At 42.7% G+C, this 123188-nt stretch overlaps 4 protein-coding genes across 14 annotated transcripts; 2 read left to right on the plus strand and 2 right to left on the minus strand.

Annotated features, from left to right (window-relative positions):
* The first annotated feature begins 1059 nt into the window (after positions 1 to 1059).
* Positions 1060 to 20454, plus strand: LOC105029005 (G protein signaling modulator 2). 3 transcript variants are annotated; one of them, XM_010902113.4, is made up of 14 exons: positions 1060 to 1452; positions 11750 to 11971; positions 12127 to 12262; positions 12538 to 12677; positions 12799 to 12922; positions 13048 to 13163; positions 13439 to 13594; positions 15964 to 16072; positions 16260 to 16383; positions 16636 to 16700; positions 18425 to 18625; positions 18848 to 19010; positions 19210 to 19436; positions 19643 to 20454. In XM_010902113.4, the coding sequence occupies exons 2-14, from the start codon at positions 11751 to 11753 to the stop codon at positions 19814 to 19816; spliced, it is 1956 nt and encodes a 651-aa protein (XP_010900415.1). In that variant the 5' UTR covers positions 1060 to 1452; position 11750; the 3' UTR covers positions 19817 to 20454. The 3 variants fall into 3 exon arrangements, with proteins under 3 accessions (XP_010900415.1, XP_010900413.1, XP_010900414.1); XM_010902111.4 differs by lacking the exon at positions 1060 to 1452 and adding an exon at positions 9342 to 9984; XM_010902112.4 differs by lacking the exon at positions 1060 to 1452 and adding an exon at positions 9991 to 11346.
* Positions 20455 to 20579: 125 nt separating this feature from the next.
* On the minus strand, positions 20580 to 27991 carry mcoln3b (mucolipin 3b). Of its 5 annotated transcripts, none has more exons than XM_010902108.4 (15): positions 27855 to 27991; positions 27635 to 27697; positions 25875 to 26095; positions 25449 to 25616; positions 23446 to 23599; positions 23192 to 23273; positions 22846 to 22942; positions 22650 to 22749; positions 22415 to 22527; positions 22134 to 22283; positions 21808 to 21909; positions 21595 to 21717; positions 21308 to 21514; positions 21015 to 21160; positions 20580 to 20842 (listed from the first exon to the last, which is right to left on the minus strand). In XM_010902108.4, the coding sequence occupies exons 3-15, from the start codon at positions 26091 to 26093 to the stop codon at positions 20767 to 20769; spliced, it is 1737 nt and encodes a 578-aa protein (XP_010900410.2). In that variant the 5' UTR covers positions 26094 to 26095; positions 27635 to 27697; positions 27855 to 27991; the 3' UTR covers positions 20580 to 20766. The 5 variants fall into 5 exon arrangements, with proteins under 5 accessions (XP_010900410.2, XP_010900411.2, XP_012990541.2 ...); XM_010902109.4 differs by having other exon boundaries at positions 27837 to 27991; XM_013135087.3 differs by lacking the exon at positions 27855 to 27991 and having other exon boundaries at positions 27635 to 27828.
* A 70-nt stretch (positions 27992 to 28061) lies between these two features.
* On the plus strand, positions 28062 to 59982 carry wdr63 (WD repeat domain 63). Of its 4 annotated transcripts, none has more exons than XM_020049291.2 (23): positions 28062 to 28450; positions 28976 to 29060; positions 29251 to 29295; positions 31706 to 31890; positions 34556 to 34660; positions 35073 to 35222; positions 35381 to 35580; positions 36087 to 36203; positions 36720 to 36910; positions 37425 to 37549; positions 38547 to 38636; positions 41036 to 41128; positions 41852 to 41974; positions 44880 to 44953; positions 45096 to 45252; positions 45528 to 45624; positions 48516 to 48640; positions 48908 to 48968; positions 50318 to 50448; positions 54131 to 54335; positions 54742 to 54833; positions 54923 to 55045; positions 59591 to 59982. In XM_020049291.2, exons 2-23 carry the CDS (start codon positions 29009 to 29011, stop codon positions 59729 to 59731), a joined length of 2682 nt encoding a protein of 893 aa, XP_019904850.2. In that variant the 5' UTR covers positions 28062 to 28450; positions 28976 to 29008; the 3' UTR covers positions 59732 to 59982. The 4 variants fall into 4 exon arrangements, with proteins under 4 accessions (XP_019904850.2, XP_010900416.2, XP_019904852.2 ...); XM_010902114.3 differs by having other exon boundaries at positions 28062 to 28230; XM_020049293.2 differs by having other exon boundaries at positions 28062 to 28230; positions 29007 to 29060.
* A 13018-nt stretch (positions 59983 to 73000) lies between these two features.
* syde2 (synapse defective 1, Rho GTPase, homolog 2 (C. elegans)) lies at positions 73001 to 122573 on the minus strand. 2 transcript variants are annotated; one of them, XM_010902125.3, is made up of 7 exons: positions 120160 to 122573; positions 110046 to 110762; positions 97867 to 99059; positions 89405 to 89531; positions 79515 to 79696; positions 78423 to 78654; positions 73001 to 76204 (listed from the first exon to the last, which is right to left on the minus strand). In XM_010902125.3, exons 1-7 carry the CDS (start codon positions 122339 to 122341, stop codon positions 75444 to 75446), a joined length of 5394 nt encoding a protein of 1797 aa, XP_010900427.3. In that variant the 5' UTR covers positions 122342 to 122573; the 3' UTR covers positions 73001 to 75443. The 2 variants fall into 2 exon arrangements, with proteins under 2 accessions (XP_010900427.3, XP_019904857.2); XM_020049298.2 differs by having other exon boundaries at positions 122233 to 122570.
* Between the last annotated feature and the right edge of the window lie 615 nt (positions 122574 to 123188).

Here is a 123188-nt window from a genome sequence, read left to right on the forward strand (position 1 = left end):
GGCAAGTAGTTAGATTTATTTTATTTTATTGTAAATAGTAAACACATTTTGCAATAAAAAAGTATAATAATCACAACTTAGTTCAGTGACTTTACTGAATACTGTAAATCCTGTAAGTAATACAGTATTGAATGTCTGTATATTCAGCAGTGGCATAAAAATACAGTAGCCCACTGCAAAAGACCAAAGATCAAAGAAAACTCTAAATGAAAAGCACATTACAATAAACTCAAAAATGTTGTATAACTGCAAAATCAATGAGAGATTAATTCTGCCTGAGCATCATGTCTTAGTGCTGTGTCCGGCCAGAGGAAACTTCCTCTTCGTCCACCACCTCTTACACATACTCTTCCTCATCGTCCACCAGCTCTGACATGTACTCTTCTTCCTTGTCCACTACCTCTTACACGTACTCTTCCTCCTTGTCCAACACCTCTTATAGGTACTCTTCTCCTCTGACCTGTGTACTTTGAACTGAGTTATGATCTGAACAATTGGTTTGATCACATCATAGAAACAACTGTGAACTATTTTGAGTCATTATGTGTAAACGATGACAACTGTGTTGTAGTTGTGTTTAATTTTTGCCACCCATGTTTACCATTTTACAACAGACGTGCATCACAGTGTGAAATGTGATTTAGTGAGTGAGAATGTGTTTAGCAAACAGAGTGTATGCAATTTGCAAATGGTGTCTAACTACCTACATGTGTTGAAGGTTTTGCCAAAAGAGTGACTGATTCAACTAATGGGTTTAGGTCACTGAGAATTTGGTTCAAAGAATGGGGATTAGTGCTTTAGCAATTCAGAAAAAACTTAGAATATATACGTTCAATAAGTGTCCCCAAAACCAAAAAGAAACATTACCAGAACGTTTTAGCCAATAATTTTCAGGTGGGTAGAAACATTCGAAGAAAATGTGCAGTTTCTTGAGTTAAAATCTGCATTTTTACAAGGCATTCAGTTAAGCAACCGCGTGACAACCGGGACGCGATTGGTCGATCGTTTGCTAACGCTTCCGTCGTTATATATTCCATTGACCAATGAGATTCAATGAGATCCAATTTGTTAGAAGTGGTCCCTATTGAAATTTGAGATGGTGTATAGATATGTATATAGTAAGGCTAGCGTAGTATCTCCATAACCATTAAATACATGCGGTTGACGTCAAGACTCTTCATCGGATATAAAAAAAATATTGAAATAAGGAGATATATCCAATAATTCATAGAAAGAAGAGGGGGCCGTTCAGCTCTGTGGACAACGAATCACATTGCTAGGGCGGAAACAAAAATATCTGTCTGTATTACCTTTGGTGAAACTTTTCACTTCAATGGTTGGTTATTTGCGCAAAAATCTGGTGTAAATTTATGCGCGAAATTGGATTTTGCTGTAAACTTTCCCAACATCCAATCGTTATTGAAGGGGTGAATCCGAATACATAAATATAAGGTAAGTTGGTTAGCTTACTACAAACGTGGCAGGCAATTCTACTCGTGAAAACAGCTCTCTTAAAAATGTGAGGCTCGTATTGAAATATGGATGGAAATGTTAGTACATTAATATGCAATAAGCTACCATAAATGTATTTGTTTTGTGTTTGAGAAGCCTCATGCGTATTCAAAATGACAAAAAACTTATAAATGTGGACTAACCAACAAAGTGTAAACAAGGTAGTTCAACTAATCAGTTTAACTAATCTGCTACGATTTCTTCAAAACCAACTACAGTAGTATATTTCACTAGGGGAAATTAGGTTTATTTTGTCTGATTTTAGTCTGAATAAGACAGGATATTGTGCAATATCTGATCAAGTGTCAGCTGACTTCTGACTTTCTCTTAAGAGTTAATTACTCCAGCATGGTAGGCTTGTTGGAGCGTGTTCACGACGTTCTTGTTTATAGGGAAGTACACATCCACAACAGTCATTTCCAACCGTATTTCCCATCATGCCCTGACTTGACTCATATTGACGTCCCAGACATCACATATTCCAGCTCATGGCTCATCTCTTGTGCAAGTCACATCCTAAACCTTACCAGTCTCTCATCAGTCATGAATGTAACTTAACATGGCTAAGAAACAGTACTAAGGATTAGAAGCAAACGTGCTAAGTGTTCTGGTGGTCATTTTACATTTCTGATTACTTTGAATAGTCTAATGTTGGCCCTTATCCCTCAACTGCCTGGTCTGGTCATATTGTATGTTGTTGGTGCAAAGTTACTGAGAGCAATTGAAACTGTTTCAAGAATTGGATTATGTGACTGTCCTGCAGTAACAATCTCCTGGTCTCTGTTTTCTGTGACAGTACCAGTGCCGGCCGGTCTGTGTAGCTGCAGAATGAAACATGGATAATAAGGCATCACAGCATCTCTAGTTTCCCTATAATGGAACTGAGAGGGGTAGAGGCTCAGAGAGTGACTGATGAGTGTAACGGGAGAGGGGAGATCTTACTTTACTTGTGTCAGGTCTGCTGTTGTTCCCTTGTGAACCGTTTCTGTTTGTCAATGTGTCTCTCTTACTCTCGTGGACTCGCACAGAGGCTGCCTGACTTGCTTTTGGATTGGTTTGCATCTGGTTTTGTTTTATTTGAACAATTTCAGTGTTTTTCTTGCAAAGTGTATGGTAAGTTGAGATTTCTCCATGCTCTCCAGCTCTTTTTCCCTGCCTGGTTTTAATTTCGAACACGTAAGGACTTGTGATTGCTATGCACCCAAATGGCACCAGTGTTTTTTTGCTTAGCGCACAAGACAAGGAGCAAGTTCTTCATGCCCGCCACAGGTATGTGGGGGGTTGACATTCAAGAATAAACAAATACACTTTTCATTTTACTATCAAAAGGGAAATACACAAACATTGCTCCATTATTGTACTGTAAAATGTTCATGCTCATCAGTGTCAAGGAGATAGCCCTAGTGAAGTACATTCTGGTGTTAATATAGTCAAATGTTTAAAAAGCTGGAAAAAAACATGCAAATCATTTTCATGCTCCTTTACTTCTCATGCACTTGAATTCATTACTGCAAAAAATATACAAATTGAGCATTAATGAGTTTATACTCCAGGAGTTCAATTATAAATTGATCTGTACACTTTTTTTTGGTTTTTCCATTTCTCCTTATGCTTTTCTGCTTATGATGGTCACAAAGACCATCACACATATATAGCTCTGGATTTTTCTTTTTATCACTGCACCTTTTTCTTTCCTTTCCAAAAAAGTCAAAAAGGAAGGTTTTGAGTGAGGAACAGAAGGGTTAAAATGAAGAGACCACTGCAAATTGATCGCTTCTGTTCCTCACTCAAAACTTTCCTCTTCAACTTTTTTGGAAAGGAAAGAAAAAGGTGCAGTGGTCTCAATTTTTTCCAGAGCTGTACATAAACAAAATGTTATATTCAATAAATCTTTCAATTTCCCTACTGAAGTTCTTCGGCTGAATACCCACATGGCCAAAAGTAGGTGGACACCTTCTTGTCAAATATCTCATTCTAAAATCCTTGCCATTAATTGGATTATACCTTTGCTGCTACGATAGACTCCACTCTTCTCAGAAGGCTTTCCACTAGATGTTGGAACATTGCTTTAGGGATTTGCATCGATTCAGCCACAGTAATGTTAGAGAACCTACATGTGGAGGGAATGTTAGTGAAGAATGTTAGTGACCCTACATGTGGAGGGAATGTTAGTGAAGAATGTCAGTGACCCTACATGTGGAGGGAATGTTAGTGAAGAATGTTAGTGACCCTACATGTGGAGGGAATGTTAGTGAAGAATGTTAGTGACCCTACATGTGGAGGGAATGTTAGTGAAGAATGTTAGTGACCCTACATGTGGAGGGAATGTTAGTGAAGAATGTCAGTGACCCTACATGTGGAGGGAATGTTAGTGAAGAATGTCAGTGACCCTACATGTGGAGGGAATGTTAGTGAAGAATGTCAGTGACCCTACATGTGGAGGGAATGTTAGTGAAGAATGTCAGTGACCCTACATGTGGAGGGAATGTTAGTGAAGAATGTCAGTGACCCTACATGTGGAGGGAATGTTAGTGAAGAATGTTAGTGACCCTACATGTGGAGGGAATGTTAGTGAAGAATGTTAGTGACCCTACATGTGGAGGGAATGTTAGTGAAGAATGTCAGTGACCCTACATGTGGAGGGAATGTTAGTGAAGAATGTTAGTGACCCTACATGTGGAGGGAATGTTAGTGAAGAATGTTAGTGACCCTACATGTGGAGGGAATGTTAGTGAAGAATGTTAGTGACCCTACATGTGGAGGGAATGTTAGTGAAGAATGTTAGTGACCCTACATGTGGAGGGAATGTTAGTGAAGAATGTTAGTGACCCTACATGTGGAGGGAATGTTATTGAAGAATGTTAGTGGGCACTGATGTTTAGGACCTGTAAGACCTAACATCGGGCTAGTAGACAAAGATAGTCACTGGCCCGTAGTCACTGGCTGAAATTTCCCATTTAAATTCATAGCATCGTATTAAAACGTTTGCTTTTCATCTTCGTCACTCTTCCCACCTCGATGCTCTTGCATTAAAATACATGTGGCGCTTCTCTCCCTTCGGTGTGGTGCAGTACCGGTGTCGCCATTTTGAACAATCATTTTCGATGGCTCATCTATTTTGACCAATCATAGTTCATAGGAAGGATCCTTGACATTGAGAAACAACTTTAGTGTCATGTTAACTACGCCTGCCTAAGCAGTGACACAAGAAGCCATGTCAACCAACTAGTGCAATTACTGTATTGTGCCATATTTATGTTACCGTAAATATATTAACTGCTTTATTTTATTTTCATGCTTTTGTCACATCAAATAAGCAAGCATCTTAATAAAAAGTTGATAATGATATTTATAGTAGCTAATATTTTGATAACCATTTATTAAAAAGCAATGTTGTGTGTTGCATCATATTTATGTAAACAGCAATTGTTTGTATCAGCTTATGTCTCATATGTGAAAATCTGGTATAAATCAATATTGTGTGAGAATGCTATTCATAGACTTTAGCTCAGCATTCAACACGGTCAACTCCATGACCTGGGGATCAGCCCCTTTCTCTCTGCAACTGGACCTTGTACTTCCTAACCAACAGACTCCAGTCTGTCAGGTTGGACAACTTCACCGCCTCCACCCTGATCCTGAACACTGGTGTCCCACAAGGCTCTATGCTGAGCCCTCTCCTGTACTCCCTCTTCACCCAAGACTGTTCCTGTACACAGTTCCAACATCATCGTCAAGTTCGCAGACGACACCAAGGTGGTAGGCCTGATCAGTGACAATGACGAGTCAGCCTACAGAGTACGCTGACAACAACCTGGCCCTCAATGCAAAGACAACCATTTATTTCTTATGGGATTCACATTTAACTGTAGGTCATAAAAGAATGGCACCAAAGAAAAATGTACTGACCCCTGCTCAAAAGTCTGCATAACCTTAGTTCTTAATACGGTGTATTGCCCCCTTTAGCATCAAGGACAGCGTGAAATATTTTGTCTATTAGGCCCTGAATTCTTGCAGATGGTATAGCTGCCCATTCGTCTTGGCAAAATGCCTCCCGGTCATGCAAAGTCTTTGCTCGTCTTGCATGAACCCCAAGTTTGAGATCTCCCCAGGTGAGGAGAGTGCTTAGAGTCAATGTCATGCTGGAAAGTCCAAAAATGCAAATTGTCTGCCAGTATTTTCTTATAACATGCTGCATTCATCTTGCCATTAATTTTCACAAGAATCCCCGTGCATTTAGAGCTCATACACACCCAAATCATCAGTGAGCCACCACCATGCTTCACAGTGGGGATGGTATTCTGTTCACTATAGGCCTTGTTGACCCCTCTCCAAACATAGCGCTTATGGTTGTGACCATAAAGCTCTATTTTGGTATCGTCACTCCAAATTACAGTGTGGCAGAAACTGTGAGGCGTGTCAAGGTGTTGTCGGGCATATTGTCACCAGGCTTTTTTTGTGGCAATGGAGCAGTAAAGGCTTCTTTCTGGCAACTCGACCATATAGCTAATTTTTTTTCAAGTATTGTCATATTGTGCTCCTTGAAACAACCACACCGTTTCTTTCCAGAGCCTGTATTTCCGCTGTGGTTACCTGTGGGTTTTGTATCCTGAACAATTCTTCTGACCGTTTTGGCTGAAATCTGTCTTGGTCTACCTGAACTTGGCTTGGTATCGAGAGATCCCCGAATTTTCCAGTTCTTAATAAGTGATTGAGCAGTACTGACTGGCATTTGCAATGCTTTAGATATCTTTTTATATCCTTTTCCATCTTTATAAAGTTCCATTACCGTGTTAACCAGGTCTTTTGACAGTTATTTTCTGCTCCCCATAGCTCAGTATCTTGCCTGGTCAGTGCATCCACGTGAGCTAACAAACTTGTTGAATGAATATATATATATATATATATATATATATACACACAGACACTAATTGCAATTTAAAAAGCCACAGGTGTGGGAAATTCACCTTTAATTTCACCTGTGTGTCACCTTGTGTGTCTGTAACAAGGCCAAACATTCAAGGGTATGTAAAACTTTTCATCAGGGCCATTTGGGTGATTTCTGTTATCATTATGATTTAAAAAGGAGCCAAAACAACTATGTGATAATAAATGGCTTCATATGATTACTATCCCAAAATAAATGTTTTTTGGCATGATCAGGCATATTTTCTAAATCAGTGCCAAGATGTCACAATTTCTGCCGGGGTATGCAAACTTATGAGCACAACTGGTTAGACGCTAACTGCATTTCGTTGTACCGTACTTACACCTTTTCAATTACAATAAAATTGAATCTAATCTAGTAATAGCCAGTTGAAATATCACAATAGTGTCACAACAATGGATTTACTTGAAACAAATGTTTTTGCACATAATTCTATTAAATTATGGATGGACTGAATGGAATAAAGCTGTGCCCTTTTTGGAATGTGAACCACTTACCTCTAAGCCATAAGAAATAGAATTTTGAATGATATTGGAAACCCAGTAAAATCCTGAGTTACCATGGTAGTATGAATTGGGCTAAGGGCAATAGTATAGGGTTGTTGCATGTATTTGTTTTCAGCAACAGACCTAGTGATGATTTTGGCTCCGGCTTGCTATTAATGGAACTAATCTTGCAGCAGACCTAGTGATGATTTTGGCTCCAGTCTGCTATTAATGGAACTAATCTTGCAGCAGTTTTTTCAACACACTAGGCTTTAAAGATCTCTGACGTTGAGAAAATAATTTGTTTAGTTTGTCGATATTCCTGGAATGGAACATTTTCAATAAACTCTGATGTTGTTAGATTTATGGTCATGCTGTTCACAGGCCAAACTCCTTTTTCCTCACTTGCGTAGTTAGCACCAGACTGTACAGTAATTCATGCTTCATTTAAGCCCAGACATACAACATCGTTATTAAGTCACTGCATTGTTAGTCAGCAGTAGCTAGAAATGTTTACACACCCAAGAAATATGTAAATCTGAGATTTGGCCCCAGGTACTTTTCCTGGTCAACATTCATGCGTTTTCCTATAATTTACATTCAAAACATTATCTTTCATCAGTGTCAGTAAACCTACAGCTGTGGAGGACCAGTGATCTGGAGTTGGGAGGACAGTTTGAGTAGGCTAGAGGCCACGGTTGTAAGCAGTGTTCGTTCCCTTCAATATTTACTAGTAGAATGGAACATTGATGAGAGCCCTCCCGTGATTGCCTTGCTTTTTATTATATAATGCCTGTGCCACTCTGTCCTACTCCCATTTGGACTGTCTCTGAACTGAAGCTTGTTTAAGAAAAAAGAAAACATCATCCTAAAGGGGCTCCATGGCCTTTATCATAGTTTATGGAAACTCTTGGCCTGGGCCATAATTATTCAGACCCCTTCATTTTCTCCACATTTTGTTGTGTTTATATTATCTTAATTTATAAATGATGAAAACATGATTTTGTCATCAATCTACACACTATAACCCATAATGACATAGCAAAAACATTAGTGTCTGGTTATTGAGAAAAAAAGAGAGAAATCTAGTGTGCTTAAGTATTCAGACCTTTTTTTAGTGCTTTGAAAAAGCACCACTGTCAGCTATCACAGCTTTGAACGTTCTGGGTTATGTCTCTACTAGCTTCTGGACACCTGGATTCAGGCAGTTGCTCCCATTCTTGCTGATCCTCTTAAGTACTGTCAGATTGAATGGAGAAGGTTATGAACTGCAGTCTTCTGATCAGCCCACAGATGTTCAGTGGGGTTCAAGTCCATCTGGACACTACCATAAAGGCCTGATTGATGGAGTGTGGCAAGTACTCCCATCTCTGCAAAGAAACTCTGAAGCTTTGTTAGTGGCTAGTGGGTTTTTGGTTATCAAGAAGGATTTTCATGCCCATTTACATAGTTTAGGTGGACAGACAGATGTAGTTGGTGTATGTAACTTGGTGGTTACAAACTACTTCCATTTCACAATGATGGCACCAGTTGCTTTCCCCAGCTCTTTGAATCAACACAATTCTGGCTAAGAGGTCTAAAGAGTTCCTTGGACTTCATGGCTTGGTTTTACTTTGACATGCACTGTGAAGTGTGAGATGTTATAGACAGGTGTGTGCCTCTAATTAATCATGTCCAATCAAAATATTTTTTTCACAGGTGGACTCCAAGTTCTAGAGACGTCTCAAAGTTTATCTATGGACACATGCCGTATCTGAGCTGGATTTGGAGTGCTTTGTCACAAATGTAAAAAAATGATATTTACTTTGTCATTGTAGGGTATTATGTGTAGATTGATGGTATATATTACATCTATTATCAAGTCTATAACAAAACAAAATGGGGAAAAAGTGAAATGGTCTGAATATTCTTCAAAGGCACTGTAGAACCATAGCTTTAGCTATGAATAATTCACTCCCCTGTGTCCCCCTCCCAGAGTGCAAATTACTTTGGCATGAACATGGATGACAATGCAACACAAAATCTGGTAATTAAAGCTTTGATCCCACCTGTCATTGTGAAAGCCCTCGTGTGTACATAGTGGTTGACCATCGCCTACACCCAAGCCGAGGGCACCTTGGGCCAGGACATTCATTAAGGAGGTAATGCACTAAATACAGACAAGGGGATTGTTACAGATTGGCCTTATTTACCTGACTGGAGGACAGGGAGAGGGCCCCCATAGTGCATTGTGGGGAATGTAGTCATTTCTTACTTTTGTTCCTGTTTGATCCTTATGTACAGCTGCACAACTACTGTATCCATGAATATCAGAGTCCCCCCATTTATATTCAAAGGCTTACGTCATCTGCTGCATCTCCTGTTGGTGCTGTTGAATCCCCTCTTCACTCTGTCAATTATCGGTCCATAGATATCCAGGAACAGGCTTTTGACAGTTGTGACTGTAAACTGTGGCGGATGTGAGGACTCATTAAGGACTACGTTTCCCCAGCCTCAGTTAGCATAATGGATTCACTTGTCTGTTATGATGAAGGTTGTTAGCCACTTAGTTGTCCCCTGTAATTACCTTTGACCATGTTGGCTAATGAGATCTGACACACACCAGCAGGAGGGGGACAACAAGAAATGCTGCTATGGGTTAAGCCCTGCTTAGTGTAGCCAACACTGCAACCCCTGAACCCAGTCCTGTATGAGAAACCAGAATGCAACGGAGTTGACGCCACGGATATCCAACTGTGAGGTGCTGGGACTCTCGGGACAGAAAGCTCTTTTAGCCCAAAGTTGTGCGGTTACCCCAGGTCAGAGAGGGCTGTGGAGTGTGTTACCGTTAGTGATTAGTTTTTTTTGTTCTCACCCAGGCTGGCGTGGTTAACAGGTCTCTTTAGTCGGTATGTGTGTGCACGCCGAACAACAGCGACTCAGTTGTCTAACCGTGAAGGGGCCGGTCTCAGTTATAGCTAGTGACCGAGTGATCAAGAAGCTGAAGATGTCTGTTCTGTCAAGGTTCCGGGAGTGGGTGAAGATGAAGAGAGGCCGCAGGTATGTCGGATGCACGTGCGGTTTGGAGGTCTATTGCCAACTGCTCTTGACGGGCAAATGTTGCATGGCAGGAGACGTTTGGGCTTTACGGTATATTTCGAATTGAACTGTAGTCACGGTAACGTTTTGACCTGATAGATATTGGTTGCTGTTGTCTGTCATGAATGTGCTTTTTATTTTCAGTGAGAAGTCTTAGACATTTTAATCGGATGATGGAAATAGTTTGATTGGTAGGAAGGACAGCTGTGGGTTACTGTATTCAATGATATGCAGGTGGGGCGTCAAGCTCGGACTAAGCCATGATGTAGGTCAGTAATTATGATGTGATGTAACAATAATCCTAGAGTTTCCACCTCCTCAACAGTATTCTCTGCTGGTAGGTATTGTTAACTCATTCACAGGCTTCTAACCCTGGCAATGACGGAGAAGCCTCCTCTGCTTTAGACAACGTATGGAAACATGTTCTGGTCTGTGTTTGTGTGGGAGGATGCCTGAAGACATTCCTTTTTGTTTTATTTTTATGTATACATTGGGGAATGTTTAGGCTTTGTTAGATGGAGGCTGGGGAAAGAGAGTTTTTGCTTAAAGATCTGTGGGTCGGACTCACCTCCGTGCTGCAGCAGTACATGTATACCAGAGGAAGTGGCTTGGAACGCTGGACCACCCTAGGCCACAGAAGGAGTGCCGTTTAAGAAAGTAACTGAATTTCCTGGAGGAGTAACCGACCGCAGCTGTTTTTAAGTCGGTGGTGGCAGAGTGTGGACTTGTGGGTTTCTACACTCAATAGGCCTAGATAAGATTTGGGCATGTCTAGGTTTCCACACCAGGGTAGTACCAGCTGTTTTTAGTTTTCTTCTTCCTGAAAAACAAGTTCTTAGCAAGTACTAGTTAATGTCCACACATGCCAGATAAATGCTCACATACTTAAGCAATCATGTACTAAATGCCGAACAGAGAACCCAGCTCATAGTGAGGCTACACAGACATAACCCAGGAGGGGAATGTTTTTCTCTGAACTGACCAATAATGTTGATCTGGTGAGCTATCCACCTATTACTAGCAAACCCCAAACATAGCTGGTATTCATTTTTCACTTCTTAGATAGCTGATTAGCATAGTTTAAGATATTTACCTGTCAAACATCAGCAGAGTTTCTAGTGTGACTCAACAGCCAGGGATTGTTTGCTCCATCGTATTTGTCACATGTGCCCATCTACATGAGTGTTTTACAGTACCCCAGGTTATGGTTTAGCGCCCAAGCCTCCTATAGGTGCGGAGCCTAACTTCATGCCGTATGGGTGTGCTGTGGAGCCGAACGGTGCTGGTGGAGAGAAGTTTGATTCTATACACCAGCATGACGAGGTATGTCATTGGTTCTGAGGTCCAATTTGCATATATATCTCTGGTCAGGCCATGTTTGCCAGTGACAGAAATTGTCATGGACATCCATTTGTTCTGGTTCTGTAAATGGGACTGGACTCTGACGGTGTGATATTTTTACTATTCGCTGTCATGTTTGTTGTATTTGTTCAATATATATTTTTGACATGGTTATTTCATGGACACGGTGAGTGGAAAGAGTTTTTGTTTGGAGCTTTCAAATTCAAATCCTTGCTGTGGCAGTGCATGTGCACTGGAGTCCGCGGTTTAAAGCGCTGGACCACCCCAGACCACGCTGTGGTTGTCTTTTAACGCGGTGGTTCTAAGACTGCAGTACACATCTAAGGACAATAAAAATGCCAATAAAATGTTGTTCTCCTTGTAGGATGGAGACATCCTGTCTGGAACTGGCTCTGGAGGGGGAGAGGCTGTGTAAGTTGGGGGATTACCGCGCTGGGGCCTCCTTCTTCGAATCGGCAATCCAGGTGGGCACGGAAGACCTCCAGATCCTCAGCGCCATCTATAGCCAGCTGGGCAACGCCTACTTCCACCTGCAGGAGTACAACAAGGCTCTGGAATACCACAGCCATGACCTGACCCTGACCAGGTAACCGACCCACCCACCTTATACAGCCACCAGTAGGGGGATACTGATCCATGGGACAGCTCTAAATATCTCCTTTTTGAGTCTGAATGGTCTGGCATGGTGCCCAACCATTCACATTAATCCCATTTAGTGTTTTGGATCTGGTTTCTCTCCAGAACTATAGGGGATGAACTTGGAGAAGCAAAAGCCAGTGGCAACCTCGGAAACACCTTGAAGGTTCTGGGACGTTTTGACGAAGCAGTGGTCTGTTGCCAGAGACACTACGACATAACCAGAGGGACGTACGATAAGGTGAAACTTTACCTGTTATTCAGTGATTTGGTTTTAATAAATTTGGGTTGGAATGACCAGGACACAACAACTGTGGTTCGGAATTCTTCAGGACTGGTGACCACAGGCAGTTTGTTCTTCCGTTACTTTATAGTTTGGGAACTAGAAGAACTGAGACCGTTATGTGCCGATGTCTAGAATAGATTGACGCCCGTCTCTGCGTGCTAGGCAGTGTATTTTAGATGTGTAATTACATTTGACCAGTTTCCAAACGCGGGTGTGTGTGTTGTGTGTAGGTGGGGCAGGCCCGAGCGCTGTATAATTTTGGCAACGTGTACCACGCCAAGGGGAAGAGCATCTGCTGGTCTGGAGCAGAGCCAGGAGAAATCCCTCAGGAGGCCAAGCTCGCTCTGTTCAAAGCCACAGAGTATTACGAGTGAGAGAATCCATTATTCACTCTGCCTGCACTGTAATTTTTTGTATGACAGTTAATATTACTTTTGTGAGGGGGGAGCAGAGTAAGTAACAAAAAAATGTGTCGCTGTTTATCAAAATAGATTCAATCTGTCCATCGTAAAGGACTTGGGGGATCGGGCTGCACAGGGAAGGACCTACGGTAACCTAGGTAACACACACTATCTGCTCGGAAACTTCCAGCAAGCTGTGGTGGCCCATGAACAGGTAAACCATATCTTAGTAGCATCACAACTTTTACTACATGACTGTGTCATGATGCCTCTTTGAATGTTGTTGCAGAAAGAGAACTCGGTCTGATCGCTTGTGAACTTCTTCCCTGGTTTTCATAGCGTCTGCAAATCGCCAAGGAGTTTGGGGACCGGGCAGCTGAGAGGAGGGCCTACTGTAACCTGGGGAATGCCTACATCTTTCTAGGCCAGTTTGAAGTAGCTGCTGAACATTACAAGTGAGTGGAATTGCTTCCTTAGACCAACTGATCATCACATTTCTCATTTGTGTTGTAAGCCTAAGTTGGTTTAGAGCTATGTTTTTTGGGGTAATTAATAGAATTTGGGGAAGAATTTACAGCATACAGTATGTATTAGAAATTATCGTAAGATTAGTAAATATGATGTATCACCAGGTCCCTTGCATCAGCATCACATTTAGTGGATGCCAGACCTGTGGAAACCAAGCTTCTGGAAACTTCTTTATTATCACCCTTTGACTTGTACCCCGCAGGAGGACTCTGCAGCTAGCCAGGCTGCTAAAGGACCGGGCTGTGGAGGCTCAGGCCTGCTATAGCCTGGGCAACACCTACATCCTCCTCCAGGACTATGAGAGGGCCATCGACTACCACATCAAACACCTCATCATTGCAGAGGAGCTCAAGGACAGGTATCAATCAATCAATCAATCAATCACATTTATTTATAATGCCCTTTTTACAACAGCAGTTGTCACAAAGCGCTTTTACAGAAACACCCGGCCTTAAACCCCAAGGAGCAGTAATGTTGAATTCAGTGGCTAGGAAAAATTCCCTAAGAAAGCAGAATTTTAGGAAGAAACCTAGAGAGGACCCAGGCTCAGAGGGGTGACCAGTCCTCTTCTGGCTGTGCCGGGTGAGATTGAACCTGAGTCCAATTGGAATAATTAATAAATGCATGTGGGCTAAATCCAGAGTCTATTTAAATTTATACTAGGTCAGAAGTATGACCAGATGGACAAGGACAGGGACAGCAACGGGCCCCCCAAACCAGGTACTCCACAGGTGTAGACCATGACCTCATGTCCTCCTAAAGTTAAAAACGGGAGGAGACTGGGAAAATTCAGAAAATGCATTCCTCATATCAACAACGATTTATAGTGGAGAAGAAGAACTTAGTGGGGAAGGAGAACTGATCCAATCCCCCAGCACAATAGTATAGCAGCGTAAGACCTTGGAACTGAGACGGGGGGGACTGTGGCCCGGCGACACTGTGGCCCTACCCGGGGGAGGCCCCGGACAGGGCCCAACAGGTACACATGCACTTATGCTTGCCTATCATAGGGTCATCTTCTGTAACATTTTTTTGGAGTCCCCTCTTATGGCTTTAGAGTAGCAAAGCTCATCACGGAAAAATGCTAATAACATGTTGTATAATCCCTAAAAATATAAAAAGTTTTGACTTAACACTGTTGTTGCTTGCTCCTTGGGGGTTTCAGGCTGGGTGTTTTGTAAAAGCATGTTGTGACAACTATTGCTGTAAAAAGGGCTTTATAAATACATTTGATTGATTGACTGAAATACGGCACACAGCACATTGTACTGGCAGGGACACAATATTAGTGCCGTTCAGGCATTTCGGTGGGAATTCCGATATGCAATTCTTCTTTTGTAAGTTTTATAATGCACTCATAGTTTCTCTTAGATTTGGTGTTTTTGTTACACTATTTGAAGTGTGTCAACGTGAAGATTACCACACATTTATAAGCAAAACGTTTAGCTGTAGATTACACCTATAAACACATACTCTACACTATATACTGTAAACACTACTCTACTATATCATTGTAATCAATATTTTATCGTAAGTAATTTCCGCGTCAATTTCCCTTAATTGGCAAACTGTATTAAATCTTCTGTGAGTTTTTCAACTGCACAGACGTTATTACCTACTATATTCCTTTTATTTTATGTCGTGATGGTGAGTTCAGTCACAGATGAGGAGTTGGTCTTGACAGGACAGGGCTTAACAATACAGTTAAACAATTCAAAATCAAGGATGAACAAAAGTGTAATATGAATCATTTCAGTGACATGAAGGACTCCGTTTAATCAAACCAGCATTGCAATTATCACACAGTGCTAAACGTTATTGGGAGTTGTTGTAGTTGTTGTTGTTATTATTGCTATGACAGGTTTGAATTAATCCCAACCTCAAGTGACAACAGGAAATGTCTGAATGTCTGATTTTCTCAGCGGGCGGGGCAAGCGAGTTGCTGCTGTAGAAGGCCATGATAATCTTTGCCCAATACACCGCACTGTCACCATCTGTTTGGGGTTTGCTGTTTTTAGCTGGGATGTGTCGCGTAAACATGTAATCCCCTTTATTGTTGTTTTTCAGGATATTTTACATTTTATCTCTGTGATTTGGTTTTCATGTTGGGTATAGTTACGTACATGCTGCATATATTCTGACTTGTCACTCTAATGATAATGCCTTTACATTAGCAACAGTGGTGGAGTGAGGACAAGATCTTGTTCATGTGCGAAATGTCCAAATAGCAGTTTGAATGTTTTATGGGGGAAAGAAAACGAGAACACCTGTCTGACACCCAAGTCTTGGATGTATTAGGTGATAAACTGTCTGCTAGCATTTGAGTGTCCCTGATGTCTGTGTATCCCACACATTCACAAGATGCTGTAAAATCCTTTGTTTCCAATACTGGCCCAGGGTTAACACTTACGTTGTCTTTCATTTTAATGATAAAAATGCATTATACTGCAGGAGCTCAAATAATATCATGTTCCAGTTACATGCTTAAGGTCAGTGTTTATATTTCAATGAACCAATTATATTTGGAGTAATCTGCTTTGTTGAAGGATGGAGGGATACTTCAGATCAGGATCAGGATCAAAGATGTAAACACCTAAAAAAAGACCTAAACAGGGTTATCGAGTTTTATCAAGGAGATTGTGGCATGTGTGCCACTTTTTACAGTAGCAAGGTGTAATTTGTTAATTGCCAATCCTCCATTTCCCCACTGTCCCTCTGTTTGCCTAGGGTCGGGGAAGGGAGAGCCTGCTGGAGTTTGGGAAACGCCCACACGGCCCTGGGGAATCATAAGGATGCCATTTACTTTGCAGAGAAGCATTTGGAGATCTCTAAGATGGTGCTTGTTTTACTGCTGCTGGTTCATGGTGTACTCCTCCACCCTATAGATTCATGAAAAAAAATATATATATATATTTGATAAGCCACTGTCCATACAATACATTATTTCCCTGCTATGTTCTGATACACTTCCTCTTGCCCCCCCCCCTCCTCGTCATAAATCCATCATCCGGTGTTTGGTCCAGATTGGAGACAAAATTGGCGAGGCAACAGCCAGGATGAATGTGTCAGACCTGAAGTTGGTGCTGGGTCTCGGTCAGAACCCCACCTCTAGCCCCAACACTGACAAGAAGGAGGACAGCGTACCGGGTATGTTACCAGGTGTGTCCCTATGGGGAACCTACCTGTTACAATGATTTCTTCTATATTACTGTTAGGTTTGGTAAATAATGAACATGTATGCATGGATTATCATAAAAAGCCAGTAGTCTATTTAATTGTTCTGAACCCTGCATAAAGAGTTTGGTTAGAGTAAGTCCAGGTGTAAGCAAGGCAAAGTGGCACATACAGTACATGTATCTTCATTAGGAAAACACACCCATTTTTATCTGTTCATTTCAGGCGGAAGGAAAAACAGCATAGAGAACTTGGAGCTGATGGGATTAAGCTCTGACAAAACAGTCGAGGTAGGACCAGTAAACGTTGACACTAAATGACATGGGTTTTATTATATTCCTTATCTGCCATCTTACTATTGTGTGTACAGGTGCTGGTCATAAAATTAGAATATCATCAAAATGTTGATTTATTTCAGTAATTCCATTCAAAAAGTGAAACTTGTATATTATATTCATTCATTACACACAGACTGATATATATGAAATGTTTATTTCTTTTAATTGTGATGATTATAACTGACAACTAATGAAAATCCCAAATTCAGTATCTCAGAAAATTTGAATATTACTTAAGACCAATACAGAAAAATTATTTTTAGAAATGTTGGCCAACTGAAAAGTATGAACAAAGTATGAGCATGTACAGCACTCAATACTTAGTTGGGGCTGCTTTTGCCTGAATTACTGCAGCAATGCGGCGTGGCATGGAGTCTATCAGTCTGTGGCACTGCTCAGGTGTTATGAGAGCCCAGGTTGCTCTGATAGTGGCCTTCAGCTCTTCTGCGTTGTTGGGTCTGGCGTATCGCATCTTCCTCTTCACAATATCCCATAGATTTTCTATTGGGTTAAGGTCAGGCGAGTTTGCTGGCCAATTAAGAACAGGGATACCATGGTCCTTAAACCAGGTACTGGTAGCTTTAGCACTGTGTGCAGGTGCCAAGTCCTGTTGGAAAATGAAATCTGCATCTCCATAAAGTTGGTCAGCAGCAGGAAACATGAAGTGCTCTAAAACTTCCTGGTAGATGGCTGTGTTGACCTTGGACCTCAGAAAACACAGTGGACCAACACCAGCAGATGACATGGTACCCCAAACCATCACTGACTGTGGAAACTTTACACTGGACTTCAAACAATGTGGATTCTGTGCCTCTTCTCTTCCTCCAGACTCTGGGACCTTGATTTCCAAAGGAAGTTATAAATTAACTTTAATCAGAGAACATAACTCAGCAGCAGTCCAGTCCTTTTTTATTTTAGCCCAGGCGAGAAGCTTCTGACACTGTGTCTTGTTCAAGAGTGGCTTGATACGAGGAATGCGACAGCTGAAACCCATGTCTTGCATATGTCTGTGCGTGGTGGTTCTTGAAGCACTGACTCCAGCTGCAGTCCACTTTTTGTGAATCTCCCCCACATTTTTGAATGGGTTTTGTTTCACAATCCTCTCCAGGGTGCGGTTATCCCTATTGCTTGTACACTTTTTTCTACCCCATCTTTTCCTTCCCTTTGCCTCTCTATTAATGTGCTTGGACACAGAGCTCTGTGAACAGCCAGCCTCTTTTGCTATGACCTTTTGTGTCTTGCCCTCCTTGTGCAAGGTGTCAATGGTCGTCTTTTGGACAGCTGTCAAGTCAGCAGTCTTCCCCATGATTGTGTTGCCTACAGAACTAGACTGAGCGACCATTTAAAGGCCTTTGCAGGTGTTTTGGGTTAATTAGCTGATTAGAGTGTGGCACCAGGTGTCTTCAATATTTAACCTTTTCACAATATTCAAATACTGAATTTGGGTTTTTCATTAGTTGTCAGTTATAATCATCAAAATTAAAAGAAATAAACACTTTAAATATATCAGTCTGTGTGGAATGAATGTAAACATTATACAAGTTTCACTTTTTGAATGGAATTACTGAAAAAAATCAACTTTTAATTTTATGACCAGCACCTGTATTTGTCTCAGCCTAACACATGACATCAGCCCCTATCCTCTGTGTGACCTTTCATTTTTGGCACTACCACAGAAATGGGACGAAGAGGTGTTCAGGCAGCCTAACACTAAATCCAGTGTGCCCAAGGCCTCCTCAAAGCTCTTCTTTATCAACCGGCTCAGAGGGAAGAAACCAAAGAGTCCGAGCTCTCCTCCTTCCAATTCCAGAGTCCTCCGGGACACCAGCAACAAGCCAACAATCCCTAAGATGTACACACAGGAGTCAGAAGACAAGGTAGTTTCAACCATGTCAATAGGTCTGTACAGAAAAATAGGTCTGTAGTGATTCTGATAATGTGACTACAGCATAGTGTAGTCTCATGGCTTTAGTAGTTAAAATAGTCTGGGTCCACACTAGCATGCTCGTCTCAGTAGTGATGTTGTTTTTATGATCGACGTGTTGCTCAATCTTTTCTGATTGTTTTTGTGGGCGGTTTGTGCGTCTTTTCTCCTATAGGTTGGAGGTTCTGACACTCTGGGTGATGAGGGCTTCTTTGACCTCCTCACCCGTTTTCAGGGCAGCAGAATGGACGACCAAAGGTGCTCCGTTTTAGACAGCCAGCATCGTCTCCACGATCCCTCCTCTCCCGGTACCACCCCCCCCGTAGCCGTGAGGAAATGTAAGCCCCGCCTACCTCTGCGTGCCACCCCAACCAATGTGTGTTTGGTGCCTTGTGGCAGTTATCATAAAAACGCTTAGTCTTCCTTGTCCAGTTATACGGTGGTAGTAGCTCATGTATTTTACTCGTGTTTGAAATGTGATCATATAAAACAAAAAGATTTGGTGCTAGAGGTGTAGCTTATTCTTCTACCTCTTAGCTACTTCCGTATGTGAGGCCGGGCCGGAGCCTGGGCGTTTCCTGGACCTGCTGGCCAGCTCCAAGGATTGTCGGCTGGGCGAGCAGAGAGCCAGTGTGTCCAGCAGCTTACCCGGTCTACGTCTCAGCACCTCCGAGCAGCCCTTCAGCCTTCCCCACAGTCCCGGCAACAGCGCTGACCCCCCCCAGGCTGACGACGTCTTCTTCGATATGCTAGTCAAGTGCCAGGTAAAATAACCGCTGTAGCTATTTCACCGACAAAATGACTGAGTATTAGGTGAGACTAAGCTAGTTAATAAGCATCATTTGGTTACATATTAACACCCTTAGTAAAGGTGAGATTATCTATCATGGTCCAAACTAATGGATCAAGGCAAAGTCAGGGGGTTTATACTAATGCTGTTTGTCTGGTCTGTCCTAATGTGTTTGTGTAGGGATCTAGACTGAATGATCAGCGGTCTGTAGCACCCCCTCCCGCCACCAGGGGCCCCACTGTCCCAGACGAGGACTTCTTCAGCCTCATCCTTCGCTCACAGGGCAACAGGATGGACGAGCAGCGAGTCCCACCGCCTTGCAGCTCTGATCCTAGTCAGCCCTGCCTAGACTGATGCCCTGAACTCCTCACAGCCTTGACCAAGTGACTTCAGCACCTGCTGGTCCTGGCTCCAGCTTGGGAGCCATTGTAGGGTTTTACCCTACCAAGGCCCCCCGCTGAAAATGGAGCTACCCTGTGAACCGAAGTAACCTCTGACTGACATTCTCACTTTACCCTTTTGGATTCTCAGATGGTCATTTACATGGGTTTCCAACTCATCTCTACAGAGTTACATGAACTGATCAACACTTGACTTTTTTTTTTACATTTTGTGTTTACACTATATGACTGTACAGATTATTCTTGCAGAGACTTTACTTTTTTTTTTTAATTCATGACAGATCCTTTCAGCTGTTCATTGTGTCAATTATCCAGAAGAAAGAGAGAAATGTACCTGGCTTGTCAGTGTATCATTTACATCAGGGCTGTCCAACCCTGTCCTTAGACCACCAGATACTTATCAGCTGGTTGAGAAGTGAAATCAGGTCACAGCTTGGTTTGGAGAGAAGCTACGTGATGGTAGATCTCCAGGAACAGGGTTGGACTTTGTTTATATGACAGAGATATAAGTGACAAAGAAATTACATAGGTCAGCAATGTTTTATACTTAATGTATGTTGACCTCAGAAATAAAGCCTAATTTGAACAGTTCATGTATTTGTTTTCACTATCCACTTTAATTCAACACTTGCATTTGACCACATTCAAACTAACAACAGAGAATGGTACAATATACTGCATTAGGCTTTCTAAAAATAGATCTATGGAACAGTAACTTTCTTGCACCATTCATTTTATTGTTTCAATGTCTAACAATTCACTATACATTCACATTTTCACATTATTATTCATTATTAACAGTGTTCACATTGAGTCATCAGGTGGTCATTGACTTCTGTACATTAAATTCATTACAGGTCTGGACGTTGAGGACTGTTTCACTGGGGTGTTGAGGTTTCTTGACTAACTTCCAATGTCAGGAGACTGATCAAGGTCCGTTATGGAGTCAGAGCTCAGCCTTCCTCGACGGTCATTGCATCTGGTGGTGGGGGGGGGGTTAAGATTACGGTGGGGTCAGTTTTAATTCAAGTTAACTCTTAACATAGCTACAGTATATACTTGGCAAATTGAAATTGACCCCGGTTCTGTGGTGGCCCAAACATTTCACAGCTAAGCTTAGACCCCTGCGATGTCACTCGGTTTGATCTCACCTGGGGATGCAGGGGGTGCAGAAGGAGGACAAGGTGCAGGAACCGGACTCCCCCTCCACCCGGTAACGCCCCGAGGTGGGCAAGTCTTTGCACTCCGACACGAACGCGTGGAGCTCCGACACTGGAACCCAGTCCTGCTGCTGATGCTGCAAGAGAAATAAGGAGGATTTTTCGGGGAAGCAAGACATTCACCGCACGAGGCAGATCTGAAGGATAGGCTTAGAAATGGGTCACCGGTAGGATTAGGCTTAGGGTTTATGACTGTGTATAAAGTGCCTATGATGCCTCCTAACCTTGATGGTGTCGTAGGTGTCAGTGATGAGCGTGATGAAGAGGCTGAGGATCATGTAGATGAAGAGGGATACGAAGGTGTAGAGGTAGACTCTGCTGAACAGCCACACCAGGTAACTCTTCTGCTGCATGTGCTTGAAGGTGGGGAACATGTCATCTCCGTTGATCAGCGAGAACAGGCACTCCGATACCGTGTTCAGGGTGCGGAACTAACGGAACAATGGAGAAATTTTAGATTCTTTGCAAAAATAGATGAAGGATGTGGGTAAATCCCTGTTTAATATTCTACCTTCTCGTGGTAGGGCCCAAGCACGATCCAACCACAGAAACAGTAGCCCAGGTAGATGATTCCCGCACAACCGATAAACCGGACCACATTTGGGAAAGCTGCTCTCAGGGTTAGGATGAGAATCTAGGAATACCCAAATAAAAAAAACAAGTATTTTTCCTTGAACCTGATCCTGTGGCTTGTTAGGCATGACGTGTTCAATTAAGTTCTCACGTTGTACTTCTTGAAGTAACCCATATAGCGTATGACTCCGATCCAAACAAACATTGTGCCTGTCCCCAGAAAGATGCTGCAGACATCGTAATTGGTCAGAACCTAATGGTGAACAGAAGTACAGAGAAATAACACGATCACAGAAAATTCAACAAAGCATACACATAAAGACGTATTAAATACGCACATGTGTAACAATAGATACAATAGTATTTGTGAAGACCAACAAAGCATGCCACTTTTTCCCAGTTTACTATGTAAGAAAATTGGGTATCCACAAGTATAGTTAAACAAGTAGACACTTGGAGGTTTTACCAAAACATTACCTTTGTCTGGATTTCTATTTTCAGAATGGATCCGATGATGGAGAGAGTATCGCTGATAATGATGAGGATATACCAGCCATTCAGAAACTCCAGCCTATCTGACCAAGGAACCTGCTTACCATGTTGGACGTGACAGAAGTCTGTGTACTCCTGTCAAATTGCACAGTCAGTTTTACATAAAAAAAAAAAGGTTTACGCAGACCCAGACAGGCAGCTTTTGCCAAAGTATATGCATAACAAAGATAGTATACACTGAATAGATTACTCCTCAGTGGACTTACAAACTGCAGCTGTATCCCTTTGAGCACAGAGCGTGTGCAGAGCGTGAGTGAGGCGATGCAGGTTATAATGATGAGACAGTCAAACACGAGTGGGTAGTAGATATTCTTTGGCGCTGAGGGGAGAAAACAGCAGAACACTGACCCCTTCTGGTTGAAAATAATTACTGCAGGACTCCATCTATAAAACTGCATTTCATATTTATGGGAAATTACAACAATTACAGAGACAACTTACAAGCCCCGGTAACTTTCCAGTCTCTACATTCATTAATGTCAACGTCATTGTCAAGGTCTACTTTTATTCTGCCACTGTGAGCTTGGTTGTTGAAGGTGATCTGTTAACCACAGAAAGGGAAATGTGGAAACATACTATATGACTATTTAATGGTTAAGATGAAGTAGACAACCAGCCTGTAGTCATGATGACCTACTGAGACATCAAAATCATAACAGTTTGGCAGCTCTCGATGTCTGACCGTCTGGAGATTTATGGCCTTTAGAGTGAATTTGATTTTCACATTCAACAACCTGCAAGACAAAGACAAATACAGTAAGTAGCAAACCGCAGACATGTACACCAACCAACATTTAGGCCTGTGAGATCCAGCTATAAATATTATGGAATATGTTTCTTTCTAGAGTTGTCAAGCCACAAAGTTTAACGAAGAGCAAATCAACTGAAGGTTTTGTTCAAATGGATACAGTTATAATACTTGACAACACTATTTCTGGATGTTTTTGTAGATTTTCTTTTTTAAATGATTAAGGGCCTGATACCTATTGAAATGCACAACGAAATTCAACAGATCCTCTTCTATTGGTCTGTCCATGGGGAACACAGGAAAAATCTCAAGGCATTCTGTTGTGGAAAACAACCGTGTGAATTAAAACATTTCCGCGCTAAACATATCAGCATATTATATTTTTTTTAAAGACCACTCTGACAAAGTGATTAAATCATACCAACTGCAAATCACTAGTGAAAGCTAAATTGTAAATTACATTCAGTATGGAATACAGCATTAGCTTACCAGTTTCAATCTGTGCATCTATTTTAAAAGTCTCATTTGCTGGTGAAATGCTTCCATTCCTGTAGAATTCCTGGCACAAAGACAAAGGAGTATAGGTGTCCCCAATCTTCTCATACGCATGGTTGCCAACGGTGATGTTTCGGAGATGAGAATACTGCAATTAAGACAAAAACAACATCAGCAGTCATCCAAAACATGACTAAAACACACAGGATTATAAAACATTCTTTAAATAAATATTTTCTCCCAATTTTTTAATATTCAATTATGACCTTGCCGGTCAGTATGCAGCGTCAAGGATTTGAACCGCATTGACACAACTGTACTGCTAGGCAATGACTTCAGACCCTTTGTGCCAGTTTGGGCCCCCAATTTGAAAATCTTAAGTGAACTAGTTGAACACAGAATAGACTGGAGACAAAATGGAACATAATGATCATCATAACATAGGTACAGTGGTTATAAAAAAAAAAAGTCTACACACCCCTGTTAAAATGCCAGGTTTTTGTGATGTAAAAAAATGAGACAAAGATTAAAAAAAGAAAAAGTTCTGACATGATTTATGTGACCTATAATGTGAACAATTAAATTGAAAAACAAACAAATCTTCGAGGGGGGAAAAAGTAAATTTAAAACCTTACAATAAAAACCAGACATTGGGTAAGCATTACACTCCATAAACACAGTAATATCCAAAGCAAAGTAGCTAGGTACTGTTCTGGACAAAGTCCCTTAAAAGGAGTGAACAAGGGAAATTCCATGGAGGGGTCAGACTACTAATTTATAAATACATTATTATTAAACAAAAAATGCAATCAATCTACACATTTATGTTTTTTAAAATAAGTACATAAGAATTCACACTTAGTCACAGACTTTTCCTTCAATTTTTTACACTGAAAGATAAATCTACTGTTTGTCTTTCCCTCAATCCTGACCAGCCTCCCAGTCTCTGCCACTGAGAGGCATCCCTATAGTAGAAGGCCAAACAGTTCAATATCCTTGGATATTTTTCCTTACGCTTTCATCAGACCGCATGACATATCTTGCTCTAAGAAGCGGCTTCTGTCTGTCCACTCTACCACTTGTCCTTCTGGCAGGTTCTCCCATCTCTGCAGTGGAACGCTAAAGCTCTGTTAGAGTGGTGCCTGTTACCTGGCCACCTCTCTCACCAGGGACCTTCACCATTTCTTGCATCCAAGCTTTGGAGGATCAGCAGCCCAAACCACTAGACCACCCCAACCCACAAATGCCAATATAAAACAATTCTGCTTATTTAGTATTTAGACCCAAGGGATACTACAGACACCCCCATCAAAGTGTCATTTTGATTTTGTTCATCCATTCTGAAACATTAGAATCTGCTAGAACACAAGCTACTTTACACCTATAAAACTCCCCCAATGATTGACAGTAATGGTAGAACACAGTATCATAAACATTTAAGATGCTTGCTCAGACAGTGGCACAAGATTACCAAACAGTCAGGACAAGATTCGGAGTTCATTTCCAAGCAACAATAACTGATTACCATTTAAAAGGTTTACCATTGCAAAAGGAAAAACATCCTCAGAAATTATTTTTACATAAAAATATTTGGACACATGGATATTTGAGCTTAAGTCCATCTAAAACTATCGATAAAGGTGACCCAATTTAATAAATCACAAAAACAATTCTGCTTTGAAACCATTTATACAATAAGAAATGCAGATTCCTTACACGGAAAATGTCGGTAAAGAGAGAGGTGCACGTTCACATAAAATTGCACAAACAAAGATGATGATTAGAAATCAGTGGAGTGAAACTTGGGAGTGTCCAGCCTTTCATAAAAGTTGGAAATGTAGTCTGTCTTGGTCTTAACCATATGGGAGTGTGGTAACAACATAAAGATCAAAAAACCTATCTGAGGCAATGAATAGAAAGATTGATGTCCATTTACAAGCAATTTGAAGTACACCCCCTGTCCCCCGTATTAAATTCCAGACGTCATTTGTCCTTACCTTTTCAACTATGTAGTGGATGTGTTCATACACCTCATCCTGCCTGTATAAAGCGTAAGAGTCCCCACGGCCATCCACATAATCTTTGAGGAAGAGATGATTGAACGTCATGAGGTTCTCTTCTTTGAAGGTTACCACCATCTGATTACTCAGTCCAAATGACACCAACTGGGGAGAGAAAAGTTATTATAAACACAGAAGGTTCCAACAGTATAGTGAGTGGCTTATTTCACTATGAGAAAGTTGGTTACTACTTTCTAAATATTGGGATACTTCTGAAATGGTTTGAAAGCATGACACTTGTGTGATCAAGCAATGGCAGCGTCTGTCTGGATCCATGTAGGGTCTTTTTGGTTTGGATATAAAATAGTTTATAACTAAACACACACACAAAAAAAAATTAACAATCCCTTGATAGGTCAATACCTGAATGGTAATGACAGCAATCTTGATGATCTGGAGCATCAGTTTCCATGGTTTCCTTCCCCGTGCAACGTATTTCTCACAAGGGTTCATGAAGAAGTACTTAATCTTTCTCCTGAGGTTGTCTGAAATCTCCTGTTCCTGACGCTGCTGGTGGTCTGCCCAGGCTGTATGCCCGTTTGGCTCATACACAGAGGCATATGAACCACATGACTCCTCCATCTCTGGAGGAAGTACAAAAAGTATATTTTAACACAGAACTAATAATCACTGATCTAGTAAACACAACTCACTCTACAATTTGCATGCATTTTATTCCTACATACATATAGAAAGTGAAAATAAGTGTTCAGGAATGTGTGCAATTTCAGAGAAAATGAATAACTGAAATATATAATGTACGTAATGCATTTAGACCCTTTGTCATGACAATACAAATTGAGCTCAGATGCATTTAGTGTCCTTTGGTCATCCTTGAGATGTTTCTAGAACTTTAGCTGAGTTTAATTGATTGAAAATGATTAAGAAAGGCAAACGTGTCTATATAAGGTCCCACACAACAGAGCAAAAACCAAGCAATGAAGTCCAAGGAAATCTTTGTAGACTTCCAAGATATAAATGTGGGTGGTCTAAGCCAGACCAGATATGGGTTGGGTTAGGTTAGATAGATAGATAGATATATAAATTTCGGCATGGGTTATAGCATGGAAAGTACCCAGGAGCACAGTGGTCTCAATCATTGTGAATTGAAAGCTGTTTAGAACCATGAAGACTCTTCCTAGAGCTGGCCCTTCGGCAGACTAAGAAACCTGGCAAGAATCTCCACAGGGAGGTGACCAAGAATCCAACAGCCCCTGAGGGTGAAGACTCATATTTCAGCTAAACATTTATATGAAGCACACAGCCAAGACAATGCTGGAGTGGCTTGGAACAAGTCTATGAAATGTCCTTGAGTGGCCCAACCAGATCCTGGACTTGAACAACATTGAACATCTGTGGAAAGACCTGATCACAGTTCACCAACACTCCCCATCTAATGTGACAGAGTAAAATAAATTGGCAAATAATTCAGAAAACTTAACTTCCTAATGGAAATCGGAATTTCTCCTTTCTAAGCTTCAGACACAAAACTGCTCTCAACAGGCCAATAGACATTGATTGACAAAACAGATGAACTTCAATGAAATTGTGATATTTTATTCAAATATTTGTTTCTGAATGTATTTAAGGTATGAATACCTTTTCAATCAAGATGTCTGTGGTTTAGATTTTTAATGAATCTCTGAAAATGAGTTTAGTTCTTTTCATACTGTCTAGATACCAAATTAATTTTAATTTAAGGCAACAAAATAAAACGTTCTAAGGGTATGTAGACAGTGCACTGTAACAGGCATTGCTTTTATTTCTGCAGCGTATAAGGATGTTTTGTAATAGTAGCCCATCAACAATTCTTTCTTTTCTGCGTTTGTAATCAATCATTAATTCGTACGTGATGTAAGCGAAAAAATGGCACAACAGATCAGGTGCGTTCGCTCTCTTACCTGAGCTTTGACCCGAGCGGTGCTGTTTAACAAACTGCATCTCACATTCCGAAACATGATCACTTTCCAACATTGCGCTCAAAAACATAAAAACAACAGACTAAACATGTAACATAGATGGGATCGAGCTAAAAATGTGGTTACCTAACTACCCCATGCCGAAATAGACCAACAGAACCCCTGGAACAGTTGACAGACAGACAGTCGTGATAGGCTACTTACCGCCTGCTTTTGTGTGTTGGCTAATTGGCTATTTTCTAGATCAGTTGATTGGAGATCAGTCACCTTTTCGTTTAAAAAAGAGATTAAAAAGAATCTCAATATATAGAAAATTAGAGTCTAGTTGCCTTAAGTCTACACAACTACTGTATATAAAATTATAAAGTCAATAAAAATAACATATATTTTTTCAAAAAATTAGCACATTTTATTGTAGGCATACTATTCTTGTAGTCTGAATAAATATTCCTCATTTTTTTCCAGTGAAGAGGTAATGCTGAGGTGTGCCGTCGTGCCAACAGTCCATCAAAATAAGACCGACTCAAATAAAAAAGTGTCATTATAAGTCTGAATAAAAAGCCTGCGGAACCAACAGCAGGTGACTGTTGAGACGGATTTGTTAAAATGGGCGTGTATTAGTGGGAGGTTTAATTTCAAGTGTCTGCGGTTGGCTGTTCAATCTGTCCATCGGGAAATTAGCTCCAGTAACTAGTAGTAACCAAAAAGATGCCGGAAACCTGAAGCACAGCAGAACAACAAAACTTGTGAACATTTGTTTTTGGTTGCTGAGAATGGGGGATTCATTACTTGAAGGAACGGTAAATATAAAAGAAAGCTTTGTTTTTTAATTGAGAATATTGTTACAAAGCCATCAGCAAGATAACATCTAAACAATAGTGCTCAGTCAAACCTCGGGGCACGTTCCTTGGAGAGTGAGTAACAGTACGGTCTGTAGTTAGCTAACAGCGCAACCATGCTGGCAAATGTCTAAACCCACTCAACTTGCTGAAAAAGACCAAGTATGTCATTATTGGCAGTGTAAGTTCAGCTACATACTTTGTAAATCCTATCCGTTTTTCAGGCCTCATTTCAGTTTCATCAGTTTTGTGTCACCTACAAATTTGAATTTCTGTTAACTTTGCAAAATTGCGAGCATTTGCCACAAGATGTCACCACAGTACATGTTTTGGTGCAGCTCAAAGGCTGTAAGACAGAGGTGTCAAACCGGTTCCACGGAGGGCCGAGTGTCTGCAGGTTTTTGCTCTCTCCTTGTACTTGATTGGTTAATTAGGTCACTGATTGGTTAGTTTCTACCCTCACCTGGTTGTGTAGGTATGAACTAGGAACCAATTTATAGGAAAAACCAAAAACCTGCAGACACTCGGCCCTTTGTGGAACCGGTTCGACACCTGTGCTGTAAGATAACTATGAAGGGCTGTAATCAAAATTCAATTTGAATAGATTTTGTATATTTTTCGACACATCAGACAAAAATTGTTGGTTAGGTATCAGTTTGTTGCTGAACATTAACTATCAATACATTATAACTCTCATAATCCACAGTAAATATCTATATGAACTGGCCTTTCTGCAGTGATGTCCACAAAGAGAGCCAAGACCACAGCCAGTGTGGGCAGTAAAGGGAAAGGTGTGTGACCGCCATTTATAATCAGAATAACGTCTTAAGTACATTGGACTTTGTATCTTTCATTTCACCTCTCATGTATTCATCCCCTATCAATGATGGTAATGCACATGTAAATGAAATCACAGAGTACATGTTACATTTTTGCAATTATTATTAATGTTATAATCTTCTTCTAATTCAATGCACGTAGATCCAAAGGAGAGTGAGTCATCTGCAGGAAGTGTAGCTGTGCATGGTGAGATTTCTTGGCATAATGTATGTTAATGTATGTATTTTCCAGAATCTATCCGGTTCATTTGCTGAAGACTAGATTAAATGCATAAAGGATGGTGGCAGTTACTTAGGTCCCCTGGGTTTTAGGGGACCCCAACACAACCCATTTTATTTACCAAACGCGACTGAGATTCCAACTTATTGACAGTAAAAATAATACTTTAGCAATTTTTTTATTATGTCAGTCACTCAATTAAAACTTGAATCCATGCCAAATAAGTAAATGTGCCCTGGCTTAGACCACCCTAGGCCACTGATGAGTAGAGGAAGGACTGGGAGATTGTTTTTGTGCTGCAAGAGGCACATATCCTGGTGTACTTTGTTGGTGATTGCTGTGATGTTGTCCTCTAACCTGAGATTGTGTGAGATAATGATCCCTAAGAATTAGAATGATTCAGCCAAACTAATAGCAAAGCCCTGAACATCTGTCCGAAACCACTACCTCCACAGTGTTGTCTGTGTTGAGTTCCAGGTTATTCTGACAGCACCAGGCCGCCATCTGGTCCATCTCTATATGGTAGATGGACTCATTGCTTTCAGTGATGACGCTGAGTTGCATTAGTAGTTTGACCGATGCTTTGTTGGAGGTTGGAGATACAGCATTGGTGTAGAGTGAGTGTGAGAGGAGTAAGAGCCCACACACCACTGGGCCACTTTAAGCGCTGAGGTATAGAGATTTGTAAATGTGCGTTTGTAGTCCTTACATGTTGCATCCTATCGGTCAGGACTTCACTGATTGACTCATGGATGGACCTGGACACAATGAGCTGGGGGAGTTTCACCTGTTTTTAGATGATGGCTTATACAGCAGTATCCTTGTATAAGCCTTTCCATTAACGAGGTGATGGAAGAAGCAGTGGGGGCCCAGGTTATACAGTTATATAGTGTTGTCCAGAGTTGTCCCGATGGTTCTGTAGGAAAACGGTGAGTCAAGGGAGACATCAGTTGTGATTAGGTAGGACGGCGCTACGTTTTCATGATGACCAATGATGGAGCATAACTACTTCACTGAATAGGGAGTAATCACTGCTGCTGTGTTGATGGCTGTCCTGCCTGGCAAACTTGTGTCAGTTAACTTGAAGGAACCTACTTTTTTAGATGAATCTGAAATACTATTTCAGTCTGTAAGTGAAGATTGAAATGCATAAAAAAGGGTTTTGGAAGATCAGGAAAACAACAAAAATCATCAGACAGGAATGATGTACGCTCTGTTTTATTGGTGATGTTTTTCATCGCCCAGTCTGACTCTAGGTCAGTTATCCTCACTACAAGTTCTCTGCCATTTACATAATGTACTATATTGTTTTTTTTAAAAACAGCTTTTGCTGTGAAATATTAGACAGCTAGCTAGCCAAACAATTCCTCCTGCCAGCAGTACTGTGGCTTTGTTGGTTAAAAAACTGATACAGAGCTTTTGGGAAATATTCAGACCCATTCCCTTTCTCCACATTTTGTTGTGTTATTGACTTAATTTAAAATGGATTAAATATATTTTTTGCTATCAGTCGACACACAGTACCCCATAATGAGAAAGTGAAAACAAATTTTCAAAAATGTGTGCCAATTTATTGAAAAAGACAGCTGAAATATTTCATGTAAAATAGAATTCAGACCCTGTCACATGATACTCAAAATTGTGCTCAGACAAGTCTGTGAATGTCCTCGAGTGTCCCAGACAAAATCTGAACCCTATTGAACATCTGTTCGGAGACCTGAAAATTGCAGTTCACAGATGCTCCCCATCCAATGTGACAGAGTTTTAGAGGATCTATAACAAAGAACAGGAGAAATTGACCAAATCCATGTGTGGAAAGCTTGTAGAGGCAAACCCAAGAAGATGTGATTGCTGCCAAACGCTCTTCTACAGAGTACTGAATAAAGCATTTGTATACTTAAGTCCATAATATATATCATTTTTATATTTTCTGTGAATTGGCACAAATGTCTAAATATTTGTTTTGCCATTGAGGTGTTATATGTATAAAAAGTTATTAAAAAAATAGGTCTATAATAAAAATGTGGACGAAGGGAAGGGGTCTGAATAATATCCTAAGGCTTTATATATTTAATCAACAACTCAATGACTTACATTATTTTTATATTTAGAGCTCTCTATTAAGGCTTCATTATGGCGCAATGGAAACCATTTAATCTCTGTTACTGGGGCCAAGAAATGTTCATTGTTTGCAGTTTGTGATGATTGTATTTAGCTGTAGTTCCTTTTCTCGGGAGTGGGGGGTTTGCAACTGGGATTTGATGTAAGTTTTTGTTCATTAGGGCATTCCATAGATGAAAAAAAATATTGGACAGAAAGTGTGTTGCTGTTGAAGACACTTTGTAAACAGTCAAGCCCTTCTACACATCACATCAAGGTCACCCCGATGACATCTGTCCCTTGACGCTGACGTCAGCCACCCAGGAGCTGTTTGGGTGTCGCTACGATGGAGACGTCACCCGGGATAATCCATACAAGATCCTGAGAAAAGAAGACATTTTGCAGGACCTGAGAAACAGGGCGGCCGTGTCTGATTTCAGCCCTGTGAAGCAGCTGGTTCTGGTAGGCTGATCTTTGTGGCTGTTGTTTTTAAACGGATCGCACAGGCAATATCCCAGTTGCCAGGATGGTTGATGCACATATCGTATGTTTAAGTTGAGGGGGCTTTGAATTAAAAAACACATGTATGAGGACACAATACTTATTTATTCTTTTGGCTCTAATCTCCAAACATTTGGATTTGAAAGGAAACCGCAATTACTGTGAGGTGAAATATTGATTTTGAGCTTTTATTTGAGAGTATGTTTTGGTTTCAACATATAGAAATATTACTTCATATATATTGGTTTGGCCATATAGAAATGACAACACCTTTTTGTACAGTAAGGTCCCCCTTTTTCAGGTCACCAGAAGAATAGCAACAGTTGTCTTGACAGATGTCTGGTTAGTCAGGTGTGTTTTGTCACAGTTTGTGCAGTCATAAGATGTCAATGTCTAGTCTTGAATCTAGGCTTTGTGTTTGTCTTCAAAGTCTGTCTTAGACTGAAATAGTATGAGTCATAATCCCCATAAGACCTTGCGGCACAACTGGAAAAGTGTCTCTTTCAGTTTTTTCACCATTCATTTCTACCATAGATTCGCTTTAAATAAGGTCTGTGTTTCATGTAGGCTAACACCACCTGGCCATTTTCATAATGTGTAAATATCTATAGGAGAAGTTGATTTTTATACTGTCAAAAAAAAAGTTAAGAGATTTCATTTGTAAAGCTTATTGAAGCAAATTATGTTTACAAAGAATTCACGGTTGTCAAAATGCTTAACTGAACATGGGCCTTATTTGATTGGATCAATCAACCCAAAAAAGATTTAAAAAAGCAAATTGTAGATTCTTCAAAGTAACCACCCTTGATAACAGCTTTGCACGCTCTTTACATTCTCTCAACCAGCTTCATGAGGTAGTCATCTGGAATGATGATCACTATGATGAACTTAAGACCCAGAAATAACTCTGGTGTAAAGGATTAGTTCATTTGAGTTACCAGCCTCAGCGGTTAACTGCACTTCAGATTGCAGCCAAAAACATCACGAAGTTCAAGTAACAGACACATATTAACATCAACCTTTCAAAGGAGACAATGGGAATCAGGCCATTATGATTGCATTGCTGCAAAGCAACCACTACTGAAGGACATCAATAAGAAGAGACTTGCTTGGGCCAAGAAACATGAAAAATTTACATTAGAGTGGCAGAAAACATTTGAAAATGTTGGTTCCAACCACCACATCGTTGTTAGATGCAGAGTGGCTGAATGGATGATCTTCGCATGTGTGGTTCCCATTGTGAAGCATTGAGGACGAGGTGTGATGGTGTGGGGGTGCTTTGCTGGTGTCACTGTCTATGGTTTATTTAGTATTCAAGCACACTCAGCCAGCATGTCTACAGCAGCATTCTGCAGTGATACACCATCTAGGGCTGCAACAACTAATTGATAAAAATCAATAACTTCGAGAATAAAAATTGTTAGCCACGAATGTCACAATCAATTAGTTGGGTCTACACGAGAAGCAGTAAAAATGACATTGTGAAAGATAGCGCGTACGACCAAAACGTCAAAGGTATGGGACCACTTTACGTTGAATAATTCAATAAATAAAAGTTTGTTTGCAAAATATGCAAAGCAGAACTCTCATGACAAACAGAAAACACCTTGTTGCCTTGATGACAGAAAGTGAAGAGGGCTCAGCACAGTAAGTAAATATAACACAAATTAGTAATTCATTGTAGTTTGTATTCAGGTTTTTATTTGAGAAATAGCCTTGTTAACAAGGTTTTCACCAACAAATCGGTAATCTGCTTGAGCATGTTACGTTGTGTATAGTCGAGCAGTGTAGCTCCGGCTAGCTAACCATTCAATTTTCTTCAAGTCTTGGAAAATAACTACTGCCTACAGTGGTTTTAATGAAGGCATTGTAAAAGGATAAGAAAAACACTGAAATCCTTTATTTGTAATAAAACACTTGCATTCTGGGAATTATGCATTTTATTCTATCTGATTAATCAATTAGTCAGAGGAGTAATAAACAGATTAATTGAATATCGAAATAGTTAGTTGCAGCCCTAACGCCATCCCTTCTGGTTTGAGCATAGTGGGACTAATTTGTTTTGATCCCGGACAATGACCCAAAACATAACTCCAGGCTGTGTAAGGGCTATTTGACCAAGAACGAGACTAATGGTACAACTTTCAGATTATAGACCCAAAAATGAAAATACTTCAAATGGATATTTCTAGATAAGGACCCACCTCATCTAACTCCACGAAGCATCCGTCCCCTTTTTTTTTCTCTGGTATCACTTGACTACATCGTAGTCGGTTGTGGTGTGTGCTGTTTCCATGGCGACTTATGGGCTGTTGTTTTTCTGTAGCACCTTGTGACCACAACTCAGGTTCTGGCTGACCCAACCCCCCAGCCCCATTTAATAATCCTGTGCTAATACTGGTTAATGTTTTACTTACAATGGCACACATTTCTGCATTTGGAGTTAGTCTAGATAATAATTTTCACCACTTTGTCACTTAAAACGTTTAGAAAAGATATTCTGTATTTTTGCTCTTAATCAGTAGTTGTTCTTTAACTCCTGTGTGGTATGCAAACCTTCTAGTCTGAGTGTGTGCAATTCTTTGTGCACTCAATGACCTCTGTCCTGTGTGATGCAATGCAACAGGCCTACCCTGAGGATGAGCTCCTTCTGGTCTATGACAGGGACTTCATCTATGGATCCAGTTTCTACCTGGTTCTAACAGTGGAAGGAAAGGACAGGCACCTGATGGTAAGTCTGTTTATTACCAGTAATCAAATCTGTTGTGGGTTGATTTTTGTGGTCAGATTAAAAGGCACAAATATATCAAAGCCTTCAGAGCTTGGTGTGAATATGTGAGCTGCAGTATTTTCTGGTTTGGGGTTTTTGTCAATGATTATTTGGATCTGGATTGGGTGAAGGCAGTGTTTAACTGGGATGGTAATTTATAAAACTGTGTACGGAAAACAAGCAGTTTTTTACTACGTCAAAAGTGGTTCTAGCGTAAGAATGTATGAAAAGCAAAATGTTATGTACAAAAATATCTTTCTAAAAAATAAATGACGTTTGAAAGCAGAGTCCTGATCACCATTGAAACAGCTCTCAAATAACAGGGTCATCCCTGTACTCATCAGCCATTTGTATCATGCGTTTTGCCCACCAGCCCATTGTGGCTGAGGTAGGTGAGGAGGCTTTGGAGCGAGAACCGTCTGACGTGTTTGCGGCACAGAAAACCCCTGAACCCCGGCCCTGGATCTCTCTGGGAAGCGAGCAGGAGATTGAGGAAGAGTCTGTCACAGATTCTAGACCCAGGGTAAAAACCCCAAAATGCTATGAGCTGAAGGTGTCTTACCGTTACTGTTGTAAATGAATCTGATCATAATCTAGCGGATAATCATTGTATACAATATGGATAGAAGAGGCTCGTTCCCATCGCTCCCTCTTTTTCTCACCCTCCTCCACCCCTCTCAGTTGAAATGTAGAATCTCCAGGGTGCGGAGAGCGTTTGGGGCGCCGGTCTTCTTCTCAGATCGTAACGCAGCAGAGACCAAGGATGGCTTCATTGAATGTACCCCCTACCAGGACAAGATATTTAGCCTCAAACAGATGGAGAGACACTGTGGGGTGCAGGCTATCCCTAACTGTAACAGCTCCAGCACTCAAACTCCATGGTAGGCCAGAAATGGAAGGTTTCACCAACACACTTGAATAGATGACTATACAGGACAATAAATAATGAGCAGATTGTCTCTACGCCGATGTGAAATATTTCTTTAATGTTTATCAACACGACACAAACTTCTTTCAGGTTTCTTCTTATGGAAAGTTGGGAGGTGTTTATGTAAGCTTACATTGAAGTTTCCCATTTGAGATGTCAATTAAACATGTCAAAGACGCCCGAGCCTGTCATACAGTAATGTAGCTACTAGTCAGTTGCAATGTAGGATGTGTGCTAATGATTCATCCTTTTTTGTAGTGCTGATAATACTGTGAATGTTTTAGAATTTATTTTTAGCGTTGTTTTTGTGGTTAATTGTGTGAAATGTCAAACTGTAAAAGCAACTGAACTCAACAATCTAATGCTTTCTAATTTTAGAATGACTGCACGCCTTTACTGAAATGTGATTAGAATTTGGCTTGAAGAAAACAGTCTCGCTCCTCAATTATTGTTCCATAGGACATATCCAAAGAATATGTGCACGCAGTATGAACCCAGAGAATTCAGCAAGGAGGAGAAAGAAAACTGCCTCCAATCTGAAGAACTTAAACATTTCATCAGCTTGGCGGTCTCCAGGTGAGGGGTCATATAAATGATGGGTACAAGTGGATAATTTAATTTAATGTAGTGAGTTGAAGTAAATCCAGAGTTATACAGTATATTGCAGCCTTGAGAAATCAACACCCATTCATAATCAGAGCCCGCGCTCGATCAGATAGAGTATACAGGGAGAATTCCCTTTTCTTCCACCAAATCTGCGTTTGTGCTAATCAATATCTTCAGCAAATATCTGAGCTCAAGGTCAAACTAAAAAAAAGTTTAAATTACTAACTCTGAATTCTGAAGTCCTATCCTATATGTATCCCATGAATCAAATACATAACCCGCAGTTTTCTAAATTACACTCCATTCTGTATAGTAGGTGTGACACATTTTAGATGAAGGCAGGTTGACGTTTCCTAATATAATCTACTGCAAGGAAAGATGAGTGCATTAATAATTTTTCCATCTACTTTTTGTACATACTTCATAGTTTCATAAGTCAGAAGCTTGCCTGAATGGTGCCTGTTTTTTGTTCAATGAACTGCCCAGGTTAGAGGTAGCAATCCAGCAGAATGAAATCGCAGATGTGTTCTTTGATGACTGGAAGGCCCTGAGTGAGGATGACGGTGGCTACGCAGGGAAGGCTGACAGTCACCTGAAGGAGTACCAGTCCTTCACTGACCTGCACTTCAGCCAGGAGAAGACCATCAGCAACATCAGCTGGCACCCCACCATCAGCGGTGAGGGACGGGACCACCATAGAAATGGAGTTACTAGAACACCGCTCCAGTCGGTCAGGCTTTTATGGGTGGATCGGTGGCCGGTTGGACTGCACCAGGAAGTGTCCCGATTTAACCATAAAGTAGTCATTATGAGGAACTTATTAGTCAGCATAGACACATTGGAACATTGTTGTTATAGTACAAGTGCCTACCCTGTGTGTGTATTTATTAATTACTGTTCCCGTCACCTGGACATATAGCTGACTGTCAGAACAAAGGAACACAAAGAACATACAGAATACTCCTCATCAAGTGTGATGAATGCCATGACCTAAACATGGGGCTGTTGTTCTGATAATTGTTGAACGTCTTCTCTCTGTGTGTGGCTGTTCTTCGTCCTGGTTCCATATCATTATGATAGTGTCTGTTGATATCTAGTTGTAGTTTGTTGTGTTAAGAAGGCTGCCATGTGCTTGTGAAGGTGTCCTGTGTGTAGTTGTGACGTTGTTGCTGTGTGGTTGGTTGTGTTCAGGTGTGATTGCGGTGGCTATGACAGAGAGGCTGTCTTTTGAGGATAGGATCAATGCCTCCACTAAGCTGCTCCTAAACCCCTCACTCATTCTCTTCTGGAGCTTCTCGGATCCCATCAACCCACAGGTAAAGTATACTGTAGTAACCCTTCATACCTTTTTCTTTCTTTCTTTCTCTCTCACTCTCTCTCTTCCCCTGTCTGTTCCTCTCTCTTTCTTTGTGTTTTATATTCACTCTGTCTCTCTTTGTGTATATATGTGTTTTATATTCACTCAGTCTCTCTTTCTGTATATATGTGTTTTATATTCACTCTGTCTCTCTTTCTGTATATATGTGTTTTATATTCACTCTGTCTCTCTTTCTGTATATATGTGTTTTATATTCACTCTGTCTCTCTTTCTGTATATATGTGTTTTATATTCACTCTGTCTCTTTTCTCTCTGGCGTGATCTTCTGACAGTTAACAAGCAATATTTCTCTACTCACCCTCAATTCACATCAGATCTGTTTGAGACAAGAAAAGGAGGGCTTTAGGAGTTGCTTTGAACTGTCATTCAAAGCCTTTGTTTGGTTACGGTAAAATTAGAGCCTCCTTAATTAAAAATGACAGCTGAATTTGCCCAAGGGCCATAGTAAAGTATGGAATGATGTATGAGTTGGTTTAGAGATAGAAAAAATTAAATTAAACAAGAAGTGCCCAGTGTTTTTATTAATTCAGTAAGCCTTAATGTGCTGAATGTCCATGTAATCCCATTAAAGGGCCATATAACAAGCATTTCATATAACAAGGCACAGTGTCTCTAAACGTATGTATTAAAACAGGGGAACTCTGCCGTATGCGTCTTTAGCAGGTCAAATAAATGAGGAATAAACCAGCACCGCACATGAAAATAATGTAACTATTGTTCTGTAATACAATGTTGCTTTTCTGTTCTTGTGTTTTTTCGAAAGGGAAATCATATGCACATATGATTAGCCAAAGCCGTGGATTTAAATAGCTGAGTGTATTGAAAGACTCCATTGAGTAGATTTGATGGCATGGGACTTTAATACTTGGTTAACTTTGAAATGTCATGCCTCAGCCTGCTGTTATGCTGTGGGTTTTTCGTTCTGCTCTTTGCAGTTGCTGTTGGAGTGCCCAGACGACGTCTTCTCCTTTGAGTTCTGCCCCTCCGACCCAAATATTATTGTTGGCAGCTGCATGAACGGCCAGGTGCTGATTCCATCTTGCGCACTCTCTCTCCCCCCCTATTTCCATCTCCTACTGCTAAGTTAACATACGGTGAATTCCAAAGGTTTTTGTGTTGTCTGTCCACAGTACCTTTTACCAGAACTCAGCAGGCTCTTTAAGCAAATTTTAAGGCCATCCAATATTTGGGGCTAACTAGTGTTTTTGCACCACACAGTCGAGTCTCTGTAGTTTGTCTTCGGCTGGTTATCGCTGCCACATGCATATCCTACAGTGAGGGAAAAAACTATTTGATTCCCTGCTGATTTTGTACGTTTGCCCACTGACAAAGAACTGATCAGTCTATAATTTTAATGGTAGGTTTATTTGAACAGTGAGAGACAGATTAACAACAAAAAAATCCAGAAAAACGCATGTCAGAAATGTTATAAATTGATTTGCATTTTAATGAGTGAAATAAGTATTTTATCCCCTCTCAATCAGAAAGATTTCTGGCTCCCAGGTGTCTTTTATATAGGTAACAAGCTGAGATTAAGAGCACACTCTTAAAGGGAGTGCTTCTAATCTCTGCGTGTTATCTGTATAAAAGACACCTGTCCAAAGAAGCAATCAATCAATCAGATTCCAAACTCTCCACCATGGCCAAGACCAAAGAGCTGTCCAAGGATGTCAGGGACAAGATTGTAGACCTACAAAAGGCTGGAATGGGCTACAAGGCCATCGTCAAGCAGCTTGGTGAGAAGGTGACAACAGTTGGTGCGATTATTCGCAAATGGAAGAAACACAAAAGAACTGTCAGTCTCCCTCGGTCTGGGGCTCCATGCAAGATCTCACCTCGTGGAGTTGCAATGATCATGAGAACGGTGAGGAATCAGCCCAGAACTACACAGGAGGATCTTGTCAATGATCTCAAGTCAGCTGGGACCATAGTCACCAATAAATCAATTGGTAACACGCTACGCCGTGAAGGACTGAAATCCTGCAGCGCCCACAAGGTCCCCCTGCTCAAGAAAGCACATGTACAGGCCAGTCTGAAGTTTGCCAATTAACATCTGAATGATTCAGAGGAGAACTGGGTGAAAGTGTTGTGGTCAGATGAGACCAAAATCGAGCTCTTTGGCATCAACTCAACTCGCCGTGTTTGGAGGAGGAGGAATGCTGCCTATGACCCCAAGAACACTTGGAGAAGATCTGCAAAGAGGAGTGGGACAAAATCCCTCCTGAGATGTGTGCAAACCTGATGGCCAACTACAAGAAACGTCTGACCTCTGTGATTGCCAACAAGGGTTTTGCCACCAAGTACTAAGTAATGTTTTGCAGAGGGGTTGAATACTTATTTCACTCATTAAAATGCAAATCAATTTATAACATTTCTGACACGCGTTTTTCTGGATTGTTTTGTGGTTATTCTGTCTCTCGCTGTTAAAATAAACCTACCATTAAAATTATAGACTGATCATTTCTTTGTCAGTGGGCAAACATACAAAATCAGCAGGGGATCAAATACTTTTTTTCCTCACTGTATATTGCTGAGCTAACTAGTGGTTATAAATCAAACAGTTGATTTTGGCTCAACACATTTTTTGGCTATGTTTCTGATTTATTCTCATTAATCTACTTCATGATAACCAACTTAACTAGCATTGGGATTTTTGATTGTCAGACATCAGCAACTGTTTTGAAATTCATATCCTTGAATCAAGACTGGGCATTGGCAGCTCTACTGTGCATGCACTAATGATCCAAACAAAAATCTGCCAAAGAGGAAACTGTGAATCCAATTGTCCAAATATTTCTGGCACCCTAAAAATGGGGGACCATATACACAGGGTACAGTCATTTCTAAATGGTTAATGGATTATGGATATAAATACCCTCAAATTACAGCTGTCTGTCATCTGTACATTACCCCATAGTGCTAAAATTAAAACATTTTACTGTCCAAATACTTTTCTAGTTAACTGGATTCTTTGTTTTTGATGTTCCAGACAATTCTTCTATATTTATGTTAATTCCCCTCCCTTATTCCCTCTGCCCGATAACTGTCAGCACTTGCCTGTGTTGTATTACTGTCTGAAGAGCAGATATCCTTTCCCATGTCCTCCTCCATCCCTCCCGGGACCCACCGGTCTTATTTCAAGGCAGTCTGATAAGAAACAATAACAGCTTTTCATAGATTTTATGCTTTCCTGTCTTTCCTTGTTATTTTTATCTCCCTGAGCCATTACCCTCCATTGCTAATGCCGATACGTATGTAGAATATACAGAACGGATGCTTTTGTCATCGAGGTGAATGGAGAGGGTTTTATTGGAGGTGTTGAGATGCCAGTGTGGATCCATACCGAGCGTTAAACGTTGTGGTTCTGTTTTCATTCAGGTTGTGGTTCTGTTTTCATTCAGGTTGTGGTTCTGTTTTCATTCAGGTTGTGTTGTGGGATATTTCCGCCCATGTAGAACGATTACAGGGCACACGCAGCAGTGGTGGGAAGAACATTGCAATAAACACCAACCCGTTAGTAAGTACAGCACTATCTGTCTCCTAATAACAATGTCAGCAGAACGGAGCTTCTCAGCCCTAACACATGAAGTATTTCCAAGAGATCTCTGGACAAGGAAAAACAGTCACTTCACCAGTTTCCAACCAGACCTTGCTAGTAACCACGAAACTGGTCTTCATAAAAAAATAAAGTGTCATTAGTTTCTATCTCACTGTCAGTGTCATTAGTCACTATCAGTGTTTTTTCTTTTCACAACCCCCATATAATACGCTAGCAGCTGTCAGTATCTTATCTCCCTCCATTCACAGTCTCTGTTTACCCCAGAGTCAACATTCAATATTGAGTCAACGGCACCCTAACACACCCCGTTCCAGCTGTTAGCTAACACCAATATCACATGCCCCTTAAATGTCTATTACAGCACATCAAACACCCAAACACAGCTGATGAAACACAAATCTGAATACATCTCACCCCGGGTGTTACTGCAAACTTGGACAAACTTGGATCTTAAACATGTAGCAGACGCTATCAGCCAATCAGTATTCAGGATTCAAAGCAACCCGTTTTTAATACACTATATTCTATTGTAACATTGTGTGGTTTGTATTATAGTTATGGAGCCAGTGAATTGACCTGTCGGTGTATATGCCACCCTGGTGTTAACCTGTATGCTCCCTGCTCTTATGTCTGACCATCCCCTTGCTGTGTGCTTTAATCCCTGTGTGTTTGTCCCTCCAGCAGGTCTTTGAAGACACGCGGGACAATGAGACCTCGGTGGTGAGGTACTGTGCTGTCTCAAGCATAGAGCATGGTCACAAGGCCCCCGTTACAGACATCCAGTGGCTGCCGGAAACCTTTGAGGTGTGGAGTTTCTTTCAAATAAGTTGTATTTGTCGTATTAACAGGATACACCAGATATAGACCATTCATTTTAAATGCTTAACTGCTTGTTCCCTCATGACAATGCAACAGTAAATAAACTAAAAACTTATATAAGGATGGTATAGTACTAAAGAAAGTAGTAAGTAAAGATTAAGTGAATAAAGGTGACAATGTTAACACAATGGCACAATGTATTAGCTGAATATATTTATTCATGAAGTATATGAAGTATATGAAATTGGGCCATTTCATAATTGTAAAGTGTTTTTGTACATTCTGTAAATGACTAGTAAAAAGGAGTCTGGTAGCAGCAGTTAAAGTGTTCATGTGGCCAGAATGTGTGTGCACGCAGCCAGCCTAGATCAGGTGTTTCCGTCTCCGTCTGGGCCTGTTGATATGAGATCTCATGCTCCGAGACCCGTCTGCCTGACAGTAAGTGATTGAGCAGCACGTGGATGAGGTTTGTGGTGTCCATCTCTGCTTTTGAAAGTCAACAATAATCAACTGTTTTGCTGACACTGAGGGAGGGGGTTTTCCTGGCTCCACAAGGCAAGTTTACCTACCTTCTCCCTGTAGGATAACTAATATCAGGCATGGTGTCATCTGCAAACTTGATGGTGGGTGTCGTGCTGAACTGTTTAGTTGTAGCTGAACAGGAAGTGAAGCAGATCTCTGAAGACATCCCCCTGGGTTAAGAGTCAGGAGAGGTGGATGTGTGAAAATGTGGTTTGTGAATGGTTATTTCACTTTTTTTGACTAAGTGAAACATTCTTGAACACTCGGCTCCTCCCTTGTCAGATCTTAAGTAACAAAATGCTCAACATAGTGGAACGACTTCTCAACTCAACAAAGCATTCACACCCAATTTATACTTGTTTAATTCAAGATAATTTGTCACTTTGACCATCATTTTAGAAGGATCTGAGACAGTGGAACAGTTAAAAGCAGTCACAGCAGAGAAGGGCTGACAGGTTGATGGGAGAGGTCTGTTAGTATTAGGCTTTTAGACATAATGGTTTTGTCCATCTATATCAGGGGTCCTGTCAACACATGTTTGCCTAACACGTCAGAGCAGATAATAAATGACCTTTTTGTGTAAGAACTGTTTTTGAAAATATGTATGGAATTTCAGTTAGCATGGACCTTTTGCTAGACACTATGTGAAGTTACTAATGTAATTGACCAATGATGGCCTGGGCAATGGGATGCCCTCTAGACCAGTCAATCAGGTCTGTATGTTAATATATTGACATTTGTTGTATACTGTTTGTGTTGGAGTTTTTCTTAAAATTATATAAGTATACAGTGATGTATTAGAATTACAGTAATTCAAAATATTACAATGACAAAGACAGCAGTATCCCTAGGGAGCAAATCGAATCCATTGCACAGCACAGTTCAATTTATTGGCACAAAAAAGCTGTCACTATATTTGAAGCATTCATTAACAAATTAGTTTTTTCCTTTTTTTTGATTGTCTTGCACAAACCAAGAACAGCTCCTGTCAAATAGACTTTTGTCTTCACCCTGCATGCAGCAACTTGACCAGACCCTTATCAGTTTCCACTATTTAGATGTGTATTCCTAGATGATTTATGATCAGGAGCATCACAGGCTTCACTGAAATCTAACAGTACAGCTCCGACAATTTCTTTTAGCCTGCCAGTAAACTGGGTGTGTGCAATACAAGTCTTCCACATCATTTACTTGGTGATCTTGTTATAGCTGAGGCATTGCCAGCACTGTTGGACCAGGATGTTGTACTGGTTAGCACCGACAACAGGGCGGCAGTGGTGGGCTATAGGACGGCATCCTCTCACTGTTATATGGCCCTCTCCTGCTACATACTTCTTTCTTTTTTACTGCCATCGAAGAGAATCAAAAAATCTTTTGTCAGCCCAATCATTTATATTACGTCTTTTAAAAGCCATTGTTCAGAGTGCAAGTGGGTTTCTTGTTATAACGGTAGATGTAATAAGACGGTGGTGGTCCGATATTCTGGGATTAGGAGGAAAGATTATTAGATCCACAATATCTGTTTCTTGTGCAAAGACTTTAAGGTTTAAGGCATGATTGTGGCAGTAATTGCAACGTGGATGTGCACCTACTATCCAAGGCAGTGCTTGCACTTGGTAGTGAAGGTTACATTCCTTAGTATTCCTCCAGATTTTGGATGTGTTCAGGAAGGACGACTTGGATTGTGACGCATCAGAGGAAAATGCATCACAGTAACCCAGTTGGCCCAAGTCACCCCAGGTGCTGTTGGCTGGGGCCGGAGTGGGTGAGCAGCTACCCTGCGTATCCTGTGTTTGCCTTGCAGGGACACTGGGGTGTCCACTGGGGTGTCCACTGGGGTGTCCACTGGGGTGTCCACTGGGGTGCCTAGAACGCAACTCCGGACAGGCCTCCATGGACTGCCTGGTTCAGTGTTTTTGCACGGGCGGCTCGGGGCGTGACTGTATGCCCACATAATGTGTCATGCTGAAATGACCGTCTGAAAGGGACCTTTGGGTTCTGTCTTTAACCCCAGCTCACTGAAAAAAGGGAAGCCGTTGTTCGCGCCACGCCTTCAAGGCACGATGATGAGTGGACTTGGAACAGAGCGCTAGGGCTTAGCTGTAATTATACCGCCTGGAAGACAGGGTTTCAAGTTGTGCTCGAGCCTTCGTTGGCCTTGAAAGGCATTATTGTATTCTCAATTCACATGTGCGTGCAGTGAGAGAGAGTAACCCATAATGTGTTGCGCCTTATTTCCTTCTTCAGGGAACTGGAGTTTTGAAAGGAGCCTAAAGATTGCATTACTCACCGTGACAAGGATAGAAATAGCTCAAGTAACCTGTGCTTTGTTGTGTATATTCATTCATTCTGTCTTTCTGTGATAAAGGTCTCTAGAATGGGGGTACCAATGGAGAACAAGAGTGGAATGTGTGTTCAGATTGTTACCTGCGCCCCTGACTGGTACGGTATATGCTCAGCGTGACGTGTACATTCAAATTTCCTTCAGTCATCCTATTTAAAAGATTGAAATCCCTTTATCAAAGGTCACTGTGTGTGTGTGTGTGTGGTTTCGTTTACCCAGTGTTTATCTCTCTCCAAACAGCTGTCTGATGTTCTGGGACATCCGTGCTCCGAGAGTGGCGTTCCAGAACATGGCCGACCAGAGGAAGCAGAAGGTAGAGGAGAAACCCTTGGAGAATCCTGATGGAGTTCCTAACACGTTCAAGCACCTCAACCTTACCTGGAAACCTCTTTTCAGGGTATGGCATATAACATACTGAATCATTCCAGCCCCATATGTGGAGTGGCAGCCCTCCTGGCACTGTGACCCAAGAGACCAGGGTACAATCCCTGTGTCCCTTCGCATACACATCAAACAGTTTGGGTTAGCACATTTTACTCATTTGCCAACTCATTTTGTTCCCCATCCATTTGTAATATAAATATAAAAGACCTGATTCAGGAATGGGCTGTGTTTGACTGTTCTCTAATGACACTGGGTAGATGTCAAAGCGTTCTCTCTGTCATGTGTCAGGTTTCCTTGCCCAAGATCGATACCAGTGGGGAGTACAGCCCTTTGAAATTCAGCCTCCGAGACAACACCTGTGACAACCATCCAGGTTGCAGTGCAGGTGAGGATCTACCATCTCTCCCCTCCCCACCTCTCTCCCCTCCCCACCTCTCTCCCCTCCCCATCTCTCTCCCCTCCCCATCTCTCTCCCCTCCCCATCTCTCTCCCCACCCATCTCTCTCCCCTCCCCATCTCTCTCTCCCCCCTCTCTCTCCTCTCTCTCCCCTCTCTCTCTCCCCCCTCTCTCCCCTCTCTCTCTCCCCTCTCTCTCTCCCCTCTCTCTCTCCCCCCTCTCTCCCCCCTCTCTCTCCCCATCTCTCTCCCCTCCCCACCTCTCTCCCCTCCCCATCTCTCTCCCCTCCCCATCTCTCTCCCCTCCCCATCTCTCTCCCCACCCATCTCTCTCCCCTCCCCATCTCTCTCTCCCCCCTCTCTCTCCTCTCTCTCCCCTCTCTCTCTCCCCCCTCTCTCCCCTCTCTCTCTCCCCTCTCTCTCTCCCCTCTCTCTCTCCCCCCTCTCTCCCCCCTCTCTCTCCCCATCTCTCTCTTCACCCCATCTCTCTCCCCTCCCCATCTCTCTCCCCTCCCCACCTCTCTCCCCTCCCCACCTCTCTCCCCACCCATCTCTCTCCCCTCCCCATCTCTCTCTCCCCCCTCTCTCTCCTCTCTCTCCCCTCTCTCTCTCCCCCCTCTCTCTCCTCTCTCTCCCCTCTCTCTCCCCCCCTCTCTCCCCCCTCTCTCCCCTCTCTCTCCCCTCTCTCTCTCCCCTCTCTCTCTCCCCCCCCCTCTCTCCCCCCTCCCCCCCTCTCCCCCCTCTCTCCCCCGTCTCTCTCTTCACCCCATCTCTCTCCCCTCCCCATCTCTCTCCCCTCCCCATCTCTCTCCCCTCCCCATCTCTCTCCCTCCCCATCTCTCTCCCCATCTCTCTCCCCTCCCCATCTCGTTCCTTAAGGCCGTGAGCATCTTGTGTTTATTTGTCTTGGTGCTAGCTCTGATTATCTTGACCCCTGCCCACTACTTTCATAGACGATTATGCTTTCCTAATTATCCACCTTAGTCTTAGTTTGACTTTCAGGTCAGTAAGACATTTCCACAGTACTGTTATGAAATCCCCAACATGTGGAGATCAGTGTTTTTCCTTGCTCTATTAAAAGGTTACCTTTGGACATATTCATTCAACTGCTGACCCATATCTAAGTGATCTTTTCTGGCAAAAGTGCTTCTAAATAATTTCTAGTCTGTAAGCAGCTTGAAAGGAGGATTTTGGCAGATACCTTTCGTCTGCTTCACCGTAGTGGGATGTGTGTGCATATTATTTTGTCTCTTTGTCCGGTATGAAAGAGGTTAAAGATAGTTTATCTGCCAATGCTAACTAATGCATAACTATTTGCTGTAATGTTAGCAGATACAATATATATCCGGTGATTTTACTGCAGGTCAGCAGTGTCTTGTAAAATACTGGCATGTTCCATCAGATGTTGCTTACTACCTGCTGGTTTTACCGTATTAGAATCCTATTTAGAGCCTATTTAGAATACACCAAAAATGTTGAACTATTTCATTCAAATAAGAATCATAATATGGGAACACAGTTTTCCATTCACCATACCAACAAGAAACTCTTGCTGCACCATAAGAGGCAACACATTCGCATGCAGTGCTTTGTCAGTGAGTTTATACATCTTCCAAGCCATGTTCTTTACCTGGTAACTGGTTGAACAAGTGCTGGTTCTGGTGATATTCCGTTTTTTTCAGTGCCAATTTTGGATGTCTTTAACTGCTGCCAAATTCATATTTTCCTGGATGGAGCTGGAAATGCCAACAGAGCCATACGTCCTACATCACCCCTCTGTCCACTCCACTGGTCACAGCGCGGCCCACATTTGTGTTCTACCTCATGACGCAGCGATAGTTTGTGAAAACCTTCAATATTTTGTTAATGTTATGTAGATTCAAGTCTGTTCACAAAAATGTATGTAGAATAAATAGGCTCCCCCAGTCTGTCGTAGTGTAAAAATGCTCTTTGGATCAGTGAGCGCTATGATCAATGGGGCATGCCCTCCCCCCTCTGGCTGCATGCTGTTTTATTAAACAATCCATCCTAGACCCAAACAAGGCTCTCATAGTGAAGGGTCATTAACCTGGTTGACTGTCAGCTGTTGGCAATATGCTGCTGAGACTCTTAGGCCAGAAGATGTTCCCGTGTCTTTTGTGTTACAACGAGAAGAAAACCTGCCTTTGTCTTTACGACATGCCTTTCTAAATAACTTTAATGAGGGTTTTGGAATGAATACACTTGAAGTTACTGAACCCAAAAAGTCCTGCATTTTTGTGCAGTTTATGGGGTTTATAATCAGGCTGTTTTGATATTTTATTGAATTTCTCTTTAATGAATAGGGTCAGCTACAACTACTTGGTATAAGGTTGGGTAGCATTTTTGTCTCTTAAGAGAATGGAAGGTCATCTAACTAACCCAGGGCTTTAATTGGGAGGTGCTACCTGATCAAAGACCCTTCCCTACAACCCTGTAAACGCTCTTGGCTGCTGAACACTGTTTACAAGGATTCATGTCATCACTGGAGTAATGATAACAAATGTAGTTAGTCTTCAGTGCTACGTTAGTGGGCTTTCCCCTATTGTTTAATTCATTGAACATGGGCAGCAGATGGTCTCAAAGTGTACCAAAAGATTGCAGGTTTGAATCCCTGAGCAGAAAAGGATATAACGTTGGTTACACTGATTAAGGACATACACCTACAGATAGCTAATATAATATTGTTAGAAATGTTTGCGTTTAAGCTGGCTGATGCAGTGTCCTGGCTGATGCAGTGTCCTGACTGATGCAGTGTCCTGGCTGACTGAAAAGGCCAGTAAGTCAGTTCAGGCCTGATTTCTAACTACATCTCAACACGTCTGGCTTTCTGTTATCTCTGATGTCTCTTTTGACCCTCAGAAAGGGCCCACCTAAATGCAGAGTTGTCCGAAGTGGCTCCAGAATATTCCCAACTCAGAGTGCCTTCAGCAAAACAACACAAACCACTCAAGGGCATCAGCACCAAGTTCTACGCAGGAACCGAGGTACAGTACTGTAGGTTACTTTCCCATAGCTGCTTTATGGATGGATGTTTCGAGGGGGACACCACTAAGAAACACAACTGTACATACCACTGGGGGAGGAGAGTGTAATTTATGAATTACAAAGTTAATACTTTCCATATCTGTCATGAGGCAACCGTTTGAAGTCCCAGACTAGTTAATATACCAGCTATACATTCTCCAAACTGGGGCCTAAATGGAAGTCAAACACCCAATTTATTTAGTGACAACTTGTTCTTTCTACCTCAGGATGGGGAGCTTGTATACACAGACTGGAAGTTGGAGAAGGACGACTCTGGAAGACTGTTCAGTAAGCTTACTGTACCTAATATAATTGTAAACTGTAATTCATCTAACTTTGTACACTTTCCTTGATATGGAGCCAAACAAAGGCAATCATCTCCTAATCCTCTAGAGCTGTGAGTAATGGGGAAGGATTTCATTTAGGTTGATTAAGAAAACAGTATAACCACTCTGTGGAGTCTCAAACAATACCTTCAGTACCTCTTATTTGCTTTCTAATCATATTTTTTTCAAGCATACAAGATTTGATAGTGTTATGTTCACAAACTAAAGTCACTCAAAGAAAAAATGCTGTTGACTGTCAAGGAAATGGATTTTATATCACGGCTGCAATACAATAGGCTCACTTGTAAGTATTGAGTCATTCAGTAATTTATGACTAATTACAGGAGATTAAACTTCTCACTGAAGTCTTTGCCCTTCTTGGGCCTTAATAAAAACAAAGCTATGGAATTATTTTTAAGACTGTTACAATGGAACAATTAAGCTATTTCATATAGAATTGTAGGACATATGTAGGAGTACAAAAACATATTGTCTTTCTTTTTTACCATAGTCTAAAAATAATTAGAACGTTTTTTTTTTGGGAACTTCATTTCCTAAATCTATGAGATATATTCCTTTTGTAGACCCATTATTGACCACTTTTTTGCCATGAATGGTCTCCTATGTGCAGTTAGCCATATTTACAGCTACGGTACAGTACTTGCCTTTAGATGGTTACTGAAGCCTGTTTACCTCAAAAGCACCAATAGACTCTACTGACTTTGGGAACCCTTCAAGCAGAATTTCACCATGGCACATTGTTTTTCTGGAACCTTTTTATTCTATGCGTTGCACAAGCCCTTTGCAATACAAGACCTGAGTGCCTTAAACGAGAGCCAGATGGAAAGAGTGAAAAAAGTTTGTACCACAAACACACTGTTTACAGGCATTTTTAACAGACATGATGTCATGCTGTATCGTGGGCGAGACAATCAGCCTTATCAATGTCAGACAGAGGTTATATCTTTGTGCTATCTTTGGCCATTTACTTACATTATAATATTTCATAAAACTGGTCATTTGGATCCTGGATGCTGAACCGCATTGCCAGCCCCATTGCTCATCTCACCACTGTTAATATGAAATCTTAATCGCCCCTTGGTGGCACAGCGCTCTAAGATTGAGGTGAAGTCAAATTTTATTAAAAACATTCATACACAAACACGAACCTCTGACTTATTTATCCAGCGCGTCTCCTACAGTACCAATCAAAAGTGTGGGTAAAGTGTGTCCAAACCTTTGACTGGTACTGTATGTGGTCAAACTATCTCATGTCTCTCGTGCCATTTGTCTTTTCTTGCTGTTTCTCAGGTGTCAAGCCCTCTCATCGTTTTACCATCCATGATGGGCTGGTGAACACTGTACGTCGATCTCCCTTCTTTAAAGATATCGTTCTGACTGTGGGAGGGTGGACATTCGCCATCTGGAAGGAGGGTGTTATGGTAACAATAGTATTTACTCAAAAGTGAATTTCATATATATAGGTGTGTATATGTATATACAGTGGGGCAAAAAAGTATTTAGTCAGCGACCTCTTGTGCAAGTTCTCCCACTTAAAAAGATGAGAGAGGCCCGTAATTTTCATCATAGGTATACTTCAACTATGAGAGACAAAATGAGAAAAAGAAATCCACAAAATCACATTGTAGGATTTTTAATGAATTCCTTGGTAAATTCCTCAGTAAAATAAGTATTTGATCACCTACAAACAAGCAAGATTTCTGGCTCTCACAGACCTGTAACTTCTTCTTTAAGAGGCTCCTCTGTCCTCCACTCATTACCTGTATTAATGGCCCCTGTTTGAACTTGTTATCAGTATAAAAGACACCTGTCCACAACCTCAAACCGTCACAGTCCAAACTACACTATAGCCAAGACCAAAGACCTGTCAAAGGACACCAGAAACAAAATTGTAGACCTGCACCAGGCTGGGAAGACTGAATCTGCAATAGGTAAACAGCTTGGTGTGAAGAAATCAATTGTGGGAGCAATTATAAGAAAATGGAAGACGTACAAGACCACTGATAATCTCCCTCGACCCCGTGGGGTCAAAATGATCACAAGAACGGTGAGCAAAAATCCCAGAACCACACGGGGGGACCTAGTGAATGACCTGCAGACAGCTGGGCCCAAAGTAACAAAGGCTACCATCAGTAACACACTACGCCGCCAGGGACTCAAATCCTGCAGTGCCAGATGTGTCCCCCTGGTCCAGAATAGGATTGGGAGAATGTCATATGGTCAGATGAAACCAAAATATAACTTTTTGGTAAAAACTCAACACGTCGTGTTTGGAGGAGAAAGAATGCTGAGTTGCATCCAAAGAACACTATGCCTACTGTGAAGCATGGGGGTGGAAACATCATGCTTTGGGGCTGTTTTTCTGCAAAGGGACCAGGATGACTGATCCATGTAAAGGAAAGAATGAATGGGGCCATGTATCGTGAGATTTTGAGTGAAAACCTCCTTCTATCAGCAAGGGCATTGAAGATTGAAACGTTTGCTGGATCTTTCAGCATGACAGTGATCCCAAACACACAGCCCGGGCAACGAAGGAGTGGTTTCGTAAGAAGCATTTCAAGGTCCTGGAGTGGCCTACCCAGTCACCAGATCTCAACCCCATAGAAAATCTTTGGAGGGAGTTGAAAGTCCGTGTTGCCCAGCGACAGCCCCAAATCATCACTGCTCTAGAGGAGATCTGCATGGAGGAATGGGCAAAAATACCAGCAACAGTGTGTGAAAACCTTGTGAAGACTTACAGAAAATGTTTGACCTGTCATTGCCAACAAAGGGTATATAACAAAGTATTGAGATGAACTTTTGTTATTGACCAAATACTTATTTTCCACCATAATTTACCAATAAATTCATGAAAAATCCTACAATGTAATTTTTTTTCTCATTTTGTCTCTCATAGGTACACTTCAACTATAAGAAAAAAAAAGGGGAAAAGAAAATCCTGAAAATCACATTGTAGTATTTTTTATGAATTTATTGGTAAATTATGGTGGAAAATAAGTAGACCCAGGCCTCTCTCATATTTTTAAGTGGGAGAACTTGCACAATAGGTGGCTGACTAAATACTTTTTTTGCCCCACTGTATGTGTATATACAGGTGCTGGTCATATAATTAGAATATCATCAAAAAGTTGATTTATGTCAGTAATTCCATTCAAAAAGTGAAACTTGTACACTCACCTAAAGAATTATTAGGAACACCATACTGATACTGTGTTTGACCCCCTTTCGCCTTCAGAACTGCCTTAATTCTACGTGGCATTGATTCAACAAGGTGCTGCAAGCATTCTTTAGAAATATTGGCCCATATTGATAGGATTGCATCTTGCAGTTGATGGAGATTTGTGGGATGCACATCCAGGGCACGAAGCTCCCATTCCACCACATCCCAAAGATGCTCTATTGGGTTGAGATCTGGTGACTGTGGGGGCTATTTCAGTACAGTGAAATCATTGTCATGTTCAAGAAACCAATTTGAAATGATTCGAGCTTTGTGACATGGTGCATTATCCTGCTGGAAGTAGCCATCAGAGGATGGGTACATGGTGGTCATAAAGGGATGGACATGGTCAGAGGAGATGCTAGAGGTCAGAGGAGAATGGGCCGACTGATTCAAGCTAATAGAAGAGCAACTTTGACTGAAATAACCACTCGTTACAACCGAGGTATGCAGCAAAGCATTTGTGAAGCCACAACACGCACAACCTTGAGGCGGATGGGCTACAACAGCTGAAGACCCCACCGGGTACCACTCATCTCCACTACAAATAGGAAAAAGAGGCTACAATTTGCACAAGCTCACCAAAATTGGACAGTTGAAGACTGGAAGAATGTTGCCTGGTCTGATGAGTCTCGATTTCTGTTGAGACATTCAGATAGTAGAGTCAGAATTTGGCGTAAACAGAATGAGAACATGGATCCATCATGCCTTGTCACCACTGTGCAGGCTGGTGGTGGTGGTGTAATGGTGTGGGGGATGTTTTCTTGGCACATTTTAGGCCCCTTAGTGCCTATTGGACATCGTTTAAATGCCACGGCCTACCTGAGCATTGTTTCTGACCATGTCCATCCCTTTATGACCACCATGTCACAAAGCTCGAATCATTTCAAATTGGTTTCATGACAATGAGTACTTAAATGGCCCCCACAGTCACCAGATCTCAACCCAATAGAGCATCTTTTGGATGTGGTGGACCTCGAGCTTTGTGCCCTGGATGTGCATCCCACAAATCTCCATCAACTGCAAGATGCTATCTGTTGGGGAAGTTTCTGAAGCCTGATGCATTCTTACTGATTAAAGGACTTGAGTCCCAAATCCAATGTCCAGTCGAATGTCTAGTGGTAGCTTCATAAACGTAGCGGTTAGCACAGTCCCCTCCTCAACCCCGGGTCTATAGTCTTCTTTGTTTCAGTCGCTGCAAACACCCTCTTCTAGAACTTTTCTTGACCTGCGTAGACTCAACACTTCCAAAGCGGAGCCTGCACCACCACGGTCACAACGAAAAGGTCCATAGAGCTTGGCTACGTCGACTGTACGACTCCAACGAAGCAGTGTCCCGAGCGGGCCTCCAAGGAGACCCACCGATCGGTCCAGCTGAACTTCGCGGGGTGGGGTGACGGGCGATCAGAGGGAAACGAGCCATCTATAAGGACTACATCACAGAGATCAATACACTCCACACAACTTTCCCAAAGCTTCCATCACTCCAAAGCCTACGCCTTCCAAACAACTTCACATTACGCCGTCTGCAACTTCCATATGTTACCCATTTCCTCAACATATCCTATAAATATGGGCCAACATTTCTGAAGAATGCTTTTAGCACCTTGTTGAATCAATGCCACGTAGAATTAAGGCAGTTCTGAAGGTGAAAGGGGGTCAAACACAGTATTAGTATTGTGTTCCTAATAATCCTTTATGTGAGTGTATGTGTGTGTGTTTGTGTATATGCGTGTGTGTGTTTGTGTATATATATATATGTATATATATGTGTGTATATATATATATGTGTGTATGTGTATATGTATATGTGTGCTCTGTTTAAGGCATATAATAAGTTTATATTTCTTAAGTGTTTTGCCTTATTGTGACCTATAACCTTTCAGAATGGTCCCATCATCCACTCATCATGCTCTCAGAGAAAGTGCACTGTGGGATACTGGTCCCAGTCACGTCCAGCTGTGTTCTACATTGGTAAGGAGGATGGGAACCTTGAGGTGTGGGACCTGCTGGAAAAGACCCACGAGCCCTCACAGACGCAGAACATCACTACCGCCCCGATCACATGTATTAAACCCTGGATCATCTCTTGTGAGTCGCTCCTGACCCAGATGCCACCAGCCTAATCCCAGATCTGTCTGTGCTGTCTTTTCAACACTGAGACAGGGGTCACAAAACTGCTTCACAAGTGCATTTTCTTTTTCATTTCCGGTCAGACTTCACTAGTATCACAAATCACTAGTAATTCATTGCATTCATTATCTGTTCCTTTATATTTCCACAAATAAAATAAGACACATTATCGAGTCTCTTTACAATATTTGTTTTCATATACTGTTTTGCTGTATAATCTGACCACTTGCTCCCAAAAAAATTATCTTGCTTTTTCTGTACAAACAAATCTGGGACCAGGATTTAATTCAGCCGGGCATTTATTTTGTGCTTAATTCAGTAAAATCTGTGTTAATTTGATGCATTACCATTGTTCTCCAAACAGCAAAGCAGCATCTTCTGGCTGTGTCGGATCACCTGGGCACTCTGCACATACTGGAGATCCCATGGACACTTCGCAGCCCTTGCAGCAATGAGGTTCATAATACAGATGACCTACCGAACATATTTAATGTAGATACTTTGTATTTAATGTATTTATACAATGTATCCATCTTTATGTACAGAAGCTAAGCGTGAATAAGTACTTTGAGAAGGAGGTGGACAGGCTGGTGTACTTTGACAAGAGGAGGGAGATGAGAACCAAGGAGAAGAAAAACATGGATGCAGAGGAGCTGAGGAAAAAGATGGTGAGACAAAGATCTCAAATATCTAAATGGATACTGATAATCATCTGTTTAGTCGGTACATACAGTGTTGTGAAGTACATCCCGGGAAAGTTGTATTTTTTTCTTACATATTTGGACTAGGGATGGGACGAAATACCGTAACACGAATGTTCGTGGTTCAAAGATTCCACAAAATACACCTTGTGGCAAAAACCCGAACCATGTAATAAAAAATAAAAAGCGCAACCATCACATAGGCATACTCCCTGCGTGCTGTGAAACGTCATGGATTATCTCAACTTTAAGCAAGTGCTTCTGGTAAAAATGAAAGAAGCACACGCTAGTGGGTTTGATGGCATGATGGCATTAAACGCTGGGATTGGTTCAAACGTTGGTTCAAATGTACCTTCCATTCGCAGTCATTTTCATTTTCTGTACTTTTTTTAACCGTACCATGAGCTCTGAATCATGAAACGCAGTGACCCATGAGATAAACAAACCGTCTCATCCTAAATTTGGACACATGGATATTTGATATGAATTCCAACCAAATTCATTGAAAAGGGTGACCTAAGTCATGCACAAAATTTAAATAAACAGAAATGCTATTTCCTTATGGTGAAGTAGTTAGTACACTCCTACCTTTACCATCACATATTGGCTAAGATTAGAATCAGGTGCACCAAAATATTAAAAAATCATTAGAGTAACTTGGGAGGGTCCAGCCTTTCATAAGGGTTTGATACTTGGTCTGGTTGAGTCTTTACCATATGTCCAGATCAAAATAACTATCCCAGGCCTTTAGAAGATGATAGATGCACATGAGTATGGGAGGAGTTACAACGCCATTTTCAATCCATTTGAAGTAAATTTTTCCACTTTCAGAAGGATTATCTAGAAACTGAGAAAATCCCAGACCACTGGCGATCTACATATGGCACAGGTTGTCTAATCAAATTCAGCCCGAGAACTGACTGAAAGATGCTCACAGAAGTTTCTAAGAACTCCAGGGTAACATCAACTTACTTACAGAACTCCCTTGCATCGATCAATGTTGAAGTGCATAAGTCAACTGTCAGAAAGAGACTGCACAGACTTGGCCTACATGGGAGGTGAGCAAGGAAGATGCATCTGCTCTCAAAAAACTATATTAAGACACAACTAACGTTTGCAAGTGTGAAGCCAACTGAACTTAACCAAACATTTGGTCTAAGTCTAATCTGTCCGCATTATTTGTTAAATTTACTTACCTTCATCTGTTGACGTGAAGATTACATATACATATGTAAAATTTTTTAACAAATATAAATAAATCAGGGTGTGTACTTTTCAAATGACTGGTGTTTAGTACAGCCATTTAGATACAGGGTTTGGGAATGTCTAATTACAGTTGGCCCATCTGCATACTACTTAAAAAGTGTTTGGCTTACCCAAAAATGTAAGGCACACAGGATTTAACACATTGCTTAATGCATAATGTGTGAATTTTGAATATCTGTTTATAAGGTTTTCGGAGTCTGAATGTATTACAATTCCATACACACAATTTCTGGAAGTTGATTTTATCCACCTGAAGTCAGAGTGACATTGGCAATCTGTTCTTTTTCATGGCTAATTCAGAGCTTGTTATTTGATTCTCAAAAGCATCTAGTAGGAGAGGTTAACAGTTTGCCACAATAGTCTATCAGGGTGAGATTATTATGGACTGGCCCAAACATTCTATCAGGGATAGATTATTATGGACTGGCCCAAACAGTCTATCAGGGATAGATTATTATAGACTGGGCCAAACAGTCTTCGAGCCAAATAAACATAATTGTTTCACTTAGCCACGAGAATCCATTATCTGATGTGTGTGCGGGCAAGTGAAAATTTGGCAAACTGTGTAGGTATATTAACCAAGGTTACCAGAAAATATGCAGTAAGTAGATTTCTCCTCATGTACCCCCAAATAAGATCCTTCCAAAAAATAGGGTCGTTCTTAAGCCCTTTTTGCTGTTTTGAGAAATGTTTTGAATACCTGTAAATCACTCATACTGCAAATGCTCTTTCTCAATTAACAGTACTTATTTTGTGAAAACAAAAATAGCTTGCATATTATTGTATCATATTAGATTTTTGCCACCCCTGTATAAATAATCACCATATACGATCATCCAAGAGCCTTGAGGGAATATGACAGTAATTAATGTACATTGGCTAAGAAAAGTCCCTAGTATGGTTACAAACTAAGAAGAACTTCTGAGAGGTGCCAGACTGTGAGGGGGTGGACAATATGTGCTGGGTGACGATTATTGTTTTTATGCAGCTGTTATATTGTTTGGTTACTTATTCTTTTTCGTCTTAGACTGAGAAGTTACACCGATCAGCCATAACATTATGACCACCGGCCTAATATTGTGTAGGTCCTCCTTTTGCCGCAAATCAGCCCTGACCCATCGAGGCATGGACTCCACTAGACCTCTGAAGGTGTGCTGTGGTATCTGGCACAAAGACGTTAGCAGCAGATCCATAAGTCCAGTCCTGTAAGTTGTGAGGTGGGGCCTCCATGAATCGGACTTGTTTGTCCAGCACATCCCACAGATGCTCGATTGGATTGAGATCTGGGAGAATTTGGAGGCCAAGTCAACACCTTGAACTCAGTGTGTTCTTCAAACCAGTCCTGAACCATTTTTGCTTTGTAGCAGGACACATTATCCTGCTAAAAGGATAACTGTTGCCATTAAAGGGTGCACATGGTCTGCAACAATGCTCAGGTAGGTGGTACATGTCAAAGTAACATCCACATGAATGACAGGACCCAAGATTTCACAGAAGAACATTGCCCAAAGCATCACACTGCCTCCGCCGGCTTGCCTCCTTCCCATAGTGCATCCTGGTGCAGTGTGTTCTCCAGGTAAGCGACACCCACGCACCCAACCATCCATGTGATGTAAAAGGAAACGTGATTCATCAGACCAGGCCACCTTCTTCCATTGCTCCATGATGCTCACATGCCCATTGTAGCCGCTTTTGGCAGTGGACAGGGGTCAGCATGGGCACCCTGACTGGTCTGCGTCTACACAGCCCTATATACAACAAATTGTGATGCACTGTGCGTTCTGACACCTTTCTATCAATACCAGCATTAACTTTTACAGAAATGTGAGCTACAGTAGCTCGTCTGTTGGATTGGACCACAGCCTTCACTCCCCACGTACATCAATGAGTCTTGGCCGCCCATGACCCTGTCGCCAGTTCATCGCTGTTCCTTCTTTGGACCACTTTTGGTTCTGACCATTGCAGACTGGGAACCCCCCCACTAGGGCTGCGGTTTTGGAGATGCTCTGACCCAATCATCTAGCCATCACAATTTGGCCCAAAGTCAATCAGATCCTTACGCTTGCCCATTTTTCCTGCTTCTAACATATCAACTTTGAAAACAGAATATTCACTTGCTGCCTAATATATCCCACCCACTGACAGATGCCATGATAAAGAAATGATCAGTGTAATTCACTTCACCTGTCAGTGGTCATAATGTTATGGCTGATCGGTGTATGTTGTATAGTGTTTCACAAATATGTTGTCAAAATAATTGAAGGGCCAGTACATAGATATTAATCTGAGGTTAGAGGGGCTTGATTAGACCCTTATTGCAAAGGTTTAGTGATATTGCAGGATCAATGTTAATGTACTTCTGCGTTTGAGGAAGTAATTCCCAATGGAATGTTGTTTGCCTTGCAGCATTAAGTTGCAGAGGCAATTGCAGTGTATTCTGTACATTTTATGCAGAAACAGCTTGGCGGAAATAAGAATCAATGGGTGAATGTTGAACTTGTGTTTTACACACACCCAGATGATGCATGCACACCATTTCTGTGGAATGAATCTGAATATAATTGAGGCATAGCATATGATTTCTAGAACATCACTGACTAGCTATAGCTAACTAGTGTTAGCAACATTTGGTGGTAAATAAGACATTTGTGCATTGTAATATCAAAAAATTGTCATAATATTGGCATAAATGGTGGAATGATAGTATTTCACAACATTTCGATTCATTTCGTGTGAAAATAAAGGCGCATCCTAAAATGTCCAATTTGTATTGGTCAATATAGCCTAAAGGCTGTCAAATGGAAAAGCAGCACCCTACCACCAACCTCCAATAAACAGCTGCAGACGCAGGCAGGCAAAATCTCTGGTATTTACTAGTTCAGATCATTCTAAACAGTGCACTCACTTCTGTTCAGGTGACAAAACAAACAGAATAGTTTGGGGAATCATTGGGCCTAATACTTTTTTCATATTTTTTACGCTGGTTGACCATGAGACACTTTATTTAGCCTTTGAAACAATTGAACTTATTGACAAAACCTTTGTTGACGTAGTTGTCATTGGTTTTCATTTGTTTCTAATTCTCCGACTTGGCAGAAGTCTTGGGTGAGCTGTCATTTGGTTTATTTGGACCCCCTTTTTCACCCTCAGCCAACTGTTTCTAATTGCAACAAAAGACAAAAAGTTCAGTTTCATTGTTATTATTTTTAAATAAATCTAAAGCCTTATCCTGGTCTGTCCTCCCAGGAGCCTAACCTGCAAGAAAAGGAGGAGAAGCAGATCTTGGAGGAGGCCAAGAAGGAGTATGAGGACTACCTGTCATTGGAGAAGGTCATACTGAAAGACATGGGTCTGCTACCTGACCCAGACGAAACGGCTGAGATCTGAAATCCTCACCCACTGTTGAGTCTGACACCTGATCCCACACCCTGTGATTAACAGGGTTGGGGTCAATTCCATTTCAATTTGTTCTTTTGAAATTTCTGATGCTTCCTGAAACCATGAGTAATGCTCCTTAAAAAGAGTGACATACCACCCACACAACTCACCTAACAGTGCCATAAATCATCTATTCAATTGAAAATCTAATTTCTTACACCATATATGTTCACTACTGACAGCATAATTTGTTATTAAATTCTTCAGAAAAAGCCTTTTTTTCTGCTTGTGGCTACATGCAGTGAATAGACAGCTTTCTCAGAGTACATTTTCTCTAAACCTTAACCTTTAAGTAATGCCAATTCTAACAAACCTAACCCCTGAACCAGGGAATAACATTGTCCCTAGTGGATCACGTCCCCACGTGTACACACAAACGTGGATCACACGAGCACACGCACATCAATATGAGCTCAGATTACTGTGTAATGCCATCCTCCCAGGTTCATTATTGGTTACCCAGAACCCTTGGTAATGAAATACATTAGGAGTATCTGAGAATTTAAACATGACAGAAAATCATTTCCCAGGTTTATGGAGTCATTATTCTATTCTCATATGAATTATTGATTACTCCAGGGCCGCCTGGTATTGACTAAACTGTATTGATTACACTTGCAGCAGTGGCAGATATCAGCAGATCATCTTATCACATATAGAGATTATGCCCATGAAACTAAATAATTTATAGCGATTGTGATCGTAAATGTGTATATTTTGAGAGTAGCTCGGATTATCTGGATAATAACCTCGCTGTTGACTTTCAAATATTGCAAATTCCCGAATAAATTTAAATAATATTAGATTGTGGATGGAATCTACAAACTGCCAGATTTTGTTTGAATGACTGGTGGGGTTTGAGATTGACAGTTATGAGTTTGAGGTTGAATAGTGTTAGTTTGGTCTGGATTGTTACGGGGACACCTAGCTTTGCTCTTCCCTGGGGGTGAAATGAGGAGTCTGAAAAGGGAAGGACAGGGTCCAGTCGAGGCTGGGATTGGGTTAGTAGCACCATAGTTACCAGTGACCGGCGGTGGTTACCATGAAAGAGACTGGAGGTGCAGAGGACAGAGTGGGAGAGAAAGCCGAGGACGGAGGGAGGCTACTGCATAATGCAGAGGGAGTGGGCTGCTGCCAGGTGGATACACCGCTGGTCAGATACCATCTTTCAGAGATAATGCAAAAGAAATACACGCAGTATGAGCGGACACTAAAGGAAAGAATGTGGACCAAGATGGAATCAATGGTCCTGAATAAGAGAAGGAAGTATGAGATACTTAAGATAAGAGGGAGTCCGTGTAAAGGTTGTGGGTAGCGGGGTTTTTTTGTCAGTGGGGCAGTCTTAAAGAGAGTGTGAAAGGGGGAGAGAGTGAGACTGAACTATCGAAAAGGAGAGAAAGAGAAGAGAGCGCACTCCGGGACCTCTCCGCGGAAATGAGATGCAGCAGTGTCGGACAGATTAAACGCCACATGGGTGACTTGTCTCTTTTCACGTCTCGCTCACATGAACATGTCAGAGATAGAGGAGGGAGGGGTGACAGGCTCCGTAGGGCCTCAGGGCATCAAACAGGGCAGTATGACAAAGGACCCCCATCTGCACTCCCCTCTGTCCCCTCTTAACTCTCTGGGACCTGATCTGAGCTGGACACCCCTCTGGCCCCATGGAGCCACTTGTTCACTGTGCTCCCAACATCACGGTCATCATTATTCCTGTCATCATGAAATGGTTAATATGCTCATGTAATGAAGGGAGACTTAGCTATGTCCTAGAATATAAACACACATTATTTGGTGGTTTTAGTCTTATAAGTATGCATTGTTAAAAGTGCAAACCTCGTATACAGTTACACAGACAAAATATGCTGTAGGCTGTGAACATGGTCTCAATAGCACGCATAGAAAAGAAAACTCCCATAAACCTGTTGAAACCACCCCCTCCAGAGAAAGAGTGCATTCATGCTGTCAGATTTTTCTCTTTTGATTTCTTAATCTTAGCATCTAGCCAGTAGCCACAGAGATTTCCCAAAAACAGTAGATTAACTGCTGGATGTCTGACTACAGGGGGATGTCTTGCTTTGACTAGCCTGGCCTGAGCTGCATTCCTATTTTATCACTCTTAGTCACTGGAGGTTTTTCCTTAAAATCCTGCAAAACAATGTAAGCAGGTGCTGGGTAGGAGGCCTGTAAATCTAGCCTGTCTAATTAAGCCATTGGCGGGGCATTGTGCTGACCTTCCTCTCACTGCAAGCAGCTTTTAGTGGAGGAGTAGGTATCCAAGTGAAGGGGCAGGGAGGGGGCTGTGGGGGTGGGAGAGTGAGGTTGCATGGACAGTCACATACAGGACATGTTTTTGCACACACAAGCGTAGCAGTTTATAGTACGTCGCACGATCGCATGCACAACCTCCCAGCTTGGTATGGATGTGAACACTGAAGTGGCAGCGTGAAACCACACACAAGAAAAGCAAACATGAACAGCTAAATGCAGAGTCAGGTGGAGGCGGCTGTACTGTGCTGGCTAGGAAGACTGCAGGAGCTAACACAATACTTTAGAATTACCATGGACCTGTTTTCCTCAGATGACTCTTATTGTTACACTGCATCAACAATTTCATACCCATATTCAACTTAAAGGGTGAAAAAACTGTGCCCCATGGTTCATTTTAAAGAAACATTTATCATGAAATACGTGTTCTTTGGTCCATTGAATTCTTTGAGTGAGGAACAATTTAACATCAAGTTTATTTAAACGGTTTACATTTGTTGTAAAAAAATAAATAATTCAGGTCTCCTCAAATGTTTCAATAGGGGTGGGAGGTATATTACATTAGTTAAACTTTGATCCAACAAGAGATCAGGTGAGCCAAAGTATTGGAATGTTACCTCTTGACTCCTTTTGCTTTTTGTTTTGACTCAAGTATAATCCAGGCCAACTCTTCTCATGTAAAGTCCAGGCCAACCCTTCCCATGTAAAGTCCAGGCCAACTCTTCTCATGTAAAGTCCAGGCCAACCCTTCTCATGTAAAGTCCAGGCCAACTCTTCTCATGTAAATTCCAGGCCAACTCTTTTAATTTAAGTCCAGGCCAACCCTTCTCATGTAAAGTCCAGGCCAACTCTTAATGTAAAGTCGAGACCAAGCAGACGTACCTCTTGACCACCTGTCCCAACATGGGAAACCAGTACTTTGTTATGAAGAGTGCGTGTAATGCCTAGATGTCCTGCAGCTGGTGTTGTTTACAGGTGTTCACCAGGTTCCGGAGGTCTGTCCAGACGAGAAATGGCCTGCTCAGCGTCCTCCAGCCAATGTCTCCACTCCCTCAGCTCCTCCTTCACTATCCTTAGCCCTTGATCACCCAGGTTGTGGTTCCTCTCTGTGGGTAACAGTTTCATGGAATGAAAGGCACGGGATACGTCTTAGAAGGGTTACCCTGTCGCTGAGACAGCACAGTACCCATGCCAACCTACGGAGTGTCCACCTCCACCATGAACACCAGTGGATGATCCACATGTTTCAGGATAAGGGGTGGGGATGGAATGCCCCTTGAGGAGGTGAAACTCGAGGACAATTTTCTGGGTAGGTGGAATGATCGTGAAGGTGAGATGCTTATGGTCCGTGGAGTTGATGGGGATAGCGGCTGGGTGATGTGTGGAACCATGATCAACTAGGTACAGACTTGATGTTTTGACTGCCTTTGAATAGAAACACTCAACCAACTGTAACATATAGAGACGTGGGCATTATGGTTTTAAGGCTGCTTTGCTGCCTCAGGGCCTGGGCTACTAATTCCATATGGTACCAGATAATTTTTAAAGAAGATATGAGGGCATCTCTCAAATGATCCATCGAACATGGATCTTGCAACAGGATGGCTCAAAGAAGGAAATGGAGGGTTATAGAAGTCATAGCCCAGATCTTAATCCTATCAAAACAGTATGGGTGGACCTGAAGCATGCTGTGCATGCAAGAAAGCCCTCGAACATGACACAGTTGAAAAAGTACTGTAACGAAGAGTGGGTAACAATTCCATCCACTTGATGGACAAGACCATGACAGTTTCACAAGTTATTTCAGCCATAGGAAGCAACACCACAGCTATTGATTCTAGCGGTGTACCTATTTATTTTATGGTATGAAAATGCATTTTGTTAATTTAGATGAATAAATGATTGCAATGTATAACATTTTAATAATCTTTTCAGTGGAAATTGTTAAATTAAGTTAGCTTTATCTGTCAAGTGTATATTACAACATACAGTGCCAGTAAAAGGTTTGGAGACACACACCCATTCACATGAAAGGTACTCTACATGTAGCCCAAAAATCTAGATAATAAAACTTCCCATTACTGTATTTTCATTTGCAGTGGTACTAGAAATACCTGTGATGTTCCATTAGGAAGTGAAAGTAGTTTTTATTTTTAGGAATGTATTTTGTTGAGTGGTGCTTCCCTCACCCTCTAGCATAGTGGTTCTGACCATAGAGGACTAATGTATACTAAATTATTAAAGCCTAGTTCTTGGCTGAATAAGGAGCTGAGATCTGCCACCTGCTAGCTGTAAAGGCCAAGATTTCAATGAGAAAAGACCAACACAGATGTCAAGTAATCTTTTAAAGTTCACCTTTCACTTTTCCCTTTCATTAATTTTCACCGAAGCCAATCCTGACCCTCATCTGTACATTGAAAGGAGATTCCTCCCATCTGATAGAAGCAGAGTGGATGAGACAGCGAGAAAAGCAACGGAGTGAGAGAGAAAAGGCCAGAGGGATAGAGAGAGGTGACGAGCAGCTTACCGCTAAGAGGGATTAGCCTTATTAAAATGAAACGTATAGTCCTGAGTGACAGACAAATGGTGGCCGAGCCTCCGGGACCATGGAGAGAGAGGCCCCTGACCACACGGTCAGAAATACACACTGGTTTTCAGTGTCTTCTTTTCTCTATTTTCACCTTCTCTCTCCCTCTCCTCTCATCCCTGCCTTCTTCCCTGTGACAGTCTCTCCTCTCATCCCTGCCTTCTTCCCTGTGACAGTCTCTCCTCTCATCCCTGCCTTCTTCCCCTGTGACAGTCTCTACTCTCATCCCTTTGATCAAAACAGCTCCCTTTTCTCCCCCACTCTCCATTCTTCACTCGCCTCTTTACGTCTCCTCTTTTCTCTTTTTCCTCTCATCTCAGCACGCTGCTCCTGAAGACAGCTAACTACCACAGGAATCTGTCAATGATTTTTCAGAGATGTGTTTTACAGTCTTTAGATGAGCTGCCAAGTAACAGAGCCACTGGCAAGAACAAAAGAACAGAAAATCACATCAGAAGGAAGCAGGACTTGGGATAAAATTTTATTAATTGTCATCCTATTGAAGGATGCTGTATGTTTGGAATGTCTGTCCTTGCTGTGGTTGTTCTAGTTAGTTAGAATCTAAAACTTCCTATTTATAAAGGCTTAATTCCAAATAGTACCTTGCATTCTATGGCAATAGTTATTACAATGATTTATACTAGTCACATGATACATATTACCTTCTGCCTACATGTAGCAAGCTTCTCTGAACAGTGAGCAGTAACAGATATTTTAATGTGCTGTGTTTTTCTTTGAAATGAATACTTCATTAACGATATGGTAATCCTTTTGAAGTAACTTCAGAATAGACTTAATTGATCAGTACAATGTTTTTCCCTGACCTGCGTGGTCCTGAGTGTTGATAAAGCGGCACACACTGATACTCATGTAAAGGGGGAGAAGAGCGAGATTGAGGTAATGGGTGAAGGTTTAGTTTCACATGCAGGTGGCTGTCAAGGATATTTACCCAAAGAGACCCATATCTCTTGCTCAAATTCTCTCTCTGCCTCTCTCACTCCAGTTAGAATATGAACCAAAAGTTCATCTGAGTTCACAAACCACAGTCAAGGTGACTGGGCAAATAATCTCATTTTGCTTATTTAAGGAGAGCCTGGGGGGGAAATGTATCATTTTTCTGTGTACAAGATGCCATGTGCCCGCCTTTATAATTGGAATCTGCCAATTAAATTTGTTGTTATTGTCATAAGAGCTTTAGTCCTGCATTTGAGACTGCAAGGCCTTGTTTTACAGGTGCTTCAGCATGTCCACCAGAACACTACTTAATGTAGTAATTATTCATGTAAGAAATTATACATGTATCATAGAAACACAAAGATCTCCTCAACACAACCTTGAATGAGCAAATTTTAATTACGCGGTAGAATGTACTTCGTCTGTATAGGTCTGTTCATAAAATACCACAAGTTCCAGAATTCATTGCAAATGTAGATACCACCTCCCTAACAAAATGGCGGTCAGAGCATAAAGTATTTTTTAGAAGACAAAAAAACACAAAAAAGTAGATAATGCCCATGTGGTAATCTCTGTCTGGCTATAGTAATTACAAACCAATGAAAAAAAATATCATGTTTGCATTGCTATGTGCCACTGCCAGTATGCACCCCTGTGATATCTCTACAACAGATCTTTGGTCAGAGGCGGTGCTTTAATGGGAGTCAATAAGAGGGCCCACAAGAAGTTAATCTTAAGGTTGAAAAAGATATCGCAAGCAGAATAAAATAAGATTTTTTGCTAGATACTATTTAGTTGATATTGAAATAATAAACATCTATACTTGTTTTGTTATTGCATGATGCATTTGTATGATCGACCAACATGTGACCGTGTGGGTGTAACCAGTTTTGCAGGATGCAAAGGTTTCCAGATAGGGTTGCGTAGAAGAAATAGCATTTGTTCTGTTTTTGATTTGGAGTTTGTGGGTGAGTGATATATGGCAACCCTGTCTAAGGAATCAAGGAAACCGGATAGGATGTTTATTTCTGGACACACTAGGAGTTATGGAAGATGGAAAATGTTTGTGGTCATCAAGCAGGGTCATACACAGCAGGCAAGAGATCCAATAGGGTGAGGCAGGTACTTGGTGGAGGACAGGCAGGGTCAGACACGGGCGAATTACCAGGCAAAGGTACAGGAGGGGCGAAGGCCAAAGACGTAGTCGGTGAGATTTTCCAAGGCAATGGTCGTTGTCAAATCCAAAACCAGCTGTAACAGTAGTTAAGGGCACAAACAAACAACCAATCTCTCACGAGGTCTGGTGGAGAACTTCTGGCTTAAGTACTGTGGCTGGAATGAGAGATCAAGGTGATCCAGGTGATCAGTTGGTATTCCAGGGAGGGAGATCTGCCAGAGTGGGTGTGGCCAGGTGCCTGTGTGAGTGTGTTGTGCTAGGGAGAGAGTTGAGCACCCAAGGGAGACATGGATCTTACACCCTGGGTGTAACGTTGGATCTTGTTGGCTCATTTGCTAAGGATTTGAACAGTTTAAGATAGCTGGCTTAAGTAACAAAACTTAAAAACGTAGATATATCTGCCACGCTGAGAAAAGAATAGCAATACATTATAAAAATGTAATATCAGCCATAACATTATGACCACTGACAGGTGACGTGAATTACACTGATAATCTCATCTGTCAGTGGGTGGGATATATTAGTCAGCAAGTGAACATTCTGTCCTCAAAGTTGATGTGTTAGAAGCAGGAAAAATGGGCAAGTGTAAGGACTTTGGCAAGGGACAAATTGCGATGGCATCTCCAAAACTGCAGCCCTTGTGGGGTGTTCCCGGTCTGCAGTGGTCAGTACCTATCAAAAGTGGTCCAAGGAAGAAGCGGTAAACTGGCGACAGGGTCATGGGCTCATTAATGCATGTGGGGAGTGAAGGCTGGCCCGTGTGGTCCAATCCAACAGACGAGGTACTGTAGCTCAAATTGCTGAAGAAGTTAATGCTGGTACTTATAGAAAGGTGTCAGAACACACAGTGTATCACAGTTTGCTTCGTATGGGGCAGCGTAGATGCAGACCTGTCAGGGTGCCCATGCTGACCCCTGTCCACTGCCAAAACGGCTACAATGGGCACGTGAGCATCAGAGAAATGGAAGCACGGAGAAATGGAAGACGGTGGCCTGGTCTGATGAATCACGTTTTCTTTTACATCATGTGGATGGCCAGATGTGTGTGTGTGTGTCGCTTACCTGGAGAACACATGGCACCAGGATGCACTATAGGAAGAAGGCAAGCCGGCGGAGGCAATTTGTTGCTTTAGGCAATGTTCTGCTGGGAAACCTTGGGTCCTGCCATTCATGTGGATGTTACTTTGACACCTACCACCTACCTGATCATTGTTGCAGACCATGTGCACCCTATCATGGCAACGGTATTCCCTGATGGCATTGGCCTTTTTCAGCAGGATAATGCGCCCTGCCACAAAGCAAAAATGGTTCAGGAATGGTTTGAGAAACACAACGAGTTCAAGGTGTCGACTTGGCCTCCAAATTCCCCAGATCTCAATCCAATCGAGCATCTGTTGGATGTGCTGGACAAACAGGTCCGATCCACGGAGGCCCCACCTCGCAAATTACAGGACTTAAAGAATTTGCTGCTAGAGTCTTGGTGCCAGATACCACAGCACACCTTCAGAGGTCTAGTGGAGTCCATGCCTCGATGGGTCAGGGCTGATTTGGCGGCCAAGGTGGGACCTATATAATTTTAGGCAGGTGATCGGTGTATATCCTATTTCTGCTGACAGGGACTTTGCTGGATAACATTAGATAATTCTATCAATCAATGACAAACATGACTACATATGAAATCCACTTTTTGATTAGAACCAATAACCAAACATGACTCATGTCTTGACTTCATTCAGTCATCTTCTTGATTCAATTCATGATGTTGTTGGGTTGAACTAATCCAGTGCTTAATTTTCCAAATCCTGTTGTGGAGTATATTTATGTCTGAAACTCCTCAAATCAGGAATTTGGAGGAATTTTCCAACCTTGCATGTCACTTCTGACAGATGCAATGAATAAAGGGGAGGGTGGAGGAAAAGGAAGTTAGTTTTGTTTCAGAATGAAAAACTGAAAAACTGATTGAAAATGAAGGCAAACATTTCTTTAAGAGGCAATATTTTTGATTGCCGATTATGTCTTTGGCTGCAGTTTTCTTCTCTCTTTGGTTATGTTACCCTGGTTTTTATGTTACCTTGTTTTATGTTACATTGTTTAAGATCCTAAAGATTGCACTATTCTAAAACCAATCTACATTAAGATCTCCCTAGACAAAGTCAAACCAAAGATGACACTGCTTCATAGATTCATGTCCTGCATGTCAAGCCTATAGTCTTATTCAGTGAAATAAAGGCTAGTCTTTTATCCACCTATTACTTGAAAACTAATTTACACAGTAAAATAATTTATGGTTCCTAATGGTAGAGGACACATTGTCTGTCATAATATTGTGGTTTTTCTCTCTCTATTGATCTTTAAGTATATAGTAGGGATCTTCCCTACCTGGCACTCAGACAAAAATGTTATATAACTTCAAATGATATACTACTTCGAATTAATAATGAAAAGGTTGGCCTGCTCTGAATGAGGTGAAAGTCCAAGTCAGTTGAATTAATCTAAAAAAAATAGTTTTTTTTCCACAGGGTGATAAAAACATACCCAAAGGCTACAGTACTAACTACAGCCACCAGTGCTGTAAACTCTTTTCCCTGAAACTTCACTGCACTGAGCCTAGTTTATAACAAATCGTAAAAATACCATATGAGCACAAATCCCACAAAATAAGTTACAAAACCATTTAAAGCGCAAATGTCTTCGGATCAGTGTTCACTCAATGCTGACGGTGTCTATGAATTTAATAGTACTAGTTGTGGTGGACTACAGCAATGTGGGCTGTCTTTTGGGAATGTCCCTGAAGGAGTGCCATGCAGCGGGAGATTCCCAGAGTACAGGGTCAATTCCCAATGTTAAATAATGCTGTTACTATTAAGTACTCCTTTAATCATTTGAATAATTAATCAACTTGTGCTTTTTTTCAAAGACACAAGTAAGCTATAGCCTTTACAACTTAAAACTGCTGAATATGCTCAGTACCACAACATTTCTTTCTTTTTCAATATAAAAACACACTGTCATCTTTTGAAATCCCTCATCCTCCACCGCAGAAATTGGCTGCATGTCGGTGATCATGTTTAGAACATTCTTCGTAGAGTATACGCTTTCTGAGGTGAACATGACTCAGCTCTATACATGAACTTGTCCATGACAGATGGTTTACTGAAAAGGTAAACCACAATATTATGATTTTAATGTATTTACTATGTTGAGAAGAAACACAATTTCAGTCATAACAGAAATTCATATTCAGTTCACTTTGCATTTGTTTGAAATCAGTAACCTTTCTGTATAATACAGATTGTCATTGTACTATACAGTACCTTTTTAAAGTAGTCAAACCCATTCATTTTCTCCAGTTTTCTAAGGTTATAAAATTAATTTATAATTGAATAAATAATTATTTATTTGCCATTAATCTACACACAATACACAATAATGACAATGAAAACATGTTTTTTAGAAATCCGTGCCATTGTATTTAAAATAAGATAAGGTTAAATATCTCATGGACCCTTCAGACCCAGATTCAGACCCTTTGCCATAACCCTCAACATTGAGCTCAGATGCATCGTGTAGGGATGTATTCTGAATCTCCTGAAGGCACATAAAAAATAAAATAAGTGTTGATGGTTCTAAGGAGCTCAGTGGGAGATGGAAGTTTGGAATCATCAAAATCCAAACTAAGAAACCTGGCAACACGGGCCTTAGGCAGAGAGGTGAGGAAGAACCGAACGGGCACTCTATCAGAGCCTCAGAGTTTCTTTGTTATGATGGAAGAAACTGCCAAAAGGACAACCATCTCAGCAGCTCTCCATCAATCAGGCCTATGGTAGAGTGACTTGATGGAAGCATATAACATACGCCATCTGGAGTTTGCCAAACTGCACTCAAATGAGACTATGAGAGCTTCAGGAAAAATATTCTCTGGTCTAATGAGACGAAAAACAAACTATCAGACTTGATTGCCAATACATTTTATCCATTTTATGTGCTAGTAAAGGTGTGTGCTTTCTAAAATGTATCACTGAAAGTCACAGGAATTGAGAGGAGCACTGAAAACACAAAACTTCTCAAACTTCTCAATTTCACCACAAATACAAGTAATGTATTTATCTTCTAGGCTAGGTTTTCATAAAGAATTTGGGGAAAACTTGATTTAGGCAAAGTGTTGAAAGAGGGAAGTTTGCTGAGTAAGAGGTGACGGTGAAAGCAAAAGACAACAGTTGAAAGTATAAACTTTTTGTCTCACAACCTTGATTCTTTCTCACTGAGGAAAAGATGGTCTTTTCACTTTGTGTGCCAATTGATCACAGAAATCCAGGGGTTTTACTTCCAGGGGTAGAACAAGTCGACAGGAGGCTGTCCCTGAGTGGATCTTCATTTTAAAGAACAATGAAATTGCACAAGTACAGTCATACTGTTCTTGTAAAATGACAATAACGTTGAATCTAATATCACCACCACAGAAGCAGGAACATAAAACACTGGTGTCTTGCTTCTGCAGCATCCCATCCTAAAGCAGTTATCAGGAGAAAAACATATCTGAATTATATTAAGGTGAAGCTGCAGCTGTGACCAAGAAATGCTCTCTCTGAGATAAAAATGCATTTTTGGAAAATTAAATTTTCCTAAGAGAAGTTCTTGTTAAATTTCATTCAATATCAGGGGGTGTTCAGTGAAAAGACAAAATGTAATTCATAAAAACTTCACTTAATTTATTTGATGTTATATACTGGAGAAAATGTTGGTGTATATAATATACACTCACCTAAAGGATTATTAGGAACACCTGTTCAATTTCTCATTAATGCAATTATCTAATCAACCAATCACATGGCAGTTGCTTCAATGCATTTAGGGGTGTGGTCCTGGTCAAGATCTCCTGAACTCCAAACTGAATGTCAGAATGGCAAAGAAAGGTGATTTAAGCAATTTTGAGCGTGGCATGGTTGTTGGTGCCAGACGGGCCGGTCTGAGTATTTCACAATCTGCTCAGTTACTGGGATTTTCACGCACAAACTTTTCTAGGATTTACAAAGAATGGTGTGAAAAGGGAAAAACATCCAGTATGCGGCAGTCCTGTGGGCGAAAATGCCTTGTTGATGCTAGAGGTCAGAGGAGAATGGGCCAACTGATTCAAGCTGATAGTAGAACAACTTTGACTGAAATAACCACTCATTACAACCGAGGTATGCAGCAAAGCATTTGTGAAGCCACAACACGCACAACCTTGAGGCGGATGGGCTACAACAGCAGAAGACCCCACCGGGTACCACTCATCTCCACTACAAATAGGAAAAAGAGGCTACAATTTGCACGAGCTCACCAAAATTGGACAGTTGAAGACTGGAAGAATGTTGCCTGGTCTGATGAGTCTCGATTTCTGTTGAGACATTCAGATGGTAGAGTCAGAATTTTGCGTATACAGAATGAGAACATGGATCCATCATGCCTTGTTACCACTGTGCAGGCTGGTGGTGGTGGTGTAATGGTGTGGGGGATGTTTTCCTGGCACATTTTAGGCCCCTTAGTGCCTATTGGGCATCGTTTAAATGCCACGGCCTACCTGAGCATTTTTTCTGACCATGTCCATCCCTTTATGACCACCATGTACCCATCCTCTGATGGCTACTTCCAGCAGGATAATGCACCATGTCACAAAGCTCGAATCATTTCAAATTGGTTTCTTGAACATGACAATGAGTTCACTGTACTGAAATGGCCCCCACAGTCACCAGATCTCAACCCAATAGAGCATCTTTGGGATGTGGTGGAACGAGAGCTTGGTGCCCTGGATGTGCATCCCACAAATCTCCATCAACTGCAAGATGCTATCCTATAAATATTGGCCAACATTTCTAAAGAATGCTTTCAGCACCTTGTTGAATCAATGCCACGTAGAATTAAGGCAGTTCTGAAGGCAAAAGGGGGTCAAACACAGTATTAGTATGGTGTTCCTAATAATCCTTTAGGTGAGTGTATAGCTACATTTTATAAGCTACTTTTTAAAATAATGGTAAGAAAACATTAATGGGGAGAATACATTTTTTTTTATATATAATGTATTTATTGTTTTGTGTGTGTATTTGTCAATGACTCAAAAACTGTTATTTTAGTGTTTTGACATTGAAATAATGATCTAAAGTAAATACCAAAAATGTTTCACTTCACAACTACACGTCTCTGCAGAGGTTACTAAAATCAAATAGTAAAAGAATAAACAACCAGCTAGGCAACAAGGCTACATGTGAAATATATACTTTAATGACCATATTGTTCTCAAGATCAGTACAAAGTCATTTCTGTTTATTAATGCTTTCATCATAGCTTTCTGTGTCCAAGACAGACAAACCACCAGACAGATCACACATGCAGACAGACATGCAGAGGATAAACAAAACAACTACTACAAAGACGAAGAACACACAGAACATGTGGACTTTACATGTGACATCTGACATCCTGGTTGAGACTAAGGGAGGGAAAAGGGAAAGATATGGATGAATGCATTGATATAAAGAAAGAGAAGGAGGAATGCATTCATGAACAGAGCGAGATGGAGATAAGGTAGATCCTATAGGGTGAAGAGACGGATGACACTACACTAGCAGAATTTCCTGTGACGTATCCCCCCTGTGAGGGGCTAACAGAAGGTAGACTGGGCTGGCAATCTATGCTTGGCGATTGGAAACCTGTGGCAGACCAGAATCCCACACACAAAGAAATCCTTATATAACAACCTCTGTCCACAACTGTGCCCTATTCCCTATGTAGTGCGTTACTTAAGATCAGTGACTTTGGTCAAATGTAGTGCAGTTTATAGGAAATAGGGTTGCATTTGGAACACAGACAGCTTGACGTCGCACTGTTTTCTGGAAACCATGCACTTCAGTGCCATTGCCTCATGGTTTAGCTAGCTAGCGAAATTATTATTTTCATATTTGTATTTCAATGTAATTTCAGTTAAAACAACCTGATGGTTAGTCTATGTTTGTGAGCAGCTGTCAAAGGGATGACAAAAAAAATAGGATAGGAACACATTGCGAATATTCTCTATGTACACATAAATATGATACGATAACCTTGGGAGATGGGAAATATACTGGTTTATATCTGTAATAAAGCTTTTGACCATGCAACAATGTTCATCAGTACATTTAAACATAAATATAAAGATAACCAGCAAGAAAACAGATGTGAAATATATACAGAAAAATATAACAAAAATAACATCTCTCTCTTTCTGCTAGAACATACTTTTCTGCTGGAACATATTTCTATCTTATATATTTTACAGCTTAAGTCGTACCATTAGTCCAGCATGTTTAAGGTAGCTCATTGGGGAGAAAACAAAGCAACACATAGTCTGAGACTTTTACTGACTATAAGTCAACAACAAAATGTAATGGAGAGCATAAAAATATTCCTGTATGGAAATATATATATAAGCTGTAAAAAATAATATAACCCAAATACATTTATACGTATATACATATATATGTTAAATACTGATCATTTGGAATCCCTGGATTGCTGAAAACATGCTTTTATTTATTAAGGTAGGGAACCCTTTCCACACAGGAACTGCTTCTATTAAACGTGGTGGATGTTCGGCAGGCAGTGTTTACCGTAAGCATGTCTCCCATAGGTGGCTTTTGCTTATTGACACCTGCAGGTGATCATACATAACTGCCTCTCCATATCATGTGGAAGAATGGGAAGGGGTGAAGAAGAAAAACCGGTTTCCATTAACGTCATCATTTAAAAAGAAAAATTATTTTAAAACATGAAACCAGATTATGAAAGCAATAACATAATAATCAAATCCTTTTTACTTTCTATGACCCATGTTGTTGCATGGGAAACATGTACCCACCCATCTTCATGTATATGAGATATATGTTGTAATCTATCAGGTCTGTGACTGCATGTATGATAGGGTCTGTCCCAGGTTCCAGCAGCCTGACAACCCGACAGGACCCGGTAGCATTATCCTGGGAGCCCAGGAGCAGGGCTCAGATGGCTGGGTGCAAGCTGGCGGCTCCCCTGTCAGTCCGAAGCCAGCCATAATGTACAACATCAAGCACCTCTACTATAAACTGAAGCCTGCCTCTTAAGTGCATCGTTGGTCATCGTAATGTATTTCACCTCAACGGAAAAGGTCTACCCCGCCTTAAAAGTCCCACCTTCACACAATTAAGGCACCGTTTACACCCCTGGGGGTCAATGGGTTCTTCTAATAAGAAGAGAAGCAACAAACACAACCAGGTGAGAACAACAGAACAAGAACTACATCGAAAACAAGTCAGCAAAAGCGAAACATTACTGAAGTGTCACGGAATGCCTTGTAGGTGGGTGCTGAATAGAGTCTTTAACCAATCACATAGCAGAGTTCTGCAGGAGTGCAAGACACCGGTGGTGCACTTGTCACCGCGGTAACCTTGGGGCCCAATTCCTGACCACCAAAAACTCGAGCCTTAAGCGCCCAGACACAACTCAAGTCTGTTTCAGTCAGTAGCCTGTCGGGCTTGGTGTTTCAGTCAGTAGCCTGTCGGGCTTGGTGTTTCAGTCAGTAGCCTGTCTGGCTTGGTGTTTCAGTCAGTAGCCTGTCTGGCTTGGTGTTTCAGTCAGTAGCCTGTCTGGCTTGGTGTTTCAGTCAGTAGCCTGTCTGGCTTGGTGTTTCAGTCAGTAGCTGATGTTGAGCTTGTTCTTGTTGAGCTCTCGCTCCAGGTTGCCAATGAGTGTGTCGATACTCTCCTGCAGGTCCCTCAGGTTGACCCTGTTGCTGAGAACGGGGCTGATGTCCTGGATCTTCATGTAGGCCTGGTATGTGTGATCTTTGGGAAGGTGCAGCGGAAGAATGCGATCGTCATCCTCGTCCTCACACAGCCGGTCATCTGGCAGCTGACCACCACTGAAGCCATCGTTCTCCTCCAACCTTTCCACCTCAACTTCTCTCTCTTCTCTCTCCTCTGTAGGTCCCTCCATCACCTCCTCAAGACACAAGGGCACCTGTTCAGTCGTGGCTTGCTCTCCCAGTCCTCTCACTTCTCTCTCCTGTCCCCTCTCCTCATCTTTCTCAAGTCTCGGCTCTTCTCTTCTCTCCTTCCCCCTCTCCTCTCCTCTGTCCTGCTTCTCCCCTCTCTCCTGTCCCTCCTCGGTGACCTCCATGTCCTCAGAAGGAACATCGTCGTAGTCATTCTCTTCCTGGGGCAGAGGGGGTGGGCAGTAGCTCTCTCCGCAGCGGCTCCAGTCCCCAGCGTAGCGGTTGCTAGGACTGTCCAGTCGCCCAGGCCTGGGCCGCAGCACCCCAGCCAATTCTACATCACTCAAGTTCAGCACCTGGGGGCGCTCCTTCCTCCGACGCAGGGGCGGGGCAGCCAACTGGTCGGTCGGGCCGGGGGGCTCCGGGATGGGGGAGGAGGTCTTGCCATGTGGGTCGACCACTGGAAGATATGAAGGGAGGTAGAAAGAGAGAATTAAAGAAGGAAGCTGTTCAGTCATTGCCATAATCCTGACACATGCTCTTCAACCATTGATGGTGCAAACCAATTATTAAAATCAAATATTCTCATCTTCGCGGATCAAAGCAAACTGTATACACGATTTCCTGTCCGAATAAAAAAGTCAGGATCTAAAGGTGGTCAACCAATTCCATGCTGCCAAGACACATGCCAAATCCACTCCAATCCACTCCACTACTTCGACTCCAAAACTGGCACTTTTAACCTTGTCTGTAAACTACTGTGTATAAGTGATGTCTAACTTAGCCTTCTTCAAAAAAGGGAGGAAATCACATGAGGATGAGCATGTTTAATTAGAACAACATAACCGTTAGCACTACAACTGTGAGTTGTAGTGTCACACTGTCCCAGCATGGCACCTCTAGATGCCTGCCACTGTCGGTGGCCGAATAAAACAAAACAAACAAAACACGTTTCAGGGGTAAAACCGAAAATGTCCACTCGCTGCGCCTGTCAATCACCCAGTTCACGCTGTGAAGGAGGAAGCTACTGAAAGAAGAAGAAAGTAAAGTTCAAAGCCCACAGCAGTAAACCCTTTGAATCACTGCAAACCCTTAGAATCACTGTAAACCCACTGTGAAACTACTAATCTTGTCCTGTGCAGTGTATACATGTTTTTTATGAGTGGACTTCTTTTCAAGGCCAAAGGAGCCATCTGCCATTGATCCAGGGTTAAGGAAATAACCCTGAACTCCCCATACACTTCATTCTGCCAGACACCCTCCTGGACACCCTCCCTGGGTGCTCCCACTGTGCTTTCCCTGACCAGTTAAATATATCCAGAGCCTCACAAGACCCCTCCCTCCATCCTCCACGAGACTCAGCCAATCTTCCTGCCAAAGACACACAGCATGGTGGGAGCTTGGAGGTTAAGGTTATGACTGGAATGTCCTTAATTATAGCCTGGCCACATTACACTGAGAGCTTAGGAAGTGGACATAAAGGACAGGATGTACGCATTTGTGTGTCTAAACATGAAGTTGCAGGCCAGCCAAGACTTATATTTCAGCTTGCACAAGGTTAGAGTTACTCAGGATCAAACCGAGGTTTGAAACCAAGGATAGAAAGCAAGGATAGAAACCAAGGTTGGCGTTTAAAAGCTGAATAGGTTTAATCTTGGCGTGGGGTGATGGAGAGATCACACGCTCGCGCGTGTGAGGTCATTCCACCTTAAGCCGGACACCGTCAAGTTTACACAACATCATGAAGTGAAACTCCGTTGGAGAACATAAGTGATCTGAGCGGATCTGACAGTCATCCTTCCCCATCCACACAGGTCTTTAACATGAGACACACAGCCCCTTCCCCATCCACACAGGTCTTTAACATGAGACACACAGCCCCTTCCCCATCCACACAGGTCTTTAACATGAGACACACAGCCCCTTCCCCATCCACACAGGTCTTTAACATGAGACACACAGCCCCTTCCCGAGAAACACAACACTCTCTCACGTCACCACGTCCCAGCTTTACTCAACGGCGCGTATCTCTGCTCATGTCACCGCACACAAAGAGGACAGCTGCTGAGAGACCAACAGTTGGAGGGAGATGAATGACACACCATACAGCCACAGTTGGTCTATGTCGGCGTCTCCAATGCCACCCTATTCTCTATATAGTGCACTTCTTTTAACCCGGGCTGATAGGGCTTTGAACAAAATTGGTGCCATGTTGGATTCATTCCCGCTTCGCCCCACTGAGCTTAGTTTACAGTAAAGCTCTGGCATTCTTGCCATGATGAAGCACTTCGTGGATCATTTCATCCACGACGACCCGTCAGATGGCGGTGAATGCCTAACTGCGTGTGCCAGCCGAGCCAAACCACCTGAGATCAAAGCACCATCCTAGCTTTTTTTAAAGTCACGTTTGGAACCAAACCACAGAGCTGGGAACAATCTGCGCTGGAAAGCTGCCGCGGGAACCCAAGTCCCCTTCTAAGTGAAGGCTGTGTGGGTCGTTCATAAAGACGGCAAATGTAGTTACCGTAGTCGTTTTGTTTGGGTGGTCGGTTCAGCAACTCACAAAGCCCCCACATTGTAGTTCACACACGTCACTGAAACGCCTGAGCTGAAAGCAGTGAACCAGCCGGTAACTTGGCGGCGTGGCTGCACGCGGCGTCTCGGAGGTGGAGGTTTACCTGGCCACAGCTGCAGGAGATAGTGCAGCACCTCGATGTGCTTCTTGAAGTGCAGGGCGCTGGCCAGCTCCTCAGAGTCCATGAACACCCGCTTGCTGTGGCAGCTGGCCTCCTGCCGTTGGCTGAGCAGCACCGGGCCGAAGCACACCGCCAGGTTCTGACACGTCATCTTGTTGACCTCGTGGTGCGACGCCACCAGTTTCAGGTGGTCCAGCAGTCTCCGCAGTGTCAGCTAGGGTCACGGGGACACACAACACTTTAGAAACACGACGCTGAGTTATTGGCTCTTTTTTTATTAACGTTTATTCCTTAGCTACGGTTATTTCCTAACGACAACAGGGCTAAAAATGGTGCAACGTTAAAGAAAGAACTTCATGAATGCGGAAAACTCAATTTGATCTGAATATGTCTTTGTTACGACAGCGTTCACATCTAGTCCAGGGAGTCCCGCAGAAGACTTCGAATGCCCTGGCGTTGTGGAGTCCTAACTTTCATGACTCATCCCAACTTGGACTCAACCATCTGGTACTCGGACTTAAGTTGTACTTGAGTGTATTACTGGTAAGCTATTTCTACATGGACCGGATAGGCTATGATAAGGCCGATTACTGTTAGCAGCACTAGATGCTCAGCCACACATCGGCTGGGGAGCTGCAGGGATGCGTGGGCAGACAAAAAAGGTGTGCTTCACTCCGGCTCCACCCCCGATCATACTGTAACTCTCAACGTCCAATCAAAACGTTTTCTGAAATAGGCCATGCCTACCTGGACAGCATCTGTCTAACCAGGTAAGCAGCAAGCATCATGATGACGGTCAGAATATGTGCGGGGAATATGGGCAAATGCCTGTTTTTCATGCATTCCCAGTCTTTATGGAACGCAATTAAACTAATAGCCTAGCGCGTGTAATGATTTATCCTAAAATATTTCAGTAAGAAAAACACTTTGGAATTGGAGTGTCAGAATCTGAGTCTTTGTATTACTGAAATTGAGACTAAAATGATTGCTTCGCAGTTGGTGACAAAAGGCCTTTAACAACTGCTGAAGTAAAAAGGCTCTTGTGTTGCCTGGTCAACTGAAACAGTCCCTTACCCTCTCCACCTCCGGAAGGTTCTCCAAGAGACTGACAGTGTGTTCAGTATCTGCCAGGTCGTTCTCACATCCTCCTGCACCAATACGAAGAGGTCTCTTCGCCATGGAGTCCAACACAGCCTCATATAGGTGCTTAGTGATGAGGGGATAGGGCAACTCACGCAGATAATCCTTCAGCACACCTGTGGGGGGGGGGGGGACAAGAAAGAGCATGAGAAATGCATGCAAATGCTCTCTGGATCAGCTGGGCTTCAGAAGCTTTTCCCACAGCTCAATCGAGTGAAATACCACTCATGTACTTGAAAAGACAGCTTAAATACCTGACAGATTGCTAACAATATTATCTTTATAAAGAGTCGTTATTGAGAAATGAAAGGCTTTTCTTCTGGCTTTCTGTTATGCAGCAGGCCAGACCTGGCAAACATTCTGCTGGCTGCCAAAGCTTTTAGTAGCCATTGTTGTGGTGGGCTGTGGTCTGAAGGGGTGGGAGGTTCTCTCTTCAGTAATGGTGTGGGCGTTCACACCTGTAACTCCAGCCACACATTTTGCCTTTGCCAGGCCCAGACAAAAGAGACAAGCAAACATGAAACCCACACTGTGTCCACTAAGCCCCCATAAGAGGATTGCAGTCTTTTATTGTCATTAAGGGGAAGGACAAAAAAATAAATAACAAATGAGTAAATACAGACAGAAAAAATAAAAATAAATCCTTGAGTCAATTCTTCGAGCAGGATTAGAATATTTCTCTTTGGGTAACTAGATTTCAGTTTTTTGAGTACAGCTTTGAGCTGTGCAGTCAATAGGTTTTGTGAGTTATTTCAGTGAGTCAGTCCAGGGCAAAAAAATAAATAAAAAGAATCTTCAATTCATTCACATGCGGCATATGTGGCTAGACTGACGATAACATCCAGATTAAGAAACTGTAAATAGAGCTGGGTTATCAATTAAGTGTGACTAGTAACTTGGGAATCAGTCAACTAAATGGGGTTTTGGCTGTTTTCAGACCTCCAGTGTGTAGCTACAGCATTGACACCGATAGACAGCGATGGCACACCGGAAGTAGAAGTGTCGGGTCATCATTTCCACCCCCCATTGTAGTCTGGTAGGAATAAAGTACTCCTGTAAAATGACCCTTGACGTCGTGCTTTGTTTGATTCACGAGCAGAGACTGGCCAAGTAATCCACCTTAAACACATTGGCATTAGCATAGCACACAGTTACAGCACAGTGGTAAATGACTACCAACAACTACCCTGAGTGGTCGTTTACCAAACAAACCTGACACCTTTTTATGTCCACGTGTTCTTTAGATTTCTTTGACAAAATCGTTTTCCCTTGCAGTGTCTCTTCTGACCTAGGTACCGTGTCATAGAACATAGCAGTCTGTGACTGCTAATCTACCTCCCTTTGAGTCTCGCCCGTCTCTGTCACATTATGAGTCTGAACGAAGCCCCCTCCGTAACTGTCCTCAACATGTTTCAACACAACAGCACGGAGGAGAGGCTGCCGTCTGTGCATTCCAACACCACACAGACGCACTGTCGCGGAAACAGAAATACTGGCAAACGTGTCGTTTCAGGGTACAGGTAGACTCCATTCTCTCTTCATTTCCCCATCCAATTTCAAAGCTTTATTGGCGTGGGAAACCTCTGGTTTGCATTGCCAAAGCGAGTGGAAGTTAAGCAAGGTATTACGAATAACGGATGTCAAGACCAAAATACAGTTCTAGTTAAATATCTCACATTTTAGTCACAAGGCGTGTGCGTGCAATGCCGGTTTTATCTCTAGTCTACTCATGGCAGTCACTGTCAACTGGAAGGTCACGCTCACTGAGTGAGTACACAAAGGTTTTCATCATTTCAGATCAGTCACACTGCTCAGGTATTAGCCACCGTGTATTCTCTGTTTAGGGAAAAGTAGCATTTCAATTAGCAGTGTTTTCTTTTTTTGTATCAGTGTAGAAAATAGTTCTCTTTTTGTTTTCTCAATTTAGTTAGTTCTATGTTAACAGGCCTTGGGGTCTGTTTTGGGCTTGCAAACGGAGTGGGTAGGTTAAACTCTGTAGATCAAGGCTTTGTTATGTGTTGTTTGAGAATCGCTTCGCTTTAGGTGGGTGTGGAATGTAACCAACTCTTTTCTGGACCTTGATAATTATTGGGCATATTGGCTAGAACTACATGTTTTGTGTTGTACTCTGAACAAATTTTCCAGAATTCTACATGCAGTCTCAATTGGGTGTTTTTCACACATTGTATAGACTTCTCTCTACCAGGCCCTCCTTCCCCCTTACGAAGATCTACTGTGGCAGGTCTGTGTTCAGACTGGAAGACCACATGCCAAGATGAAAACAACCGATATGAAAGGGAAATGTTTGTTCAGGGAGTTTGGCAAAAAGGTAGACCTGAGCTAAGTTACCTGGGAAGGGCTGAGATCAACCATGTAGACTGAGTTGTCAGCCAGCCTGCCACCTAGTTTCATTTTAACTACAGCGTTGGGAGAGACTTTTGTATCAGGTTTTTCCCTCATTCATTCACAGGAAGCTATCAAAGAGCAATTCGGTGTTCAGATAAGGAGAGATAAATAAAGATAGGTTATGAGCTGAGTTCCCTGACAGATAGAAGCATTGTTTTGTGAACATCCTGGAGCAAAACCAAAACACGTCTACAACAGTCTACACAACAAGAAGTAGGTATACTTAGATGGAATATAGTTATTCCTTTGCAGATAAACATAGTTATTTTGCCACAGAGACTTAGTGCTGTATTAGTACAACAGTTTAAAAGCAATATGGCTAATTACAGGTATTTTGTTATTCAAGTGATCTAAATGCTAATAAAGTCTACCTAAATGACCTTTTGAGGTGTTAAAACAAAACACCCACAACTTTATACAGTCAATGAACTACACTATGCACCTTTCTGCAATCATTTTATTAGAAACACTGGTCTGTCTGTGTGCCTGAGTGTCTGTGCGTGTGCGAGTGTGGAGACCCACAGCAGAGAGAATGCAGCCATTATGTGTGGGGTAAATAATTAGCCCGCTATGACTCCGCTTGGTATTTACTCTCCCATTAGAGTACCCTAACCCCTGTTGGGACCTGACACACAGGGCACGGCAGACAAGGTCATGCTCAGGGGTAAACAGGTGGCTTTCCTCTGCAGGTGTTGCCCTTATTTTCACAGCCTGTCTCAGGCAACAAACATGCCATAGAGACGACGACTCTTGTTGTCCAAGAACATACGATTTCTTCTTCACATTAAATTTGGTATTGTATTTTACTTGAAGGGAACTGGTGTCACAAATAACCATAGATTAGAATGTTTGTAATTTTTATAATATTTTCTGGAATCTTTGACAGGCAAATATCACTATACAGTGTATTGGCTCTAAATACTTTTTGAAAAAAGCAGAATAGGCTTTTGTGGAGTTGCTATAGGGAACCACAGACACATTCACGCACTACAAGACCCATATCGCAATGGGGCAATGCTCCGACACCTATGACCCCTTGTTCAAACAAAACTACAGGTCATTGCTGCCATTTTCTCGGTGCCGCCCTAACGGAACAGATAGGTGTTTGTTCTTCCCAACCAACCCACCACAAACCCCCTCTAAAGCAACCTCTCCCTTCCCCTCATACACCAACAGGCGGGGGCGGGGGGGGGGGGGGGTGAACGGAACCAGCCCTGCTTTGCCCTGCCCAACTCTCTGACACCCGCCCACCCGCTAACACAGACCGGTGCTGGAGGTCTTTGTACAGTGGGCTGGTTGCCTGCCTCCCTGGTCAGCACAGAGTTCAGCTAATCCACCATGCGTGAGTGAGCCAAATACCATCTGTGTTTGTTCGGCAACAAAGAGGGCACTTGTTAATGACTTTCCATGTCTTCACCGCACGGGGAGGGCTGGGCTCGGGGGGGGGGGCGGGGAGGGCTGGGCTCGGGGGGGCGGGGGCGCGGTGGACTAAAATTGGCCAATATGAAATGGAAGTCAAGTCAGTAAGGAGAGCTACAAACTGGGGTCTGTACCCTTATGAACAAACTAACAAGTGAAAAGGGAGTCTCTGGGCTCCTACACATCGGTCGCTAGGCTGTTGGTTTGTGGTTACCTTTAGTGGGGAAACCGTAGCAGTGGAAAACACTGGCTTCCCTTTCACTGAGAGGAGGGACGTGACACTTGTCTACCGTCAACCTCGCGCTCCTCCATTTAGAGTGCACCGCTTTGGCTTCTTCTTAATGCGCGGGCACTGGGCCATGCAGAGGGTCAGTAGATAGGGCTGACAGAGCCATCGTCTCAGATAACTGTCCATAAATTAGCTACCAGGCGGAGCAACAGCATTCGTTAAAGCTACAATGATCCTTGTTCTGATTCCTAGCTGTGTAACAGACTCGAAATCATTTCTACTTTGAACAGAACTCAAAAATGCACGTGGTTGAGTGGTAATTATCCCAGCATACTGTATAAACGGGTTCAATACCCCTCTCCAACCCTCACATCTGTGTCTCCACTTCACCAGTCTCCCTCTGATTCCTATTGTCAATAAAAGCCTTGCAAAAAACAGAAGACAGGCAGATGCTATAAGTCTCTAAACAGCCTCCTTGTGTTAAGCATCATGTTTTCTATGAGAAGGACCAGAAGAGTCAGATGTAAATCTTTGCCCAGTGACCTGCCGCACACAGCCGTGCCTAACACTAAAACGAACAGCTTGTCCATCCATCTGTGCGTCTATCTAAAGGGGTTGGGTGGCTGGCGGGAGGGTCTGTGGACACTGAGTCCTGCCAAAGTCCTTTCGGTCCTGGAGAAATGTGAGTCAAAAGGGAATAAAGAGAGGTATTCCACTCCACCTCCACTACAATACTGAGCAGCACAATCTAGACTCATGTTATCATCCTACAGAAAATACCAATGTACATGGCACAAACTTTTGAATCAACTGAAAATGAACATACCTAAAATGCTTTATTTGGAGGAAAAGATTACCAGAGAAATTCTGCTGATACAAAAACTGTGTAGGCTGAATAGAAATTGCTAGAAATTGTCTGAACTGACATATCAAAAGAACCTGCTGATGCACAACTTAATTTTGACACCTGATGTATTCTACCAGACATGGGCAGTATAGGTCAGTACCTTCATAATGACACTATACCATAACAGTGTATGCACTATTAATAACTATAAGCACAAGGGGCATTATATCTTTGCAAATAGCAACAAATACTGTTAACAGATATTGACCCCTGTGGGAATCTAACTCATAACCCTGGTGTCGCAAGTTTAATTCACTACCAGCTGAGTTTCACAGAACAAAGTACTAGTAATTCCCATAGCAAACACAAGCTAAATGCTAATAAATGAAAGCAAATATAAAACAAATAACTGACAGCTATGCTCATACAGGTAAACAACTATCTGAAAAGGCTACTTTGCCTTGATCCACAAGTTGATAGATTTTACCTGAAAATTAAACACTTAGTCTTGCAATCTAGCAAGCCACCTATAACTAGCAAGTTAGCAAACAGATGCATAGTTTGCATAGAATCTGATTCCTATTGTCAATAAAAGCCTTGCAAAAAACAGAAGACAGGCAGATGCTATAAGTCTCTAAACAGCCTCCTTGTGTTAAGCATCATGTTTTCTATGAGAAGGACCAGAAGAGTCAGATGTAAATCTTTGCCCAGTGACCTGCCGCACACAGCCGTGCCTAACACTAAAACGAACAGCTTGTCCATCCATCTGTGCGTCTATCTAAAGGGGTTGGGTGGCTGGCGGGAGGGTCTGTGGACACTGAGTCCTGCCAAAGTCCTTTCGGTCCTGGAGAAATGTGAGTCAAAAGGGAATAAAGAGAGGTATTCCACTCCACCTCCACTACAATACTGAGCAGCACAATCTAGACTCATGTTATCATCCTACAGAAAATACCAATGTACATGGCACAAACTTTTGAATCAACTGAAAATGAACATACCTAAAATGCTTTATTTGGAGGAAAAGATTACCAGAGAAATTCTGCTGATACAAAAACTGTGTAGGCTGAATAAATTCAGTTATTGTCAGCTACAGTTGCTCATTCAAAAGCATTACAATCACGATGGGGCTCTTCTGGGGAGTTGGTTACTTTGTCTGGGATCATGGTTTGAAACAAAAAGAAAGGCCAGGCGGTGCACATGTTTTGCAAGCTTTGGATTGAACTTTGACCCGGCCAAATCCCTCTCACTACCTCTGCCTTTTAAACTAGCCCTGTGACAGGCCAGCCCTCGCCGCCTCCTCTTAGCTCATCCGTTTGGCCTGCTTATTAGCTGGCCTCTGTGTTTCTCTCTCTCTGGCTGGCATGACTCCAGTCAAACCACCAAGCCCCATACCCCGACCTACGCTATTTCTCTCCGCTCCCAGCCCAGCCCAGCCCTGGGCAGCCACCCTTCCCCCGTCGGCTCCCTCGGCCCATCTGCAACAGCCACACGCTCGGCAGAACAAATTTAGACAGCAAGCATAAACCAACAAACCACCCTGGTGCTGGACCTTTTTTCCTAACCCACTCAACTGTTAACTGTGTTCTTTGCCCTGCCATGCAAATGCATTGGGATCAAAGCGGGCATGATATGAGGACTCCTATATGGGCCTCTTCCTAAAACCAACTGCAGGTCCTACAATTCAGAAGGGGGTTTTATGTCTTCCTCTTTCCAGTGGGAGAGAAGAAAATACAAGCAAGTACTTTTAAGTTTTACGAGCTATTCCCGGAATTTGATTTCACTGGTTGACTTAATATGCAGGCAAGAGAGACTCTACAAGATAACAGATAAACTGGTGGTCTAAATCAACAAGTTTAATCTGGCAAAAATTATTCTACAGACTGCACTGTACTCAAGAAACACATGAATGGAGGAGGAAATTGGACGTTAACTCCAGCCCCCACATGTCCAGACAGATCATACTGTACACAAATACTTATCAAGTTGAATGGCTTGTCCTGATTTGTCACTGATACTGACAGTAACCTTGCTGTTGAATTACAGTACTTTAAGTGAAATGGTTTTCCACCTAACTAGCAATTTGAGAATACAAACAGCCGGCTATAAAAAAAGGTAACAGGTGTCAGATACACAAATCGTTTTCTTGACTGATTAGAGCGAATGTTTTAAAGATGCAGAGTCATCGGCGTGACCCTGGGTCCTAACCCCAGAAAGGAGGCCGTTGTGCGTTGCCCCTGGGTATTAACCCCAGAAAGTTACTCTGCACTACAATAATGTTAAGGGTCCTACTATTAGGCCTATTCAGGTAGATGTTACCATCAGTAATCATCACTAATTATTCCTATGTATTCTATCACACTAGAATAACCTTCAGAATCGATGCAGTTTACTTGTCACAATGTGAAGAATTCTCCTCCTTTCCTAAGGAGGTACAAGGTTTGGACCCAGTACAGAAGCCTACGTTAAGCCGGTAGAAGCCTATCATGCAAGGTCACTTGGCAGAATCTTCAATCCAAGCAAGACCAACAACAGTTACAGCCTGTTATGCGATGGACCGGGTGAAGGAATGCAAGATGGAAGAGCCAGAGATGGAATGATGTCGTCCTCCAGTCCAGAAAGTGAAATGTGCTCTGCACTGATGACGGACGCAGCTTGTTCAACTGTTTACAAGCCTACGACAACAGAGGGTGAGTCCACGCAGATACAGAGCCATGTCATGGTTAGTGACATTCCCTGTCCCAGTTGTTCCATTTCGTCTCATCTGGATTAGCTTAGTAGAGGCAGAAGTTGAGGAGAACCATTGATCTTCACATGGTTTGGAAGATATCTTAGGCAGTGATCAACTGTGATTTGAGCAGCAGGCTGTTAGCCACATACTCTGCTATGTACCGCTCCTTCCCCAACAAACTGCAGTTTAAGCCATAAATTGCAGTTTTACAGTTAAATTCCTGAAACGCTACCCATTTTGGGATGGAGAGACATTTTGGCTAATTTGAAGCACATTTTGACATGATTTCTGCCATGTACAGTGGGGAGAACAAGTATTTGATACACTTTTGCAGGTTTTCCTACTTTTATCATAGGTACTCTTCAACTGTGAGAGAAAATAACTGTGAGAAAATAAATCCAGAAAATCACATTGTATGATTTTTATATAATTAATTTGCATTTTATTGCATGACATAAGTATTTGATCACCTACCAACCAATGAGAATTCCAGCTCTCACAGACCTGTTAGTTTTTCTTTAAGAAGCCCTCCTGTTCTCCACTCATTACCTGTATAAAAGACACCTGTCCACACACTCAATCAAACAGACTCCAACCTCTCCACAATGGCCAAGACCAGAGAGCTGTGTAAGGACATCAGGGATAAAATTGTAGACCTGCACAAGGCTGGGATGGGATACAGGACAATAGGCATGCAGCTTGGTGAGAAGGCAACAACTGTTGGCGCCATTATTAGAAAATGGAAGAAGTTCAAGATGACGGTCAATTTCCCTCGGTCTAGGGCTCCATGCAAGATCTCACCTCATGGGGCTTCAATGATCATGAGGAAGGTGAGGGATCAGCCCAGAACTACACGGCAGGACCTGGTCAATGACCTGACGAGAGCTGGGACCTGCAGTGCGTGCAAACCTGGTAAAGAACTACACGAAACTTATGATCTCTGTAATTGCAAACAAAGGTTTCTGTACCAAATATTAAGTTCTGCTTTTCTGATGTATCAAATACTAATGTCATGCAATAAAATGCAAATTAATTACTTAAAAATCATACAATGTGATTTTCTGGATTTTTGTTTTAGATTCCGTCACTCACAGTTGAAGAGTACCTATAATAAAAATTACAGACTTCTACATGCTTTGTAAAATACTTGTTCTCCCCACTGTAAATAAGACATATGCATGAGAATGATTTACAAAAGGAGGCCAGGTTTCCAGGCCAAAGCACTGCATGCCTGGTCAGTATTCAACAAGTATAGATTGCTAGAAATTGTCTGAACTGACATATCAAAAGAACCTGCTGATGCACAACTTAATTTTGACACCTGATGTATTCTACCAGACATGGGCAGTATAGGTCAGTACCTTCATAATGACACTATACCATAACAGTGTATGCAGTATTAATAACTATAAGCACAAGGGGCATTATATCTTTGCAAATAGCAACAAATACTGTTAACAGATATTGACCCCTGTGGGAATCTAACTCATAACCCTGGTGTCGCAAGTTTAATTCACTACCAGCTGAGTTTCACAGAACAAAGTACTAGTAATTCCCATAGCAGACACAAGCTAAATGCTAATAAATGAAAGCAAATATAAAACAAATAACTGACAGCTATGCTCATACAGGTAAACAACTATCTGAAAAGGCTACTTTGCCTTGATCCACAAGTTGATAGATTTTACCTGAAAATTAAACACTTAGTCTTGCAATCTAGCAAGCCACCTATAACTAGCAAGTTAGCAAACAGATGCATAGTTGAAACCCTGTATCTATTACAGCTTTGTTATGTAACATATCTAACTCTACTTCAAACTCCACTGGTGTATATATACAGTGAAATGGCCCTGTATATATACACCAACTGTTAATTCTTGCAATTTGGTGGGGGTCTGAGCTGCCAGGCACCATAAATGCCCTGTTGGTTGTGTGTGCTGGGGTTGTTCATGTGTCTGTACTGGGGTTGGTCAGACTTAGTTTCATGTCTAAACCTGGAGGGGAGGAATGAAGGATGGACTTAAATGAATGTTGGCCTGGATGGTTGGTTGGCTGGTTGTCTGGTTTGTGAGCGCTTCCACTCAGGCTCACTAACCTACTGTGGCAAGCTAACTGGAATGCTTTTACTACAGACAAATACACTGACAAGTCATAAACACAGAAGGGTTTAATGGTTTTCGGGACTGTAGTATTACCTGTGATGACATTGATGTCAGGGTAGGTGTTTTCACAGAGCTCCACCCCCAGACTGTCCCTCTCAAAGGCCTCGCGCAGCTCCTTCTTTACTGCTGCTGAGCCACACAGACGGTAGAGGCCCACAACCTGCAGAAACACATAAAATCAGGTCAAACACCCACAGCCTGCAGAAATACACAAAATCAGGTCAAATACCCACAACCTGCACACACATAACCAGGTCAAAAATCCACAACCTGCAGAAACACACACAACCAGGTTAAAAACCCACAACCTGCAGAAACACAGACAACAAGGTCAAAAACCCACAACCTGCTGAAACACAAGGTCAAATTTAGCTATACATAAAAGGAGACAGAAAGTGCAAAAATCACTCATAACTAGGCTAAATAAATACTGTTCAATAATACGACCCAGGCTGCTAGGTTACAATACTTGTTTTATTTAACCTTTTCACGCGTGAGTATCAAATATTCCGTACCGACCCCCCAGCGTGAGTCTTTTTGCACGTGACTTCAGTACTCACTACAGCATTTGAACTCACTCCAGCATTTGAACAGTCACCTTGCTAGGTAAGGAACGCTACATGCATTGCATTGCAAGCTTCTCTCGTTGACTTGAATTCTAAGAGCTGCAAAAGTTGGTTGATTTATAACTGTAGCTAGCTAGAAAACGTCAGCTAACCGCTAGCAAACGTCAGCAACCTGCTAGCTAACAAATCGTGACCAGTAATTCAGTGCAGTGAAAATGAATAAACTATATAAAATGCATACAACGGGTAACGTAACTTCTAGAAAGTTTTTGCAATGGTTTTGATCGGTAGTAGTCGCTAATATAATTCGTTTTTGTGTATTAGTGTTGGCTGTCTGTTGGTACGTAAAAGTAACACTTCTTGTCCCGATTTGAATGCTTTCTATCTGGTTAATATCATTGTATGGTCTTGAAACAATTACAATCTGGAAATAAAGTTTTAAACACTGTTTGAGCTAAATGTGAGTAAATAATAGCGCGGTTTTACCAGCCATTGTTACGTTACTTGTAGCTAGGCATGCTAATGGTGCGTTCTAAACATGACGTTCTAATCACACTGGTGTGACCGTACGCGTCAAACAGTTAACCTGCTGTTAGGGGTACGTACAGTGGAGAGAAGTATTTGATACACTGCCGATTTTGCAAGTTTTCCCACTTACAAAGCATGTAGAAGTCGAATTTTTTATCATAGGTACTCTTCAACTGTGAGTGAAACAAAAATCCAGAAAATCACATTGCATGATTTCTAAGTAATTAATTTGCATTTTATTGCATGACATAAGTATTTGATCCATCCGAAAAGCAGAACTTAATATTTGGTACAGAAACCTTTGTTTGCAATTACAGAGATCATACGTTTCCTGTAGTTCTTGACCAGGTTTGCACACACCGCAGCAGGGATTTTTTCCCACTCCTCTATACAGACCTTCTCCAGACCCTTCAGGTTTCGGGGCTGTCACTGGGCAGTAAGGACTTTCAGCTCCCTCCAAAGATTTTCTATTGGGTTCAGGTCTGGAGACTGGCTAGGCCACTCCAGGACCTTGTGATGCTTCTTACGGAGCCACTCCTTAGTTGCCCTGGCTATGTGTTTTGGGTCATTGTCATGCTGGAAGACCCAGCCACGACCCATCTTCAATGCTCTTACTGAGGGAAGGAGGTTGTTGGCCAAGATCTCGTGATACATGGCCCCATCCATCCTCCCCTCAATACGGTGCAGTCGTCCTGTCCCCTTTGCAGAAAAGCATCCCCAAAGAATGATGTTTCCACCTCCATGCATCCCGGTTGGGATGGTGTTCTTGGGGTTGTGCTCATCCTTCTTCTTCCTCCAAACATGGCAAAGGGAGTTTAGACCAAAAAGCTAAATTTTTGTCATCAGACCACATGACCTTCTCCCATTCCTCCTCTGGATCATCCAGATGGTCATTGGAAAACTTCAGACGGGCCTGGACATGCACTGGCCTGAGCAGGGGGACCTAGCGTGTGCGGCAGGATTTTAATCCATGATGGTGTAGTGTGTTACTAATGGTTTTCTTTGAGACTGTGGTCCCAGCTCTCTCCAGGTCATTGAACAGGTCCTGCCGTGTAGTTCTGGGCTGATCCCTCACCTTCCTTATGATCATTGATGCCCCACGAGGTGAGGTCTTGCATGGAGCCCCAGACCGAGGGAGATTGATCGTCAACTTGAACTTTTTCCATTTCCTAATAATTGCACCAACAGTTGTTGCCTTCTCACCAATCTGCTTGCCTATTGTCCTGTAGCCCATCCCAGCCAGGTGTACCATTTCATCCCTGATGTCTTTACACAGCTCTCTGGTCTTGGCCATTGTGGAGATGTTGGAGTCTGTTTGATTGAGTGTGTGGACAGGTGTCTTTTATACAGGTAACGAGTTCAAACAGGTGCAGTAAATACAGGTAATGAGTGGAGAACAGGAGGGCTTCTTAAAGAAAAACTAACAGGTCTGTGAGAGCCGGAATTCTTACTGGTTGGTAGGTGATCAAATACTTATTTCAAGCAATAAAATGCAAATAAATTATTAAAAATCATACAATGTGATTTTCTGGATTTTTGTTTTAGATTCAGTCTCTCGCAGTTGAAATGTACCTACGATAACAATTAGAGACCGCTACATGCTTCCTAAGTAGGAAAACCTGAAAAAGCGTCAGTGTATCAAACACTTGTTCTCCCCACTGTATATTGTTGTTTTATTTTATTATTATTCTCTGACTGACTATATTTTTGCTTATACTCTTCTTAACTCTCACTACATAGTTGTTAGGGAGCCATGCCACAAGAATTTCATTGTGCAGGATAATGCTGTGTTGTTCAGTGCATTCGACATATAAACCTTAATGCGGCTGTCAAAAGAATCACATAACTGTGCAACCAACAGGTATGGATCAAGACTGTCAAAGTAAGTCCAGACCCTTTTTATTATATTTGTGCATGAAACTAAATGCTGTCTTAAGATGCTACAGCCAGCAAGCTAGCTAGTACCCATGTGGTTTTACTGCCTACTGGTTGATCACAGCAGAATATTAGGATACTTAATTAAACCGTTATAAATAGCTCAAAGATACAGCTTTCTAATCTCTGGCAGGGGAACAGCCAAGTCTGAGTAAAGTGCAGCGTTCTACAGCATCTATGTCTCAGGGTGGTACAAGCAGCTTTCCTTCCTTTCTGACTAAACAGCAGGTTTAATTAGTACAATAGAAAAAAACACACATCCAATCACATAATAACACAGAGGGGTACAGAATTGGAAATATTTAAAAACAAATGGAAGCTGAACGCCAATCCATTAGGCATGGTGTTATAGATTTAAATCACATTTGCTACACATAGAAATGGATAATCTCCTGAAATGTATCTTGAGGACACTTGATCTGACAGATTATATTATAAACTGGATATTTTATTGCTTATTAGACCGTATTGTTTATATATACCACGGGTATGACATCACAATGTTTTACTGTTGTAATTGTATTAGTGACCGGTTTATAAGAGCAATAAGGCATCTCAGGGGTTTGTGATATATGGGCAATATACCACGGCTTAGAGCTGTCAAGGCATTCCGCGATGCGTTATGCCTAAGACCAGCTTTTATTGGCCATATGCCACCCCCCCACATGCCTTATTGCTTCTATATACCACGGGTATGATATCACTATGTTTTACTGTTCTAACTGTGCTGGTTACCAGTTTATAGTAGCAATTAAGCATCTTGGGGATTTGCGGTATATTGCCAAAACACCATGGCAAATGGCTGTGTCCCGGGACTTCACAATGCGTTGTGATTACCAGCCTTCCTTGTGCTTTATTGCTAGAATATAAGCTTGAGTTGTTAACAGTCAGAGGTAGTACACAGAGACCCCCTTCTGAGTACTGCAGAATGAAGACCAGCGTATCATGTAGGCCACCTATTTACAACAAGACCATTCCTGTGTTTAGTAAAGAAAGAAACAAACATATTAAGACGTTTGAAGAAAGAATCAAGCAGTTGTCACAAAGTGCTTTTACAAAACACCCGGTCTTAAACCCCAAGGGGCAAACAACAGTACTGTTGAATTTTAGGAAGAAACCTAGAGAGGAACCAGCCTCAGAGGGGTGACCAGTCTTCTTCTGGCTGTGCCATAACGTATTAAGAGTACAAATTGTAATAATTAATAAGAATAATAAGAATACTTATCACCAGACCCATTCCAAAAGATGACTGAAGTTGAAACGTTATAAAAAAGGAATTTTACATTAAGCATATTTCTTTCAACTTATCTAGGGCTGGGAATTTCCAGGATATCTGTGATACAAAATGTATGATACAATATGCTTTGAAATTTGGGTGTTTTTCCAGTTTCTTTATGCTTTTGTGATTCAGTACTATGATTTTAACAGATGTTCCAAATATACAATTGCTCTGCTGCAGAGGGACAAGAGAGCAATGAGATTTTTTTCTTGATGACACAAGAAACTAAAGTGCTGAAAACAGTCTGCAATATTGTCTAAAAGATGTAATACAATAACCTCATTAAATACCACAATATATTAAGGTATCAATATTTCCTCTCTCTACTCTAAAAAGGCTTGAAGAAGAGATGGTGAAAATAAAACTAATCAACCAAATAATGTCGAAGATGAGATGGCATGTATGTCTATAGACACCAGCTCTTTTGCCTAGTTTAACAGAATTGAAACAGGCGAACGCATGGCTAACACATAGGGCTAATGCAGGGATGGAGCCAGGATCCCCACTGCTGGGGGTAAGCATATGGTTCAAATAACCTGTTGTTCAACCACTTCCTCCTAACCAGTTAAACACAAGAGATATCTGATATGCTAACTGACTGGGCAATTGGCCTTTTCTATCATACCAGGGTCTTGCGATTGTGTGAAGAGTCACCTAGAGACAGACACTGTTCTAGTTTCTCTCTATAGCATGAGACTGGTGTGTGGAACTTTTGGCATACTGGGCAGTATATTGCAGTTGTCCTAGCAACATATTCAGTTAAGCCAACTGTCAGCGTAGGGAAGTAAATGGTTTGCTTGGTAAAATATCTTTATCTTTTACAGGCTGCAACCAATGATGTCTACTACTGTTGTCAACATAGACCGCTAGACCTACTGTTGTCTACATAGGCCACTAGCCCTACTGTTGTCAACATAGGCCACTAGCCCTACTGTTGTCTACATAGGCCACTAGCCCTACTGTTGTCTACATAGGCCACTAGCCCTACTGTTGTCTACATAGGCCACTAGCCCTACTGTTGTCTACATAGGCCACTAGCCCTACTGTTGTCAACATAGCCCTACTGTTGTCTACATAGGCCGCTAGCCCTACGGTTGTCTACATAGGCCGCTAGCCCTACGGTTGTCTACATAGGCCGCTAGCCCTACTGTTGTCTACATAGGCCACTAGCCCTACTGTTGTCTACATAGGCCACTAGCCCTACTGTTGTCTACATAGGCCACTAGCCCTACTGTTGTCAACATAGCCCTACTGTTGTCTACATAGGCCACTAGCCCTACGGTTGTCTACATAGGCCGCTAGCCCTATGGATCACTAGCCACTGTGTTTGGGACTGCAATCGTTATGTTCAGCCTAACATTCCTAAACCTTATTCACTCACATGGGGGTGGGGGGGTGGGTGGGGGGGTGGAATGGGCCGATTAGACAAGGATTTAGCTGTTTGCAAGAGTAAACAACAAGTCACTGGGCACAATGAAGTCAACTGAGTAGAAGCTCTGAAAGGAGGGAGCAGAACACAGGCTGTGGTTCTCATCACAGCTGGTACTGACGGCTGCCGCCGAGCAACTCGCACACCAATAGGAAACAATGGCCTGTCCTCGTCTTAATTAAAAACAACAGAACGGTTTCCTGTGGTGAGTCAGGGACTTCCTGAATGAGCGCGCACCCACACACACACACACGCGCATGCACACGCACACAAAGCCTTGTTGGAACTACTTGATAGGCTGGGACGGGGATACCATTTTTGCACCTCGCCATTTAGACTTCTAAAATCTGTAGCACCAAAAAAAATTGTTCCTGTGTCAAATGACTTTAACAGACAGAATGCTAGAGTAGCTGATATCGGCTTGATTTGCAAGGAAGTTTAGTTTCTCGAAGGCCAAAAAAATAAGAATAGAAAACAAATCTTTTCTGAGATACCAAAATGCAGTCTTCAGAAGAGACCAAATCATCCACCCAAAAAATTAGAAGAAACAGGTGTGTGGAGACACTGACACAGGAGTCTCCATCTACGGACACAGCGCTATTTCCAAAGTCCTTCTATGCTGTTTGTCCATCTCTCTGCATGCCTCAGTGACAGGTCCTATGAATTCCTGGGTAATCTGGTGAAGATCCCCTCCTAACCCTCTTGGCCTGGGTCCCTAGGGGACATGGTGTAAAGGAGGCTCCAAACTACAGATGATCTTATCCCCCATGCTAGTTCTCTGATGTAGGGGAGACCTGGGAGCGTTATTGTTTAATGGGTTATTGGACAGGAAAGGGGGGAAAGGTAGAGGGGAGGGTTTCTGCTGAAAGATTAGTGGGCCGGATTCGAGGCCACGGTTGTCACACTTTCTAAATAACTTTTGTATTGCTTGGCAGCAATAAATCTTAAAATAGTCTTGTTAATGTTAGAAGGGCTTCAGTTAAAATGGGGACAATTTTTATGCTTGTATCGTATTCCATCATGGAGTTGTAAGGTGCCAAACACATTGTCCACTTGTCACCACTAGTACTATAGCAGGTTGGTGGGGGTTGGGTGTGAGTGTTTGTCATTCGTTTTTTACTCTTAAATACTGCAACAATTGTATTTATAATAAAAAATTGTATTTGCATTGATATTGTTGCACTTACTCCACGTAAAGGTGTCCTATAAGCCGTTAATGACATTCAGACAAAAAGAAACAAGTAAAAAGTTTAATAGTGTAAAATCAAAGTGAATGAACATGAAAAGAACAGCGTTTAGGCCTACAGTTTGAGGGTGCAAAAGGAAAGAGCACAGAGGGGAGATATTGAATGCACGGAATATGTCCTTTATATGGAACAGCCGCACTACATTGAACATGGGGATGGTAGTTACACCGATGACATGACTCATCCCTAACATCACTGTGACAGTCATTGCTAAACTCCCCGCCCATGCTAATTAAGATGACAGGTACCACATGGTTTAAGCCGGCAACTCACAATTAGGCATCTTAACAAAAGTACTTGTTAATGGATTCTCGCATCAATTAAATATTAATTTACGAAATCACAGGCATTTCCTTTAACCCATGAAAAAGTCTGAGCTCAGCTCAATGCTTTGGGCTCCTAACATTAAACTAACCACATGGATAACCTCACCTACAAAGGTCACAAATGTGGATTTTTTTGTAAATAAGCACTGGTACAACCAATCCATGTGAAAAACAACCCGTCTCCAGTGTTTGTCTCTTAAATGAACAGAGAAAGAAATGGGGTAAAAGAAATGCAGAGCGAGTTTGTGTGTGTGTGTGTGGGTGTATGTGTGTAGGAGTGTATGTGTGTGGGTGTGTGTGTGTGCCGGGGAGAGGGGCTTGGTACAAAGGAAACAAAGCTAACCAATGAACTTGGCCAGTGGGTACAACCATCACAGAACAATGCAAACTGATTGGCCCAAAGGCATTCCCCGCCACGCCAGTTAGAGACCGTCCCATGGCATGCTCAGTGTCTAGGCCAGGCAGGCCCTTCAGAATAACAAAGATAAATGTCCTATAAGAACCAGAGGGAAGGTCTGGCTCCGGTCCTGCTGGCAGCCACAGTCCCCTTCCCCCAACTGAGTGCCAGCCCAGTCACAGCAGCCAACCAGAGGCCTGATGGATGAGCTGTGTTATGTGGCATTTAGAGACTGCCCACGCCATGGTCCAGCCGCTAAGGTCCAGCCGCTGCCCCTAGCAAGGCCCCTTAGGTGGATGGATGTCTTAGGGGGAGCAGCCAGACACTAATACTCCTGGGCGGCGTGTCAAGTCATTAAAAGAAACCCGAAGCTGAAGTCTCTCTCCTCTGGCACTGAGCTTCAAAGAATGAAAACCGGTGGGGGTGAAGGGCAGTTCTGATATGGCACATCTGCAGCCAGCAATCCTGTACCCTTGCTGCCCAAGTCAATCTCCCCCTTCCCTTTCTGTATCACACAAAACGGCAGCCGGAACATGGCTGTTATGCCCGGTGTCTACTGTGACTGGTGTCACTCAGAACTTGCCCCTGGACATGTTCCACTGCTGCCGAGCGCCGGGCTAACCAGGACGCTCTCTCAGCAAAATGATTTGCTTCAAGGGTTACACAATATAACAGCGAGATACTGGCTATTCAGTGCCAAATCGGGTAGCTGGCTAACTAAGCAAGTCCAAAGTCTAGTCACTGTTAGAGAACAGGACAGTTTAAACAGTCTAACGGACTGAACTCACCTGGCAGCCTCTCTTCTCGATCTCCGTGATGCACTTCTCGATGAGCAGAGGCAGCATGAGTCCTGTGTTCTCCCTCTCCACCACCCTCCAGGCCTCCACCCCGAACATCTGCGGCTCCCGGTCCCCGTCGTAGCCACCGTCCAGAGAGTTCTGCCAATGCTCCATCAGGTTTAGCTTCACGTAGATCAGGCCTCGCGGCTCCAGCTTCACGGCCAGCTGGTGACTCCTTGTCACCCTGAAGAGTGCCGGCAACACCACCGTGCCGTGACAGCACACCCGGTTCTTCTTGGGCGTGGGGTCCCAGCTGAACACCACCAGTTTCAGGTGCTGGGCGTTCTCCAGCTCGATGTTGAACGTGTGGTCCATGTCCAGGAAGGTGGTCCGGCAGGTGAGCAGGGCGGTGCGCGCCTTGTTTACCGAGTCCACCTGGATGGCGCAGTAGACGTCTCGGGAGTCAACGCGTGGTGGCTTGAGGTCCTCGGCGCCGTAGAAGTGCAAGCTGATCAGGCCTGAGATGTACTGGGTGCATTTGGGTTGTTCCGTGAACGCGTAGTGGCGGAACGCGTCGATGTCTAGTTCTGTACCGTGCAGCTTGGGGCTGCAACCTCCCCCTGTCACTCCACCTGCTCCAGAGCGTTCGCCTCCGCCGGTGGCTGGATCTTTCTCCTTCCCTTTGCAGCCCTTACCCTCTGAGGAGCAGTGCGTCCCAGATTTGGCCACGAGTTCTGGGGAGTCCCCATCGCTGAGGTAGCCCCCCTTGCTGGCCGACTTGGAGGTGCCGCTGCTCTTCTTCTTGCTGTAGCTTTGCGGCGTCGACACGCTGCTGTCCAGATGATACCTGGAGATAACATTTCGGCTAGCCGCCACCCCCTGCCCGGCACCATCAGACAACTGGGGAGGAGCTGGGCCTGGTTCTGACCCGCTGTTTGTGGTGGGACACTGGCTCCTTGCCTCTGATTGAATGTTTGTACTGGCTCCATTGCCACTGGCGTTGTTGTTGTTGCTAGGGGTCCCTTTGACGCTGAGCTTGCGACTGAGTTCTGGAAGCCTCTTCATCTTCATGGAGAGTTTACGGACAGTGCGTGGGGACTTGATCTTATCTGGGAACGACCAGTTGAGGGAACTTCCCTTCTTGGCAGGGTTTGGGCTGGATGGCGGCGAGAAGCCAGGGGTGACTAGATCAGAGCACTCTGCTGCAGAGAAACAAAGACATAGAAATGATGTCACCATGTTGAACTTAGAGGTCACCAGAGAAAATAGACACAATAGCAAAGCTTGAGACTCTATAGATGGGCACTGGAAAGACTACTGGAAGGCTTAACTTACACTACATTCAGGGCTCCAGACTAATTCCACTGGTGCCACTTAGACATTCAGTTGGTGGCACCAGCACATCATTTGGATGCACCCCCAAAACAAATATCTTATATATTAGTTAAAGTAAAAAAAAAAGGTTTATTCCAACATGATAGAAAACATGAATTCTAATCTTACATTTTAAGAACACCTTTTGCTCTTTGCACTTTTTGTTCAACTCTTTACCGAATTAGAAGTTTGAATTGTTCAGTGAAAAGCACAATTAGTTTATACATTTGTCACAACATATCTAAAATGTTCATTTGAAAGTGCTGCATGCTAGTTTCATGAGCCAACAGAAGGCCGTTGTCACAGTTACTCACTCCTCTAGAGGAGGGGTGAGTGACAAGGGGAGTGGATCACACGCAGCAAACACAAAATTTGCCAAACAGATGCGAAAAGGTCAAGAGTTTGATTTCAGAACAATAAAGATTTCACATTCCCTTTTGACCAAAACATGAAACTTGGGTAAATAAAAAATATTTTAAAAATTTAATTAAAAATGTAACTCGAAAAAACATGAAAAAGGATGCAAAATGTGACCTCTTCATATGAGTTCAATTTAAGCTTCTCTTTCTGCAAAAACCAAATGCCTGACAGTTAGACAAAGGTTAAGATTAGACTAATATAGGGTTAATTTATTATCTTTTAACGTCAGCAACAGCCTACATGCAAGAACAACCCCCAAGTACACTGTTCAAAAATAGGTCAGCACTTATCTAAACATGTATTATTGTGATGTAATTCAATGACGAAAACGCTGGGTAAATTTAATTAGATGTTAGCGCAAAGGTGCCAGCTATGACCATGTCTCTGAAACAAGCAGTTTCACAAAGTGGAATTAGGCACCACTGCTTCAGGGCCCAGTTCTAATGTTTCTGAACAGAGTATTTTACTCTTTACTAATCATATCCATTCAATGGGTCTAGATCAGAGGTTCCCAAAGAAGGGGTCGCAACCCCATGTTGGGTCACCTGATATGAAAATGGGTTCGGGGGATTAAAATAATGTTTTACTCATAGCCTCAAATAAAAAAATATTCACATGGCTGGGGTCGCAAACATTTTTTGATATTGAAATGGGGTCGTCTAATAATTTTTTTTGGGAAACCCTGGTCTAGATACAGTTGTGCTCAAAAGTTTGTATACCCTTGGTGAATTGGTAATATATGTACCATTTTTTTTAAAGAAAACATGAGTGAGCAGGCAAAACACATCTTTTCTTTCTTAGGGGATTCACATTCCACTGTAGGTCATAACAGAATGGCACAATCATAAAACAAAACATGGCAACAAAGAAAAAAATGAACTGACCCCTGTTCAAAAGTCTGCATACACTTAGTACTTAATACTGTGTATTGCCCCCTTTAGCATCATTGACAGCATGCAGTCTTTTGTTATAGTTGTCTATGTTATAGTTGTCAAAATTCTTGCAGGTGGTATAGCTGCCCATTCATCTTGGCAATATACCTCCAGGTCATGCAAAGTCTTGGTCGTCTTGCATGAACCGCACGTTTGAGATCTCCCCAGAGTGGCTCAGTGATATTAAGGTCAGGAGACTGTAATGTCCACTCCAGAACCTTCACCATTTTCTGCTGTAACCACTGGAGGGTCAATTTGGCCTTGTACTTTCCAGCACGACAATGACCCTAAGCACAAGTGTGTGCCATGCGCAACATTCGTGCAGAAGAATGTAAATTGTCTGCGAGTATTTTCTGATAACATGCTGCATTCATCTTGCTGATTCCCCGTGTCTTTAGAGCTCACACCCCCCCAAAACATCAGTGAGCCACCACCATGCTTCACAGTGGGGATGGAATTCTGTTCACTATAGGCCTTGTTGACCCCTCTCCAAACATAGCGCTTATGGTTGTGACCATAAAGCTCTATTTTGGTCTCGTCACTACAAATTACAGTGTGCCAGAAGCTGTGAGGTGTGTCAAGGTGTTGTCCGGCATATTGTAACCAGGCTTTTTTGTGGCATTGGCGCAGTAAAGACTTCTTAATGCAGCTCATTTTTGTTCAAGCATCGTCGTATTATGCTCCCTTGAAACAACCACATCGTCTTTTTCCAGAGCGCCCTAAGGTTACCTGTGGGGTCTTCATTTACTATTTATACACAGATAGTCATTGCAATAAAGCCACAGGTGTGAGAACTTAACATTTAATTGTCATTTTAAACTGTGTGTGTCACCTTGTGTGTCTGTAACAAGGCCATATATTCAAGGTTATGTAAACCTTTGATCAGGGCCATTTGGGTGATTTCTGTTATCATTATGATTTAAAAAGGAGCCAAACAACTGTGATAATTATGATCACTATCCTTAAAGAAAAGTATTTTTGCATGTTCAGTCATATTTTCAAAAGCAATGCCAAAATGTCACCATTTCTGCCAGGGTATGCAAACTTATGAGCACACCTGTATACACGGTATGCAATTATTAGTACCTGACAGGAATATTAAATTGCAGTCAGGAATGTTAGTCGAGACAGAAGCTTTGAGCATAGAATGAGAGTCTAGCGTAAATATAGCCTCTAAAGTGGGACTGAATTTGAACCTTTATGCCACTTCACTGGCCTCGGTCTGCCTCCAGCCATACATAGTCAGTTTCTTTGAAAACTCCTCCTTGCGCTAGACTATTCTGTTGTTTAAAGTGGAAAATTGTAAGCTTAAAAACATATTGGTCCAGCAGTCAGACAGGGTTCAGTGGATAAGGACAGGCCTACGCCACAGCCACATGTTAAGATGATTAAAGTAGAATTTGTGATGTCCTGCTGGTCAAGCCTGTTTCAAATGGAAAACAGCGCCTTTCCTTTGTTCTCTTAGTAGGTCTTCCTTCTTTGTTACCCTCTTCTTTTTTAACACATTACAGGGAAAACACCATCATATTCAAAACATGTAACATGTCTGATTAACTCACACAGTATAACCAACTGTTTGATTTGGTGCAGCGCAGAAGGATTTTCAGGGCAACCCAAGGCTGTCAATAACAAGTACAAGTAAAGCAACAACTTCAGTGAACTTTTCTAACGTTCAGTTACTGACCACAATTCTTCATCAGTTTCAGAAACAATTTGCTAGAATGGGATTATTCGGTCTTTACAGTTCTCACTTGCGCACCATTCCATTTTCAAACTGCAAGTTCATCCACACTGCTGAAACAAAGGACTGATTCTTTTTGCTATTCACAGTGAACACGGGGGGGGGGGGGGGTGCAGAGAAGAAGGGAGAGAGGAAAAGAGGATAAAAGAGGAGATGACAGTAATAGAGTGAGAGAAAGCTGAGGAGAAGAGAGAGAGAGTAAAAGAGAGCATATAGAAGGAGGTAGCATGACCTGCCAACATCCCTTGCTTTATTTTCTGAGGGGCCTGCTGTGTTATTCTGAAGAGAGGGTAAGAGGATGGCAGGCTGCGGGCAAAGGAGGTGTTAGAGGGTAGGAGGAGGGCAGGGTGGGATGCTGCATGCATGGAGAGAATCAGAGTAGGGGGTACTGGATGGGGGGTGGGGGGGTGGGGGGGGACAAAGGCACCCCTTGTCCTGCGAATCAGAGGCCTGGCCAATGAAAAGGGGGTGTTCTCTAACATTACATAATAAATAAGCCTCCTTTCACTTTCCTCTGACTGCTGAATGCACTTCCCTGGCTAGAGCCTCCTCACAACAACAAACACCAACACAGATAGGTGAAGAGTAAGGAGGAAGCTGAGCAAAACCATACAATATGGTTGCGGCCCTTTTAGAGGTTTATGTTAGGCCGAACTGACATGACTCCCGGGAGTCAAACATGCAAATCAGTCTACATAACAATCGGGTCACGTAACCAAACCTCTAACCCAGTATGACAAGGGTTTAGATTTAAACCTCTTCATTCACTGAAACATATTCCAATCACGCCTGAGGACCCATTGGTGGGTGGTGTAAAATGGTTCAGGACAATCCCAGGATGGTCAAGTGGATGTCGGACAAGGCTGTCTTAGCGGGTCACGCTACAGCGACTCCTTGAGGCAGTTTGGGTGCCTGCGAGCTCAGCCATGGTTGTTAGCCAGACAATGAGCTCTCCTCTGGGGCACGACGATTCTGGAAAATAGTACCTGGTTGGGCGAGCAGCGTAATAAGAAGCAGAACAGCAAAATGTTCTTTAAATTTCTGTAACCTGCCGAAGTCGCCGCGATAAAGTAAGGCCACTAATGCAAATTCAACACCCAGATTCTATAAATGACGTATTAACCTCCACTTTTCCGATTCATAACTGCTCCTCATGCGCACGAATGCCTGCTTCAACATCATCAATGAATTATTAGTAATATTCTAAGCGCTCCCGACGTTGACCCGTAGAAGACCAACTGGCATGACTCATGATCACCCTCTACCCTCCCAGACAATAATACACAATGTGCCAGGCTCGCAGACACAACCTATAGGCAAACTGACCTCACAAAAGAACAAGGTGTGGCCGAGTTTGCCGCAGCACAAATCTCAGCCACAATCAACCCTTTGAAAGGCAATAGAGCAAGTGCATACCCCTCCAGGCAATGGCAACCCCTCACAGGTAAACGCTGCGGAGATACCAACGGCCTTGCGGGGGACGTGCTTTACATTGGGCTGGAACAAACAAACAGCCGGCTACACCAGCAGATCCCACAGGTCAGCTCGCGTATATAATGGCAGCACGCGACACGGCGGCCCCATGTGACGTGCGCTGCGAGGATGACGCACCAACGCTGATGTGAACACGCCAACTACCTCCGAAATATCTGAAACTCTACAAGGGACTTGGGCCGCCCAGACGTCAGCTCCTCCGTCTCGGGTGCTTAATGAGCTAGCTGACACTGCTGGGGTCACTACGTCATCATCTTGCTCAGGAGGCTGTCCAACCCCGCTCGAGTGGAGAGATCCAGGCTATTACGTTACACCACAGTCCCATGCCCACTCCGGTATCCTCAGGCATCACGGACATGGATAGAAATGTTGCACTAAAATGTATATCTAATGACTACACTGTGGTTGTTTGGCAGAACTTATCCTGAGCGACTTATAGCAGGTGACCTCAGTGCTTTTCTCCGTAGTTCTCGAACAGCTCTCTCGTGTACCTATTCGCCCCGTGGGAACAGCGGCGGCAGAGAGAGAGAGTGGGAGACCAACACTTGACACCTTTTAGTTGAGGTTCAGGGGCACTGTCTGATACTTCACCACCAGGGGCCATGTTCATAGGGTCAAAGGGCACAGGGTTGCATTCCGCACACTGGAAACCGGAGCTGGGTGACCAGTGTTGCCCCCCCTTCCCCCCACGCCACCCGACCCTCTGTGACCCCTAGACAGCCTGCCATTGACACCTCTCACAAAGAGTAGGAATTTATGGCCCTCGGCTTGATCGCTTTTAATTATGTTCTGGGCCCAGACAGGTGCTAAGGGAGGTATTGTGTATGTGCGTGTATTGTTTCCTCCAAAAAAAAAACACATGGTCTTAAAAAAAAAAATCCTGCTTTTAATGAGATGCGCATTAACAATAATTGGTAATGCTACCTAGCTTATGAAAGGCCCTCCACTGTATTGACTAGACTGTTCGGATACGCTGTTCCAAGTTCAGTTACGATGTAATCATCAAAAGGGGATGAGGTGAAGTCAATTCTGAGTCTTGCAGATTACAACTGAAGATCGCATTGCCACAGTTTCACATTGGAAAACGGAGTACACACGTTCCACTATTTTAGCAATTATTCAAATTCCAATAACCATGTACATTTTATTGATTGACAACAAAACATCTTCACTGTATAGCATTTCAAATATTAGATATCTATAAATCCCCAGAACATTGTCACTGGCAATGCCTTTTAAATGGATTCATGGTGTCAAAGTCAGGAGCCTGCCGTCACTACAGCAATACAAGAATGACCCAGACAGAGGAAGGGAACTAATGGACGTGTGCCCTCCATCCAGTTATGTACACAACACCATTGGATGGATGGTACATGTCCCTTAGTTTTTCTTCTGTCGAACCTGAACTCAAGTAGTGCACTAAATAAGGAATAGTTAGCCATTGGGGACATTGTACTGGTGTCTTCCCTTCTAAATCATTCAGGTCCACAGGAGTCCAGAGAGGCATTTCATTACAAACGGGGAACAAACCCCCCCTGCTAGTTAAGATGCTATCCCAAATAATGCTGTATTCTTGACGATGAGCACAACATTTGACCAAGGCCCTATTGAACCAGGGTGCCATTTGAAAGGCAACCACAGCCAGGCAGGCAGTCTCTTTCTGATCTCATTATCTCAGCAACATGGCTACCAGCCAACGCAGTCTGTCCTGCTCTCAATGTAGGCTGAAAGGAGGCAACTATAACTGGCATTCCAACTCAGATCTACCCGGTAACTCCAGCAACAAGAATAGTAAACCTAGTATGAATAGTAAACAAAAGTATAGTAAACCTAGTATAAATAGTAAACAAAAGAATAGTAAACCTAGTATGAATAGTAAACAAAAGAATAGTAAACCTAGTATAAATAGTAAACAAAAGAATAGTAAACCTAGTATGAATAGTAAACAAAATAATAGTAATCCTGGGAAAGAACTCAATGACTACATATTCACCAGACCTGGTGAAAATATTATTTTAGACTCAAAGGTTAAGGTTAGTATAAGGGTTAGAGCTAGAGGTTAGGTTTAGGGTAAAGGTTAGGTTAAGGGTCAGGGGATAAGGAAAATAGGATTGTCAACATAAATAGTTAATCCTCAAAAGGATAGTCCTACACCTGTGTTTGTGTACGTGGGTGTTTGTGTGTGTGTGTTTCTGTATGTACATGTTTCACGTGATACCCATATTTAAAACGAATCAGTGATCTGATCAAAACAACCATAAAAATAGGAAGTACCACATTTGACCCCATCAGTCAAACCTCCAGATTTCCCATCCAGATGCTAAGGGAACACAGGAACGCGTTGCCTTTATACTGCCTATCAATCAATTTCCTCTATACAAACACAGCCTTCAGCCAAACAAAGAGGCAGTCGATGACAGCCCCATGGTCAGTCTAGGGTGTATCCGGTTAGGAAAAAGACCCAACCAGCTGGACAGACAGAGATGGCGCTTCTTGTGTTAGACTGGGTCAGTCTGATGTAAGACATGCATGAATTATCACTCAACAGACTCTTCTTATTCAGATCCAAAAAAATAAATAAAAAAAAGCAGTCCTCATTTTAGCCACCAATATAAAGTAGCTCTGTGTCATATGGTTTGTACAACAAGGAAGTCATGAATTAAAAAAAGAATTAAAAAACAGGATCACCATGAAAGGCTGAAGGCATCAAAACAACCAGACAGGACACCATCTTCCCCTCTTCTGTCTTTTAGAGTGCCAGGTGTCCACGATGCCCTGAGGAGCGAAACCACGGCATGACCAATGGGTCAGTCAGCCACTCACTGAGGGGCAGACGCCTGTCCCTCAGACCCAGGCTCCCCACCAACCAGCTGGTTGTATACACCCTGCCTGGGTCAGAGACATATCTGGTGCATTGTCCTCCAACCACCTGGTTGTATACACCCTGTCTGGGTCAGAGACCTGTCTGGTGCATTGTCCTCCAACCAGCTGGTTGTATACACCCTGCCTGGGTCAGAGACCTGTCTGGTGCATTGTCCTCCAACCAGCTGGTTGTATACACCCTGCCTGGGTCAGAGACCTGTCTGGTGCATTGTCCTCCAACCAGCTGGTTGTATACACCCTGCCTGGGTCAGAGACCTGTCTGGTGCATTGTCCTCCAACCAGCTGGTTGTATACACCCTGCCTGGGTCAGAGACCTGTCTGGTGCATTGTCCTCCAACCAGCTGGTTGTATACACCCTGCCTGGGTCAGAGACATGTCTGGTGCATTGTCCTCCAACCAGCTGGTTGTATACACCCTGCCTGGGTCAGAGACCTGTCTGGTGCATTGTCCTCCAACCAGCTGGTTGTATACACCCTGCCTGGGTCAGAGACCTGTCTGGTGCATTGTCCTCCAACCAGCTGGTTGTATACACCCTGCCTGAGTCAGAGACATGTCTGGTGCATTGTCCTCCAACCAGCTGGTTGTATACACCCTGCCTGAGTCAGAGACATGTCTGGTGCATTGTCCTCCAACCAGCTGGTTGTATACACCCTGCCTGGGTCAGAGACGTGTCTGGTGCATTGTCCTCCCGGGAAAACAAAACGTGGCCCGTCACCCAGCCACTCCCTGCCGTGACAGCGTCACATTCAGACGCTGCAGCCAGCTCCCGTTACATCCTGAAGGATTTGGGAGTATCGTTACCAAATTACGGACTCCGGCCCACGTGGATCAGGGCTGATCACCGCCACAGTGACAGTCTGGCTGGCTGGCACGTGTGTGCCTTTTTAATCTTTGATGACGTAGTTCAGCATGTTGTTTGTTGAGACGGGCTGAAGTGTGAAGCGGCGTCTGCTAAACCACACAAGCCAGCCACAAAGTCAAAAGCAAGCAGGAACACAGAATGCTGACCTTCATTCCCAGCCCAGAACACAGCAGGCTGCCCGGATCCAGAGACAGACAGAGACGGACAGACAGAGACGGGTGGACACTGTGTCACAGATTCCACACAGCAAGACACTGACTTATCAGAGGAGACTCAGGAGAGTTTCATCCCTTCACGCTAATTAGTGTGTTTCTCAGCACCAGTGTATCTTGCAGAACTTTGGTCTCTTAGATGAAAGCCAAAGGTCGAGTTAAAATAGGGATGATTTCTATCCTCATATTGTATTGAGTTAGAAGCTGTCAAACACACTCTGTCCACTTGTGATTAGCACTATGGCAGGTCGGCTGTCACAAAGTATGGTGTTGGTTTTCCTTTTTCCTATATAATTAATAGACAATTTTACATATGTGTGGGTACGCCCACATGAAAAGCTAAAGCAGAACGTTGCTGGGTACATTACAGTGGAGTTGAGAAGCACAGAGTACAGTAGAACAGTGGTTCCCAACTACGGTCCTCAAGTACCCCCAACAGTACACATATTCATTGTAGCCCCAGCCAAGCACAGCTGATTCAACTTGTCAACTAATTATCAGGCTCTCACTGAGTTGAATTGGGTGTGCTTGTCCAGGGCTACAACAAAGATGTGTGCTGTTGGGGGTACTCGAGGACCGGAGTTGGGAACCACTGCAGTAGAATACTGAACTATTCTCTTCCTCACTGCACTGCAGTGTTTCAAAAAACCCAGGCATGCAGACCGTGGCATGTTCCTCATGAAAACATTCTATTGATCGCATTCACGGTTCCTTCATAGAACTGGAGTAATGTGAGTAAACACTGGCGATTTAGTGGTTGGTCTCTAATAAACACAATGTGCGCTATTTAGCAGTTTGTCTCCTATAATTTAAACCAGATCTCCTCAAAACGTACAAATGCCAAACCAACAATATAATCGCAGTGTTCTAAAGTTTAACCATGACAATATAGGGAAGTATATTTGAACATACTGTCTGGAGATTCATTCTAGGTCAAGCGATATCAAATTACAATAGAATAAACTAGCCTTGTTTGAATTGACTAGAGTCAATGTCTGTGGTCATTCAAGTTGTGACTTTGCTGGAACACAGAGCCCCCTCAGACTCAAGGCTGATTCATCCTGATCCTGCATGTTAAGTCTTTCATGACCGGGACTTTATCACATCTGCACGTGATGTCACTGAGAGCTGGGGCTTTGTTGTTGACCCATTGGCCGAGCAATAGCTGTTTGCCACCTGTCAATCAGGTCTTGTGTTGTGTCACTCACTCCAACAAAGAAAGGCTCAGAGTTAGAATGTTAACCGAGAATACATTGTTTTGGAGGGAATGTCCCCAAGTTAAAAAGGTTTTCATGTAAAGTGTTGGTAATGAAGCCACAAGGGGCTTCCAAAACACCTGCTGCTGTACACAGAGACAAATACAAAATTGTTGAACTCTTTCAGTATTGATAAAAGATATTGGGACTTTTCACAGGCACGTGGTTAAAGGGAAGTGAGCAACACCAGTGCATGTGTCTGACTAATTATGGCTTTCATTAAGTGCTTCTGTTGCTATGGCTTCTGCAAATGATGTGGAGGAGATAACTATGCCCCTGCCATTCAGCTTTGCTAAGCATTCAGCAAACGGAAAGCTATTTATTTTGAGTGCCACAGAAGACAAATTGGGTTCACTTCCAGATTTGTGAAAATGTCCAGACAACTGTTTGTACATCAGAGGAGTCAAACAAAGCAGTAAAAATCACTGTGAAGTCTAAACACACACACACACACACACACTCTACTAAACGAATGACATTCAGAAGTGTCTAACTTATAGCTTAATCCAGGGAATACGGTTTAGTCACAAGGAAAAGGGGATTTCTCCCCCTTAGGAATGCCAGTTCATTCCCCCTGGCTAAGTAATGTCTCGTTGGGTTTAGCCTAATCACTGACACCACTATCTAGAGACGAGATTAAAGAGATTAGGTGTTTTGTGCTTGTTTTCTTCGTCTTTCTCTTTTCGACAGAACTTTGATTCACGATTGAAAGTTTAACATGTTTTTACCCCCTATATCAATATTATTATAATAGGCAGTTATTATCACTGAAGGAGTGCAACCACAAACCACAAACACGTCTCGAGACTGACAGACGGGCAGAAACTAACTTGAAAGTGCAGTTACAGCCAGAGATAAGGAGTACAGAAACAGAAGAGAGACTAATACATGCATAGATGTGGTCTAGATTGGTGAAGTGAGTGAAGGAGGGAGGTGGAATGAGCAAGAGGCTAGATATTTACTGAAATGTTGTCTAGGGGCGTGGCCAGGATTCTAAAAGGGCGTGTTCTTTACCTGTAACCTCCTCCTGAGGTTTGCATGCTGGCGGCATCTGTCTGTGCAGCTGTACTGGCGGCTCCAAGGAATTTAAGGCATTCCCCTGCTGACTCTCTTCTCCACCTCCTTCCCCCAGGCTCTCCCCCACCCCCTCCAGGTCAGGGTCGGAGCGCCGCATCGCACGCCGTGCTACAGCCTCCCCTCCCCCGCCAGGCCTCCTCCCGCTCTGTGGGGCCTGGGGCTCCGGGGGCCGTGCTGGGACCATGAGCCTGACCTGGGGGGAGGCAGCGTGTCCATGGCCATGAGGCAAGTCTGGCTCATCGTCCTCGGGAATGGGGTTGTACCAGATCTCTCCCTCGTCGTCTGCGTCGTTCTCCTCAGCCGGGTCCATACACCTTGGCGAAGGCCCCGCGCGAAGGTGGCCTGCGCTAACCTGGGGTAGATTCAAGCGGAGGGGGCGGGAGGGTGGCGGCCCTGGGGGCTTTAAGTTCTCCGGGGAGGGGCTAGGAGGGGGGGGTGGAGCTTGCCCTTGTCCACTCTCCTCCTCTGCGCCCGGATTCCACTGGGAGTCCTCCGTGCCGTGGCTAGGCCTCCCGGAGCTCTGCTGGAGCCAGTTGCGTTTCTTGGAAACAGTGATGGTGTTGAGCGGAGGTCTCCATAGCGACAGCTCATTGGCTTTGACCCTGCCCACCTCACGCCGGTCGGAGAAGGACGAGTGGACATTCTCTATCAGAGCTGCAGAAAACAGACAAGACAAAGAATTCAAAACAAGAGTGAATTTGAGATCTAAAAAAGGGAATAGATAAATCAAGACAGAGAAAGTGAATTTGAGACAAACAGATAATTCAAGACAGAGGACAAGATCATTTGAGTCAACCAGATAATTCAAGACAGAGAAAGACAACATCTGAGACGGACAAAGAGAGACAGAGAAACAATCAGACTGCAGGGCAGACTGGGGCTGAATTTGAAATGGCATCCTATTATCTGGTCAAAAGTAGTGTACAATATGCTGAATATGTTGCCATTTTAAATGCATGCTGAAATCTCACCTCCACTCCTTTGATCAGTCACCTGTATCACCACATACAACAGAGCCCAAAGGCACAAAGAGATATCTTAGCAACTATTGATGTGAAAAACTGTGTGCTGTGGTGGAAGGGGGGGATTTAAACCCTCATCACCACCTGTTGAATTCATGTTTGAGTAACTGATTCTATTTGCCCTGAGAGAACAACTTTGTGCCTTCGCTTGTTTAAATGAAAACATCTGTATCATGAAACCATTGGAGACTTAACGACAGAGACTCGGTAAACAGTGAAGTTATATGCAGTGTCTCTAGCATTTCTCTCTCACGCATCCAACCAGACACCATATTCAAATATCACCCAGCTCCAAACTTTTTAAATGTCTAATCTGCAGAACACCTCCTCGTCGTCGTGCCGCGCCAGTACATAACGCTCCATCGATTTCCCCTCTCAGGAATGTCAGCTTGGGGAATGTGCGAGCTCAGACTTAATGGGAGATCCCACAGAGAGAGATGGGATGCAGTCAATGTGCCTCAAACATTCTACACCGCTTAAACAGAGCGGAAAGATGTACATTAAAAAAACTAAATCACCGTGACAGCTGCGAAAACAGGCGCAAGGGATCGGCGAAGGGAGGAGGGGATGGAGGGATGATGTGTCGGGCTGCTTGACGTAAGTCCAGCCAGTAGTGATACGAACATGAATTAAGGCCGGATAAAAGGTGGTGACATTGTTGCTTCTGTGCTTGACGTTTCCCAAAGGGTTCGAAGAGTTAAATCTCCATTCAATGCAACTTTGAAGCGGTGTCACCACGCGACGTACAGATTGACCGGCTAGCAGATAGCGGAAAAGCCAAATCTCTTACAGAACGCACAATAAGGAAAATCGTGCAAAGATCGTATTTATGAAAGCTGTTGTTTATCTGCAGGGAGTGTTGACAAGCTACGGGTTGATGAGCAGATGCAGCCTGTTGTTGTGTGTGTGTGTGTGGGGGGGGGGGGGGGGCAGGCTGTATCATAGTGGTGCGGTGCTGAGGGCTTGGTCCTGCTGTAACACGCTTGGCATGACAGTCTTCTCTTTGTAAAGACTGTTTTGATACATCTCTTCTCCTCTCTCAGCCCAGACGAGCCCCTCCACAGTACACGCTAATGACAAGTTGTCTTTTTCTTAAGGAAACCGATTTCATGCAAGCCAGACTATAACCACAAAATTATAGACTGGCAGCAGGGAATATTTTCACTTACAAAACAAAACGCGTAGCATCCAGATTTTGGTGAAGGGCCCTCACGATATAGTATTATATGATATACGTGACGATTGTGGCATCTCTGGTAATTATTATTTACCATGGAAATGAGAACAGTTATTTTAATAATTATTATTTTTTGTTAAAAGGGGTTTTAAAGCATGAAATGCATAAAAATACTTCTTTAAAATGTGCTACAAAACTGTTGAAAACAACACAGTTTTGGTGACATTGTTGTCTCACAAACAGTTTAAAGCTTTACTCCTGCCATTCCGCTCATAAAAGGATAACCAACTTCAACCAGTCTTGTAAAAGAATAAACATGTTATTGGGTACACAGTCATCTACTATACTGAAATATTACATTTTATCTCCCTTCTCCTAACATAAATGTTGATATGACATTTTGGTAGCCGTATTATCATGTCACTCAGGTGCCAATATGATATGTATTGAAAATGCAGTATGTAACAACGTCACCTTTCTATGTACTTGATTAAATACTGAATATTTTTTATATTGCTCAAATATTGCCTACTAGAAAGCTGCTGCAGATGTACGAGACAGAGAACTACTTGTCATTGACATGAAAGTGCTGAAAAGTTTTTTTCCTTTGGTTTTCTTTACTGACGTGTGTCTGTTTGTGACATGTGTGTCACTGGTTCAAATCCCAAATCCGACAAGGTGAAACATCTGTCGTTGTGTACTTAAAGCGTAACCCTAATTGTTCAAATAAGTTGCTCTGGATAAGAGCGCCTGGCCAATCACTTAAATGGTTTTTTAAATGTGTGTGTGCGTGCGGGTCTGGACTTTTATGCTTGCAAGTCCACTGCAATTAGTTCACTGGAAGTCAAACGTCTTTGTGCTGAGGCTTGGGTTTCCTCTCCTCACATCTACACGGATTGCTCTTAACTAAACTGCATAATTGCTCCACTCCCAAATCCCTTAAAGCAGTAAAGTTGCTCTCACCACAACAGACATTTTGTGGGACTTATTGAATCGTTTCGTGTTTCATGTGAAAAAAGATTGTGTAATTAATTCAGAAATGTGATACTCCATGAACTAGGATAGGAAATGAGAAATGGAATGAATCCATCATGAGGACTTTATACACCTACAGTATATGAGATGCTCACCCATGGTATGTTTACTTCAGTGCCTCAGCTCAAATTGAATAAGAGGTTGCAATGTGTTGAGCTTTTCACTATAGTGCCATCTGGGGTCTTTTATACCAGCCAAGGAGCATGATCAAACACATTCTGTACAACACATAGATGTACAGCCTTCTCCTAAACCTCAATCCTGCAGTAGAGGTAAACTAGAACACTTTGCTTGGTATGTAGAAAGGGTCACCGGCAATCGCCTGTCCTCCAGGTCTAGGAAGCGTGCAGGTCATCACTGACCCCACCCGCTCTGGTCCCCATAATTCTGAAAATGATCCTCTGGCCTGTGGAGGGCAGACGGGCATGACAGGTCAGTCAAGACCAAACATCCTATTACCCATGCCGGTCCGACCTGCTGCCCCAGAGACCAATAAGACTTGCCAAATCAAGACACCAAACTGTTAACAACAAATGTAGCTTATCTCCCTAGCACAGACTAACCACTCATATGCTCCCCACTATGTGCATGTCAACTTCACATTGCTTCTGGGTGTGCTGTTCCAATCTGTTGCCTACCACTAACAGCACCGCAACACCAGGTGAGACTCGAGCTGTGTGGACCAATAAGGGGATTCCTTTTCTAAAGCACCTGTGACAGGCATGACGTTGCTGCTATAATCTCCCCAACTCAGTAAGATGTGTGAGAACTAAAGCTGGGGTGAAAATATTCAAACTGGGCCAACGCTTCCTTGATATATACGTGTGACTTTGCCCCGGGTTATTGTCACTGTGTGAGCAGTGTGTGTGTGTGTGTGTGTGTGTGTGTGTGTGTGTGTGTGTGTGTACCTGACCCAACTTTGAGATAACAGCCGTGCATTCATCGCCCTTGGCTGCTAGTGTCTGGTGACCTTCACCATCAGCGCTCACAGTAGACTCTACTATACATACACACACTGCTCAGAGAAGAGGGGAGGACAGGACAAGCCAATGAAATGTCATACAGAGTGAGCCCTGTGTCTCAGAGTTGCCTGCCCAATCAACACCCAAGACCTTTGGGTAACAAATGACCTGGCTAAATAATGCAGTTGTGTGGTGTGTGTGTTTGTGTGTCAGTCTATTGGTTTCTATGCAACCCCATGATCTTTCGGGAAAAAATGACAGATAACTTCCTGATTGAGCAATCACGTGAAAATAAAGATACGGGAGTCTGACTCTGACTTGGCAGAGCGTCACCAGCTGCAACATGGAACGTACCGTGTGATTCCTATTTCAGTCAACTTCAACATGAAAGACGTCTGGCTCTGCTACGCTGATGCCACAGCCTCGATTTCATTGGTTGTTTGTCTTTGGCTGCCCCATCGTCCATGAATCCATCCACTTACACAAAGGTCAGACAAGTCCAGGTCCAGGTTACCAGCACTGTGGCAGGTAACCTGGACCTGGAGCTGTGTGATACTGAGAGCAAGAACTGGCGTGAATCGGAACAATGAAATACAAGGATTCATTACACTGTGATGCAGACACTGTCTTAACAACACAACAGTGGAGGGAATCTGGACAAAAACCAAACAGATTCAATTTGTTAATGCCTAAATTTTGGATATTGGTTAACTTTGCCTTGGTTATGCATTATGGAAAAAGGGTTGCCACAATTTTGCAAAGAGACCTGTTCTTAGGACTTGTTATATCACCTCAACAAAAGACATTCGCCAATACATTTGAGTGTCTTTATTGTTCACATTACCTTTATGCCTAACACATTACTATTTTACCAGTAATCCCAATTCAGTGAGTTCCAAAAAAGGAAATATCAAAATCACGCAGACTGAGGCTGGTTCCTATTCTCTCACAAGGGGGCCAAACTTAGTCAGATACTAAGAAATGGAAAGAGCGACAGAACATTTTATCTCATAAGTTCCAACAGCCACCTGGAATCCCATGTGTGCCTCACCATGCTAGCCACCATGACTACTAGTCTATAGCAGGTTTGATTTATTTCACATTCCCCTGATCCCTCTCAGCCCCAAGCATCCATAAGCTGACGAGAATTACAGAAAACAATTTTAGTTAGTTTCAGACAGCAACCAATAAGCTATTCTGGCTATTTATGCATAATTAAGGCTTACAAGCGAGCCTTGTTAAATGATGTAAATGTAGCTAAGCAATGTTATATCAAACAGTTGATTGGTAGTTTCAGTAGTCAAGGATGATGTGTGTTTCATGTTAAAATGTTTACCGAATCCATCGGGGGAAAAAGAGATCTTATTGAAAATATTAGAAAAGAAAAAAACTGAACTTCAGAGTGGTAACTAATTTATGTCTTCCTTGTACATTCAGAAAATCTGACAGCTGGCTCAGGTACCTCTAGGCCTGGGGTCGTCAACACCTACCTGTTGATAGTTGTTTGATCAGGATTGGTATGTTCCCAAAAGTTAAGAGGACTCCTGCGGTACTCCTGGGATTTCTGTATCTTTAACAAACGCTTTTATGCTAATTATCTACATTTTCAATTTTGAAATGCAGCACTATTTAACACAACTTGGGCTGGTGTTATACTTTTGGTCAACCAGCTTTAAAAAGCTGTGAAAATATTGTTTTTGATATTTTAAAGATATTTCATAGAAATTTGAATAGCACAATAATTCCTTAAACTATTCAGTGAGTATTCTCACTAGGCGTTTAGTCTGAACTATGTGGTTGTGTGGGAACACAAAATCAAAAGAAAGATTACTGATGCACTGACTGACCCAGTTTTGGAGGGGTTACAAATCCATTCCTAGCTATTTAAATCACATAATTTCACTGATCAAAAGATGCTCAAAATAGTCTCTAAGAACCCTGGGTAACATCGAGGGACCTACAGTCCTCTTTGCCACAATCAAAGTTGAAGTGTATGAGTCAACTGTCAGAAAGAGATCACACAAACTTGGCTTGCATGACAGATCAGGAAGTAAGAAGCTTCTGGTCTAAAAAGAAAGAAGACTATCAAGACACAACTGACATTTGCCAGACAACATCTGGGTAAAGACCAAAACTACTGGAACAATGTACAGATGAGTCAAAGTTGTTTGGACGCAATGCCAGACACCATGTGGTTAAAACAAAATACTGCTGTTAAACTGATTAACCTCATACTAACTGTAAAGCATGGAGGCAGTTGCATTCTGGTTTGGGGCTGCTTTGCTGCTGCAGGGCCTGGCCAACTTGCCATTGAGTCAACCATGAATTCCATATTGTACCACATTATTATTGAGGAGAATTTGAGGCCATCCGTCAAAAAGCTAAAGCTGAACTGAACATGGACACATGGACAACAGGAAAATAACTCACAAGAAAACTACAACAGGGTTGCGTCACACACAGAAAATGACCTTAATTGTACATATAACTTATTGATGTATAATTCAGGGATGAGTTTGAGTACACTAAATGAACACTTTCCACAACTTTTCACTTCACCAAAAAATCTTTAGATTTTGTTAATCACCTATGAACCTGCTCAGTTTTCTGTTACTGTTTGAAAATGCCGGATTTAAATTATATTACACTCTAAAACAAATTGCATCACAATCTATTTTTTGTAAATATGCTACATTTTGAGCACTAAATTGCTAGAAATTCACATTCCAAGTTTTACATTTTTAAATGTGTTTTGGAATACTGACAAATTGCAAGAAATACACATTCTAAGTTTTACATTTTTAAATGTGTTTTGGAATACTGACAATTCAAACAGTGTTTAAATGTGACCAAATTAGATTTGTCTGCATTCAGGCAGTGAGGTTTGTGCTAACATGGTCAATGGAATTCCACCCAAACATGTCATGGCAACGCACAGGGGAAAGATGCCATGGGGGAAATCTTATGAATCTCCACATTGCCCAAGGGCAAAATTTGCATTTAGTATATTTGTATGTGTATTTTCCAATTAAGCAGCAAAAACAGTGTATTATCAAAATCTAACTGAAGTAATTACTTTGTGGGCCTGTTATAATGAATCAATCATGAAGGATTTGACCAATATTCACTTTGTTAGATCAGATGAGTTTCTACAGAAGATGAGACAGAGCTTTTAAATGTGCCAACGACAGCGTCATTCTTGTATTCCCCATGGTCTCCATGGTAGTTGTCATATTTATAAGACTCCACGGATGGTCTTGTTTGTCGACAAGTGAAGACATTGAACAACATGTTGCAATGGGACTGACAGAAAAATAACGTGGGGAAAAATAAACCGGATACTGTATGGCTGTTCAGACAGCAAGCAGATAAGTACCTCATTTAGTACCGCATGTGATTTAGAATGTGCCTTAACGTATCCGGTTTCATGAGGCGTTTGCCTGTTAAGACTGTAGGAAACAAATCTGATTGGAATCGGATATGGGGCAAAACTCGGATTTGAATCACTTCAAACTGCTAGTGTGAACAAAGCTTTAGTCACAGACTCACGTCTCTGTGAATGGCACAGTGTGGGTGATGAATCTACAGGGGATTTCACACTCTAATTATATACGTACAAAGACGCCATAAAGAGAATGTAAAATGACTGTCATTAAATCGAATGTACACTCTTAATCAAATGAGTTATATTCCTGACTTCAAAGTGAGTTCTAATTTCCAATGAAGAAAACAGGAGGTGGATAAACGGGTATCGCTTCTGGTATGTCAGCCCAGACACATAAACATCTGCATAAATTAAGAGAGAGCCTATAAAAGGAGAGTTTATAGTCTGGGGTAGTAATTCATTCACGCTTTGAGAGTTTTTGGCATTTCTTTTTTTAAATGTATCTTTGTGGATCAGTAAGAGAGAAAGTGAGAGAGTCTGCCAGAGTGAGAAGAGAGAGAAATAAAGCTCTAGAGAGGAGGAGAGAGGCCCACAGGGGTAGGATAAGCTGTCTAACCTTGATAAATACTTAATCGCTCCTCATTTTGTTCCTTCATACTGAGGAATGAAGTAACAAGTTAAACAACAGGAATGGCATTCAAAATATTCACTCCCAGGTCCCTTTAAAATACAAGTTACCATGGAGCTGTGGGTGACTCTACTCAACAACAACCTGCAGAGAGAGAACATACACTTCCCAGGTGCCAGAGCAAGCCTTTCTATATAACACTTTTCATTAATACTCAGCAGAAGTGGCCTAATGGCTTGTGTGTCGCAGTTGGATGAAAGACAGTCTATACTGTCTTTCTCCTCCATGAAAGACGGTATAGGGCAAATGATTGGATAGTTAAACAAATCTTACATTCTAAGCTAAAGGACTATTTAAAACATAAAAATAATATACTTAAAGAACCCAGCAGAGGAAATGTTTTCAAGTGACTGAGTTAACAGCAAGAAAAAATTTAACCAAACCATGCTCTTCAAGGAAATGTGTTTTTGTGAAAAATATCAGTGGAATTTGTTAGGTGTTTTGCTGTAGTTTAGGTTTCCAGTAATCCGTCAGCATTTCTCTATAACTTTGGAATCACCCAAGACAAAGAGATATAGAGACAGTGAAGGAAAGACATTTTCACAATTATGTCGGAGTGGGAACATACACCTTAAAATGTGCTACATTGTACCTTTCCTAATGTCCAAGGGTGATTGAGATCGAAAATGATGGAAAATCTCAATTAGCCTACTGTTATTTGGCTTTGTGTAGCTAAATATATCTTATACAGACTACCTAATGTACCCTATGAAAAACAAAATGTCAATAGTGGGAACTGATGAGGGGCTGGTCAAGTTACAGCAAGCAAAAATCTCTCAGTTCCAGCTCATAACACCCTCACAGCATACCTACCGGTACATGTCAATGTGAAATGAACCCAGTGATGATTATGATAGGTAAAATGAGGCATATCTTCTGTCTCATTTATTCCCTTTCTCATAGCATGAAAAGGACCTATGAAAAACAAGACAGGCATTTTGGCTGCAGCCCGGAGATCTCTGTTCCTAGCACTGCACCAGAGTCATCAGCATTTACCCAGGCCCAGATTCACACACGCACGCAGACACCCACGCAGACACCCACGCAGACACCCACGCAGACACGCACGCAGACACGCACGCAGACACGCACGCAGACACCCACGCACGCAGACACCCACGCACGCAGACACCCACGCACGCAGACACCCACGAAGACACCCACGCAGACACCCACGCAGACACCCACGCAGACACGCACGCAGACACCCACGCAGACACGCACGCAGACACGCACGCAGACACGCACGCACCTGGCCACCTGGCAGGAAGAGGTTATCACATTGTAATGTCAAAACAGTACATCTATACATGTGTTTCATGATACAGATGTTTTAATCTCTATAATAACCCTGGTAACAAACATGAATACACGTGATTGCATTTCACTTAGGAGACTTTCCCCATTATCACTGTTGTCGACGCCAAGAGGCTAAAAGGTGAGTTAGTGGTTATTCTTACTACTAATTCTACAGTGAGACCCTACTGAACCTCGTGGCATGCTACTCAGTGTTAAAATGGAACCTAAATTAGTGCGTGAAGGAGAAAAACCAGAGCCCGCCACCGGTTAGAGAGTCCTACGAAGGAAAGCAAAGAGGCCAGTCAGACTGGTGTTCATTCCGTCCCTTTGCATGAAGAGGGGGGAGAGTTAGACCACCACCAGGCCGGACCGAGTAGCTTAACATGAGTGAAGGGGGGTGGAGGACGACGACGGGGGGGTTCCCGGGATGGGAGAACCGATCCACTGTGGGGCCACCGCCACCCCAATGAGGGGCCTTCCTACCTGACTGATGCGCTGCCTGTCCCTGGCATGAGACCACCGCGCCTGGTACGGCCCCATGAACTCTGGTCGTCAACGCCGCTGGTTTCGATCCCCCCGGAATCGAGCCGTGCCGGCCCCGGCTAGGCCGAGCCGCCCTATCCCAGCCGCCGTGGGGCCGGGGCGCTGAGCCCGCGATGCGTTGCTTCATCTCGGAGGACAGCAGACGGCCTTTGTGCATCCACTCCTGCATCTTGTTGACGGTGACACCGTGGGGCTTGGCGGGGCCGCCCCGGTCCTGGGCCCACGCGTGGCTCTCTCTATCCCGCTTCATGGTACCGCCCTGCTGGGTGTCCGCATTGTCTGACGAACCGGTGAGGCTATTCACGGAGCCACTACTCCCGTTCAACTTGACACTGTCGCCAGTGTCTTGGAGTAGGTCGTCGCTGCTCGTGCAACCGTCGTAGCTGACCTGTTTCTCAAACGGGTCAGAAGCTACCAAAGCCTTCAGCCTATCTGCAACATCTTTACAAGCCACAACAGCTTCAAGGTTTTGAAAACCGTGGGCTTGAATGCTGGGCTGACTCGGGTATTTGATAGTTCCATCGCTAGTAGAACGCAGCAGGGGGGGCCTTAACCCACTTGCAGAGAGGTTCACAAGACTCTTGCTAATAAATGTATTTATGAGACAAGGTTCACGGTTTTTACTTAGCAGATACAACCGGAGTGAATCCGTGTCAGACACCTGTTGGGTACTATGGTCTCCGGACGACCAAGCGTCACTGTCCAAGAGCTTGATGGACGATCGCGAGCACACACTGTCCCGAGAGTGACTGGAGGAGCTCGTCTGATCTACAAATCCGTTAAAACTGACCTGACCATCAAAACGAATGTCATGCATGGCGTTAATGAGCAGGTAATATGCCTCTTTCAACCGGCTTTGTAGTCTGTCAGTCTCCTGCGCACTATCGCTGATGACACGTTCTTTTGGAACATCTATTCCCGACGCTACGCCTGGTAATATATCAGAACTTATTCTGTCATTTGGACATACTGACTCCGACACATAACATGGGAGAATTTCGTTGTCATAATAATCGTCGTCCTCGCTATCTATTGAGTGGTGTCGGAGTGCTTCCTCTCTATCGCATATGAAATGGGAGGCCACGTTTACGTCACAGATCTCCAATTCCGTGGGGAAGAATGTGGGGCTCTGAAAATGTGTCACCCTAATGTTATCACCCGTAAATTCAGACGAGCTCCCGTAACTCTCGATGTTTCTAATCACAATGTTTTCCTCCGTGTAACTACCGGTAGGATGCTGCGCACAAGGGATACCCTGCGGACACGTTTGCGTGGTGCCATTTGTTTCCGATATTTGGTTATGGATAGCGTGTAAGTTTGCCTTGCCTTTTAAATCATGTGTAGACATATGTTCGTTCTCTGCCTTGACGTTGTACACAGTTTGATAGCAGGGGTATGCCTGCCGGTCACAGAGTCGAGTCTTTAGATCTTTGTCAAAGCAGTTATTTGTCCCATTACTCTTTGAGGCAGGAGACTGGCCATCTGTCAGTTTAACTACCTCTGTATCAACAACATCAGGCGGTCTGTGGTATATAACGTGATTACAAGGGCTACTGCTCCCGAACCCTATTGAGTCCCCTGAGCTATACTGTCGCGGAATCGGGACAACGTGCGGTCTCCCCATCTGTCCTTGTCCTGAGACATAGCCCGGCACTTGTTTATTGATTCTGGACATCTCGTCTCTATCGTTCTCCGCGTACTGCGTTGCTCTTTGAAGTGAGACCCCCAATAGTTCCTCATTAACTCGACTCCTAAATCCTGAGCCAACATTGCCCAGATTGTCCCCTGGCCCTCGGCTAATGTGCATGGCAGCTGGACCCTCGTACTGTTTGGGAAACGCACTAGTCTCAAACACTCCTACCGTATTCTGCTCCCGAACTACCCTATTTTCTACAACCACGTTTACGTATCTCTCATTACCTTTCATGATATTGTTTGCCACACAATCCAACTCTGTGAACATAACTACTTGATGAGTTTGACCGTCTGGGTTTTGAGAAACTTTTTCTTTACCTTCTCTGTCCCCATTAGCTGCAGCGCCGTATCCACCAGCCGGCGTCCCTTTCTTGGATTTCTTTCCCCGAAGTTTTGCTAGTAAAGTCCTCCGCAGAGGATCAGCCATTCCTTCCTTATAACCCGGTGTTCCTCCAGTTTCAGGCCACGCTCTCCGATTGTTAAATACTTACTATGAGTACCCTTTCTGTGGACAAAACACTGCGAGAGTACGGAGCCCTCTCCATTCTCCTCTGTCACCACAGTCCCTCTCTCTGGCTATAGCTACTTAGCTTGTTAGCTCACTTGCTCAACTACACCTCTCTCTCTTCGCTTTCTCTCTGCACTCGGCTCTCGTGCTCCCCCTTCTCTCTGGTGCTACTTGCAGTTAAAATATTTGGAATATTTTCAGGCGGGGGTGATAGCAGCCTATTGCCCAAACTCCTGCACAATCTGTGAGTTCAAAATCTGTAACCTTTTATACCAGACATCGAGTTTTGACAACCTGAAGTAACAGATGGCGGCAGATAAGTAAATCAGAAGCAATAAACACATTATGCGAAGTATAATCCACTTTGTTCCCGAATTGCATAGCACTACTACAGTTGGGTAGTAATGATAATATGCTAATAATAATATATATATATATGCTGTGTAGGCCTATATAAATACAGAGTTACTGCAATGGTTTATCACAAATCTCAACATCTTTCCCTGATATAACCTGACTTGTCAGTCAGTGCAAGTCTTCCCGGGAGATGTAGAGTGCAGCATGAGTGAACCAAATAACTTTTATGTATGGCTGCACACCAACTTCACAAAATCCTCGATATTTATGTTAATGAAGTGAACATGACATTACAACCAAATGAAAACGACCAAGTTAGTTAATCATTTATACGAAGTGTATCAGCCTTCATTTCAGGCTAAAACCCTTGATTTCTTATGCATACCTATCATTTCTGACTTTCTCTGTG

This window comes from Esox lucius, chromosome 8 (genome assembly GCF_011004845.1).
Source record: "Esox lucius isolate fEsoLuc1 chromosome 8, fEsoLuc1.pri, whole genome shotgun sequence".
Classification (NCBI taxonomy): Eukaryota; Metazoa; Chordata; class Actinopteri; order Esociformes; family Esocidae; genus Esox; species Esox lucius.

Bases quoted from the DNA above. Each gene is read 5' to 3' on its own strand.
- LOC105029005 (XM_010902111.4), top strand. From the start codon at position 9,836: ATGTGTGTGCACGCCGAACAACAGCGACTCAGTTGTCTAACCGTGAAG. The intron at 13,595-15,963 runs GTATCAATCAAT...CTGTTTGCCTAG, and splicing joins GCAGAGGAGCTCAAGGACAG to GGTCGGGGAAGGGAGAGCCT. The intron at 16,384-16,635 runs GTATGTTACCAG...TGTTCATTTCAG, and splicing joins GAAGGAGGACAGCGTACCGG to GCGGAAGGAAAAACAGCATA.
- mcoln3b (XM_010902106.4), bottom strand. From the start codon at position 27,500: ATGTTTTTGAGCGCAATGTTGGAAAGTGATCATGTTTCGGAATGTGAG. The intron at 23,274-23,445 runs GTAAGCTAATGC...TTTCCACAACAG, and splicing joins AGATGCACAGATTGAAACTG to AATGCCTTGAGATTTTTCCT. The intron at 21,161-21,307 runs GTTAGGAGGCAT...TTTCTCTTGCAG, and splicing joins ACACCTACGACACCATCAAG to CATCAGCAGCAGGACTGGGT.
- wdr63 (XM_020049291.2), top strand. From the start codon at position 29,009: ATGTCCACAAAGAGAGCCAAGACCACAGCCAGTGTGGGCAGTAAAGGG. The intron at 54,336-54,741 runs GTGAGTCGCTCC...TTCTCCAAACAG, and splicing joins TAAACCCTGGATCATCTCTT to CAAAGCAGCATCTTCTGGCT. The intron at 55,046-59,590 runs GTGAGACAAAGA...CTGTCCTCCCAG, and splicing joins AGGAGCTGAGGAAAAAGATG to GAGCCTAACCTGCAAGAAAA.
- syde2 (XM_010902125.3), bottom strand. From the start codon at position 122,341: ATGGCTGATCCTCTGCGGAGGACTTTACTAGCAAAACTTCGGGGAAAG. The intron at 79,697-89,404 runs GTAATACTACAG...CCCCCCCCACAG, and splicing joins TGACATCAATGTCATCACAG to GTGTGCTGAAGGATTATCTG. The intron at 78,655-79,514 runs GTAAGGGACTGT...CCGTGACCCTAG, and splicing joins ACCTTCCGGAGGTGGAGAGG to CTGACACTGCGGAGACTGCT.